The following is a 144179-nucleotide window of genomic DNA, read 5'->3' as shown; positions in this document are numbered from 1 at the left end:
TTTTTTGAAAGCTAAAATACACAGCACAGTAAAAACTTCAATAAAAATATAAACTTGTATGACTATATGTTTTCCAGTACAAAACAAAAAATTCCTCTTAGAGAAATACATGTGTAAACAATGGTCTGACAATGATCTTAAAACTGTCATCTTCTTGATTACACTTGTGAATTTGTCTTGCAATAAACATAATATAGGTTTTAAAGAGTAACAAACGAGTTCCCTTTTTTTAAGTTATGATAACGATAACTGTGTAAAGAAACAAACATGATACTTCATTTCATTTACTTTTTCATATTTATTTCAGCCTTAAAATGACCTTTAGTATGAAACTTTGTTGAAGGTTTTGACAGAGAATTTGCAGTATTCAATAATGATAGTAAAAATGAAGTAATTACTACAATATATATATATACACACTAAATACTGTAAAACTTCAGTGACTTGTGTGTGATAAAAACCACAGAAGAATGAAGAGATGAAAGCAATGTGGTTTTTGTTTTTAGCATGGCAATAAATAATAACTAATCAGGGTAGTGTTACAAGAAATGATGTTCTTAATATTAAAAATGCTGTTTTATTAAAATTCACTTCTTCCACACTTTTAATTCAAATAGAAATAACCTTTCCAATCAACGTTTGGGCTTATAATGACAGGTAAAATACAAATGTGATGTGTCAGTTTTAATATCCTTCCTTTCTTTATTTGAAAAAACAAAATAATTATTGTGTATTTGTTTTTATCTCATTTTAATAAATAACAAAATTGCTTTGGAGTGATAACATTAAAAAAACTACAAAAATACCATTCTAAATTATTAAAACGAAAATTCTAATAACAGTACATAGGTTAAACTTACCTACATAATAGCAAATAGATATACAACTTAAAAAACTTCAATATTTACTAAATAAACTGGTTACAATGAAACATAAATGAAATTTAATTGATTGTCATCATGAGAGAGAATGAAGTGAAGGGATTTCTTCTATGATAAAATAAAACTGTGAACTAAAAATATAAAAGATTAACCAATTATGTGGGTTGCTTTCACTAAGTATTCAACCTCTCATGTAATATCGATACATCAAAACTCCTGTTCCAAATAGTACAACTAAGCCTACTGATATCTGCTTTAATAACAAACTATGTGGTCTCCACCTTTCATAGTCTTGTTGTTTTTCTTGGATAGTTACAGCTGTCTTCTCTATATGTTCTTTACATTTTCTTTTTCGTAATTCAACATCACTGAGTAAATAATGGAGAAAAATACAAAATTAATTTACTTTCAACACTGTTTCAATAATTAACAATCTATTGAGAAACTAACTTGTCACTTATATCTTACTGTACAAATTTTTGTTGTTTTTTCACAATTACCTTTGAACTTTTTTATCTCATCTAAAATCTACTTTATATATATACGAAGGCTAGGTACATGTAAAAATAAAATCCATAAAAAAACATGTAAACAAACAACTATCCTATTTAGCCACCACTTTAAATGTTGATAGATTTCGTCCAAGCTTTTGAAAACTATATTTATTTACAGCAATTAAATGTGATTGGATTAGATATCTAACTTTTCCTAGACATAGCAAATTTTTTCTTATTGGCAATAGAAAAAGACACTAGGATTCTACTGTTAAATATTACACCTGTGATAGCAGGTAATGATAAGAACTGGAAATTAAATAATATGTGTGGTTGAGGATATGTCAATTTTACTAAATTTTTATCACTGTCGATGCACACAGTAATAATACTGGCTATATATTTTTTTAATTATATGAGCATACACACAAATGGTAAGTCTTAACAATATTCCATGCAAAACAAACATAGGACTGAAGTACTGACTTATGCATTATTAATCTAATAAATTGCTACAGGAATATTAATAATCTATTTCATAAATATTGAAGGATATGGCTTCAATGCCATTGTGATGTGACCTTTACTGATGACCTGTTGTTACATCAAGAAAATCAAACTAAATAAAGGAAAACTTACTTCTGTCATGTATATTGCTAACACTTAATTGTTGAGATGAAATTACAAATAGGCCATTAAGGCTGAATGATAGGTTGAGGTTAATATGTAAGGATGGGCAGATTAGGTGGTTGGATTTGTAGGACTGATACAATATAGTGACATGCAGAGGGTGGCTGGATGGGCTCAAGCTCCTACTCTCCTGTCCATATACTGTAAAAGTGCCTTTTATCTCAGTCATAAAAACTTCTTAAGAATTATTAAAATACATTTAATTCCACACCTTGCTTGCTGTGAGTTACTAGGAAAAAAAAAAGGTTTCAGTTGTAAAATGAATGATACACAAGGGCCTAAGATTTTATAGAAAAAAATTATTATAAGTTATTAATTGTTAATATCCATAAATTCACTGTTTAGTTTTAGATTTTAAAATTGTTCATAATATTAATTAAATAGGAATAAGAGATTTGATTCCTTCTTATGGCTCTTTACACTAATGTGTACCAGAGACAGCCTACAGTTCACACATTCACAGCTTGTCTTAAGATGCTTTAAAAGTAACTTCTTTTTTTTTTTAACAGGCCTCTTTTCTTTTAATGTCATCTATCCGTTACTGGTTCAATGAGAAAAGGGAGCATTTAGAAGAAGGATGGCTTACATTTACATAGGACAGAGGCAGGCTTGTTTGAAAAGGTAGCTTTAAACTAAGTTAAGTGCTGAGGGCCAGAATGAACTAAATGAAATGAAGAAAAAATAATATGTAATGAAGCACATCATAGGAACAAAAGTTAAGAAATTTCTCAGAGCTGGCTGATCTTTTATTATTGTAATTCTAGAAGTAAAAGAAATAAAATAGAAGACTTCAGAAAACAAGTTTGAAAAGAGGATTTTAATGTAATTGGAATAATTGAAGCTTGACTAAAAGTAGACAAATATTACATGAATTTCTTTTAAATACAGGATGGCACGTTATTTAATAGGAATACAGGGGAAAGGAATGGCTCCATATGTAAACTGTAAGTTGCAGCCTGTTGAGGGTTTTGGAACTGATAGCAAGGAAATTGAATATATTTGGGTTTTTATTAATGGAGAAAGGAGGAACGGCTTTAAGCTGGAATTTTTTACAATCATCAAACAAAATTCATGTTTTGTTAACAACAAACTCTACAGTGAGATAACAAATTCAACTACTAATGAAGGTGGGATGGATTTGCCTAATGGGTAAACAAAAAGGGTTGTTATGAATGGAATTCAGTCAAATTGGATTAATGTCAATGTGAATTACCTCAGGGTTCAGTGTTAGAATTTTTGCCTTTTTGATTTACATCAATGATATAGATGAAGGAATGGTAAAATAAATTAATTAAATCTATTGATAATATTAAGATCTTGTGTGATGCTGGCCATTAGGAGGATATTACTGCTGCTTAACTAAAGAATTTGGATTATTTCTTGAGTTGGGTGAAGAACAGAATATGTATTTTAACTATAACAAACACCAGGTAATACACGTAGGATATTATAATTTGAATTTTCACTAGAAAAACATTAACAGTTTTATGGAGCAAAATATTTTAGTATTCTGGCTGATCAGTCTCTTAAGCCATCCAAGCAGTGTGCTGTTGCAAGTGGCATAATCTTTATTTCTACTTAATGGTGAAAATGGTAAGAGAGAAGGGGATTCAAGTATAAAGGGTAGGAATCACCTCCAGCTAAGACAGTTTTCTAAGAAATTATATGCCTTTGAAATGGGTTGCCTTCAGATATGGTGAGCTAACTAAATTTAAGGAAGTTTATGGAAAGTTTTGATAAGTATTGAAATAATATGGGCTGGCATTGGGTGTTTTACTTTAAGGTTTAATTTAAAGGGTGAGATGGTTTAGTTGACCAGCAGGTTTTCTGCTGTCCTTAAATTATATGTTATGTAATATAAAAAGTTAAGCAATTACAAACTTAGTTGAAGTAACAACTGAAAGAAAAACTCTCACTTACCTATTATTTTCAAGGAGTAAAGATGATTCTTTATTGTTGATGGAAATATCTTCTCCAATGGCATTTATATCACTCCACTTTTATCAACAAAGCCTGAAGGTGGCAGTCACTATATACAGTTTTGGGGTATCAGTGAACACCCTTCTGTCTTCTGGAATGAGTCTTTGATTTGATACATCAGTTAGTGGCTTGGTGGTTCGAGGTGGCAATGGTGGTGGTTCTGCCTCACTATCATCTTTTTCAATTATCAGTTGCCTACCATCACATTCAACTTCTGCATTCTTATTTTCTGGCCCCCTAATGTCTATGTTGTTCATTATTACCTCTCCATCCTTAAAACATTAAGATATATAATTATAAATGAAATATTTTGGGATTATCAAATAAAGTGTGCATAAATCCATTATTTTTACAGTTTTCATATTTAAATATGACAACAGTAAGTGTAACAGTTATACACTTATTATTTCGTGCACTAATAGAAAGAGACATACCTGTTTTACCCAATTCATTACGTTTTCTGTGATCAAAAGAAATTTGTTTTTAGGTTAACTTTAATTACTAGGTGCATGTCCCAAAAGACATTTTCTTAATTAAAGTATTCACAAAATACTTAAACAAAGGTTACTCATTATGACATTTTTCTCGTTCCTTACAAATATCATCTTTAAATTTGCAGTTAAATAATAATTTATATAATATAGGGTTTATGAAGAAAGATTGACCAAATATATATAGCAAGAGAATGGATGATTCAGACATGTAGTTTCAAGCAGATAAGTGTTAAAATAGATAGGTGGAAAAAATATGTACCTCTGTTTGTTAAATATTAAGAGATATTTTAACAATTGTGTTGTACAGAGAAAAACTGCACTTTATCATTTTCCTCATATCATAAAATCAATGTGGAAAAACATCTTGCTGGTCACACCGAATATTAATCTATTTTTTTTTTATTTTTTTACTTGTGTAAGAAGATAGGCAATTATCCATTTTGCTTAAAAACAACACACACCTGGACTAAGAAGTCTAATTCATTTTAAATCCTCAAATCTGGGGTCAATAGAAGTTACTGGCTATTTTGCTTGTTCACACACTAAACACTCTTTAAATAGTAACATAGTAATATAAATTTTTTTTGCATGTTCCAATAAGATTTTTTTTAAGACAGTATTACTAATAATTCCAATAAAGAGAGGAGAAAAGGAAACATTAACATTTTCCTACACTGAAAATTTATTTCCAATAGGTACTTATCCTCACTCACACAAATCTATCTTGATCTTCTTTCTGGCCCCAAACATTGCTAGAACACTTTAAACTCACACACAAGTCTATATACCCCATAAATTTTGTTCAACTTTTTATCATGTATATAGCATGTTACCATCCTCCATCAATAGTATTGTACCACCTATATTGGTACAACTAGCTCTTTCTGATGCTTCCACCAAATCCTCACTTTCAACAATTGACAGGACCTACAAAGAACATCAGCAGTGGGAAGGAAGGGTTAGAAGTGTGCAAGGAGAGGTATGTACCTATCACAAATACATTTACAGTGTAAGAAAATGTTAACTTTCAATACAGTCTTACATCTACTCACACAAAGCTAGAAACAACTAGCAGTAACTAGTGCACTCAGAGATGAAAGAGAAGCACACATGTGGAGCATCTCACTACAAAATATGGACAGTGTGATATACATACACCAAACCTACTGTAATTAAACAGTGTCATACATCAAGCAACTGGAATTAGGAATGGAAGTTAGTCTTTGGCACAAATTGGACAAACTCCCAAAACTACAGTGGGAGCAAAAAGTACAACAATCTGAAACTGACATTACAAGATCATGTTGTTGCTTAAACACAACCATGTGGCATTACCTGTAACCAGTAGTAAGAGCAGATATTCTAACTCATTCAGCTGTAAATGCAGGGAAGATACATCTTGCACTCAGAAATTTTGAAGAGGATGTTGAACCTTTGCTCAACTGTAGGAAGAGTAAATGGGCTTTTAGAAGGGCAGGAAGGAAAGAAACCAAAACAAAGAAGGTAGATCATTACCACTGATAAACTGACATGAAATAATGTTTTATGAATCAGGACAAAAGATACAGTTTGTGGAGTCAGTATCTGGTTTAAGGCAAGGGATTTGACAAAAGCCATGCATGAAGATGAAGGGTGATGATAGCTGGATGAACAATGTTTTATCAAGGTTGATGGCGTATGGACCATGACAGAGGTAAGAGTAGGAAGGTTGCCCAAGAAAAGGTCAAGGCTGTGGAAATCAAGTGCTAGCCACCAGGAGAACTAAAAGTGGAATAGCTTGGATAATGGAAAGAACCCTGTAAAAGTGTCAAATAGAAAAGAAAGCATAGATTTGAAGTCCCCTCCCATTCTGACTGAATGCATCCATCTCCAGAGCTAGCAGGTGTTAAATGGGAGATCAAAAGAGAAAGGAAGTTGTTCAAGTGGGTGGCAAAAACATTGATATGAGGTGTCCCCAGCTGAGAACACACCCATTGAAATACCAGTGGAGTGAATATTGTTGGGTCAAGATAATTGATCCACAACCAGATTCAAAGCACCAGGAACATGACAAGCTAAGACCACAATGTGGTGACTGTGGGCCAAGAAAAAAAGATCCAGGGTATGAAAGCACACAGACCTGGATTTGGCACCCTCCTGCTTGGTGATACACGTGATTATTGTGCAGTTGTTGGAGTGTACCATTAACCACTCTTCCCCACATAGCTCACCAAACCATCATAAATTTGAGAATGTTGATATGGAGAGAAGACTCCATAACAAACCAGAGACTGACAATTTCCTGGCAGGTAAGGTAAGCATCAGAACCCTCCAAAGATGTAAATCCAGACAGGACCCCCATTGTAGTATGGTCTCAGTCCAATCACTAAACAAGGTTAGACCTTATGGAGGAAGGAAGTGTAAAAAGATGGTCAAAGGGATCCAAACAGACATTCCACTAATATAGGGGTGTCCACTGAATGGAATGCATATGAGTCTGATCCATGAAATTGAAAGTTCTCAAGAAAGCCCACATCCTCAAAAGTGACGGCACTTTTTGAGCTGCTATAAAATGTGAGGTGAGGATTGTATGCACTGCTTGCTCCATATCTCAAAGATGAGGGGAAGATGGTGCCCAAGTGATGTGGGAATTAAAAAAAAAACACATTTCTGCTTCTTCCTGTAAGAGCAGACAAATGTGGTTACTGGACTGTGAATGAGAAAAAATGAGCAGGAGCCAGTTGTCCATGTAATGATAAGTGTGAAGAACCAATGAGTGAAGATGTTGCACAAAAGTTCATAACATCTGACAAAACACTCAAGGATTAAAGGTTGGTTCAAATGATAGTGCTATGAACTGGAAAACTTGACCAAGAAACTGTCACATTAAGTTTGATCATCTAGAAATCCGAGGAGAATACCCACCAAAGTGAGAGATAGACTCCACAGTGAATCAGAAGGGGATCCAGAAAGAAATTCAACTGAGATAGATCAATGATTGGTCTCTAATTTCCCTAGTGGCATGGAGCAAACCTGTTCAATAGCTTCTTTGATAAGCAGATCATGCATTTCCTTGATAAGACAATTGAGAAAGATAGGATCCTGTGAAAATGGGCAAGAAACAGGGGAATGAGAAAAGGGTAGTGGGATTGGAACTGAAGGTATAGACTGTCTGAATCCATAGATCCTACGAGTCTATCACAAAATGCCCTCACATTGCATAAAATTGCTGCAATCTGCATCCTAGTGAACGAGGGTATGGCCAAAAGTTCTTGGAGTAAAGCAATGGTCTGGAGAGGAACGAGATGGTTGGGAAACAAAGACAGGCACTTTCTGGTAGGTTGAGGTTATTGTGTAGCCAGAGAAGAACATTATAGCTAACCAATCTCAATATGCGACATTAGGTGAAAAATCTACAATAATTGAAAAGTATTTAGCAATGCACATTTCATCAACAATTATTTTATACATTTTATTAGCCAGCAGTGTAATAATTTCTCCATAAACTGTGGAGGATAAATATAATGTAACTCCCTGGGGCCTTTATTTCCACATTAAATTAGGTGCTTGGCCAAGAATAGGTTGAGTCCAGCTGCAAATTCTTATGCAGCTAAAAAGTTGCCATTATTGAAATTTTCAATCTCATCACCCTTTAGGTGATAATCATCTTCCATACAAAATTTTTAGACATTCAATAACTTGAAGTAATACCTTTTTTTTTTTTTAATTATTGTTGAACTTTTGACTCCACTTTCTATACTATTAGTTTGTCACAGCTGTTCACATGAACTTATTCTGTCTCATTCCCTGCATTATTTACTAATGAAAATATTGTATGAACTAGTGGCATTAATGTAATGTAGTAGAGCTAACAAAGAAGGATAGTTGACAGCAAAAGAAAACAATTACACAGGTGAGTGATATATTTTGTTATATATTTTTTATTTCTAATTAAAAAATTAAAATTTAAAACATAGAAAATTTTAGGCCAAATAAGGTTAAATTAGGTGATATAAATAAAAAAGTAATACAATTTTAATATGAGGTACAGCCGCTAAAACTAACAAACTCACAAGTAGCGTGAGTTTTATACTAATTCGATTGGTGTAACATTTTCTTCGTGTTACCTCATATTTTGACACTTGTTATGGCAGGAATTTTAAAAACCACAGTCAAAAATGCAATAAACAATAAAATTTAATTATAAATAGTTGTATAAGGTTAAGAAGTTTCAAGTTATTTAGTGTAAAGGAGTGTTCTTTCCTGCTACACTATGAAGTAATTCCAGAAAGAAAAGAAATAGTAATTTTGATTTATTTTATATTTTCTAATGGTAGTTACAAGATTGGTCAAATTGATCTAGTCTGTATTGAGTAAGAATAAAACAAATAAGAGATATACAGTAGGATTTATCAAAAGAAGAGAGAATAAAACTGATAGGCTGGATTCTCAGTTGGAAACTCTTGCCACTTAGGACTCAGATGCACAGTTAATGTGGCCCTGCTAGACAAATATTTGTTAGATACTTTAAAAAATTTTCAGAAAAAGTGAGAAAAACAGATAGAACAATTCATGAGTTACATGTCTTTAGCAAATATAATGAGTCATTTAACAGGAATTTCCAGAAAGTTTGATATTTTTTGTTTCTTTTTTATATATTTTCAAATTTCAGATCTATGTACATCACGATAATCACGTTTCCTATCATGAAAGAAATTTATATATGTATATACATATTAAAAAACTGAAACACTGCTTGAATACCTGTTTTTACTTCCTACTTTAAGCTCCAGAATCTCACTAACAGATGAATTAGAATAGGGAGCAACAATTTACTAGAAAAGGTTTATTAGTCATTTATTGTAGTTTTGTTCTTGATGGCAACTTGAAAAAAACAAAAACGTTTGTCTGCTGTTTGCAACTGGTCTGAATATTCATAATCATGTCTGCATTATCAATTGGCAAAACATTGCCAGTGCCTTTTGATAGTCACTGGTTAAACACTAGAAAACACACATTTACCAGCTAGAAAATGCTTATTCCTAACCCTATTAAGTATTTTTAATTGATGTGTTTGATCTATTAATGTTTGATAATCCATAATTTTGTTTATATTCAGTAAACAAAATCATTTTTAATGTTGGAAACTTTATCATCTATTTTGTTTATACTTGGAATTAAACAGCATCTGATCCTATAATACCACTCTACTATAACTAGTACTTTATTTGTATCATCATTTTAAATTAAAGATCTGTAAAATAATACTGAGGATGAGAACTGTACCTGAATTTCAGAGGGATGTGTACAAGGCACTTTTTCTGAGGATTGTTGACCAGCCAAAATCTGCTTTGCACCTTCTATTATGGCAAGGTATGAAAAACGTAACTGATCTGGTGTTTGAATAAGCCCCATGCGATACTTCCTCATTGCTAATAAAATATCCCGTACCTTTATTGTTTCTGTACATCCACTTTCTTCAATCTGCATTTAAAACAGTTATTTTTTTTACAGAATACATCTGAACATCTCAGCCAAATGAGGTTTAGTTTATTGAAGTCTGACAATTCCCTAAAGCAAAATCAATTATTCATTGGATCCTTTCACAAAAAATGCTAGTCCAAATGTTAAAATATTGAAACTTCTTGAAAATGTAAGAAGTGAGCTCAACTCAATCAAAACTTAATCCTTTCCAGCTCAGTGACAGTATATTAACATTTTGTATTCATAACTATTAATATCTCATAAATATCACAATATCTGTAACAAGTACATCTCAAATGTAAAGTATGATAAGCACTGAAGGGTTTTGAGCCTAAATCTTTTTTTTTGTAAATTCATAATTCATAATGAAATAAAAACAACCATGTGACATTAAAACACACAATGTTCAACAAAGTACAAAGACCGTGAGGATGGATCAAAGTTCACTTTTTTTCTTCTATTAATTTCATAAAATAAGTGATTGTTCTATGAAGAGACTTTGAATCAACATTTAAGCCAATTGTTACATATCTGCATAGTCAAATAAATTATTTATTTCAAAATAAAATCAAACACTTTTTAGTAGCAACAAATACAACTGCAAGCCCCATGACATCACATGCTAGCTCTCTTTGAAAGAAGTTCTTAAAATAAAACATTCCATATACTAGATATACTTTTGCATGTTCCCTGGAAACCTTGTGTTTCAAGGGCGAATAAAACAAAAATTAAGAGTAACATAAATTTTTATTTCTTGCTTTTAAAATGTCATGCTGTGTTGTAACCTACAGAGTGCATAATTCTTCTCACAATTGACAGCATACTCACATTTTACTGATGTCATGACAGTATAAATTAGAATTTTAAGCATCCCTTATGTGACACCATTTTAGTGTCTACTGACTGACTGACAAACAACACTCTAATGTACAGAGGTGCAAGCAGTTAAAGTAGGTGATCCCTCCAGGCAGCCATAAACTCCCTTTCAGAGAAATGATTAAAAATTTATATGTACATGACATTATGTATCTCACTACACTCTATTTATAAAAGTTACCTCTGTATTAATTTTATAAATTATTTGAAATTACTTACAAAAAACTACTAACTAATATTTAAGCCCACAATAGGTTGGAGTTTTTGTTAAGCAAAAAGCACAATTTGTTACTGTGCATTTTTTAAACTTTCACCATCCCTTGATAAATGTTTCAATTTTCAAAACAAAATAAACATACAAGAGTTTGAATAAAATTAATTTATTGCTAAAACACAGTTGGATCCGTCTAGTCAGGTAATCAAAGGAAGACTTCTGATATAGTAAATAAAAGATTAGAAACTAACAATCCATAATGAAGAAAGGTAACTCTATGGAAAATACACTGCAAGAAAAACTCCCATTTTTCAGTCAATATATTTATGACTTTCTTCACTTTGTAAGTTTAAAAATTGTAAGAGTTCTTTAGATTTTAGTCTTATGAAAACAGTAATTTAAAAAATTCACTGTTCTTCAACTATATGTGGTTGAAATAAGCAATAAATATCTAAAGATACCACATATTTTCATCTATATTTTGTTTATTACAAGCTTTATGCAGACCAGAAGGAAAATTACAATTATTGAGCAAAACAATGAAAGTAAGGTTAGAAATTTAGATATTTTATTACTTTGTCCACATGCTAGTAAAGTTTATGTTAGAACAAACTTCTAAATCTGAAAATTTGTTATACTTAGGTGATTTATACTGAAAAATGTTTCAAGTTTCACTACAAAGTTTGAGGTATTACACAGTAAGACAGATACAGACTATTAAAAAAAAATTAAGTTCAGAAAGTTTGAAAAATTTACCAAAACAAGACAGGAATCCACTAAACAGAAAGTCCCAGAGCGTCCTATCCCTGCACTGCAATGTACAACAGCTGGTCCTACATCTTGGTTAAGAGCTCCTGATTCTCGGACGGCCAGAAGAAAATTGAAGAATGCTGATGGGGATTCTGGTACTCCAAAGTCAGGCCAAGTTGTATAATGAAAGTGTAATACCACTCGAGATTCCTTACTCTAGAAAACACAAACCTTGCTGATGATAACAAAATGCTTAAATTTATCATTTACTCTAAAAGATGTATAACCTTTAACTGGTATTAAAACATTAGATTCATCCTATGAATAGGAGGGTTAAGCCTGTAACAAGACATCTGAAATTGCTGATGAAATGAATTGGATATTTTTCAAACATAAGTGTAACTATCACTTATATACCAACTTACTCAATACTGTAGTTACATAAGGGAGATTGTACACAGGTAAATAAGTAGATAGATAAGATACAATTTTCTTATAAACTTCACAATTCATGGCAGCTTTAGGTGAGTGTTTGTTTACCAGCCCCTGAGAAAAGTTCCAAATGTTTTCATTCTCCCACTCTACTACCTCAAAAAATAATGATGAAAGAAAAAGTAGATTTATCATTTGTTTAGGCAAGTTTTTATTCAACTGGAATTACCAAATTTTAATCAAGAAATATATTTTATCTAAACATATGTAATATACCATGTCAAATGTAAAAAAAAATATTATTTACAGTTATTTTTAGTGTTAGTTGTAGAGATAATGGCTGATAGCACCACCTTCCTCACTATAATTTTGTTTTCACATGTTTGAAGGGGGTTGTGTAACTGAGTGTAGAAATGTAGAGTATGCTTAGATGTTTGATTATATAATCATGTGGTCAGCTATCGGTCAGTTACCTCTTTCTTTCTTTGTGAACCTGACAATGACCGAAGAAGGTCGAATCGTTGTTTGCTCCTCTGGATAAAAAATTTTCTCAACCCAAACCAGGCATTTTTACATGTATATTTTTCTCTACAAGTGGGTTTTCTCGTCATCACTGACAAGCTTGTAAATATGTTTCTGTGATGGGAACTGACAACGCACATTTTCAGTCTTAGTAGAATGTATTATAGTAGAATGTAAATTATAAAATATCAATATATTTTAAGTAGTGAGAATCCTGACATAAAAAAGTTTTCCAATCCACCAAGAGAAAATTCTAAAATTGCAATTCAATGAAATGTACCTCTCCTCCACAACTGAACTGAGTGACCTTCAAATTAATATGTTCAACAAGTTGTTCTAGTAGAGTTTCAAAGATCTGAGGTATCATTAATTATACTGCTTATTTGTTTCACCTTGATACTCAATGAAAGTAAAGTTTAGTACTTGCATATGTCTTTAAAATACACTTGCCAGCTAAATTACTGAATTATTTTTATAAAAGATGTGCTTTATCTATCAGTTAAAACCTCACTGTGTTCAAATTGTCTTATAATTTCCACTTTGCATAAGTCAAATAAGTTAGGTGTTTCTTATGATTTTGTTACAAAAAAATAATGTCTATAGACTTGAATTATTAATTCTTTGTTCTTTGTGTATTAGTTTTTTTATTAAGTAGCTACAGCAACTGTGTTTTGTTGGTATTACAGAAGTTGGACATATAACAATAGAGTGATTTTTTAATTTCACCACATTTTATAGTCCAGGTTACCAGGTCTGATCACACTCTATTTGAAAACCAAGAAACCTGAAAATAGTAATGCAGAGTAGTTTTCAGTGCAAAAGGCTCCTCTGTAAGGTTGTTATGCCTTATACACACTACTCCTACCTGCTGCTTTCAATAAACCATTTTGTATATAAAGACAATGGTTTCTTTGCACTCATTTCAATAATTCATTTGCTTGGCAATTCACAGAACATTGCATATTGAGAGTTGTACAGCACATCTTCAAACTGGATAGCATGAATACAAGGTTCATTCCCCAAATGCTTTAAAGTAATATAACAGTTGCAAGAGCAGGCCATGGAAGCCACTTATGTACACGACTTGGATCACTGTTCCAGATGGAGCTCATTTGTTATTCGTATGTACTGTGGGATATGTGGATGGCTTTTTTTATTCATCAATTCAAACATGTCACAAAATGTCATACTTTACTTAACCACAGATGAGGTATGACTTGCTCCAAATCTCTTTCTAGATGATCCTAATGCTTCAAGATCTTCCATTTTCTTGTTTACAAATGACATTAAACATCTATGAGTGACATTGCACCAGCCTCTTTCTATTACACTATATACAGCAATGTTTATCGTAATTCTACACTCACTAACCATATCATTATATTTGTTAAACCTTTACTCAGCAATAAAAGTATGTTGTATTAAAACAAAATTAGAATCTTAAGTTAAATATTTTCTAACATAAATATGTTTGTGAAAATGCTGTTTCAGTCTGACTCAAACCTTGACCAATCTGGGTGCAAGATAATTTTCATCTAAAAATTAAAAATACTTTTTTCTTCATCTTATAGTTTTTCACATTTTATTTATATAATCTGTAAAACCTTGTAATGAACATCACAAGCTTTTTTGGTAGAGCTTAATCTCTTATCTTCTCTACCCTAATAATAATTGTAGCAAAAGTTGAAAAATATGAAATAAAATCAAAAGTACATTTTTTCTTCTCAAACAACTTATAAGACTATTTAACATCAATAAACTTCAATAAGATAAATTAACTGGATCTCAATTCTTTTCTATAATTACACTTTTGTTTCAGAAATAAAAAAAAACATTGAATGCCATGGTATATAGTATAACATTATTTACTAAATATACAAATGCAGAAGACTTAAAATTCATAATTTAATTTTAGTTATTATTATTATATATTTGATAAATACAGAACAGACTAAAACACCATATTTTAACTGAAATTTGTGTTGTATAACTGGAACAAATCCTAGCTGACTATACTTTGAAGTACAATTTTTTCATACAAGTTTATGGTGAAAGGATATCATATAATGTAAAGTTACAAATACTTATGCCCAGTAACATTACGTTTATTTTATTAAAAGTCATTACTGTATGAGTAGTACACATTAAGTAGAAATGAGTGTTTGTACTGATTCTTATAACTGTCATTCTCTAACACCCATTAGCAGGTGAAAAAATTAAAAAGCCAAGACCTAGATCAAAGTCTCCACCTCCAAAAACAAATTCACATTATTAGAACCTAAATGGAGGGTTCTGGTGGCTTTTAAACATCTTGTTAAAACAGAAATGAAAGACCTTTTCACACAAAAGACATGTTCATATTTGATAATGTTAAGAACTATTCTCACACTGTTTAGGGAATATGTAAATTAAAATGTTATCATTAACTCTCTTGATACAGGTTCACTCAATGTGACTTTTTGTACTCACATAAAGTCTTTATAATTTTGATACTATTAACTTTTAATATAGCAGGTATATCTTCATAAAAGTTAGCAGACTTTCAGTAAACACTACAAGTCATCCGCATATAAGAAAAATCATATTTTTGTGAAGCATTTTTAATAAACTAAAAAAAATTTGTACATGATACATCAAGTATTCTTTTTTACAAGCCCATATGCAAGGTGAGTTTCATGTTAAGATTAAAAATCTTTTTTCAATCTCAAAAATCTCAAGTTTTATTTCCATAATTTCTAAAACCTCCTAAATTCCTTTTAGGTATTTAAGTAAAACTTTATATTTTATTTGTTAGTTTCTCTAACCTAACTCTATACAAGGTTGGTTAATTTGACTGGCCTCATAACCACAACAAAAAATCAAAACAAGTCTAAATTATCCTTTTTTCTTTCCAGAATGATTTCAAATTGTAACATGAAACTACTTTTGTTTATCCAAAGTAGCTTTAAACTCATGACTGTATACAACTATTTATAACTAAATTTTACCTAACCTAAAGAGATGCCTATTTTTACATTTTAAAATACTTTTAAAATAATAAAGAAACATAAAGTATTTACCCTGGTTTTCTTTTTTTTTTGCTGTCTACTATCAATGACACTTAACCCTACTTTTTTTTATACTAATGGTAGTAATAAAATAAATAATTTTTATTCAATCTGATAACATACCAAAGAATACAGATTAATAACATTCAAAAAGCAGACAATTGTCCCAGACTATTATCACAATTTTTCTGGCTTTCAAAGTATGCAACAACAGCCATTACAAATTCATTCAAGCTGTTTGTTATCTTCCTGTGGGAATGAAGCTTGTACTGACAAGAAAAACTGATAATTCTCTGTTCAAAAACCAATGTAATACAACATTTTAGATTAAAACCTTTGCTTTCTATTAGTTATACATACTACAAAATTAAACATAAGACAGAACTATTAACAAATCCTGAAAGAGAGGATGTGACAAGAGGGGTCTGATTTTCTATTTGATGGCTCTGTAACCAAACAAAACTGAAAGAGAGGATGTGACAAGAGGGGTCTGATTTTCTATTTGATGGCTCTGTAACCAAACAAAACTGAAAGAGAGGATGTGACAAGAGGGGTCTGATTTTCTATTTGATGGCTCTGTAACCAAACAAAACTGAAAGAGAGGATGTGACAAGAGGGGTCTGATTTTCTATTTGATGGCTCTGTAACCAAACAAAACTGAAAGAGAGGATGTGACAAGAGGGGTCTGATTTTCTATTTGATGGCTCTGTAACCAAACAAAACTGAAAGAGAGGATGTGACAAGAGGGGTCTGATTTTCTATTTGATGGCTCTGTAACCAAACAAAACTGAAAGCTATAAAATTATGGTTTGTCTGAAAAATTATGATTTTATAGTAAGTAATTTATATTAAATTTCATATTATAGAAAGGGTGGTGAATAAAATAGAAAAGAGGGAATGCCTAGAGAAAATATGTCACATTTCTTACCCTAGAGAGAATTCAAGATTTTTTAAACATTGCCTTATAAAAGTTAAAACTTAAAACTTATATTATGTATTATTAGTTATGCTTTTATGTTATACTAACTGATATAACGTAAACAAAAAGTAGTTCACTAAAATGATGAATGTAAGTAATCAAAAACTCGTAACATGCATGTTAAATGATGCCCGAGCAAAACTGTTTAAATCTAAACTTTTACTTGTCTGTATGTAAATTACTTGTTCATAAAACCAAGTCAAAAGCACTGATACAAAATGCCATTACCATTGTATTAGTACACCATCACCAACACTAGGAAGTATTTAGAAATCACTCTTCACCTTGAATATAGAAATTATCTAATAAATATATCCAGTATATATTTTTCTTAATATTTCTATGAATTTTACACCTCACATAACATACAGTTCATACTCATTTTCCCTAAATAAAATAAACAAACAAAACATGCATTGAACAACATTTTCTTCTTCTCATAAGTAATCATTCATGCACCTGATCATTGGGCCTTAATTTTAGTCTTATAGAAAAATATTTATTTAAATGTATGTGAGTTACTGTTGGATTCCTCTGAATGTAATATAACATCTAGAACTTATTTACTTATCAAATATTTTCAAGCCATATAAAAAGATAACCTAACAAGTCTTGAAACATAAAATATTTGATAAAATGCACAAAAGCAAAATAGTGATAGTGTCAGCCAGGCTCCTTCCTTGCGACCTATATCAACAAGTTGTTTCTTGTCATATGATATAACAGTAGAATAGTCTAGGATGTGACTAAATGTAAATACCAACAACAACATTTTTTACATTTGAAAGTTTTATTTATCTTGTCACTGATAGTATTCTGTTTTGTAAATGCTTTAAGTTCATCCTGATGATGATTTAATCTTCTCTAAGACTGTCAGAGTTTAAGTTAATGAGTCTTTCAACATCATGCAGTTTTTGTTGCTTGCAGCTGGCTGAACGGTAACAAAAATAATTCTTAAAAAACAATTCATGTATGGACACTTCTTTTGTCCATTCTAGATTGAGCTCTGTATTATAATTTGCAGCACCTTTATATTTTGTCAATCGACTGTTTTGATATTGATGGACCATCAGATACCATACTGCTTTGCTTTCACTCATCTTGTTCACTAGGCAAGCAACAAATGGTGCAAGTTTGATAGTATGTCATATCTCATTTCGTTGGTTATCAGGTGAACAAAGAATCAGTCACTTGATGAGATATACATACACAGTACTTACCTATAATAGACTGTTCTTTGCCTCATTAATCATCATGCACATTTGAAGTAGAGGGCTAGGACTGTTCAAACAATGTTGCAAAAAAAAACTACATGAATATCCTATGATGAAAGAAAAAGAAATTAAATACTGAAATTGTGAGATTTTTAGTAGCCAAGTGCAAGTGTTCAAAATGTATGACAGCTGACAAGTAAAGATTATCCTGTAACAGTTTAAGATTGATAATATTAAAAAGTGTATAATTTGTACAGTACCTCCAAGTCTGTGAGTAACAGTTCTCGGACAGTGTAATATGAGGCTTCTTCTTCTCCGAGAAAATCCACTTTAAGATTAACATCTGTAAGTAACATCTCATCTTCTCCACCATGCTTACTACCTAAAGGCCAGTATTGGTGGCACTTCACCTGAAGATAATAACTTTGTTGTTCTATATTATAATACCATAAAAATTGCAAAGGCAAAAAATATATAACTTTGAATAACAAAACAGTTGTCAAACTTAACTTGTATAAGAAAATGTACGCAAGACAAAGATACCTTCATACTCTCAATTAATTTAAATTCTAACTCAACAACAACTTTGCTAATATAATGTGGTACAGGAAGTTTTTAAGATAAATGTTTTTTTTATATACTCATTATGTACAAACAAGTAAATATGATTTGGGATCATGTTCACTTTTAACTTGTTGTTTCAGAGTTAATTTTAATACATACTTACTGTGTTTTTTTCAATAACTCTATTTAACATAAGAACAGCCTTTGACTTCTGTTCCCATATCATTAACCAAAAATGTCCTGTAGTTATTGGTAGTGGACCCTAAACCAAAAGACAGTGAAAAAGCTTAAATAATGAATGATTTGTTAATTTGTTTTCCAAAAAGCTGTAACAAAGAGCTAAAAAACTATAATGATAATTTTTTCTACTTCAACAATGTAGTTACTACAGTGTTCACAAGTGATCTGAGCACCTAATTACTTATGATGATCTGTTTTGAAAACAATTACAGGAAAAGTTTAAATATCACTGAATAGAGCAAACTGTAAATAATGCACGTCAATGTAGGGTGAATGAAGTGGTGAGAGCATTAATTGTTTTCTGGGAATTTGGAAAGACCAAACACTTGCATGGGTGAAGCAAAAAGTATCTAACAGGAAGTTTAGAAAACTGGATAAAAACAAAGATCTGAGAATTTTGATATAGTTTCTTTTAAAATTCTTTTCATCATTGAAAATATTTTTCAACTGCATTATACCTTTTTTTAAAGGTATAGATTGTTTATAACAAGACATCAGATAAGCTTAGTTAGTTGTAGCAATAATGTCGGTAATAGTAAATTATTCTAATGACTCAAACATCACTTATCAAATTTTATTGCTAAATGTTATTATTTTCAAACAATACAAGTATATAAAAGATCTTCATCATGAATACTGTCACAAAAATATTATTACTTTAACTTATTATGATAATTATAATACCATTTTGGAAAGGTCAGTAATAAATCTTTGATATTGTAGTTTTTTTTTTATGATGTACAGCAATAAATGGTAATTACAGCAAATGGAAAAATAAAATATTGTATATGTAAATAAATAACAATAAAGATAAAACTGATTATATTGGATAAGTTCAAACTTTACAGATATTGATAAAATGGAGCATTCCAAGATGCAAGGAATTATTTTAAACATCTTTTCAAAAGATCTTTATTCAAAATATTTGGCAATGTTACAGCATAAAATATGATAGAAAATCTAAATAAAATCATTAAATTCTTCTAAGGCAAAACTAGATACTATTTACTAAGTTTCTTGCAATTTGATTGACTAATTCAATTGTGAAAATGAAAAACATTAAGGGATATCAATGGAACCAATATGCTCTGGAAAGGATTAATGATGTAATTTATTTATGAAATAGCCTATAATGTACAATGAAAACATTAACAGTTGTAATAATACATTTTTATACATTGATATATAAATTTTAAACAAGTTAGTTTAATAAAGTGCAAATATTTCTGCAATTTTTTGGAGGTAGTTACAGTAACAGCAAAAGGAAACAAGTGGAATTTGTCATCTTCCTTTCACTTGGCAAATATAGTTTAAGTTACATAGCTCAAAGCAAAATAGCAACACTGTTAAGTACAAGCACCACTAACATTCAAGATAAAAAGAATAATTAAACCTGATATCAACATCTAAAGAAACATAAATTGCAGTAAAACTAGCTGAATTTTCCAAACCACACATAAACTTTAGTACAGTTTTCTTAAGCATTCAGTAAAAAATATACAGTAAAATAAAAGTTTTGTTTCAAATCCTGTTTATTTAATAATAAAAATAAATACAGTAATATTCCCATGAAAATTATGCACAAAAACTCAAGAGTTTTTAGAACATAAGTAAACATAACATTCTGATCATGAAAAAAATTGGTTTTGCAGTTTTTTTATTCATTTTTGAAGCTATAAAACTAGAGATTATCTATAATTAGCTAAAACCTTAGTTTTATTTGAAGATATTAGTTTTTAAAATAGTACTTAAGATTAAAAAAACCTTCCAGTTTTCATTCTCTAACTTTCTCTGTATACTGGTGACATACTGTCGTAAAAACAGCAAAAATAAATATTTGTAGTTACTGTAAATAAACCCTGACAGAGAAAAAACAGGATTAAATACATATACTATGTACTTTCTGTATATAACCTCCCTCCTAGGAAAAAAAATTAAAAAGATATAGTCATATTAACCATTTTACAAATAGATAAAATGTAGCAAATTTGTCAGTATCTAGTAGAAACAGATACTTGTTATTGTTAATCTCAAATGAATGTGTAACAACCTTCCTTTTCTGCTACTACAGAATGATATAAATCATATCCATATAGATAATAATTTAAATATGAAATTTAGCTTTTGAATGTAAAGATAAATCTACAATACTTGTTTAACTGCTGCTGTGTTGAGAGAATAGGTAGTAACAGTTTCTGAATTTAGTAAAGAACCTTTTATCTCCCTCATTTTTTTTCCAGCATTTATTTTTTTGAAAAATACATTAAGAGAATGTTCTAATATTAATGAGTATTAGCTCTTTGTCCAGGATAATTTTCAGCAAATATCTCTATGTATACTTCAATACTTAAATATCTAGAGCATATTTATGATTAAAAACCCTATTACCTGAATGCTTTCAAAAGGAGGGCCTTTCTTCTTCTGGGGCAAACTGCTAAGAACTAATAACACAAGAAACATACATTTTTACAACTTACCTGTGTAAGAATATAGGCACGTCTGGCAGCTGGTACCTCAACATGACTAGCATTAATGTAGTCTTTATCTCCTTTACTCAATCGCACACGGCTATGATCATCTGGAAACAGAGCAAGTGTTTAAAGTTTTGAAATCAACACCTGAAAACTACAATAAATTTCACCTTAACATTTTAATTGATATACAATTAGTTTAATTATTCTAGTACTATGTGAGGCAAATATTGCATTCATTAAACAGTCTATGGTTTTGTACAAGCTAGTCATGTGTGACAATCAAAACAAGTACAAACAGATCTACTTTAAATACAGCAAAATCAGTATATATTCAGGATATTAAAATCACTTCTAATAAACCAAAGAAGTGACTGTGATTGGAAATATTAAAATTTAAGATTAGTAATTTTATTTAAATATGGCATTAAAAAATTACATTCTTTAGAACTGGCTACAAAAATACTGTAAGGACCCACCCATATCACAGAGGTAAGTTCCAGCTGTATAAGTACAGACTGAAGTGTAACAATAAATCATAACCAACATATGTAATTGTTTAACAAATATCATTACTTCAAATTAACCTAAAGATGCAATATTTTGTTATTAATACTATAACGTTTAGTGAGATTTATGTACACATCTTTCTTTTTTATTTATTTCTTTCTTTTTAATAACAGGTAGATGTCAATATTATTTTAGTAGTGAAAAAACAAGTTTGTAATTAACCATTAAGTCCTAGCTTACTAGAGTAGAATTTGATAGTTACCAAATATACCACATGCATTTAGTGGATAACATATCCTTAAGATTAGAACTGGACAATTAATGGAATTTACTACATGATTAATCACTGAGCTCATTAATCACATACATTCAACTCATAAATAATTCTTATAAGATACTTATTATTTTAATCTTGTTCTGGTTTATTAAAGACATTTTTGACCTAATTGTTATTTAATATCATAGACATCTTCAAGTAGAGTAATTTAGACTTAAATTATTCCTTTTAATAGTTCCTTTTTAAAGCCTCTATTGAACACTGTAGTATATAGTTAACAAATCTATCTTTGTTGCTTAATACACATATACAGACTTCAATTCTGTAGCTGAATATTATTACTTCCAAGTAACAGTCTAAATAAACCATGGAACTATACTTCTTGAATGTTCCTTCTTGGAAATGCACCCATATATGATTTATCAAAATGTATTTAAAAAAAAAAATTATGTGCAATATAGACCTACTTAACTAAAAAATTCACAGAAAGCACTTTTTCACCATATTTTCATAATTGATGCAATAATCTTAAACTGTATCACATACACAATGTAATATAAAACCTGTAACAAACTGAAATATAAGTTGCTTTCTAAGAAGGAAACATGTATTCAGTTAAGTGATATCTGATTTTGGCCTTGGCCAAAACTGTTGTTTGATTTTTTTTCATATTTTATTTTACTTTTTTTCAATATTTTTGACAATAAAGTTTACTACTTCATATAAGAGCTCTGTGAAAATGTTTTAAGTACCTTTAAAAGAGCACTACATTGTTTAAATGATGTACTTCACAAGATTGAATACACATAAGAAAAATACTAAAACAACAACTAGTTGCATATACTTAGTTCTTTGGACTGAGTTTATGATTTTACACAAACACAACTACACTTGGGCAATTAAAAAACCTGTGGATACTTTAGGCACATCTTCAGTGTATAAAAGAATGACACACTTAACAACACACGTCACTTCACTTGTTAAAAGTAGAGGAGGTTAAGAATATCATGGATATAAAATTAGAAATTACTTCATACATATAAGTATTCTAGTGTTACGTGAGCACACAATTCACTGTTTTGAATCCAATTTTATTATATGAATATATGTCACATTACACAACAGGCTTCACAATCTAGGAAAGTTAACTAATATTTTTTAAAATTAAACATTATTATATTTCATTGTAGCATACCATTATAAAAATACAGAATATTTCTCATGTATTTTATCATATTAATAAATTAAGTTATTTTTAGTTTCATATATCTTTTTTTTAGCAAAGATACACTGTTTTTGTTTTTATGCTTTCTTATAGTATATTTATTTTCACTACAGATTATAATTATAGGTCAAACAGATGTTGAATTAAAATACACGAGGGAAATAGTGATTGTAATTTATTTATATGCACCATGACATAACAACTTGTCAATTAATAACATTTAATAGTTTCTTACAGAATTACCCTTTATTAACATACTCCATACATCATTCACTTTTAATACAAACTACTAAAACTGAAATTAATAAAATAACTTCAAATTAACTAAGTTGAGTTAATAATACAAAGATCATAAGGTGTTCATTTAACTGTTTCACAGTAACTCATTGGCATTGTTAGGCTTTTAAGCTCTTAAAAAAAGGAGAGAAAACTAGATTTCAGAATTGTGTATGTCATTATAAACTTTTATCAACACTTTTTGCAAAATAAAATAAACCTATTTGTCAAACTTTCCACAAACATGTTATTTCTGATTATTGCAACATACGATAAACATTATGTGTGCTTAGAAGTTTGTTTCAAAAATAGCACAACTGAACTATTCCATAAAGTAGGTTGCAAAGACAAATACTTTGCTATTTCCAAGAATTTTGAAATGAAGAAAAGAAAACTCCTTGATCATAGCATGGACATGAAAAACATATTAATACCTGCATCTTAAACTATTTCTGTATGCAGGACACAAAAATGTGAAATTTATACAAAAATACTGAGAATCAGCATACAATAAATTATCCAACATGACTTACTGGAAAAAATTAACACAATAACAAGAAAACAGGAGAACAACAATAGAATCTCAACATTAAAGGACATGGCTTTGTCTAAGAGCCCTCAGTAGTAAGGTGCCCTTAATATCAAAAGTGAGACATGCGGAGTTGAATTACATATTGATTACGTTAAAGTTCTGAATTTTAAGGATCTACATTTTGTTTGATGCATGCATTTAAAACCTTTTTTTTAACACATATGTAGGCAGTGTTTATGTGTATACTGTAAAATCATTGAATAAATGAACAGAGAAATATATGATTTTTTTAAACCTTATTTATATTCCAGGGTATGAAAATACATGTACATATAAAAATTTACTGTACATTTATACATCACACATATTAGGTCATTACCATAAATACATATATAGCAAACGCATTTTCTTATTCTTTATGCCATTGATCATGTGTTTATAAAAAGTGTATAATAGATGAGTGTTTGCCATATGAGAGTGTCAAAAATCACTGACAAAACATCACTCAAATCCAAACTGTTTTAGAGCAACAAAGCATGTGTACAGAGAAAAGCTGACTTGACCTCTTCCTCGAGAACACAATGTGGAATTTATCAATTTATGTATCCGACAGTGTTTACCACAAAAATTCTCCACATTAATCAGATTTCACTTTGAATCTGTTTATTACAAGATATGGTTCACAGCTTATCCAATAGATACCACAAGTGTTTGAATACTTGTCATCCTTCTGGGATGTTTATAATTTAAAGATATACCATAAATACATATGAATATACTTATAAGATCCTATTTCTTTTTCAGCAACTTTGTTCATCAGCCAATAAATATTCTTTACTCATGATTGCTTACATTTTAGTTATTTTTATTAAAACATATAAGAGTAAGTACAAAATACTTCAAAAAACAAAGATTTTGGATACTTACAGTGTTATGAGTAATAGTAAAATTTAATAAAATTCTGCAAATAACAACCTAAAAAGTCATAACATGCACATTTTAACCTGCTTACAGTAAAAGCTTTAACTGCTCACTTTATTGAATACTTGTACAAAGAATGAGACTAAAGATACTGCCCTTGATCTGGAATATCAATGTGCCCATTATTGCAAGATTTATTTTAGTTACAAAGAGTAGAAAAAAGGAAGGATGAAAAGATTGGCCCTTAATGGCATGGTATCCATTCATCAAGATTCTACTGTACCTTTTATTATAAATTTATAACAATAACATAATGTTGACTTTTTCCCTGACATAATTTCAAGTTAAAGTGTATTGAAAAAATGGCTAGTACGGGTATTAAAAACTTCAATTAAAATAAAGTACAGAACAATGTTTTGACCTTCTTAGGTCATCTCCAAGTTGACCACCTGCCTTTTCAATTAATTTTTACATCAAGTGGGTTTCTCATCATCATGGAATAACTTCATGCCAAAGTTATAATATGTAGACAGGTTCATTATGAAATTTGTCCACACGAATAACTAACTTACAGCTGTATGATAAACATGTGGCTTAGTTCTGTGGGTGTTGATGAATGTGAAGGTGTAAAATATGATGATATCTTTACTGGTTAATAAATGAAGTATTTGTTGTTGTTTTTTTATCAACTCTTTAAGATGAAACATTTTAGAGTCAAGGCCTTTTTTTTTGATAGTTGGTCAAGTAACTATTAACTCATTTTTTTCTAGACCTTATGAAGGCTACAAGGCAATCATAGCCTATTTATTTATGATTGATTAAATACTACATTTTTATACTACTATTTTAAACAGTATAAAGTACAATATAGAATAAAATTTATGTTGTGTTTTACCTTAAAAATTATTGGAACTTGCAAATGTTAATGCTAGATTGAGTTATTGATTTTGTTATTGTGTATTGAGAACTAACTAATATATTTACATTTTTAAAATATTACATTATTGAAAGACTAGCATGACCAACTGGATAAAGAAAATGACATTATGAGTATTTATATTATGGGTTCAAGATCTACCAGTTTCTGCCATAGCTATCATGGAAGCACAAATTCAGAAAAATTATAATTTTCCTATACTGAAAATGTATTCTTGATAGGTACTTCTCCCTTCTCATAAAATAGCTTTTTTTGCCCAGTGTTGCCCTCTATATGAAAATTCTTTCTCTATACATGCCACAAGTCTTCTGCTCCCCTCACTGGAATTAGATGGTTCCAGGATGTCTCTCATGTAAATCATCATACTAGATGACATACTCACATAATGCCCTCTTGGTGCTTGATATGTGTTGCTACTGTAAAATTGGTGGAATTAATCATCACCAGACTGTTTAGGGAAAAGAAGGAAGTGATTCAAAGCCCAAGGGACAGCAAGAAGCTTAAAGACATTGATATGCAAAGACCTTTCATCTACAGACTAACAACCCAAGGCATGCTGGTGATTGACCCATGTACCTCAATCTTGAAGAGATGCATCTGTAAAAAGATGTAAATTCAGATAAGGAGGAGAAAGTGGGATGCCCACTAATGTATGGGTCTTGTTCAATGACCAATGCAGATTGTCAATTAGGGTAGGAGGAAGGGTAACAGGTGCTGATAAGAGATCCCAAGCAAAGTTCCATTGATCATAAAGAGTCTACAGAAGGGATTACATAAGCAAGCACATGACCGAGGGAGACAAGTGACATCATTGAAGACTACATCCTGAAAAGTGATAAGCTCCACAAGCGAAGAGTGAGGGAGCTGAAAGGTGTGCTAATTAACAATTCCATGGAGAAGGTTTAGCCCAACTGAGATGAGTAAAAAAAAACAAGACACTCAAGTGGATGAATTATTGCTTAAGTTGGAGGAAGGACTTCTCTAATCTGATTAACCAGTCCACACAATCAACCACTAGCAGGAGATAATAAGTGTGACTAGCTGACTCCAGTTTCAAGCAAGCTAAAAGAAGCCAGTTGTCAATATAATGGTGTAACTGCAACCCCAGATCAAGAAGATGGTAAGCAAAAGCTCTGATCACACAAAAGAAAACAAAAAGGTGGAAGCAAGCTCAAAGGGTAGGGCACAAAATTAATAAACCACCCTGTGATGGACAAACTGAAGATATGGGTGAAACCATGGTGATTCAGGGATGTAAATATAAGCACTGGCAATGTCCATTATGGTCATCCATTAGCTCAGGGAAAAAAAAAACAAACACCACAGAGTGAGAAATGACTCCCTAGTAAAACAAGGCAGTTGAAAGAAGCAATTGGGGCAAAACAAATCAATAACAAGTCCCTGATTTTTCTTGGGAACAACAAAGAGTCTGAAATAAAAACCAGGTACAGGATGTAGAACAAGTTCAATGACCAGCTGAAATAGTAGTTCCTGAACTGCCTTTAAGAAATACTGTCTGATCATGGGATCCCAAGGTGGAGAGAAGGAAATGAGTGCAGAAGACATGAGATGTGAGGAAAAAAATTGTATCACAATTCCTTCTGATAAAACTAGAAGAACCCTTAACAACAGAATGTCAGTGATGAAGAAAATTAGCAAGCTGAGCTCTCTCCAGGTAGTCACAAATACTGATAGTGACATTATGTATGTATTAAAAGAAAACAATGAGGCACCCTGCAAAGAAGGGACAAGTGAGGAATGGAAAAAGGTAATGGGTACCATATTGGATTCCAACTGAGACAAACAGTCGAGGTTGGAAAGAATAAACTGTTGATGTACTGATATAACTTGCAATTCCAAAAACTTAAGGATCATGTCAAAGACATACTGCAACAGAAATGGGGCCATACATTAATTACAAAGATCAGATGTGAGTTAAAGTCACATCCTGACCTAGAAGGTCCCAACAACAGAGAAACCACCATGTAAATTGAAAGCTCAAGACAAAAAACAAACTAACATGGAAGACAGATTTTCCCAGAAAACCTCTCAGGGTTTCATTGGAGAGCCTCAGAAAAGAGATGAATAGTTAAGAGATACTGCAAGAGTTTTGAGGGTAAAATGAAAGCAGTAAAATTTGGCATAGGTCAGATTTATAGGAGATATAAGAGCAGCACCCAAACAGGCAAAATGGAACCTAATAATTACTGATTCAGAAAAGGACAGTCTCCCCAGTGATATGCAAAAGCAAACTAATCAGAAGCCCATGGGGGGGGGGGGGCAAGACATGCTAATCCCATCACTTATTTGTGAAGCAAGTTTGGTTAGCATGTACCCAAATATCTAGGGAGAGGGAACAAGTAGGAATGGGAAGACTGGTCATATAGTAAAAAAGCACACAATTCATAGGAAAGAGGGAAAAGGGATAAAACATTATATACACAAAATCTAAAAAGACCATATTGTGCCTAACTTCTCATATAGGGCATGGGAAAGTATGGTAAAATCAATTGGTAGAAATATGCAATCCAATTCCTCATCTACCTAAAAAGGCTAAGCTTCTTTGGGAGGAAATGAGGCAAGGTTCAGAAACAGAAGTTGACCCTTAAAATGCTCAATCTCCCAGTGAATAAATCCCCATCCTCCAGGTTGTCTGCATATGAGAAATAGTGCTAGCTGCAGGTGTGACCCCAAAGTAGTAACATGAACTTCTGAATTCATAACAAGAAAGAGTCAACCAATAATCAAAAGTTTAAGTAACAATGAGAAAGCAATAAATTAGTATTAAAGTGAAGTTAAGAAACAGTCTCAATAGAAACTAGAAGTGAAATAAATGAATATAATTTCCTGAGTATATTAATGACAAACATGAAAATTTAAACAAAAAGGAACACATCCAACACAAGCAATACCAGTTAAGAAGTGATAGTTTGGTAGAGGCATATAGAAGGAGAAGTGACACGTGATGATTGACAAGAAAGACATGTTGGAATTATCTGATTCCAATTGGAGGGAGCAGAAGGCTTGTGGCATGCACAAAATAAACATGCATATAGAGGGAAGTACTTAACAAGAATATTTAATCTTGTGAGAAGAGGGAAGTACTGTACTGGAAGTAAAAGGCATGTTACTATAAACACTACACATACAAAATGTAGAAAAAGTAAATTTCCAGAACTTCTACTTGACACTAAAGAATTAGTTATGCAATGAGAAACTTAAAACATAATATAAAAAAACAGTAAATTTACATTTTATTTAACACAAAAGTAGTCAGAATTGATAGTGGATGCTTACAGTCAATGCCTTTCTCCTAGTCATGAGCTCAAAATTAAAGCCAGTGGCAACAGAAACTGTGAGACCTTCATATGATGTCCCCACCACCCCAAATAATGAACCAAAGCTGGGTTGAAGATGAGAAAATTTGAAGGACAAGAAAAAACAACAACATAATGTTAAAATTGAGATTCAATGTGCACAGCAGTCAACAACAAACATAATGGCAATATTTTGATTACTTGGAAACTTGAAATGATCTAAAACAGTTAGTAATGGTAAAAAAAACCTGATTCTGAGTGGATGAGTATTTTCCTAGAAATCAACCAAGCTCTAATTTTTATTAATCTGTTGTTGTAATAACTGGAAATACAAATTTCAGTTAGTTGATCATTTATGTGACAATTAATTAAACTGAACAACTCTACCCACCACTTGTCAGAAAATGCTGTAAAAAATCTAACAGATCAAATGCATATCTTCAAAGTTGCACACATTACACAACAATATGGTAAGCATTTTGGAATGAAAACTAGTAAAACTAATTTCACTACTAACACAAACATATATATAATAAGTAATTGAAAAACACTTTAAGTTACAAATATTTCATAATGTACTTCACACATATGTTACAAACAATCTTGATGTAATTAAGGGTAATCTTATCTAAACAAAACCTTTAACCTGTGTACATATCATATATAATACAAATCAGGTCTAATTTTGGCCAACTCACATGGATTCACATCCCTATATCGGTTCAAGTTCTTGTTTTCAGCTTTTCTTGCATCTTTGTAGGTGAAGTTATAACTCATAGATTCACTTCGTATTTGCTAAAGAAGAAATTAAGAATATCAGAATAAATAAACCTTTCAGCCACTGAGGTTACTTTTCATAAACCAAAACAACATTTTGGAAATTTGCAATAGAAGAGTATTGCTTTTAAAAACTCCAATAGGAATATTATACAGGGTGTTCAGAAAGTCACTGTGCAGTTTTGTAATCATATTTCATTCAGCCTATTTCAAGCCAGCAATTGACAGCAGTGTTTAGAAACAAAATAAGAAGAATCCAAGCCTGTATTGATGCCATCAGGGTTCATTTTCAACATTGTTTATAATTGTCATTCATATTTACCTCCTGTATTCTATATTGAAACATGTCTGTTAATAAATATATAAGTGCAAAGTGACTTTCCAAACACCCTGTAGAAACATCTGTTGTTCCACTAATTCTCCCAGTAACAAGATGAATTATTGTATCATATCTTGACATTGGTTATATTCCCTGTTTTTAGTAATATTTAAAACATTTCAAATACTGATTACTATATAATACAGTGATATCTAATAATACTATATTTACCAAAGCCAAAACTAACTGGTTTAAGTCTTTTAAACTAAGAGGAAAATAAGAGTTTCAGATTTGTTTTTAAGAAGCACAAGTAATTTAGGGAGGATCAGATGCAACTATACAAAAATTGTTATAGGCTCTCCAAGCCTTTTTGAGTGGTGTAATGAGAAAAATTGAAATCACACTGTCAGAGGTAGCATGTTCAAGTTATGCAAGTGTTCACAAGCAGAGTTTTGTTAAAAGATGATTATATTTAGTTAAAAACTTTGTGGAATTTCTTGCCTGATGAAGCATTTTATGCTTTGACTAAGATTTTTTTAAAATTGTGTTTATAATTATGTGAAATGCTTGTCTATAATTAGATTTTACAAATTTAAACCAAAGTAGGAGATTACAAAATCAATGGATTAGAAACAATGTAGTCAAAGATAAATGCTGGTAAACTGGGTTCACCCACTTCTCATCTGAACAATGTTGTGTTTATTTACTTTACCTTTCAATGCTTATCATGCCACTATCCAGCATGGATCTCAACTACAAAAAAATAAATTTAGTCTACCAACTTTTTTTTCTTTAACAAAGTGCAACTCATAATGTACTTACTATGAACTTCCCACTCATCAACAACACAGAAAAACAAGGATTCAATTTAGAAATAATGAATATTGTTATAAGTACATATAATGCACTTTTTTTTTATCAAGTTACAATAAAAGTATCTCTATTTGCATATATCATGTATAGTTACAGAGTCAAGAATAACATTACAACAACATAAAAGCTTAGGCTGCCTGGTTTAATTATGTATATTATTTAAACATACATTTATTCTTACGCTTACATTTATGGGGAAGTGGGGTTACAAATAAGTATTATTTTCTATGTAATATTAGTATTAATAAAGCAAGTGTAGAAACGAATATCAATGGTAGCATTAATGTTTTTTGTTCAAACTTTTCTATTGTTTCATTTTCCACAACATAATTTAGTTTTGACCGAGTAAGAAATATACTAATTACTACTGAATAACCAAATTCTGCCTGTAGTGTTATTTACATTCCTTTAATTTAGCTCCCATTAACACAGCAATAAGTATCAAGGCTTAAAACGCTAAAAACAGTGTTTCGATACCAGCTGTGAGCACAGTAGATACAGCCTTTGGTTTGTGTGTGTGTTTTTGTTGTTGTTTGTTTGTTTTTTGGTTAACTATAAACAAACTTTGGTTTATGTACGTCATCTTATTTCCATCTTAATTCAAACAGTTAAACTTGAAGTAACACTGTCAGAATGTTACCGAGTTACAACTTACACTGTTTAGCGCCTGTGCAATAGCGGTTAGCAACAGTTCACTCACCTGGAAAACTTCAGCCCAAGCATTTTTACTATCAATTTCAGAAAACTCCTGCTCCATTGTGAAACTTTAAATTTTATTGGTAACAGAGGTTAGCCATCTAATAACATGTTAAAATAAATCTTAATATATCACATCTTAATTAAACAACCACTTTTACTTTTTGTTTCACCTGTTTGACCCGCCGGAAGTTAACAAGTTGCCCTCTGTCGGTTTCTTATATTTTATTCTAATAACTATTTTTATTAAAATCAGAGACTGTCCTAAAATTTATACAAAACAAAATAATATATCATGACAGTAAAAATCACATGTTGAATGTCTTCAACTCTCGAACGAAAACTTACTTGTAATGTTTCGACCACAGACCTCTATCAGACAGTTTCCGATTTTAAATTACAATGCTAAAACGTGAGCGATATGTTTACTTTTCATAGTTATTTAACAGAACGAGATACACTTTGCAAACAAACACGCGTAAAAATCTCTCAGTGCGCGGTTCTCTATTATTATATTCTAAATGAAATTTTTAAGTTTTAAAGACAAATCTTACATCAAAAAAGTTGATCAAAATACATTTCATGTATTTTTTCTTTTTTTTTGCGTTATAAATATAATTTTCACCGCCGTTCGTGTGATATTATACTACAATATGACCAAATAACAATTTGCTCATGTAGGTTTGTTTTGAATTTCGCACAAAGCTATTCGAGGGCTATCTGCGCTAGTCTTCCCTAATTTAGCAGTGTAAGACTAAAGGGAAGGCAGCTAGTCATCACCACCCACCGCCAACTCTTGGGCTACTCTTTTACCAATGAATAATGGGATTGATGGTACCATATATCGCCCCTTCGGCTGAAAAGGCAAATGTGTTCGGTATGACGAGAATCTGAACCCACGACCCTTAAATTACGAGTCAAGCGCCCTAACCATTTGGTCATGACGTGCACTCTCCGACTACTGCTGTGTTTGTTATATCCTAGTCGGCTTGGAGAGTTCTAGTTTGAGTGAACCGCGTCGTTGACATTAGATGTTACAATATAATGTGATTGGAATACTATTATTACATACTCTTCTCATTTTTTGTAAACTTTTAAGGGTTCACTGCCATGTGCTCCACCAGGAGATCACAACCGACTTTTAGGTATGAATAGCGTGAAACACCGGTGGGTCACATATTACATGTGGCTTCAATGAGTTAATTAAACAAACACATTATAGTTACCCATATAGGTATTAGACACCTTTACTAAGTAAAGAAAGAAAAGTGTGGCTGGTACCAGGTTAGAAATTATTAACGTTACTGGTGATAGCGAACTTGTTATCATTTTAATGGGACTAACACCAATGTCAAACGATGAACATATCATTCGTGCTAGCGATATAAATTTACACATTTTGAGTCTATTTTGACTGCTTGTTATCGTGTCTTAGGAACAGTACAAAGCTACAATTGATTAAATTCAAATATATTGTTAATCCGCGCGACCTAAACCAATTATAATATATTTTTCACACGATTGTGTTTTGCATGTTCACATGGTTAGACAAAACATGCTCCACAAAACCTTTTTCTTCAGGAATATCCAATTATTTTTTATTTTTTTTCTAATTACTCCCAGAGCATTCAGAGAACTTAGAAATAGTTTACCCAGTTTTTCCATAAATGTCTTTTTCCTTGCTTCATATTGTGTTTCTTTATATAAAAATGGCATTCAAATAAAATTACGTTTTCCCACCTTGTGGAATAAATATTAATAGGTAATAATAAATATAATTTGCTTTCAACGTATGATAATTTTTTATTTGTTTTTATTGTGCGAATATATTAAACGTAACAATAATATTCAATGTAAAACGATTTCATTCAGTCAATTATTTTCCTAAGCGAACCATAATCGCTACATTTAATTAACTTAACCTAGTATGTTGTCATAGTAAACAGTTTTTCTTGCTTTTAAACATATATAAGTTAATACAAAGACAGTTTACAGAAACGAACAGAACATCCAAAGAAACTAAGACAAAAATCCCCATATTTATATTAAACTTCTTATTAAAATTATTTGTTCACTTTCTACTGTAGCTCTGACTAGAGAAACCACAAATCACTGCTAAAAATACTTTTTTTTTATTTCGTATTGACGTAGTAGATTAGAATATTATCTATCTAGACATTCTTAGTCACTGAACCTAGCTATTGTTATGTCTGAGGTTCATTAGTAACTGTTAAAACCAAATGCTGTGCCATTAAAAACTAGCTTCGGTAACAAATTACGCGAAAAACAATACATAAATCATTATATTTTCAAAGGATGTTAATGTCCTAGCAAATATAAACCTATACCTTTGGATGGGCAGAAATATCATTTTAAAAACTCACAATTGCATCTCTTATAGAAATTCCCCAACGTCGTGCAGAAATAAAAGCTGGAACTTTTTAATTTTTCTTTTCAAATTACATTAAGCATGCACTTTAAAATTACAATGTATCAATTTTAAAATATTTTGAAAGAAAATTTGTTGAAATAAAATTACAATCACATCCTTTGCTTATATTTAAAAATTTTATGTACTTGTATGCATTGTCATCAGAAAGTTGCTCACTAGTTCAGGTAGAGGTAAACTGCAAGCTATTTTTTTTGTGTGCTATGGTATCTGCTTTCATAAGCCATTTTTGTGCAAATGAGATAAACAATTACTTTCGTTTTGTCCTGTACCTGTGACAGTACTACTGCAATTTCACTACTACTAGTCCAGCAGGACTAAAACACATGGTCTACCTAAAATGTATTTCAACTTTATTCACAGAAAAAAGAGGTCAAGAATCGTCCATAATACAATGTAAAAGCTAGAAAACTAAGTACCTCTGATTTATTGGGACCAGTCTCTTAACTGATGCTACTTTTTAGGTCTGGTAGATAGTCCATCACTTCTCATAATATATTTTAGAAATTCCATCTCTGTAGGCTTAAGAGAATATTTCATTAATTTCAAGCCTGTTTCTTATATCATTTAAGACTCAAGCCTAGGTTTACAACAACAGACTGATAATGTAACAAAATGCCAGTGTATTGTCAACACAGATCAGGCATCTCTTCCATTACATTCTTTTCACTGTAAGCTCCATCAGTCATTCGAAAGTAGCAGTCAGGTTACACAGTCTAAATGGCATGATGCAAAATTTGTATAAAACATCTGAATTATTCAAAGCAGTTTTGGGCCTGCTTTTGTTATGCAACTCATCTTTTTAATTTCTAAAAACGGGTTTAAAATGCTGAATTAATTTGTGTCTTCCAAGCAATCTCGGTAAACTGTGCAACTCCTGCTTTTAACAACTATTGTAACTCAAAGCTTACTGTATTCCTAGTTCTCTGGAAAATGCCTACACAGTGATTGTTTTATTGAATGTGTATCACTTTTAACTATGTCTTGGTAAGTTTATGTTTTGTGATTCACAAAACCACTTGGTCCCATAAACCCATTGATATGCTTAACCATCGACTCACTGTTTTTATGGAAGTATGTTGAATCTAGATTGCTTACCATATTATTAACTAATATTCACAAAGGTGTTGGTAGCCAAGCACTTGCTTTCAGATGCAGTGTGACAGAATCAACACGAGTTGTACAGTTAGTTTCAACTACTTCCAGTGTGCTTTCTATACTGCTACCTCTCCCACAATTATTTGAATGAGCGCAACATGCTTTCTGGTCAGATCACAGTTCATTTCACGCATTAATTTTATCACAGTACCAGAGAGTAATAACATGATAATCTTAATTCATAGTAAACCATAAACCACTGCTAGTGCATTCTGAGGATTAGTGACTATTTCCTCAATATATGCTCACAGAGTTTGAAATCTATCTGCCTGACATTGGATGATTTTTTGTTGAAATGCAGTTTATTTTTTGCAAAGGCAAACTTTGCTGACAATTGCCACACTAGTGATATTTCCATGATCCCAGTATCTAAACAAGGTAACATTGTCGAGACATAGTCAGAGGCATGACTCTCACTTTAGCTGATCACCATTTGATCAAATGAATTTTTTATGGATTTGCCAGAGTGGCTGGTTCAATTAGAGTGGTTATTGCACCTTATGATCAAACAAAGTTATGGCAATTCTTGTACAAACCAGGAATTCTACCTTATGCATTTGCGTCTTTATTGCCATGAAGCACGTATCACCTAGCACTGAATGAGCTGGGTTGGCCATCACAGAAAACTTAACTAATGTGGGGCTTATTAGGTTTCTAAAAATGAAATGGTGGTAACCATAGATCGTCTTCGATTTTTCGCATCCGTTAAACAACCAGAAGTCACTGTATATTTTGTTCTTCATGTTATAGAACAATATATATGTGAAAGTTTGTTAATAGTTGCCCACCAGTCCACAACCGGAAATGTTTTGGTCTTCCTATATAAACCACGTCTATGGAGAGACATGTGCAACATTTGTTGCATCACAATCATCATGAGAGAATCTGGAAACAATGTCCATGTACAAATATTCAGTATTATTGTTATAAGGTGACAGAGTGTGTCTAAAGCTGAGTCATCTTTGATTGAATACAAAACTTTTACAGTACTAATTGATGAATAACTGAAAACGGAAGCAACTGTCAGCTTTGAATGACGAATAAAACACCAATATCAATTTTATGGCTGATGTAGGCTGAAGTAATCATCAAAACTAGAACAATTGTTGTGTTTGGCATCAGATCACTGAAAAAAAAGTGGCATTACCTATTTTCCATATTATCAACTTGTGTACACGATTGTGCATGCATTAGTTTCGGAGATTTCATCATAGTCATTAAAATCTAGGATAGCCAAGTACCTGAAAGAATACTGAACAAAAAGGTGTCATGAACTGTGTTTTTCAAGTACAGTGTATGCATCACATAATACAATTACTGCTTCATAACTGACGCTAAGATGATCAATAGTTCATACAATTAGTGACTGAAAGGAAGTGATGTTTCTTGCTCTCCAATCTATCAAGTGATACTGAGTTGCGGTTTATGTAGAATATCATTCAATTAACGATGATAATTTGTTTGAAAGGACATTGGAATTCCTGCTTTTCTAAAAACTATCAGTGAATTGTTTTCTAACCAGTTAAGTGGTCGGAGCCTTGCAGAGCATATCATTTAGTACTTGCTACATTTACTATTGCTCTTCGTGAAGAAAAATGCTGGATCTATAATCAACAAAGGAGTCCAGATTTCTCTCAATCTGTGCAGTGACAACAGCATAAATTCAAATTTTGGGAAATACGCTTTTATTTCAGATATCTTGATTCATATGAATTTTGTCAATGATTATTTAGTTTGTGAAGCTTAAAATAAACATGAGCTTAGTATGATGGCCTTTAGATGAAATTATCATTGCTATCAACCATATCATCAGAAGGTAACTTCAACATTACTGAATTGATACATGAAGTAACCATAGCAAACTATGGTATTTGACGAAATATAATGGCACCATATGCACCTATACTATATGCATATAAATAAATACGTGTGTGTGTGTGTGTGTGGCACCACGTCCATAGATGTTTTAAATAAATTAAAGCAAATGAAGCGTGGCCCGACATAGCCAAGCGTGTTAAGGCGTGCTTCTCATAATCTGAGGGTCGCGGGTTCGCATCCCCGTCACGCCAAACATACTCGCCCTTTCAGCCGTGGGGGCGTTATAATGTGACGGTTAATCCCACTATTCGTTGGTAAAAGAGTAGCCCAAGAGTTGGCGGTGGGTGGTGATGACTAGCTGTCTTCCCTCTAGTCTTACACTGCTAAATTAGGGACGGTTAGCACAGATAACCCTCGAGTAGCTTTGTGAGAAATTCAAAAACAAACAAGCAAATGAAGCGACCCCGGAGAGACTGTGGTAATAAATAAGAAAGGTATAAGAAGAGACAGTGAAAGCATGAGTAACTGGTCTGATGAAAATTCAGAACAACCAGAGAATCGAGAAGTCCTTGAGTTCTCTAGATACACATTCTATTGGTGAAGACAAATGTGGGTATACGTTAAGTCTGTGGTCATGCCAGTTGACTAGTATTTAGTTTACTATCATAACCACACCTTTCTTACATACTTAGCTGAAGTTTTAAACAAATAGAACCCCATCAACTTTTGCATTTGAGTCCAGTCTTTCAATATCTGAAATCAAGTTTTATCAATGGTTAATCTCTCGTTCTGATTTTTGACCTGACCTGAGCAAGTTTTCTAATGTTCTTGAGTTCAACTTCCAATTCATGCTTTCTTTCCTACTCAAATTGTAAAAATGGATTGTTCATCAATTGATGAAGCCTCATTATTGTTCCAGGATGCCCAGGGTTTCTTCTACAGCGAGGGACATGAACTTGTTGTGGAAATATAGATTACTGAAATAATATTTAGTGAGCTCAAGGGTGAAAAAACATTGCTTATCGATGCATCTGACTTTGGAGAGCTAACTCAATTGGTAAACAGGTTGGTGTTAATGTCTCCAGGGGCTGAGGTTCCTGCAACAACTGATGAAGGCCCTGACGCCATTGTGAAATTTAGAGAATTTCACATCATTGAAATGTAAGAGTCGATGCTGTCCCACCTAAAGGAGCTTAACATCTGAGCAGCTCAGTAACAGAAGTTTCTATCATTGCTGACGCTGCCCGAGGAAGTGAAGGGGTGAAGTGACTTGTCTAGTTATGTGGTGCAGCACACATGATTAGGAAGAGATGGCAGATACAGCCACTACCTCTATAAGCCTTAGAAGAATATAATGCATTTCTCTGTAGGTATCCAGACAAGATAGGGGCAGTACAAAGCTGATATTTGAGTAACGACGTTAAGGATAATGGAAGTACAATTAAGTCAAACGACGCATTCAGTAGTTTCTGCCATTAATAAGGAACTGCTGCCACGATGGATGAACAAGTTTGAAAATCGTGAAAGACTTATACCACTAAAACGAGCCAGAAATTCACTCGCAATAGGCCTTAAGAGACATTCAAGAAGGGGCGTGGGTGATTGTTTTTTACTAAGTTACCAGAGCTATAACAAATTAGCCAATGCTAGGACAGATTCTAGTGCTAAGTGTCATTGCCTGGAGATGGCAGCCAAATGGACAGAGGCCTGAGCCCTCTACAAGCAAAAAGAGACAAAGAGCCACTCTTCCAAAAGGCTATGAAGAAGAAAGTTAACACCTGCAGGATAGGCTAACTAAAGCTGAATGGAAACTGGTGAGAACTCAAGCAGACATCAAAGCATCAACAACCATCAACAGGAAGACAAAAGTAGCATTAAAAGTTCTGTTGATAGGGTTAGGAATATAGGAATGACGAATAAACCACTTTCTGGTGTAAGTGAAGATTTTGTGATATTTCTGTTAATGTAGTACACTTTTGATTGTATATTTTGCACTCAGTTTTAATGCCGAGTGTCACCTGCTTCCTATAATCATGAGTGCATGTTAAAGATGATGATATAGAAGATTTTTCCTCATGTGTAGGGTGATTGTATATAATTATTTCATTTTGTTATACTTTATGATAACACGGCCTTTTTCCTTCCTGAGTGTGCGTATGTGTGCAGGAGGAAGGATTTGGAAGCTTTCTTGTTTGTAGTTTTCCTACGAGATTGTGCAAACAAGGAAAGGTTAGTTTTCTATTTTTATTTCATTGATTAAGGATTTTTATGTATTTTATGCAATTAAAATTTTGCTTTTGCATTGTTGTAGCCAGGTGTTATGTTTTGTTATAAAGTGTTTTATTTTGAGTACAGCTATTACAGATATTATCTTTTGTTTGTTTATTATTGAGCACAAAGGTATACAATTCTCTATCTATGATCCCACTACTGCAGATATCAAAACCTGACTAATATATGTATATATTATTTATTATTTTAGTTAATAGTTTTGTTACTTTTCAGCTTGTACACTCTTGAAATACATTTTCTAAAATTTTTGTTTAGTTTTTTTTTTAACTATGAGCAACAAAGTCGTGAAGCGATGCTGTTGATAGAACAAAGAAATTGGGCGCACTTACTGACCCTGGGTGTGATTTATTTACCTGGTTCTACTAGAAGATCGTCGAGTAATACTTTATTCAATACCACCTTGTTTAGTTCAGTAGGGCCCGGCATGGCCAGGTGGATTAAGGCGTTCGACCCATAATCTGAGGGTCGCGGGGTCGAATCCCCGTCACGCCAAACATGCTCGCCCTTTCAGCCGTGGGGCGTTATAATGTGACGGTCAATCCCACTATTCGTTGATAAAAGAGTAGCCCAAGAGTTGGCGGTGGGTAGTGATGACTAGCTGCTTTCCATCTAGTCTTACACTGCTAAATTAGGGACGGCTAGTGCAGATAATCCTCATGTAGCTTTGCGCGAAATTCGAAAACAAACTAGTTCAATAGATGTCGAGCTTGAGACAAAGAAAGCTGTGGAGCTAAACATACTCTAGTGGAAGTAACTCTCTTTTCACATATGCAAGTATGGATACTGCTCTTTCTTTTTGTTTGTCAAATACAAATAGACTATTCTCACCATTTCCAAATTCTTTGAGTCTCATTGGTCACACACATACACACATTAGGAAAGCTCAATTATGTTATCAATTTTTAGAATTAGTCTTCTTATTTTCTGAGTAAATATGCTGTAACTAACGGTCCTGTTTCACGCGGGCCCGGCATGGCTAAGCGTGTTGAGGCGTGCGACTCGTAATCTGAGGGTCACGGGTTCGCATTCCCGTCGCGCCAAACTTGCTCGCCCTTTCAGCTGTGGGAGCGTTATAATGTACGATCAATCCCACTATTCGTTGGTAAAAGAGTAGCCCAAGAGCTGGCGGTGCGTGGTGATGACTAGCTGCCTTCCCTCTAGCCTTACACTGCTAAATTAGGGACGGCTAGCACAGATAGCACTGGAGTAGCTTTGTGCGAAATTCAAAAAATAAACGAACAAACCAATTTGATACTTGTCAGAAAATCAATTTTTACTCGTAATTATCACAAAGACAGCAACCAGCAAGCGGTTTCTACTGTAGAAGTACTGCTGTGACACTGGGAATGTCCAATAAGAAATGAAAGTGTGAAAAGAAAAATTGAGAATATTTTCTGAAGTACTTTTCTGGTAAATTAATACTTCTCTCAATACTCTATACAACTAATCACGAATAAACGCAATTACGATTACTTTTAAATATCTGTTTATATTCACAGACCTCATCCTATAAAAAATACCATTAAACAGGAATAATACCAAAAAAATAATAATAACATAAAAAAGTGGCATTCTCTATAGGTATTTGAGGTGATATTAAGTGTGATCAACGGGTTGATAAACTATCTAACTGTTTGAGGGTATGTAGGTATGGAAGAAATGCTGTACAAATTATATGAATCTATGAATAAAAATAAAACTTGATGGCAATACGCGCGCATTGTATAAGAAAGAGAAGACGTCAACATGAGGTATACAGTTTTTAAAATGTTTCATAATACAAAAACCGATCTATAATTTGTAAATCAGTAAATGTCATATGAAATTGAATGATAATTCTGAAGCTTTTCAAATGCCTTCAGTGTGCAATACAATTAGTATTACTGTTAACAGTTCTAGTAATATTAATTGCAGCACATCAAAGCAACAGCAGAGTAAAATATTGAGATCATACTCGATTAAGTTAGTTTGTAATTTTATAGAACAGTGTTGTGATATGTTTTGGACCCAAAATATAAATTCGGAAATTTAAGTGAAGCGTTAGAACAAAAGTTGAAAAGATCCAGGTTTATTTGAAAGCACGTGAATATACCTTGCGTTCTATTTTTAACGTTTAAAGATTCTGCTTGTATCAGGAGTGAAAGTTTTTGCTTAACATTGCATGAAAATTACAATTCCCCGTGTATCATATCTCCGTATATATTTTTTTCTATTGTCCAAATGACATCTGAATGTGGAATTTAGCAGGAATAAGTTCCATATTCTATATCATTCTAATTTTTCATTAAATGTGGTTCTTCTGTTATTTTCAAGTTTTTGTTTTTGTTTTAAACAAAACATATAAGTATTATTTTGTATTATATAAACAGCCAAATTCTTTAATTTATTACCAAGCTTAAAATACATAAGTAATAGTAACAGCATGTAACTTGTCCTAGTCTGTCAGATGAAATTTTAAATGATTTTAAAAATATGAGTACTTCAAAATTTGTTTATTTTTTACAAATAAATCATGTAAGCCTGATAAATAATGTATACTTGTTATGATAAGAAAAACTATATGGAGTTAGTTAGAAGTATTTCTGGCTGGAAGTCTGGCATTTGCATAAACTTTTATTGCTATTTAAATATGACTAACATTTGGTTTCTTCATAAGGTCATAAAATTTTCAGTGTTATAAGATTATAAACACATCCATCTCTCATGTGAATTAATGTTCAAGAAAATCTGTAGATTCTTGCTTCAAAACAATGACTTTTTTTAATAGAGGTATACAAGCGTTTGGATACAAATAAACAAAATTAAGATTTGCAAAGTGACTAAAATAAGACTTTTATAATTTTAAGTTAAACTAGGGATAAAACTCTTGCTTTGGCCATGAAACATCATTTTCATTGTGATATTTTGTAACTGAATGTGCAAAGTTTATACAATATAATGACAGTGATTAAAGCTTTTAGATGACTTGTCTTGGCTATTCTCTTATTATATGAGGCACAAAGAGTTCTGAATGAATCTAATGGTTACCACATATAATGCCAAACACCTTTAGTACAAAAGATATTTAACAAATTGGACTGATATAAAATGACAAACTAATTGACTTATCTAGGAAGTGACACCAGATCTAGTGACACTTTGAAAGCTAGGAATTGGGGGCAGGCCTTAAAAACTGAATAGAGTGACTGGCACTCTGAGTGTTTATAAGCAAATGAAGGGGGGGGGACACCCAAATCCTTAACACGTAAATAGTGTGTTTGAGATGGGGCTCTGAAGAATGATGTCCATTCTCCAAATACCTTTATGTCTGCAGTGCATCATACTATCTACACCCAATTTTTCTTAATGCATGTGGTGATGTCATATATACTTCTGTATCCCTAATTAAATTTTTGCATACTTTAAAGAAGCTTGAAAAGCTTTCCACACAAGCCCACATTCTTTTGACTAAATAGATTTAACTAAATCTTTTTCATCCATTAAGATTTGATAAAACATTACAATTAACAGCATTTAAGTTGATACAAATAAGACTTTGAAATTATTATCAAATTCAAGTGGGTTATTTATGCTCTGGCAATATATTCAGTCCAAATAATGAAAGGTTTTATCAGTAACTTTTGGTGTATAATGAAGACTTGCAGGAAGAGGAAATGGATGACCAGATGTCATTTTCCTCATGAGTCTAGTATCTAGTAAAACAATTTTATTTCCAAGATAAGAAAATAAAAAAGAGAATATCTAGTAAATGATTTGTTGATTTAAATGGCCTCCACTCTCCCCTTATAATGACCCTATGTTCCCAATATTTTTCCTGCTTGATCTCTTAACCCTTAAATGGTGGCCATTATCAATTGATGTTGCTACCTACAACATTCCTCCTGTTCAAGAATTAATAAGTAAGAATTATGCTACAGAAGATAAACTAAATATTATGCTAAAATAAATAAAACTAAAAAAAATCAAAACTTTAAATTGTACTTTTTTAAAACTTGTGAATATTAAATCATTTTGAATGAATATGATTGGCAAGTCTCACATATGTATTTTCATAAAGATTTCCTCCATCTTAAACTGGTAGTATTTTAGCACCTTGATTAATTTGGGTGGTGGGAGGGTTTTTGGATGCAAGAGCCCATGAAACAACAAATTAATTTAAAACAAATCCATTAATAAAGAACAAGAAACACTCCAATTTCATATGTGCATTTTGTGAATGAAAGAGATAAGAAACTGTGTAAGTTAATTTTTCTATATTTTGGAAATTTAATTAAACACCTCATGAAGGTATAAACACTTGTTGTTTCAGTGGCCTCCATCTCACCTCCACTAGAGCCATTTTTTTTCTCCTAACATTCTTGAACTTACAGTGTATATAGTGACAGTTATATCTGAGCTAATGAACTCTTCATAAACACATGAACTTGAACTTGTGGTCTGTCATTTGAGCTAATACATACTTTGGAACCAGATTAGTTAAAAAACTTCCTGAGAAAGGGGAAAAAAAACTAATGTACACCCCAATAATATGACATTGAAAAATTTAAAAAAGTATACAGGTATTCCATTAACCCTATACCCATTGGTGGAAGTTAAACTGGGCAAATTGTGTCTTTTTATAAAGAGTCATTCAAAATGGTATTATGTACTTGATGTCAGAGTACTGATTTGGCAACAGCTCATTGTATAGAGGAGGATAAATACCAATTACACCATATATTCACAGTAATAATAAGTGCATTTGAATACACTTATTAGTGCTTGTTACCTACCTCTCCACAAACAACAATTTAAAGTATATCACTATTTATACTTTCCTTTTTTTTAACAATCATATGCTTGAGGTTGACAGTATATATTTATTATATTTGTTCTTAAAAGCATTCACTGACTTTGCCTCCAGAATATTTCTATTGTAGTTGATATTTCATTCCATTTGTTTACTCCTCTGCATGTAGAGAAATTTCTTATTTTATCATTACAATGGTTTTTATATATTTTTGCAAAGCTCTTGGATTCATTGTAAATAATTTTTCAGCATTTATAATTTTAAATCTCTTAATAATGTTAAAAGTCTTTATTATGTCTTCTCTATGACTTCTCCAGTTCAGCTAAATGTAATCTCTTTATATATTTATATATATATATATATATAAAGGTATGGTGACCAAGATTGTATTGCATATTCCAAATGATCTTACATAGATATTGTATCAAAAATGTTTCATCGTCCAGAAACTCAAAGGATGATGTTAGTGTTTCCAAGTGTTTTGTTGACCTTCCTCATAACTTCTGAAATATGGTATTGGACTTTCAAGTCTGAAGAGTGTAATATCCCTAAATTTGTTTTCAGTATTTGTAACAGATAACCCAATTCTTTATTGGTATTACTTGTTCTTGAATGCATAACCTTACACTCTTCAATATTAAAATTCAACATTCACTCCTTTGATTAGTTTTGTAATATATTAAGATTTGACTGTAGTTGTTCAACCTGGTCTGTAGTCCTTACTGAATTATATATTTTAAAATTAACAGCAAAAGCTTTATATGATGGTTTGATATTCTCAGATAGATCATTAAAGAATATAGCAAACAATATTGGTCTGAGCAGTGAGTCCTGGAAAACATCACTAATAACCTTCTTCCACCCAGACTTTTCTCTATTGACTGAGACACGTTGAAATCTATTAATGAGATATGCTTCAATCTAATTATAGATAATATTTCCTCTATTATTATGATCTTTTAACTTAAGTAGTAACCTTCTGTGAGGGACAGAATTGAACGATATATTAAAGTCAAGAAATATAACATAAAATGGTGCACTCTATTCATATAGCAATTTCTAAATTCCCAAGGTATTGGTTAAATCAGAAAGACATATTTCCAGTACAAAACTGTGCCTGAAATTATATTTCACCTTTTAAGTTAGTTAATTATCCTTTTTTAATAACTTTCTCCAATGATTTAATCACCTGTGAAATGAGAGAAACTTAACTATGATTTGATGCAAGTTTCTCTTTCCCATTATGAATTTCAATCATAAATTTTGGTAGTTTTGTTGACTCTAGAAACTTATTAAAAATATTGTTAAGGGCTTTGATGGTTGATCTACTATCAGTTTTAGATTTATGGATAGATATTTTCTGGTCCCATAGCTTTGAATTCATATATTTGCTCTATCAGCTGTGAAACCTCACCTTCCTTTACAACCAAATCTAAAAATTCATTTTGAGTGTAACTGCTGTCATTTACATTATGGATCATTCCATATCAAATCATCCAGGGGGCTGGAGGTGACCCCACAAATGCCTTGAAAAAATTCACATGTGGTCATCTACCCATATAATGAAAAGTTGCCAGAGATTAGATCAATATCTTTAATAGTTTCTGATTTACACCCCTGTAAAATTTATTTTTTTTAATTTTTGTCAAATTCATTTTTGGGCAACTTTGGCTGCTTAAAGCTGCAAGAGTAATGGTGGTAGAAGGCTGAAATTTGCTAAACTGACTGAATTAATTTCACATAATTCAAAAACGGTCTCAAACCAAGTTTATCTCTCTTAGGATTTGCATAGTAAAGCATTAAAATCACCTGAAAACCCAAAATCATAAAAAACATTGGTTTATGTAATAAGCAATAGCTCTAAGACTTAATATGATACGAAGCTGAATTTTTTTTAAATTTCCTATAACATATCAGTTGATAAATCAGCAGTTGTTGTAATTAAAAGTCTATTAGATCTCCTGTAAAAAAAATTAGCTGCATGCAACTTTTTATGATTTAGCTAAAAATAGCCCTACTTCAGGCCACAGTTTGACCTATCATTAGTTATTCAACCTTTTCAGATTTTTACCACATATTCTTACATCTCTGAATATGATCTACAAAAATAATTAGGATAGTGTTCAACCTACTTTTTGAGTTATAATTTTTTAAAGTATCCTCTGACCGTACGTTGTCTACTTGAAATAAAACTTACTGTGTGCAAAAATATCCATACAATTTTGAAATAATTTATGAATCCCATTGAAATATTCTAATCAGCCTTTACCATATATTCTTACATCTCTGAACATGATCTTCAAAAAAATCAAGGTTGTGAAAAATAATAAATTATCAAATTTTAAGTGTCTCTGATATGTACCATTGGGCAAAGGACCACATTCAGGGCATTCAGTTCTTTCTTGTCAATCAGGAATCAGTCCTGCAGAATTGTGTAAAGTTTGATCTACTTGAGTGCTATGAAAAATGCAAAACTGTGGCAGGTATTAGGTCACATCATAGCTTTATTCCCCACTTTACAAACAAATTGTATATGAGAAGGCTATCAGATGTTGATGTGTACACAGTCGTAACTGTTGGTAGTAGCAGTGAAAGTGATGCTGCAGCAGTTCAAATAGGGTCTAATGATAGCAATGACAGTTATCAGCCAGGGAAATACGTGGCATGCATATACGATCATAAATGTATGTAGGAAACATAAAAGATAGATCAGATGAACATTTTGATGTGTTGGTGTAATTTATGAAGAAATTAAGAAACGAACTGTTCTTATGGCCTGCAAAGTCATGTAAAGATGAAAGCTGGATTCTTTACCAACATATTCTTTGTCTGATAAGTGTACCTACTGTGCAAGGCAGTAGTGCTCGTCACTATGTTGTAAGTCAAAGTGATCTCAACATACTAAAAGTCGAATTTCAGAAATTTATTCAAGCTATCTGAACAAAGCAATGTTTATTTAATGTTGTTAAGGCTAGTTTATCACCAAAGTAGTTTTTGAAACATTTCATCGTCACGATTATTGCAATTTGGTGTGACTATAATCTTTCTCAGTTATCCCCTATTTTAGCACTGTACTTTTTATGTCTGATTTATTGTTGTATTTATTATATTATGAATCTTAAACTCACCCATATCTACATAATTGTACTACATACACAATATATTTGCATTGCCATGTGATCTAACTAGTTATGCCAATAAACTTGTTCAGAAATGAATTAATTCTTTCTTGTTTCATACAACTTCATTATTTAACATTGTGAAAGGCTGGTTAGAATATTTCAGTGGGGTTCATAAAATTCTGACAGGTATTTTTCAAAATTGTATGGATATATATGCACACAGTAATGCACCAGAACTGAATTGTTTTTTAAATAAACAAATGTATGGTCAGAGGATACTTTAAAATTATAACTCAAAAAGTAGGTTTAACACCATCCTGATTTTTTTTTGTAGATCGTATTCAGAGATGTAAGAATATGTGGTAAAAATCTGAAAAGGCTGAATAACTGGTGACATGGTCAAACTGTAGCCTGAAGTAGGGCTATTTTTAGCTAAATCATAAAAAGTTGCATGCAGCTAAATTTTTTTACAGGAGATCTAATAGACTTTTAATTACAACAATTGATGATTTATCAACTGATATGTTGTAGGAAATTTGAAAACAAAATTCAGCTTTGTATCATATTAAGTCTTAGAGCTATGGCTTATTACATAAACCAATGTTTTTTTTTATGATATTGGGTTTTCAGGTGATTTTACTGCCTCACTATGCAAATCTTAAGAGAGATAAACTTGGTTTGAGACCATTTTAGAATTATGTGAAATTAATTCAGTCATTTTAGCAAATTTCAGCCTTCTACCACCATTACTCTTGCAGCTTTAAGCAGCCAAAGTTGCCCAAAAATGAATTTGCCAAAAATAAAAAAATTAAATTTTACAGGGCTGTAAATCAGAAACTATTAGAGATATTAATCTAATCTCTGGCAACTTTTCATTATATGGGTAGATGAGCACATGTGAATTTTTTCAAGGCATTTTGTGGGGGTCACCTGCAGCCCCCTGGATGATTTGACATGGAATGACCCTTATGTACTTAGTTATCTTCTTCTGTCTCAGAGTCTGTGCAGCCCAAATCGAAATTAAAATATTTTCATCCAATTCGTTCGTAAACACAACTACAAAATATTAAGCACCTGTGTTGTTTCATCACTATACTGTGTCAAATCTCTATATTAAATACCTGGTTAATAGGTTTTTGATATTCATTTCTCTATTTACGTATTTGTAAAAAATCTCTTAGTTTTCATACCTTTAACAACTTGTTTTTCAAATTTACGTTTTACTCTTCATGTAATTGTTGCTGAATTATTTCTCTGTTTTATATAGTTTTTATAACTCTAACAAAATTAGCTATTCTTCACTATTGTTCAGTGCTGTCCTCTATATGCAAACCTGTTTTCACATGCTACAAACCTTGCACTCCTTTTTTGTGGAATTAGTATATTCCAGTGTGTCTCATGCAAACCATCAACCAATAATAGCATCTAAACCTTCTTTTCATTTGACAATGTTTGAATTTTTTTTTTTATTGCTCTTGTGATGAACTTTGTTTTCCTCATAGTGAATCGTTGACTCATCCACTAACTCCTAACTTACAGTCTTATACCAAATAAGCCCATTGGATTTTTTTTTTTATATATTTATCAATTAATTCACATTACTTTATTTCTGTACTCAAAATTTGTGAAACTCTTCTGTGCAATGCATTCTGAAGTTCATCTTACTACTTCAGGATTTACAACAGCAACTAGTCTCTTTTTGCAGGTGACCCCAAAATGGGTTTATCTGCTGTTGTGCATCAGGAGATAGAATATTATACGAGGGCTGTTCAAAAAATACGTGGACTGACGTCATAAAACAAAATGTACTTTATTTAGAAGTTACAGGTCTGGGACCCCTTCAAAGTACTCTCCTCCCCAATGCACACACTTATCCCAACGGTGTTTCCACTTGTTGAAACAGTCCTGGTACACTTCTTTTGTAATGTCCTCCAGTTCCTTTGTCGCATTTGTCTTAATCTCGGGAATCGTCTCAAATCTTCTTCCTTTCAAGGGTCTTTTGAGTTTGGGGAACAAGAAAAAATCGCAAGGAGCAAGGTCAGGTGAGTAGGGGGGGTGGGGAAGAACAGTGATTGAGTGTTTGGCCAAAAACTCATGAGTTCTGAAGCACAAATTTCGCAGCAATGCGGTGCATCTTCAATTTGTCGGTCAAAATCTCATAACAAGATCCAACTGATATCCCACACTCTTCAGCAAGCTCCCCTGACAGTCAGACGTCGATTTGCTCGCACCAGGGTGTTGATTTTGTTGACGTGTGGGTCGTCAGTTAACGTGGAAGGACATCCAGGACGCTCATCATCTTCAATGGACTGTAGACCATCCTTAAAACGTTCATGCCACTTGAAACATGCCGTACGCTTCATAGCAACATCACCATAAGCCGTGTTAAGCATAGCAAAAGTTTCAGTCGCAGATTTTCCAAGTTTAACACAAAATTTCACAGCAAGTCGTTGCTCCTTCAGGCCATTCATTCTGAAATCCGCCAAACGAAAAAATCGCACTTCACTTAAAACCGCGTAGCTAATACACAAATGAAGATATCTGCAATCGGAAAATGGCGTTGTAATCAGCTGATCTGTGCGAACCTAGCGACACCAAGCGGATTCCCCTAGAACCAACTGGAGCTGCGCAATTCAAACAGTCCGCGTATTTTTTTAACAGACCTCGTAGGGTCCAACCTTTATTCCTGAACTTTTGCATGGCTTCTACTAAGACTACTGAGCCTTTGCTGGCTGATGAGGAGTTTGTTAATGGTTTTTTTTTGTCTCTCACCAGGGGCATAGATCATGGGGGGGGATGTGTCCCCCTTCATTTTAGGTGGTGGGTATGGCACATACAACCACACCCCCTACAGTTTGGTCTGTTGAATTGTTTTATTGCATCACAGGCCTACAAATTGTGTGTTTGTTCTTGTGATTCTTGTGTTCTTACCAATCAACTTACATACTTAGGCCTAGATGTAGGCTTTTTCAGTAGCGAAATGCACATCTTTAATATAACCATGCTTCTAAGCTTTTCGATCTAAGCGATAGTTCGTAAGTATCAGTCAGTAGGCCTAAGTATACATGCAAGTATCGTGGTAACAAGATTACTCTGTGACTGCATGTTTACAGCTTTCAGGTTCACGTAATCTGAGATTACCAATTTACAAATTGAACAGTCCACATAAGTGGTTACAAAATCATCCTCCCCATCGGGTGTAAAAATCTATGCCCCTGCCTCTCACGTTTGCTGATCATTCCAATCCCAGTTTGAGAATTTTCCTAGGTCCAATTTAGTCTTCCTGGAATTTCTATCTCAGGTTTTATTCCTGACACCTTTTTTTTTATCTCATCTTTATTTTACATATGCCTTTAGTTTTTATCCTTCCTGTGATATTCTAGTTCTTGCTGTTCTGTTAATGTCACATTTCTGCAAGGTGATTAGCTTATTGCACTGCCTAAGAACTTCTGTTCAGCTTGCCCTTTCTTCCCATTGGGCAGATGAAACGTTTTTTGATCAGCAGTTGTTTTTTTTACCTATTCAAGGGCAAATCCCTCATCTACTGTTAGTCTGACACATAACCTTCTCTGGCATCTTTCATCTCCACTTCAACTTTTTGAGGATCTTCACAGATTCCCCTTATTTTGCTGCAGTTTAGCTCATAATTCTTCCTGTCTTTACATATGTGGTTTCTTTGTTGTTGATCCTTTCTAGATAGGGACTCAGTTTTGACTTGGGTCATTTTACTTTCCACATTCCCCAGGGTCTTGTATATTTCTCCTTTTCTGAGGCTTCATGTATTTGCTGTGCCCCTTTAGTGATGTCAGCCCAACCTTAGGCTACCCTTACAACTTTTGAAGCCTGTTTGCCTCTGTTAGAGCCTCATATGTCATTTGTTCCTTCCAACCAGTTTGAGGTACTTCATATCATTGATTTTCTCAATGGGGTGTGACCTGTCACCACAAGTATCAGTAACTACTGTGAGGGTTCAGGTCCTCTGGGAACTTGATTGTTGGTGTTTCTGCCTTCCTGGCTTTTATTTGTTGATAATCAATGGGTGCTAAGGGTTCTTTTGGAATGCTTAATTATCCAGTTTCTTTTCCTCCTATAGATCCTGTAACATCCCTGCATCTGTCAGAGGTGGTTCAGGATTTATATTACAATTGAACTGGTTCACCATCCCTTCGGTTGTTTTTCTTTCCATTTTTCATTGTTCCCACAACAACTGGGAATTGACAGTTGGTCATTGATTTCATGTCTCAACCACTTCATTATACTCCCTAAGTTCACTAAGGAGTCCTTTTTCACCCTGAAATGGGTGTTGTCACCTAGTGATATATGTCAATAGTGAATATCTCTGTTGCATATTTCCAAATTGAATGAACACTTCAATTTTGATCTTCTTTTCAGACTGTATCTTGGGGTGGTTTATCTAGTTTGGACACTCACTTCAGACTTGCCTTAGCTCCATAGATGTTTTGCTGCATTGGACAAGTATTTTATTGTAATTTTCAGACTCTGGGGTTACACTTTCATTATTATATGGACATATGGTTCCTCTTAGCTCATTCCAAGCTAGGAGTTGACCACTCGCACTCACCATGTCCTTTCTGTAACAGGGATCTAACCTGGTTGTTTATATCAGAGAGGTCCTTACTTCAACCCACCCAATCTTTGGGCATTTGAGAGTTCTCTTCAACACCAACATCACTTGCACTCTACCTTCTCTTTTAGAACTCTATTCCGTAAACCTTTTGGCTCAGTCACTTACTGCTTGTTATGGAATGCTGTGTGAGATTGTCTTTTTGTAAACACTTACCTTCCTTCTTTCCATGGAGATGATTTGCAGTAGTGGCTGGATTAAGCCCATAAGTGAAGGTGTGCCACTTCCTCCCCTGCAGTTGGTTACACATATTCTCTTGGACACTTCCCTTTATATCCATTACACTTCACCATTTTCTCAACTACTAATAATTTTTAATTCCACAAACCCAGCAATGACAACCACAACAATAGTTCACTTGCTTATTTTTATTATGTGTAAGGAAATTATAAAAAAGAAATTAGTAGTTGATACTTTTAACCTTAGACTTTAGTTTGATCCAATTTGGAAGTTTTCAATGTAGCTCAAACTAATAGGACTATTTGCCATGCAACAAAATTAATAATGGTACTGGTTTTGTAGATTATTTTAATTTTTTTTACATAAAGCTTCTGAGTTTCTTTTCATATTTTCCTATCAGTTCACCTTAAGAAATTGAGTTCAAGATGCTGAAAAACTAGATATGAATTTTAGAGGTTCTAGAAGCGAGGTAAATATAATATGCAAACTAATACGATGGATAAAAATATTTTTGCTTCACATGAATATCACCTTTTACTCCGACTTATCAGTCTAATTCAGACTGTAATCATCAACTTATAAACAATATTGAATGCAAAAATCTTTACAAATCCTCAAATTTGTGTGTACAACATACCTGTACATTTTTTGCAAAATATTTTATTTTTATGAAGAAATATGTAAATTTGGAATAAAATATATTCCTTCTCCAACACAGGTTCAACATACTGAGCTTATGTGTATTTGGTTGACATAGTACTTACATGTGACATTGAGAAATAATAATAATAAAAAGTATTTAAACGTCTGTAACATAAGGTTTTGATTATAATAACCATAAAAGAAAAAAACTATTTCAGTAATGTAAGCTATGCTATTTTCACATGTCAACATTTGTAACAGGTAAATGATACAGATTGTTCTTGTCTGTATAATTTTCTGTATTTCACATGTTCAGTAATACCACTCTTTGCACTCTGAAATTACCTGCAAAATGTGGCTGTTTGTATACACCGTATACTTTCATACGTTATGATATGCATCTTGGTGTTTTACCTCTTTTAGCTTTACTGTGTGGAAATGGTGAAATCACTTACAAGATATGTATTAATATGTTTCCACATTTTGGACTAGTCCAAAATATAGTTAAAAGGTGAAATGCTATAATACAATATAGTAGCCAAAAGACCACAATCATTGTGGATACTTAAATGCTTAAAGACAACATTTTTCATCTTGCAATTAAAGAAGCCAGGCTATTTGCTTGTTGTGCTTATTTTTGCAGTTTTATATAGCATGAGGCTGTTGTATATATGAATTTTTCCTTCTGTATAATCAATGTTAGACACAGTTATCCAATGGTTTTTATTAACATTTACAATATGGATTAAGTTTTTCTCAAGTTTACCAACTGCTGAATGCCAAGTACTCTCTACTGCTAAGACAGAGAAACAAGACAACTGAACATCATTTATCCAGGCTGTAGAAGATGCATGATGGTACATGAAACCAACTTATTAATATAGTAATTGTACTGCTTATAGCATCTGAATAAGAAACTTTTTAATAGTAAAACAAATTTCTTCCTTTTCTGAGAACTTACTATAACTATATCCTTTTTTTTTATCCTTAGTTTTTTCCAGCTATAACAGGCTCAAACTAAGTTTCCTATATAAGAATAATATGCATTTTTTACTTACGAATAAAAAAAATTAAATTTTAATACATATAATTTTCCTATTGAATTCTTCTATATGTAGTATTTTTTTTGTATGGTGTGTATTATTTATGTGCAAATCATGCTATAGCAGGGACCTTTTTAGTATATGAATACTTGTCCCAAGTTCATCTAATGCAAATCACACTACAACAGGAATCTTTAGCAGGTGATTGGTTATTCTAGTAACACTTTCTGAAGCACCCCTTGAACTTGTTATCTAGGTTTTTTGTAATTATAACTTGTGTTAAAAAAAAAATTCTTTTGGATAACTGAGCATTTTGCTCGTTTCTCAGATTTTACTATTTCAGCATTTAAAATAGTGATATTATGTGTATCTGGACCACTTTTATTATTTCTTTACTCTATTAACCCTTTTGTAACAGGCTCAATGTAATATACACAAGTTTATATACACATTTGCATGTTAAGTATTTACCCCATAACATTTGATACAGTGCATTTGACTACACAAAAATTGGCAGACTTTGAGTCTATTTTGTTACTAGTTCGAGTGCGAAATAATTTAATGTCATGATTAAAAACTATTCTTGATCCTCAAAATCCCATGTATGTGTGTAATCTGTAAAATCCCCTAAATACATTTCAAATGCTTGTTTTCAGTAAGACTTTACTTTTTGTTATTTTCTGTACCCTATGAGAGTTTTGTCAACCTACTGACCTTGTAGCCATCATTAAAAATTAGGAAATAAATATAAATTGTTTTTCTTTTTGTGCTAGAATGACTACATGTTATAACATGAAAATATAAATGTTTAGTCTAAGTAGTTTAAGTCTGATAACATGATTTATATTTATATTTACCTTCTAGTCATGCCTACCTAACATTACACAACTTGCATTGACATGGTGCATGTGCACTCCTTTTGTCATTTCCAATAATATAAAACTGACCCAGTTTTGGCTGTGTTTTAGTGGGTGAGTATTTTGTATTATACAGTAATATTTAACTTATTTTACATATGTATGTAGATTACTACTGTATATACAGTTGAATAACCCAAGAAGTCATAAATTGCTATTCTGATGCCATAGAATTTGAGTATAAGTTATTACATTTGGCAACTAAACTGTATTTAGGTCTAAAAAAGTATGAAACTTTGAGCAGACTAAAGATACAATCTATCACCTTGAAATTTTGGATTGAAAGTATGTTATAGCCTTTTCACAGATTAAAATGGCTGGAAAAACAACTATGGGACATTCTGACTGTTGATTGGTTATTCACATGTCATATTATAGTAAGTGTATATAAGGAACTGTTTTTAAAAATGGAAAGAGGTGAATGGGGCTACTGTGTTTGTTTCAGTATATAAGCTATATCTCAGTAAAATAAAAAGATATGATGTTATTATTTTTACATTCTAGCTTGTAAGTATTGATAATTTGAGTTTCTAATTTGTACAAAACTATATACTTAGTATTTTGACATCAAAAACATCTAATATTTAACCAGTCCTTCATCCAACATACCATGTGACTCACTAAAATCTATATAGGTGTGTTCTTTTAATACTTACTTTTGGCCTGGCATGGCCAAGTGTGTTAAGGCGTTTGACTCGTAATCTGAGGGTCACGGGTTTGCATCCTTGTCGCGCCAAACATGTTCACCCTTTTAGCCATGGGGGCATTATATTGTGACAGTCAGTCCCACTATTCATTGGTAAAAGAGTAGCCTAAGAGTTGGCAGTGGGTGGTGATGACTAGCTGCCTTACCTCTAGTCTTACACTGCTAAATTAGGGATGGCTAGCACAGATAGCCCTCGAGTAGCTTTGTGTGAAATTCAAAAAACAAACAAACAAATACTTTTAAATTAACAAGTTAACTGTTATATAATATTAAAGTTGAAATTCTAATCTATAATTTGATTCCAAACTTACTGGCATAAATTCATAAAATAGTAGTTCAATAAAATTTTAAATGCAAGTCACCAAACACAATGACATGGCCTCTGATCTGTGACCCATCACAAAAGGATTAAATGTCAATTTCGTGGAGATCTTCAGTGTTAACACTTACTTCACTATATTGCATTGGCATTTCTCCAGTATTTTTTCGTGTTTATTTTCATCACTTGTTGTCATACTTTCATCTCGGATATTTCTTTAGTTATTGCATTCTTTCTGTTAATGAATTTAATAGTAATTTTTTATATGTAATCTGAAGATTGTTTTTTATTTCTTTAACTTGATGAAAATACAATGTTGAATGTGTAAATATATGTAAGGGTAGTTGAAAGTAATTTAAAAAAGTTCAGATTAGAACACTGGTATGGTTGTTTTTTTTAATATCAAGTAACAGTTATCAGCTTTAACAATTCCACTTCAATAGAACCTATTTGTAATCTAAGCAGTTTTCTTCTCTCCAAGATATATTGATGAATTTAATGAATGAAATTATCAGAATATTTTTCTTCTATTCACACATCACAACCAGTCTGTGTTGTTGTACTTTCAAATAGTCAGCTGTACATAAAAACATCTTACCACAATGTTGCAAAACTCTTCTCACTAATAATTCTACTTTTAACTGTTGATACATTTATAAAATACAACTGTAATTTACTTAGTAAATAAATACCTGCCCAGGAGCAACTCGAGATTTTACGAAATGTGGAAGGACAGAAAATTTATCAGAACAGTCTGAAAGTAATAAGAGGGGGAAATAAGAAAATATTACATATTCCAGAAGTATAAACAATGAGAGATGACTCCAGATTAGTGAATTAAAATGTGAAACAACTTCAAGAACCATGAAAAACTACTACTGAAAAAAACGTGCTAATGCAGGGGACAAATCTATCAGCATAGTCATTAGTAATATAGTGGAAGTAGGAAGGATGATGATAAAGCAGCAATACCTGACATAGCACAAAAAAGGATGCAAACTTGGAGTTATATGCAATGAAACAAAGGCCCAGTTGGACTGGCAAAGATTGCTGAGTTTTGAGTATTATGCAGAAGGTACAAGGTATGGTATCAGCCTAAACCAAATATATGTTGTAAGGAAAACTTACGTACCATCTGAAATGATAGGTGAGGAACTAAAGAGAAAAGCAAGAATGTCATGCATTCATTAATTTACATCCAGTCATACAAATCAATACAGCATATAAAAGACTCGGATGAAGAAATTAATTGGAAGAATGCTGTATGATTTTTTAGGGACAAAAGCCATTATGTTTATTGAATACTTGCCAAATTTTGGGAAGATACATAAATCATTTTGTATGAGATGATGTATCGATACACTCATTGCTTTATGACGTGATTAAACTTGCTTATATTTACTGTCTCTTGCAATAGCTCATTCAAGAGGCAAACCACCCTGTCAGAAAATTAAAACTGTCTTAGTTGAAGATGACTCATACCTTGCCAAAATTTATATTTGTTCCCTAGTCCTATTACTGTTGCCATTAAGTATGAAAAAAGATGACATATCAATACCCTTTATGATCTTAAACACCTTAATTAAATCCCTTAGAACTTTTTTTTTTTTCCCCCAAGAGCAAACAGTTTCATAACAACTCAATCTCTCATCATATGGAAAGTCCTCCTCTGAACCCTATCTAACAATTTATTTTATTTTGGACTACCATATAACTCAAGTAATTTGGCTATTAAAGGTGGGAGGTTTCCTTCAGCTTTGATGAAAGACAGACTGATACAAACAGGAGGATATACAATTTCAGCTGTAGGTAAGCTGGAAGTGATCTTTCCTCAGTGTGTTAGGGCTGTAGGAAGCAGTAAGGTCATGGTCTAGCCACTGTTTCTTGGCATGTATAGCTAGCTACAACTTGTGTCCTAAAACTTGCTTCTTATAATTCTATACATTGCATGCTTTGCACACATCATGTGTCTCATTATTTTTGTATGGCAATGGCCTGATCATTCAAAAATTATTTCCTGTGGCAATGTGTGTGGATAATTGACATTAAGAAAGCATGCATGTTGGGAAATGACTTAAGGGAGAGACATAGATGTAAGTTTAGGCTAGCTTCACTGTCTATGACCAAGAAGTCACTGTGCCCTATACGACTAGTAATATACCAGTTGTTGAACTCTGTCTTAAAAAAAGAGAGCAGTGATTGTACCACTAAAAGATGAAATAATCCTGCCAGGACTTGTTAAAAATAAATTTATAACTAGTCTCTGCGTGGTACTAGAAACAAACATCCCCTTTATGTCCTGATGGCTTAATGGTTTGTTGAACTCCTGTTGAGTTGAAGACTAAAGGTGTAATCAGTAGATCTATGAACCATAAAATTAAGGGTCAAATTTGGATGAGACATTACAAGGTTAGAAGCTATACAGATAGTACTTCTGCATTAAATAACATCAAAAATAGTCACCTTTGAAGAAAGATGTAGGAAGTCTGATGTTAAATCCTCACTTAAAGACATTAACACTTTACTTACAAAAGCTGTATGCTTTGAGTTATAGAGGTCTTACAGTTGCTTAGTGCCAAAGGTTACATAACTTGCTTACAGAATATCAAGGCATCTTCTCCAGTTTTTACCTCATGACTTAGACAAAAAATTTGAGTATGTAATAAAATGAATATTTGAAATGCAGCCCCAATACATCAATAGCCATATGATTTCCACATATTAAAACCAAACTGAGTCTTTCAAAGAGATAGAATCTATAAAGAAAAAGGAGTGATAGAATCAAGTACTAGTGCATGGGCATCATCTATTGTACATATGAAAAAAAAAAATTCTACATGAATTACCAGAAGATGCATGACCTCATAAAGAAGAATGCTTACCCACTTCTATGAACTAACTCTACTGTGAATGCTTTATCTGGATCAAAATGGTTTACAATATTGGATCTTAAAAGTGGATATTGGTAAGTGCAAGTCAATGAAGTAAGAAGATAAAATACAGCCTTTACTGCAGGATATGGATTGTGACAGCTTGTGTGTTACTATTTGGATTATGTAATGCACCTGCTACAGTGTAATGGAGTATGCTGTCTGAACTATCCTGGAACATTGCATTTATCTGTTTGGATCACATAATCTCACATCTCAATACTTTTAATAATGCTTATGAAAAGCTAAGGAAAGTTCTGGATCCATTGAGGAAAGAGAACTTTAAGGTGATCCCAAAGACACGTAAATTTCTCCATCAACAGGTGAGCATCCTCAGATACATCATCAACAGAGGTAGTAAAGATTACCAACCTAAATTAAAACAATAGTATAATCCAAGATGTGACATCCACGGATGAAGAACTAATGTAACCCAACATTCAATTAAAAGATGTCCAAGCAAAAGATATAAGTGTGAAATCAATTATTTAATAAATCAAGAATAGATCAGAAGGATCCTTTTGATAAACACTCACTCCATACAGCCTGAGGACACATGTTTTGTGTACAATGAGGTTCATTGTTAGGGTTTTTTATGTTAGAAATGATAATGTAAGTAGACATTAACAACAACTACACTTACAACAAGCTCTAAATTTCATGTAATCTCAGCAATCTTCCAGTGGTTGGATAGATTGGGTAAGAGAATGTTTCTGTTGGATTGAGTACCAGGGATTTGTTGAGAATTGTGTGAACTGTGTTGTGAGCAAAAAGGTCTGTGAGAGAAACAGCATGGTAAACTACAGTATTATGTTGAGAGAGAGAGAGTTACTGTTGTTGTGCTTGGTCTTCTACAATAAATAACACTGGGAGTAAATGCATCACAGTTGTAATGGACTATTTCATGAAATGGCCAAAAGCATATGCTGTTTTTAACCAGACAGCAGAGAATTTGGCAAGAAACCTCATTAATGAATTCATTTGAAGACTTGGCATTCCTTTGGTATTCAGGTATGAAAAATTGAATCAATCTTGTTTGCATAAATTTCTCAGATCATTGGGATGAAAAAAATTAGGACAATAGCTCCTCATCCATTGTTTGGAGAAATACAACCATACACTGTTAAATCATTCAATTATTTATGTGGATAGACTTAGAAAACTTTAAGTCAAGATTTTCTGTCATGATGCTGCAAGTTATTGGATAGCAGCAGTGGTGGGATTCAGGGGGTTCGTGCGAACCCGTTCTTAAAAATTTTTGAGCTTAGCGAACCCGTTGATGGCTTCAATTATACCGTCGAATTGTTGATGTCGTGGAAACTGATTGCGTCACACTTCATCACACATTTCGACAAGAAAGATTTAATGAGAAAATCACAGACCGTATTATTGACAAAGTTCGTCAAGTGAATGCAGTCAGTTTCTTAATTGTCCATACGTTGAACCCCATCTCGTCGATGTAGATGACACGGGGTGCGCGAAGTGCCGTCTCCATGAACCACAGGGCATAGTCTTTCCTTTCAGCCTTCACGTCAGGCCGATTTCTGTCGGCTGGGGCGGCTTGCAGTTTCTTCAGAGTGAAAAGCATTCCATGACAAATTTTCCCCAGATGTTGTGGGGTGACAGAAGGCTTATCTGGAAACTGTCTCCGGAGCTCAGCACCACAGATAATAGATAAAGTAGATAGCCACACTTCTCCCATTTGCATGTCGGCGCGTGTGACCGTTTTCCTATTACCATTCCCGCTACGGGGGAAAATCGATAGAGTAAGTAACTCGCTTGCTTGCGCTGCAGTCATGTCGGCTTATGCACGAGTCATCATAAGCGTGCATTCGTTTAAGCCCCATTCATAAGTTAAAGAAGATCGTATAGTAGGCCTACATGTCTTCACATCAACGTAATAAGTAGATTTAATCATTTCCATACTTAGAGCTGAAATAGAGCACTTAGTTTGAATAAATTAAGACGTACTATATTAAGGCACTGAAAGGGCCTGAAGACCGAAGAATACCAAAGAGTGGCAAAGAACAAGGTCACTGTGAACCGCGCGCGAGCTACGCAACACCCCATAACTGCGGAGGTGACGTAGGCTTTGTCCTTGTGCACTGACCGGCGAACAGGAGTGTGCTCTCCGCAGAGACCTTGAGAACAATAAAGGGTCACGTCCGGCAGGGAATCTGAGGAGGGAACGTCACAAGTGTGATTGAAACACTGGTCAGGTCACTCTAGCCTCAAAAGTTTGTTTATTGCTTCGCAAAACTTCATGTAAAATTTACCAGAAACTCCGTTAACAAGAAAATACGCAAGAGGCAATTTCCAATACGACTTAATCCCTACAGCTGAAGTTGAGGTGCACCATTTCTTGATAGGCGGTTGCTGAAGACGGTCAGGGAAGTCAAAAATGCTGGGAACGGCGTTTCCATGCAGTCTTTTTCGCGATAATATAGAAAAAGAACAATCTGAATCGATAAAGCAGTCAGACTCAAAATATTTCGAACAGAGGACAGCCGATTTGGAAGGATTAAAATTTTCCCGCCGTGTGGCTAAAATCCATTTTGTACATAATTCATGATCTGATGGAAACCGGTGAAAAGAAATTTCTGATCCCTTCACACGATAATTTCGGCAGTTAAACGCATTGCACGTTCTTCGATTTGTCCTCGAGGTTCGTTCAGAATTTACATTAGCCATTCTATTCAATCAATAAAAAATAAGAGTGGAGACGACGCAGATGATGCACGAATGACGTGAAGACCACAGAATGAATTCTACATTCAAGTGATTTACTTGTAAGTACGAAGGAAACACATGGGCAGACACATGTCGGTTGCAGCCGCTTGTGGCAAGCGTTACTTACTCTATCGATTTTCCCCATCATCAACTTTCTCAATAGAATTTTGGTCACAACGCGGAAGTCAGTCTGGCTATCTACATTATCTATTATCTATGCTCAGCACTCAACTTTACCAGCTTATTCATCTCGTCATAATGCTTTTTCGGAATGCGCGCAGCTAGCTGTCTGACTGATGGCTGGCAAATCACAATTCAGCTAGTGTGACGTGGCATCGAATAGAATGCTTCTGTTGTTAGTCGATGTTCGACGTGTCTTTAGCCATCTTTGAAACAGTATTTACTTTAACGGACGAAGGGTCTAACTATGATTGATTTCTCGTTTCATTTGTATATAATCAAGTCCCTTGAAATTTGACTCATTTATTCTCGAATACTTTTCGTGGAAGCATCATAAAGTAAGTGAATTTCTATTTAAATTGTGTTTTCAATCCATACGTAAAGTTCAATTAATTAGTTCAACCCAATTAAGTTCAATTAAATTGTCCTAAGGCGGGAATTATAAATTACAGTTTCACTCAGCTGTAGCACATCTTTTATTTCGGAACAAAGAAAGGTAATTTATTATTTTCTTTCAACTTTTCTGTGTCTAATTCCATTTATAACTGTATTGTTTAACTATCAGTCTAATTTAGTTTTAAATTATGTTTCAATATTTACGCCTCACTCTGTAAAAGAAAGTATTTAACATAAAGACCTTACATAAGTTTTATAGTGAAGGTCTTAAAATACTTTTCATTTCAGTGCTCGGACGTCGGACCCTAAAATGAAGAGACAAAAGGATATGGATAGCTTTTTTCGTAAAGTTCCTAGAACCAAACCTTTAAAGCAAGATGCAAATGACGATGAAACAAAGTTAATTTTACGGCATTATTCTAATGAAAGTTGTACTGCGAATGTCGCTGAAGGTAAATGTGAAGAAGTTGAAACACTCGATCTTCCAGATTGCTGGAGTATATGAACTTCAAGGAAAAGTACGATGGGTTGATTGTTCGTAGTAAAAATGTTGGATGTGATATATGTTCCAAATTTTATTTTAAATTAGTGAACATGAAAGGAATTCACATGTCACAAGAATGGGTCACTTGCAGTGTTCAACCTTCTGGAAGAGATAAAAAAATTCAACAAGCTTTCCTAAGAAAGAAGATGAATAAACACTTTTCATCAAAAGCTCACAGCATTTGTATTACGCACCGAAAAGATCGTGCTAATAATTCGATTGAGAAATGCATTGACAAATTGAACAGCAAGTATGTGGATTCTACTAATAGAGTTTTTAATACAATCTACAGTCTAGCAAAAAGAAATCGTCCCTTTTCTGATGTCAAAGATGAGATTCAGCTTCAAATGAAAAATGGAGTAGATTTGGGTATTGGACTCCATTCTCGAAAAACTGCTGTGAAAATAACAGATCACATTGCAAATGAGATAAGGAAAGAGGTATTCACAAAAATTATTGAACAGAAATTAAAGATCTGTGTCATCATTGATGAAAGTTCAACCATATCCAGTAAGCCCGTACTCGTTACTTTCTTAAAGATTGAAGACTGCTATATATCTCCAACTATTTTTTTGGATTTGGTCGAATTGAATGGACGAGGAGCAGAAACAATATACACATCATTGTTGAACAGTTTGCACCGTGCCGGATTCGATAATGAATATTTGAAAACTAATTTGATTGCTTTCTGTTCAGATGGGGCAAGCGTAATGCTTGGCCGTAATTCTGGAGTGGGCGCTCGATTTAAAAGCAATTTCCCCAATATTATCATTTGGCATTGCCTAAATCATCGATTACAACTTATTTTGGATGATTCTGTCAGAGAAGTAGAACAAGTGAATCACTTCAAAATATTCATGGATAAAATCTACACAATCTTTCACCAATCAAACAAAAACCAAATGGACCTTTTCAAAATTTCAGAAGAACTTGGCCATCAAATTCTGAAGATAGGAAGAGTTTTGGGACCAAGATGGGCTGCTTGCAGTTTGAGATCTGCACTTGCTGTATGGCGTGTTTATCCAGCATTGTACAGATATTTCTCTAGTGACACGAAATTTTCAGGAATGGCTGCGCATCTTGGCAATACATATTTCTTTCATGACTTGGCACTGATGATAGATATACTGACAGAAATTTCTTTACTTTCTGATGCCCTTCAAGCTAGATGTTTAACCTTGTCAAGAGCTGAGAAACTGATAAAGAGATCTATTAAGGCTTTTGAAATACTGAAAGAAGGTATTGGAACATTTGAAAAAGAAATCGACGATAGAATTTCTTCTGATGAATTTAAGGATATCCATTTTATCAAAATAATAGATTTGTTAGACTTCCTCGTAACAATTTACTTGATGTAATAATCGAAAATATGAAAAAAAGGCTGATGGACTGCGATCATTTAATATCCAAGAACAATGACCGGGAAGCTGACAACAAACTTCATGAATTGCTGAACTTGCTGGAACCAAATACTTGGAATATTCAGGAAATTGTTGTCCCATGGAAAGCTGCGGAAGAAAAGTTGAATGGCTTCTGTAAAATATTTCATCACAACATTCCCATTAATGATTTTCGTGATTATGTGGAAAATGTCCTGAAAGATTTTAATAATCCTGTAATTCCTGAGAGTATACAAAAGGCGAAAACCATTATGAATACGATTGCCATCAGTTCTGCAGAGGCAGAAAGAGGGTTTTCAAGAATGAATATTATATACTCGGATAAAAGAAGCCGCCTCACAGTAGAAAATGTCAGAAACCTATTGACGATTAATCTTATTGGCCTTCCTTTCGATTTATGGGATGCTACTCCTTTTGTTAAAACATGGCTTTGCAATAATCACAGTGCAGATGATAATAGAGTGAAACAGAAAAAAAAACGGACAAATATGATGACAATCAATTGACTATTTGGAAATTTTTAAAATGAAATAAATAAAAGATTTTAAAGCACTTTTTCCATTATTTTCCTTTTCAAATGATGTATCAGTATAGACTTCCGGAAAAGTAAGAGAACCCGTTATTATTGAGGCCTTCCCTTGAGAGAACCCCTTCTTAAAATTTTTGAATCCCACCACTGGATAGCAGTACATAAAGTTAAAAGCAACACGTCATCATCACTAATATTTTTGAGAGAAATCAAAGTGCCATTGGACCTTCAGTACTCACATCCTGAGGATGATCACTCAGAAGAGACTTACATAGAATATGTTGAGATTAAAGCATGCCACTGATGTCAAATATGACTTAACTTGGGAAGGACTTAAATCAGCTAGTAATAAAATGACAAGTTGCTGTGATGTTAATGCTAATGGAACTTTATTCAGACTCTACAATTAATGCCAAAAAAAAGTATGAAATCCAAGGTTTGACAGTTTATGTTGTACTGAAAACTTAATAATGTGGTTTACATAATCCAGAAGGATAGGAGATCCAAGCAAAAGGTCAGTTTTTTCTCATTGTCTTTGGAAGTAAATCAGTGAAAGAGTGGCCAACTGCCCAGAAAAGAATTTATCCATTAAAATTCAACCTGCTGAGAAGCTTGGAGTTTCTACTGATATCCTTACAGAGGATCAACAAGGATAGAGCTGCAAATGGGTATATTTGATCATCTACCTAGAAATAACTCCCCCATATCATTGTATGTCATTTTCTGTCACAGATTGTGTTTCCTGTCCAGATAGAATCTATCAAATGAAGTGGACTCGTGATCTTATGGTTTTCCAATTATTATGCCTTCAATGGGGTACACCTCACATTGAGGCATTTGCTACATCCCTTAACCACAAACTCCCTTTGTTTTAGTGACCAATCCTTTATCTCCTTGTCCTGGCTGTTAATGCTTTCAGTCAGGATTGGGCTAGCTACATATTCTAGAAGGATAATTTTCCTGTATTGGAAAATATATGTTTAGTAAGCATATGTTCATTCTCCCATTCAACTCCTTCACAAAGTGATTTCAATTATCCATACCACTCTACACCGAATCTTTCTGATTGTCCTTTAATGGCTGGTTCAGCCATAGTTTCCTTGACTTTTCCAGCTCCAAGTGACTTTTTTGCTACCTCTCCCTCTGTCTTCCTTCCTTTCTTCTTTGACAACCTCAGCCATCAGTGCTTCATCCTGCTCTTCCTGTCTTCCCTTTTCATGTTTAGTTTTATCCAGTCCTTGGTGAAGAGATTGTGATTCTGATGTGTATCTTTATTTCTTGCCTGTTTCCTCTGCCTTTTCTCCATGGAAGGTTATCAGCATAAATGGAACATTTTCCACTATTGGTTTCTGAGCTGGGGATTTTTGGCTGATTGGCCCACTATTCCTAGTATTGCAGAATTTTGTACTTGGTTTTTGATTGGGGTCCTCTAGATTTCCTGTTATTGAGTGGTTTTATTCCACATGTGCATTTTTCCAAAATACTGTAGGGTTTCTACCTTTCCTACACTGTCCTTGTTGATCTATTTCCTTCTGGTTCATCATCCTCTGTGGCAAACTGCCCTTCTGGACTGGGATGTTAATATGGTCTTTCATTGCCTCCATTTGAACCACTTTCCACCTGCTCCTTGGTTAACCTTTCCCTTAAAACTTATTATCTTCTATTAGCCTGTAGGCATCAGTGGTCTTATTTATTTACCATTCTACATATCCTTTCCTTTATCTGAATTGTTCTTTCCTTCCTAAAACCTTGGCAGCTAGTGAGAGTAATTTTTCCTTGTTGTCTGTTTCTGTTTGTTTCATTTCTCACCTTTATCTTCACCCTGTGATCTGGGTAGACTTCTATGTTCTGTACTTCCTGCATGGTGCTTATTCTCACCTATTTATTTCTTGTCAGCCATCCTCTTTTTGTAATCTTTCTCCTTCAACCCTCACCTATTTGACCTTTGATTCAATTGGTGTATTTCTCTCTTTCATTGTCCAACCATACTTTGATATATGCATCTTCTCATCAAATATAACACCTTACCTTTTCTCTGTCATTTCATCATTGTTTTTCATTGGAAGAAATTCTTCAATTGGGTATGTAGATTACACCTGATATGATCATCTCTAATTATTTACATAGGGTCACCAATTTTGCCTTTTCTTCTGCCTGTAACCATTCCTCAGACTTCCATGCAACTATAGGACTAGCTGAGGTATATTTACTCTGTTTTGAATATTTCAGGAGCCTTATTTCCATTTTCTCATTGTTTGGATTCCACTCTGTGTCAAGTATTCAAGTATGTTATTGCATCTCAGTTTCAGTGTTGAGGAAGTTGAGTTCATTATGGTAAGACATCTTCCTTTATTCTGAATGTCAGGCTCCTGGGTTAATATATCATTTTTTGTTCTTAACCTGTGCCCTGTTCTGGAGTCAGGGGGAGTTAACTCCCGTCTGGTCTCTTGAACTTGAAGTGAAGAGAGTATGATCCTTATCTTAACCTTGCATTAATATTAGTTCCCAGCAGCATGCATTTTGGAGATAGTTGGCTTGCTGAATACAGTCCATCTCAACATAGCCACTTTATATCTGAGGGCACTTTCATTGTTTTACTTCCTACACCAGTTGGATGTGTTCCTGTTTTTCACCCATGTATACAACACTTTTCTTTTGTGGGCAAAGAGTATACCTGGTTCAGAAGTGGTGCATTCTCCCACATTAGATCTTTGAATTTGACTTTTGTCTCAAGGTGTGTCCTTTGGATACTTTTGAAAGATACTTCTTTTCTGCCCTTACACAGGTCCCTCAATATATTCAATATTGGATTCTAGTTAATTATGTGAAAAGAGGTAGTGTACAGTATCAGAAGTTATGATTTCCCCATAATGAAAATGTTTTTGTATAGGTACTTACCTCCTCTTACACTTCCCACCCTTTCTTCCCATTGAAAACTGATGCTTCCATTTCTTGCCAAATTCAAAATGATAGTTTGGGAGAATTGAATAGAGGGAGGCACATGTGTAACAAGAGTGTTTGGTACTCTCATTGGTGAAGGGTTATCACATGATAATTTACATGAGAGATACATTGGAGGAGAGGCAAAAACGTTTGGCATGTGAAAAAAAAAATGTTTTTGTATATAGAAGGCAGCACTGAATGAGAATAGCTAATTTTCTGAGTAGAGATAAGTACCTTTAGGAAAATTGTAAATTCTTTATGTTGAAGGAAGCTTGGATACTAGCACCCAAGTTATCCAAAGGAAAATTTTTCAAATGCTTAACTTTAAACCTTCTCCCTTGTACTAAGCTATATATATCAGATATCACAGTAGTATAATATGTCTTAAAAGAGATTCTAATAGAAACTTCAGAATGAAGGAAGTAAACATGACCAACATGCATAAATTACTTGTTATTAGTGATAAAGAAGAAAATTTCCTTGTGGTTAATTTCTGTAAAAGTGTAGAGGATCCTTCCTATCCTTGTTAAGTTTTAAAAAGATCTTGTGAAATTTTCAAACAGTAAAGCATCTGGTCCTGGTGAAATTTGTACTAAAGCTTTGAGTCCCTCCAAGGAGAAATATAATTTTAAAAGCCTATTGACACGAGGAAATTCTTGATGTTCACAAGATTGCTAAAGTGATCAATATTTTTTAAAGGTTGAGGTCTCTCTGTAAGCCCTTCGGTGTGGATTCCTGTATGTGGTGATGGGACCTCCCAGGGAAGGTTCTATTCTATCTGGTTACCTTCTCTGGGATCTAAACATCCACCCACGTGTTTGCCATGCGTGGCGACCCGTGAGGAGGAGGAGAGGATCCTGGTGGTTGAGGGGTCCAACCCTAACACACCACTTTGGCCTTGAATTCCTGTAGACGGGCAGCCTTTGGGTGGCCCCCCTTGGGTCAATCGGCTGGTCCACTTGGGCTAGAGTCAACCAAGTACCAGTGTTGGAAGTTCTCAACGGGTGTTGTGGACATTGTGCTTGATGTTGGTGTTTGTGTATAGTCTTCACGAAACCCTGGCATTGCTGCATTGTCCTTGCATGACATTGTAGTGCGTCCTCTCCTAGGGTTCCATGGTGGGTGGGGTCAGTGGGTACCGAAATTTTTCTTTTTTCCTATGGATCCTCCTTCAAAAATGTTAAATAAAATAGTGAAAAAAACAGTCAATAGGTAAACGACCACGTCTTGAAGACTCTGAGCAGCAATCTTCAACATCTGTAACACACGTACCGCACTTTCTTACATTACATTCTCTTTCAGAAAAACCTTTAGGGCAAATGTCCCCATTTTTTATTCAGAAGGGACTAGAGGGTCTTGCTGGCTCTCCAAAGTCAGTAAAGAAGCTTCGATCTGGAGACATATTAGTTGAAACATCCACAACCCAACACAGTGAACTCCTCTTGAATTCAATGGCAATTGGGGATATACCTATTTAGGTTACCCCTCATGCTACCTTGAATTCATCACAGAGGGATTTGAAGAACGTCCCCGAGTCAGAGATTCTCGCTGGTCTCTCCACTCAAGGAGTTTCTGCAATGAGGTGCATCTCCACTTGCAAAGATGGAGTTACACTGCCAACAAATACCCTCCTTTTGACATTTACATCATCATGTGCACCTGCCACCATCAAGGCAGGTTATCTAATTTGCAGGGTACGGCCATACATTCCAACCCCTCTCCGATGTTTCCAATGTCAGAGGTTTGGCCACTCAAAGACATCATGTCGTGGTCCCCTGACATGTGCTCGTTGTGGTGGCAAGGACCACGATGCCTATAAATGTGACATGGATCCACATTGCATCAACTGCAATGGTTCTCACTCTTCCTACTTTCATTCTTGCCCAAAATGGTTGGAGGAAAAAGAGGTGCAGCGTTTGAAAACGACTCATAACATTAGTTATCCTGAGGCTCAGAAATTGCTGGCCGCTGCTCCATCTCGGACATATGCTGCTGCACTTCGTTCCACAACTACAGTGGGAGTGCAGACAGATCTCTCTGTGCCTCCAAGAGAATCGTTTTCAAAACAAATGAAAAGCCTTTTGACCTCCATGGTTAAAAAGGTTGATGAATCGACTTCCACACTCATCTCTGTTCCTCCCATACATTCCAACAAACCTCAAGATCCACATCCTTCAGTTTCAAATACAGGCATTTCTTCTGATACATCTTTTTCTCCCACCCCAAGAGGCAAAACAATCATTCCTTCACGTCTTCAGTTTCTGGAATCCCCTTCCAATAACAAACACCTGCCCAATCGACCCAGGGCAGGATCCATGGAGGTTGATAGACCTCCTCCTTTAAGGAAAGAAGACGTGGTCATAAACAGAAGGGTTCTCCAGCCACTTCACCTACCCATCATTAAAAATGGCCACCTTGATACAATGAGACTGTCGAGGTCTACATTCTAATCTGGATGACAACCAAACACTGATTGCTTCCTGACATCCTGTTTGTCTTTCCTTACAAGAAACATTTCTAAAACCTGCTGATACAGTCACCATTCAGCAGGTTTCCTCTGTAAAGAAATGACAGGCTGTGTGATGGACGAGTACATGGAGGGGTGGCACTATTGGTTGATCAGCATGTGCCCACCCTGTCTTTGTAACTCAACAGACCCTTGAAAGCTGTAGCCATCTGTGTTTCCTTGGGTCATACCATCACTGTTTGTTCTCTCTACCTGTTTCTTGGAGAGACCTATGATCAATCAGATCTTGATGCTCTCATTGAACAGTTGCTGTCTCCCTTTTTAATTCTGGGGGACTTTAATGGACATCGTCCCCTCTGGGAAGTGCTGTTATTGATGGGAGGGGTCGCTCTGTGGAGCGCATGCTCTCTGATCACAACCTTTCTCTTTCCAATACTGGTTCTTCCACTTATTTTCATGCACCTAGTCAGTCCTTTACTGCTATTGATCTTTCAGTTTGCTCCCCTTCATTATTATCCCATTTTTCATGGAGGGTTGACAATAATCCACTAGGCAGTGATCATTTTCCTATACTTTTGAGAGAGACTGGCCCGTGGTTGATGCCACCCTACCCGTATGCCCCGGTGGAAGCTGGATCAGGCAGACTGGTTCTCTTTCACTGCTCTTGCAGAACTTGATCCTGCCATCGTGAATCAGCCATCAATAGACGACTGTGTGGCAGTGGTAGGTGGCTGTATTATACAAGCAGCTGCTCAGTGTATTCCTAAAACCTCGACACGTTTTCCACGATATTCTCATCCGTGGTGGAATCCTGCTTGCTACTTAGCATGGAAGGCTCAAAAACGGGCTTGGGATACTTTTTGTAGATATCCCACACTTTCGAACCGCGTCGCTTTCCAACAAGCCTGTGCACATGCTAGGTGGGTAAGACGTCAAGGCCAGAAGGAATCTTGGATTAAGTACACAACTAGCATATCTTCTACCCCCAGTTCCAAGGTGATATGGAACAGGATTCGAAAGGTCAGTGGTCACTACAATTCTGTCCCTCTCTCGATCTAACTCTCTGGTGGTCAGGAGGTGGCTGATGTTCGGAGCATCGCTGATACTCTAGGTGAAAGCTTTTGCCAGGTATCTAGCACTTCTGCTTGTTTCTCCACCTTCTTGGCCATCAAGACTCGGGCAGAGCGTTCACCTCTTTCCTTTCAAACTGACTGTCTATTTGACTATAATTGTCCCTTTACACCGGGTGGAACTGAAAATGGCCCTTCATTGGTCTGGCAGTGCATCTGTTGGACCTAATGATGTACACTATGACATGCTGCACCATCTATCTCCTGCTTCTCTTGATGTCCTTCTAATTGTCTTTAACCGGATCTGGCATGAGAATGTTTTTCCTGATGCCTGGCACCAGGCTATTATTTTACTTTTCTTTAAGCCAGGGAAAGATCCCAAGATTCCTTCAAACTACTGTCCAGTTGCTTTGACGAGCAACTGTCTGTAAGACCTCAGAGAGGATGGTTAGTGCTCATCTTGTTTGGTTCCTCAAATCAAACAACCTCCTCTCGCCCACCCAGTGTGGGTTCCGACAACAGCACTCCACCACAGACCACCTTTCTCAAACGCCAACATCTTGTATCAATATTCTTTGACATTGAGAAGGCTTATGACACAACATGGAGGTATGGCATTTTGCAAGACCTCCATACATATGGGTTACATGGTCATTTACCCATGTTTATTAAAAAACTTAGGCCCGGCATGGCCTAGCGCGTAAGGCGTGCGACTCGTAATCCGAGGGTCGCGGGTTCGCACCCGCGTCGCGCTAAACATGCTCGCCCTCCCAGCCGTGGGGGTGTATAATGTGACGGTCAATCCCACTATTCGTTGGTAAAGAGTAGCCCAAGAGTTGGCGGTGGGTGGTGATGACTAGCTGCCTTCCCTCTAGTCTTACACTGCTAAATTAGGGACGGCTAGCACAGATAGCCCTCGAGTAGCTTTGTGCGAAATTCCCAAACAAACAAACAAATTAAAAACTTTTTAATGGACAGGAGATTGCAAGTTCGTGTGGGCTCGACACTTTCCCATTCTTTTGTACAGGAACTTGGAGTCCCTTAGGGCTGTGTTTTGAGTGTCACACTTTTCAGTATAAAGATAAATGCCATCACTGAACAACTCCCTCTCACTATTACAAATGGGCTGTATGTCGACGACTTTCACATCTCGTGTAACATTGGACAGTGTTATTGGTGATGGTGACACTGTCCACCTTCATAAAGTTTTTAGTTTTTTAATGGCCATTAATCCTTTTAATCTCATTTAAGTGTTGGATTATTTATTCATTACACCTTTTTTAATTGTGGTTCCCTTTTCAAAGTTTCAATCTCTCTAGTTCAATTTGAAATTGGAAAATGGCCAAAACATTAAATAACTCAACATCAGGACTGGAAAGGCCAACTTCAAGTGACTAACGCTGCTGTTTGAACTATCCATTTGAACTACCCGTTAGTTGTCCTGGCGAGTTGTTATTCCAATTTTGCTGCATGTCTTTTAAACTTTTATTACTTTACCCTTTGGTACTGGTCATAATGACACATAACCCAGAACCAGGAATGGAAAGACCAACTTCAGGTGACTGATGATGGTTCTGGTACTTGCCTGTTGGTCTTTCTGGCAGGTTATGATCATTACCATTCTGCTTCAGGAAGTCCTTTACAACTTTATTGACTGGATGTCAACATCGGTTTTTTCTGTTTTCATGGAATTTTCTGTTTTTAATTGCTGTTTTGTTTTTAACTTCATTTACTTTTACAAATTTTACTACATTTACTTTACTTTTACCTTTATACTGGACATTTGGCTACTCATTATTACGATTTTGCTATATGTCTTTTAAAACTTCTATTAATTTACATTTTGATAATGGCTGCTATGACACATAAACCGGAACCAGGACTGGAAAGGCCAGCTTCAGGTGACTGATGGTGGTTCTTGAACTTACCTGTTAGTCTTCCTGGTGGGTTATGATCATTACCATTTTGCTAGAGTAAGTACTTTACAACTTCTTTTACTCTGCTTTCTCTCTTAACATTGTAAACTAGGTGTCAGCATTGGTTTTATACTTTTTTCTGTTTTTCAATGATGTTTTGTTTTACCTTCATTTCCTTTTCTGTATTTTACTACATTTAACTTTTTACCTTTTTTACCGGATGTTTGGCACAGATAGCCTAGCTGCTTTGTGCCATAAAACACTAAATCAATCGATCAATCAAACTCTCTGTAAGATTATGGGTCTATTTGTGGATTTTTCTTTTGTTGAAAAATTTTAATAATTTATCTGATATAATTTGAAATATCATTAGTTTGGTAGTATGCAGTTTAAATTCATCAGAAAATTCTAACTTCACAGGATGGAGTGCTACCCTTGTACTTTCTATAATTAACAATACTTAGCATGGTTTTAAAGTAGTTTTCTTGTCTAATGTAATTTATAATGGTTCCCTGTTGTGTTAAGGAGTCTAGGCTTCTTTGAAAGCTAAGAATGTTTTTTTGTACTTTCTTAAGTCCATAAGTCTCTCAAGTTTTTTTCAGGTGATTTATGCTTTTCATTTTGCTGGACAAAACATTCTGGAGTAATTTGTGTTTTGCATTGTTTCCACCCACCATTGAGATTTTTTTTCATGAAAATTATTACCACTTCCACTAAATTACTTTTTAATAATTAACTTATATTTCCAACAGTTATGCTATTAGTCTAGTTTTAAAGTTAAAATAACTGATGTTTTCATAACTATTTATGAAATGTAACTCTTCAGGTGTACATAGATATTTCTAAATTTCCATGCTTGTTTTCTGCATTTAGATAGTATCTCCCTTGTAAATTGAATATATGAAGGTTAAACATTAACTAATTTTCTTTCTTAACTGAAGGGTACATATTACAGTAGCTTTTCTATAGAAATTTTTAATCTATCTCCCTTGTAACATGATTTATTTTAAGGGGATGTACGTAGATTTGTACAAATTGATACAAGTTTGATATTGGGGTTTATCTCGCATGAATACATTTGGAATAATTTTTGACTTACAATAATCTAAAGGACCTCGATCTAGCTTGAACGTATGGCATTTCTCTCTTCTTTCTTTAGTCCTGTGTAGGTGTTTTTAAAAGCCTTTTGACCTCAACAGATAGCTCATAAGACTTGCACTGTTATTTCTTTGTTTTTGATTTAATATCCTTGTTCGAAGTTATTCTCTGTTCAACATTACTTGAAATCATATTTTGTAGATATGTGATTTCTATTTGGTAAATATCAGTGAACCTGAATACTACATTACTTCTGTTTGTCACATGTACTTTCTTCTGTATAGACTTTCTGCACCACTTTATTAAACTTCTTTTTGTTTGGGGCTCAGTTCAACTTCTTTCCTACATATATTGCTTTTTTATTACCAAACACCTTTCTTTTTATGCTTTTAAGTTTGTTTTTTAATGCTGTTATTTGGGTTCATGGGCTAATATTTTAGAATCTAGAACAAATGTAATCTACATGTATGTTTGACATTTGTTACCTTTGAAACTGAAATAGAATACTTATAGTGAGATTACCCACACATAGAACATGTTTTAATGTCATTCTTGATTCAGAACAAAATATCCATAATGCTATTGTGATGGATGTTTTTAACGAACGTTCTACAATAATAGTCTAGAAACATGTGGTTGGATTTGTACATGGTTAGCTTTGAATTTCTTCTCTTTTGTTTTGTGTAATTGTTTTTTCTCTTGCCCACTTTTAATGTTTATAAGTTCTGCATTCATAACTTTAGAAAAATACAGAGGTCCAAGAAATAAATTTAACACTTGAGTGTTCTTAAAAACTGGTCTTTCTTCTTCAGGAGCAAACTGTGTTATAGTCTAACTGGGAGTAGATGCATAGTCTTTGACAGTAATTAAAGTTGGCTTGTTAAAAAAATATTCAACATTTGAACTGATTAATAGTTTTGTCTTGAGTTTACTCACTGACTGAGTATATTTTATTGCAAATTACAACCTAAGTAGCTACTATCAGTTCTACAACGTAAATACATTGTTAGAGTTAAAACATGTGTACCTGTTCTGAAAATAGTCTTACTGCAAAAGCTGTAACTTATAATTGATTCAAATATCTTATTACATCATAAAAATCACTTTTCCTGATAAAGTTTCACCAATGGCATATTGAGATTTGTAAGTCTGAACATAGTATGTTTCAAAGCCATATTACATTGCATACCTTAATCAGAGTTCTTGAAAACCAGCATTACTTTTATTTTTCACTGATTGGTGATTTGGTTGAGATGAGTATCACTCTGCAATTCAAGAATAACTTAACACTATCCAGAGTCATTGATAATTATTGCAGCATAATTTAAATAAATATAGACTTGATCTAACTATTATAAATGTATTGAACAATTTGTGTGATAGTTTTTGAAACACTGTGTATTATGTTCAACCTTTCCTTATTAAGATTTGTAGCTCCTTGAAGACAAGTAGCTTTTAAAGTGTATAAATTTTAAATGCAAGTTTCCTTATTATTACTTTGCAGGAACTTTTGTTGATAAAGGTTTATACTAATTCTAACATAAAATTAATGTATATTTTCTTGATACTAATAGGTTTTATTCAGAAAAGTTTAACTGTTATATATGAACAAAGCAGTTTATTGTATAAAAGGTAATATTTATAGTGTTACAAACTTCAGTTTTTATCTGGGCTTGAAACTACATTTATACTTCCAAATAATGTTCAGGACTGAAAGGATATTTGCTAGGTGGACTTGTTTGTAAAAGGTATGACTGATTGTTGTATGAAACTATACCCTTGCTCTTTTTTATGCTACATAACTTAAACACTGAATGACAGTTAGGATAAAACCTTTAATAACAAATCTGTGCAAGTTGAGCATATTTATAGGAATTAAATAATGCACTTATATTATGAAAGTAATTGAATTATTTACAACATACAACAAGGACTTTGGTATCTGACATCAACATTTAGTTAGTCTTTATTGTGGAAAACACAAACCAAAATAATTAAACTAAAATACAGAACAATGCTTTAACCTTCTTAGGTCATCTTCAGGGTAATGTTTTATCAGTTTTAAGTTTTAATACCTATATCAATCTCCTTTAGAATACATTTGAACATGTATATAATTAGAAGTTGTTTATCAATCTGACCAACTTCTTTGCAATATTTTATTGACTTCTTATGGTGATTTCTCTTTCCATTATTGCCTGTTGCAGGTTTCTTGATTCACTTTGGTGAGAGAACTGTTCCTCATTTAGCAGATAGCTCTTCCTGTACATGTATTAATGAAATTTAAGCAAGTACAGCATTTTGCTGATAAAAACTGTCTTGATTTTGGAGAAGTTTCATAGTGTATCCCTATCTAGTACAGAAAAACATGTCTTGATAATCATGTATTATTATCTATCAGACATTGGAACAAAATAACAACATATTGTACTTACTTACATAAAAAGACATTTTCTATGCTGTGATTAACTCTTTCAGCATGGGCTTGGTTTCTGGGACTGACCCTGTAACCATTTTATGATTCTTATAGTTTTCATGGTATAACTTTCAAATAAGTAAGCATATATTCACAAAATTTGGCAGATAATCAGTAAACATTACAATGCTTTCACACACAAAATATCTTTTTATTATTATTATTAAGTTGAAAGGTAAGGCATAAGAAAAACATTACTTAACCTTTTTCTTTTTGCATGTTGCTTATCCAACATGCAAAGTAATTTTCATTTTAAGATTAAAAATACTTTTATGCATCAGAACATTTTCAAATTTCAAACGTGAAATCCTTATAGTGTCCAGATAGTTCTGAAATAAAAACTGTTTTATCTGTTATTTTCTCATTTGAATCGCTCTACGGGTTCAGTCAATTTGATTTATCTTGTAACCACCATAAAAAATTAAATAATATAAATTATGCCTTTTTCATTCTAGAATGGCTACAGATTATAACAGAAGAACATAAGTGTTCAGACTAAACAGATTAAATCTCACAACAACACACACACTATTTTTTGTTATATTGACCTTTCAGTTGAAATAATGTGGTGCATGTGCACTCATGTTACCATATCTCGGAACATAAAACTTACCTTTATAAAGTGACTTGTTTTGGCTGCACTTTAGCGGGCTAGTAATAGGATTTATAAAATACTGTCACATTTCAGTTACTGTACATTATATATGTATATAGATTATGACTATTTCCAAACAAGTTCTTAAACTTATTTTCTTAAAACATAGAACAGTAAGTAAAGAAATAAAGCAAATAATTATTTCTTACCACCTTTATACTCAGATGTTGCTTGCTGTACATTACTAAATCTCAAGAAATTTTGCATGTTTTTATTTGAATAACTGAAAAATCATAAATTACTGTACTGATACCACATAAATGCATTATATTTATCAAGTTCTGTAACTAATGTGTATTTGGGTCTAAAAAAATGTGAAATTTCAAACAGGCTAAAGACTCAACTTACCAGCATGAAGTTGTATCTTGAAAGAAAAAAGAGGATGCTGTTGTATTTGAAAATAGCTGAGAAAGCAACTCGGGGACATTCTGAGCTTTCAAATGGTTATTCACATGTTCTATATAAAACTAAGTGTATAGAAGGGACTGTTTCCAAAAATGGAGAGAGGTGAGGTTGATTCAGTACATCAGTGATACCTCAGCAAACAGAAAAGAAAGTAGGTTCTTATTTTGTAGTCTGGTTTGTCAGTATTGGTAATTTGAGTTCCTAATTGGTACAAAACTATAGACTTTGTCCATCTAATTTGAACCAGTGCTGCATTCAACATACCGTGAAAGACACAAAAATTGATATTTATATGTGTTTTAATACTTTTAAATTAAGAAATGAAGTGGTGTGTAATGTGAAAATATGAATTATAATCTAAAGTTTGATATTAAACATAATGACATAAATTCATAAAATAGTAGTTCAACAAAAGCAATGACATGGCTTTTGACCCATGGCCCATCTGAAAAGGGTTAATCAATTTCAGTTGTTAGTTTTTGTTAATAACAAATCTTCTATGTCACAGTTTATACAAATACAAATAACATAATAGTGGGACGTATCACTCAGAAATGTAGGTGCAGTTGAATAACTTCTTTAATCATATGGCCATCATGCATGATGAACTAAGAAGCTGAATGTAATTATAAAAATAATTTAGCAGATGCAATAATAATAGTGTGACAATTAATGACAAAAGGTTGCAAAGATACAATATATTTAAATAGTACTATTAAAATATGCAGAATTAGTTATTAATGAACTGTAGTTGACAGAAATACTTCAATAATTCTTTACTTTGATATCCTGTAACAGTTGTTGGCCTAGAATATGTACACTATAGAGAGAAAGCTGTTGATTATGAAAACGAACTGAATACGCTAAACATTAATAAAAACAATCTTTACATTCCAGATAAATATATATTTTTATTTAGACCAACTTTTCACGTTTGTGGCTGCTTCAGGGTTAATATACACAACTGTTTTATATTAGAATATTCTTTAACTTATGAAACTGCTTATAACATCCTATTTGTTTAGTCTATTGTAAAGCGCGTCTAACAGTATATAAAATATTATTGTACTATACAGTTAACATTACAGCTATATCTATACAAACATATGACATTACTTAAATAAAAAATAAATCAAAGAGAACTATAATATATTTAACTGAAAAAAACCAGAAAATAGAAGTTGCTAAGAAATCATACTAAGTGAAAAGGATACAAAGTTTACTAGCAGTGTTGAAACAAATTGTAAGACTCCAGATCATGCAAGTGTTAAACTGAAAGTAATATGGTAACTGCATTGGTACAATGTTGATGGTTTAGTTTCATGTACCACCCATTGTCTCTGTTAATTTTTCAATTTTTTTCATTGATCAGTATAGTTTCTGTATGTTTTCTTTCTTTAAAATCTTTGATTTTTTTTGTAAGATGATAACTTTAAATGGATTTGTATTTTCTGTTTGGGGTTCCATGTTTATATAGGAAGTGTTTTGTGTTGACTGTATCCATGTAATACACTGATGTGGTCCAAGCTGCATATGAGAAAAAGTCTTCCAATTTGTCCAAAATATGTATCTTTATATATTAAAAATGAATTGGCAGACCACATTTTTGATGCGACATATTTGTCCTGCTCTGTTTTCTCTGGCATAGCATTTCCTTTTGGCACATTTTGTTTGTGAGAATGAAGAGTAAACTAATAGTTCTTTCAGTGTTTTTCCTGGTTTTTCTATTATATTGGTTAGCAGTTGGGATCATTTTTATATTAAAGGAATATTCATTGTGCTTTCATATACAAGTTTTTTTTGGGAGGGAGCCATTGCTACTGTAACGTTTTTGTTTCTTTGTGATTTAAAAAACATGGTTTATGTAATATTAGGGATATCCACTTCATAATAATAGTATTTAAGTTATTTTGTACTATTTGTAAGGTATTCTGCATGGAGCAGTTTTTTTATTTATTCTCTCTAGTTCTCCTACTATGATTCTCTCTTTGGCTTGTTCTGGATGGTGTGATTTGTAATGGAGAAATATCAGTTTCTTGCATTCTTTGTTAAGCATGGAGCTCTGTATTTGTCTATCTTGGATTTTTATAGCTACTCTTAGAACATTAAGTAACCTTCAGCATGGGGTAGTTTCACTGGGAATATGATTGGTGGGTGGAAGTTATTTAGGAAATAGTAAAAGTTCCGTTGTGTTTCTTTTTTCATAATTCCATGTACCAAATAGGTTGTTGATATATCTCCCACATGTCTGGTATTTAGCCAGTTCTTTCTTTGTGTGTGTTAAGGACTTTAGTTTCTAGTGCATGCATGAATACTATAGCAAATGGGACTCCTGCTCTGTTACCTATTATTATTCCTTTGTTTATACAAAGTGCCACTAAATTTTAAACAACTGTTTTGTAGGACAAAATTAAGCATTGTGATGGTTGCTGGAAAATTGTGTTGATCAAGTGAAGATAATGATGATACTATCTACACTTTATTCTTTGGGTATTGATGGGAACAAGACCCTTATGGTTAAGAAAAATAAAATGGAGTCAACACATTATTTGTGTAGAAGAGAATCTTTTATAATAGGTCTTAAATAGTGGTGAGATGTGATGGAACACATCTTAGACTCAGTTTAAATAGCTCATTAAGTAATCAGGATGTGGTGTCTAGTACAGTCATATCCTGACACTGTAAGTCTTGAAGGTAAAGTTTGTTTGTGGTCTTTAGGGAACTCCATATAGTTCAGGTATGTGGCTATGGCAGGCTTTTAATTCTGTTAGTAAATTTTCTGGCAAAGCACTTTCTTCTTTTAAGATTCTTAAGTATGTTTTTACAGCTTCTTCTTTGTCTTTATTGGATGTTTGTTCAATGTGGGATAGGTGGAAGTGTCTTGAATGTGTTTTTGTTTTACCTTTTCAACTGTTGGTTGAAACTTCAAAGCTTTTCCCCATGTCCAATCTCTTTCTGATTAGATTGTCATTTGTGCAGAGCTCTTTTAGAGCTGGTGAGATGTTCAGTTTTTCTCAACAAGACTTTTTCTTCTTTGGTTGATACTTGTGAGTTGTATCTTCTATTGGGTGATGACTGGTAGAAAATAGATTAACATTGTCTGGGATATCATTGGAGATCTTGTTTCCTATGGTTTTTATGTTGTGTTTTTAAGGTATTTGATTTTTTTTTTTCAAGTGATGTTAAAATTTCTAGATGGAGGTTGTTTGTAAGTTTTCTACTTAAAGCAGAGTTTGGACCTTTCTCCAGAAGTGACGTAGCATTGGTCTTGAGTTTTATATCATTTTCTATTGTGACTATTTTTTGGAACATTTCTGTGTCTTGTCATAATTGTGTAATATGTTAAATTCCTCTCAGTGGATTTAAGTCAGTTTTGCAATGAGAAATTTGTTATATTTGTGATTATCAATAAGTTATTTTCTGTTAATTTCTGGCGTTTTTTTTTTTTTTTTTTTTATGATTCAAATCTGTGCCAGTTCACAGAAAAGTTTTAAGGAAACTGAGTTGTTACTTACTGTTTTGAACTCTTTTGTAAGTAGGTTGATAGTTTAATGAGATGTTGGATTCTTGTTGGTATAATATTACCTTTTCAATATTGTTGCAGAAAGCCCACATGTTTCTCAGTCCTAACCAGTTTTGTATGGGTGAAGTATATTACTGTTGCAGTCAAATGTTTTTGGTTAATTGCTGGAATCTTTTTTGTTGTCTTCCAAAATTTGTAGTGCATACAAAGATTTTAAAGAAAGAAAATATATGAAAGCTATACTCTTTAACAAAAAATATCCAAAAATTAACAGAGACAAGGGGTGGGATATGTAATTAAATTATCATTCATAAAACACCATATTGTACCAATAGAGTTTAACACTGCTAATAAGCTTTGTATCATTTCCACTTATTTTGATTCCTCAGCTGCTTTTAATTAATTGTAAAATATATTATGGTTTTCTTTAAGTAATATGTCATGTTTTTTATAGCTGCATAGTTATTACTATATTAGAACAATAATGAAACAATATTTTATATGTTGTTAGACTCACGTTGTGGCAGACTTGAGAAATAAAACATTACAAGCAGTTTTGTAATTAAGGAATATTCTAATATCAAACAGTTTTATATATATTAACCCCAAAAAAGCACAAAGGCAAAACATTGGTTTAAATAAAAATATATTCTTTTATATTTAGCTGAAGTATAAAGGTAATTTGTCTTAAGTTTTATCCATCTGAAAATGTCCCCAGTATGCACTATTGATTTTGAACACATTAAGCTATATTAGTAATTAATAGAACAATTTGACTTCTTAGGTTCCATTTCTAATAACTTATAGGCTTCAGTTTTCTAATTTACTAGGGTAGAGAAAGATGAGAACTTGCTATAATGAACTACTCAAGGCAGGCATGTTGGGGAATGTTCACTGAGGCAAGACCTTAAAACAGAGTGAAAGGACAGTGTGTGTACATCTTCCCATACAATGTAAATGCTAGTGGTGTAGACTTAACTTTTCCTTGTCTTTATGGTCTAACAGAAAAACACTTATAATAATTTTTTATATACATATAAAGAGCTCATGTGGGTTGAAAGGTATGAATTCTATTTGTTACATCTCCTTCCTGTTGAGCTTCAAACTCTGTTCAAACAACTAATATAAATTATTTTGCAAATTGCAGATATAGTCTCAGCCTGGTAGTTTTTGCAACAGAGCAGCAATTCCATTATTTTCTGTTCATATGGACAAGTCATAAATGTAGAGTATACCAGTGTAGTTAAATTGCATATTCACAACCATAAAACACCTATGTTGTGTAGGGGGTGGCTGCTAGGATGAGAGAAATCAAAGTGAACCAGATGAAAAAAGTCAACATATCTTTTAAGGTAATGAAGCTGCTATAATAGCTATCCACAGTTTTTCTGTGAAAATATTCCAATTTATATTCAGGTAACTGATCTTTAATCAATAAAATATGGAGTTTCTCTGGTAGTATTTTGTAATATCAGCAAGGGTTATGGGCCTTGTTTTGGAGTGAGATTTTGTTTTTAGAAATCTTTAGAGTCAACCAGTACAAGTCACTCATGTTTTCTGTCATTTTATCTTTTAGAAGATGCAGATTATGTCTCAATTATGCTTGATAAGCTGATCCATCGATCTTGTTATTAAAACAGATTCCAATTCTAGTCATGTTTCACATCCCCCTGTATTCATAGAGATTTGTTTCTTGAAATGTTCATCTTTATAATTCAAATACATTTTAAAAAATGAAATTTTGACTAGAACTCACCTGAGGTAAAAATGTTTACATTCTATCATGTTGAGCATGCCTCCATTCATATTTCCATGTAGTTTTTTTGTTGATTTGCAATTTCACTATGTACTCTCCTAGGTTTATTGAGAACAATTCAGTTTTACATAGAATTATGATATTTTACAAATTTCAGCTGTTGATTGAAGTTATGTTGAAGTGACCTGTATATTAATTAGAAAGCCGATGAAGTATGTGCTTGTTTGTTAGGTTATCATCTTAACCTTCTTTTAAGAAATGCCACATTGTTTTTCATTTTTTTACCTAACCATGTATGTTTGAATTATTTCTAAAGGAAGTAAGACCTATGCATCAGATGTTTTCCTTCCTTTAGCATGGAACGAATGGTGCAGGTTGACATTATATTACACAATATTAATGAAAAGGTAGAAAGTGCCAGTTTTATATTAAATCAAACAGTATCATGAAATACATATGTTTGTCCAAATTATTTTATATAGCTTATATAGCCTGCTGTCTGGTGGCTATTTAACTTCTTTAATATCAGTCTGATACTACAGTATTCTAAATATTTTCTTATTTAAGGGATAAAAACTGACCAGATCACTTATATATGACATTGCTATCATTAATCTTCCACCATAATGATTGATTACATGTGGTGATTCTAGGAACTTTGAGAAAGAAGCAGTGGCAAGTTAGTGAAGTGGGTCCCTACCCTAAACAGGAAACACTGCTACTTAGAAATTGTAAGTGTATTCATTGAGATGAAAAAATAGTTTATTTTCCTTTATTTGTGCACTAGCATAGACAGGACTGGAAGTCTTTTAAGCTTTGTTGACCATAGTGAAGGATCTAACAGGTTCTTTTCTGTGATCAGCTGGGCTTAAAAGTTCTCTGGGTGTGTGGATAGGAGATGAATAAATAACAAATGCTTCCTATTATTTTTAATAAAGAAAATTTAAGATTGTAAATTTCTTTAAAATGTCAGTTTTCAATAGAAAGGTGCTCATTATTTTTAGGAAAAAACTAACTACAAATATAGATTTAAGATATGTATATATAACCAATATCTTAATATTTATATCAGACAAGGAAGTCAATTAGTATATAAACCAAGCCATAAGCTTTAATGGAAGTATCCACATTTAAATAAAATGTACTTTGTCAATAAAGTATCTTCAAATACTTCTAACAAGATATCATTGTATTTATTTATATAACTACAAAAAAATTTTTTCATACCAACAGAATGTACTTCTGCACATAATCTTGAATGAGTTTATGATCATTAACTGGTTTTCTTTTCTACTGCACTAAAACTGTTCACTACTCAGAGAAAGATTATATACATGAATTACTTTGAGCTGAAGTCAAAATCTGTATCTCTTCTGGGCCAGTGAAGAAATCTGATTGTTAGTTTTACATGAAGTAAATAACTCCCTATCCACGTATAATATGTTTAGAACTAGGAGGCACTTTCAAAAATCTTAGAATTATTTAATCCCCGACTTACTAGAGTACTTATTATGTTAGATAATAAATACAAAATACATGAAAAAATTGTGCATGTTTTAACTCTTTACACTAATTTATAGCATGTAAAAATATTCTGTTATATTACTCAACATATGTTCTTTATGTTGGTTAATACCAATTAAGCCAAGTTGAGATATATTTCTCTGGATTTAATGATTGACTGATGTACATAAAACTGGTTTCACATGTAATTTTGCAAAACAGATTATATCACTAAACAAACTTATAAATTTCTAGGATGTTGTTACAGTCATAAGATGAAGTAAAAAATCACCTATCATTTTGGATTTTTTTATGTGCATGGAATGGATAAAAAAGTCGCATACCACCACAACAAAGAATTCATAATATTGAGAAAAAATGATCAAGAGAAATTTGATTGAAATTGAATGTTCTATACAGAAGAATTATGACGACTTCATTTTTAAACTTATTTTAATGTACAGTATTATAAAGAGGGTATTTTATTCACATATTTATAGTAACAAGGAAATATGTGAAATGGCAGAGTGAAAAAAAAATCACATGCAGACTCTTTGTATATTTGGTGGACAAGTTATTTCTATGAAAGAATTACAAGACAAGTTGTTACAAAGAAAGATCAGAATAGAAAAATGATCTAAATCAAAATTATGGAAAAAGATTACATTGTAAATAAATAATGACAGGATGGAGAGAAGCTTCAAGTATTACTTTCTGTACACTTGATTAGTTAAAGGGATCATTTGGTACATTTTACTCATGAGCACATTTTAACATTTTGTGTTTTAAGAAAGATGAAAAAGTAACAGGATTGTCTGTCACATTATAATTACTGTTTATGTGACACTGTGTTATGATACTCTGAAGAGCAACAAAACATGCACACAAAATGCCTTAATTATGTAACTTTTAGTAATTGTAAACAGATGTTGGCAAGGTGATCCTCTCAGCCTTTGCTGTTTTACTTGCAAAAATATTGGGAATCACATTCAAGAGAAAAATGCTTATAAAACTTAGTAGTAGAGGGAATGGATAACCTGATTTTAGGTAAAGTGGCCAAGAATAGTTCAACTTTTTTCCAGTATTTTAAGAGGGTATTCATCAGTTGTTAGTCATGGACTCCTGTGTTAAAGCAGTATTACATAAACATAATCAGATTTTATAAACTTACATTCCTGTGGCGAAGAGTTGTTATTAAGCACAAAGGGCTATCTGCATTTTGCTCACCATAGCTATACACACCTGGTTTCTAGCATTTGTAAGTCACGTAAACAAAAGTGTTAAATAGCATTCTAATGTCTGTATATTGCCATGACTATTTATAAATACATATACACATAATAAAAAAAATGTATTACAATATCAACAGGTTCAATACATGTTATTGAACTTACCTTATGCATAAGAGCCAAAAGAGAAACTAATTGTCATTGTAAACTGTGTCGTAACAGTATATCAAAACCTGTAAAAATAAAGGAAAAAAGAAATTAATATTAGAAAATGGAGATTTGTAATTCAACAGTACATTTTGTTAGCATCATTATTGTTTAATAAAACTTAAATGCAACATCAAGCTTGACAGTAGAAGCTTTAGAAGTAAGCTTCTCTGAAGAAAACTAATTTAACACAAACACAACCACCTTTCAGATTTCGTTCTTTTTTTTTCATCAAATGTGAATTGTAGAAGTATAGATGCCTAACCTTTTCCTTACTTCACTTTTCTAAGCAGAACTGGTGAGCCCTAAATTCAACAAAACCAGCCTGTTAAAGCCAGAGTGGAAATTACAGTTACTACAAAAATATAAAAAATACTTAATTTAATAGTAGTAAACACATGTAACATTGTACGGTACTGTTTGCACATTTAATTAATTTCTATTATAGTAGATTACTTAATATTAGTGCTAAACTGTGTTGAAATAGAATTATGCATTATAATATTCAGAAGATTTCAATACAAATGAAATAATGGCTTTTCTCATTTAGCAATGGTCGAGTATGTTACATGATAACGATTTTGGACACTCACTATGTTGTCACAGTTTATTTCACTAAGTATAGTCCTGCAGTATCTGACAGCTATACATCTTAACAATAGTCGCCTTTGTGAAAAGCTACATTGCATAGCTATCATGTTGACAGAACACAACTCTTCCTTGCAAACTTTCCATAAACCATTTAGTCTACAAGAGCAATTTTCCACTATCTGTTTCAACAGTTTTACTGCATAGAAATCTATAGGCACTGTATTGAAGACTTCTCTAGCTGTTTGAGGTATGTCAAAGTTGAATGGATACTTTTTGTGATCAATTTGTGTCAATTTTCCAAACAGAAATCCTTTTCCATTGTGTTGCCTGGTTTCTGTAGAAAGCTTTTGCCAGTGTTCTTTGTATTTCTGGATTCTTATCTGTAATGAAATGCCATGATCTACCCACTGCAAGTCTTTTGTTTTCCAATGTTGTTAAGTACAAGGGATATACACATCTTGGATATTCAAATCCTTGACGTGAACACGTTTTTATCACTGGACTGCATGAATATTTTGCACTGAAAAAAGTTGTTGCATGCCCTTTCAAAACAGTGGTATCCCATTACCAACAAAATTCCCAGCATCAAAATGTAGTTCTGGCTTATTTGGTTGCATTGTGACTTTAAATCAACCAACTGTGGTGTTATGCAATTTGCTGATTTGTGTACCTAAAAGCTTTTTAAAATAACCCTCATTGTACAACATTTATCAATGTACAGATGAAAAACAGATTACAAAAAATATCTTTAAAATGGCCTCATATTAAATGTGATGTAAAATAAAATGAAGTTAATTTCATAACAAGGATGTTCATTAACTTCTATAGCAACAAAGGTTGGTTAATAAACTAAGTTTTGATTTTGGATATTATGAGGAGTAAGTTAGTTTTCAATGTAGTTGTATAAAAGCTTTTAATAAACACACTTAGTCAACATGGAAATTATTCAAATAAATAAAAACTGAATGACAACAAATGGAACAGTTTTCATTACTTTCATTTTAAAAAATTGTTATACATCTTGTTTCTTACTTTTCTCCAACATACACAGTGTCTCTTAGATTAAAGTTCACTAAAATTGAAACCCAAGCAAGTTTACATTCAGAGTTACTTCCAGGAGAGAATTCATTTAACAGGTTATCCACATGTAGGTCTCCCTCTATAGGTAATACATATCAGAAGTTAAACACTGTGTTTGTTATTGAACATATGGACTCACAAGAGTCAATTGTCAGTAATAAGAAAAACAAACGAGAATTTTAAATATAGTGAAAATTTTTTCCAAACTAAGAAATATGATTAAAACTTGCACTCGGCCAACTTCATTGTTTGAAAACGAATCTCTAAAACTTCTGTTGTAATTATAAACATATTAGAATGGTGTTGGTGAACAGGGCAGTTTTCTAATGGCATTTATCTCCTTCCATCCATTCGCTTGCCTTTACTTCAAACGTATGATCTAAAATAAACATTAGGATCAAACTAGTTCTGAAATAAGTCTGTTCAGACATACCAAGATTTAAAATACTAGTCTTATTAACTACTATATATTTCTCAGATAAGTTTTCATTTAATATATATTTTACTCAATAACAAATCATTGAAAGATAAAATTAAAAAGGACATTGGAGGATAGGTTTAAAATAAGGTGTCGGTTAATTTTTTCAACTTGAAATTACCCTGAAGCAGTTGAAATAAAAGCTGACGAACTCAGCTTTTAACTTGAGTAGTCACGCCGAACGTTTATACAGAATTTGAAATATATCACTGAAATTAAGTTTCTTATTAGTTGCTATGATTTGCATTATTTTAATTAAAAATAGTTGTATAATACATCAAAGACAAGTCTGTTTAGGCACATTACTTTTTTTTAAAGGAATTTGGATCGGAGGACGCCGTCTCGTCCAGGAGAAATATATAATGAAGTAATTGTGATGCATGCAGGTAGAGGGGCGAGAAATGTCGTCTGCGTGAAAAGAATTAATGATTTATTTAATATGTTGTAAAACATATATCGTACAGATTACAACTGTAGAAATGCTGAAGTGTCAAAATTTACGTTTCACTTCAAAGCTAACAACAGTCTTGAAAAAATATGTACGAAAAGTTCATAAAGCTTAATTGACAATTACTTTACTTTAAAGCCCGATTATATCTATAAAATTCACAAACAATTTGTAAAGCTATATATATATTATATAAATTATGAAAGATATTTTGATGAGAATAAACCATACACGTTTATCCCTGATCAACAGTCTTTTATTTTTCATTGCGTATGTGACTGTGCACTGTATAAGGCTAAAACCTCTTTACACAAAATTAAAATTAGCCATCACAGCCCTGTCAAATTCGAAGATAAATACTAAAAGTATAAACACTGTAGAGTTCTACTGTTTTGAAAAGTTTTAGATTCCGAAATTGTAATTTTTTTTTCCGATTCTTAAGCATCCATAAAAAGAAATGTTCCATCAGCCATACGTTTATATTTATGCAAGAAAAACCAAAGTATCGGATGTGATTGAATATCCCTATGTTACCTCCAGCAAGAATGGTTAATTTATTATAATACACACTTTACTTGGACTATTTTCACCTGTAAATATTCCTGAGTTTTGCTTAGTGGACACAGAGAAACGAGTCCAGCTAACATCAGAGAAAAATAGCTATTCGAATACACGAAGCACCACGTGTTTAACAATAAAACCCTTTTTTATAGAATGTAATATAAAATATTTCAAGATAGGTTTTTTTTTGTTTTTGTTTGTTTGGGAATTTCGCACAAAGCTACTCGAGGGCTATCTGTGCTAGCCGTCCCTAATTTAGCAGTGTAAGACTAGAGGGAAGGCAGCTAGTCATCACCACCCACCGCCAACTCTTGGGCTACTCTTTACCAACGAATAGGGATTGACCGTCACATTATACACCCCCACGGCTGGGAGGGCGAGCATGTTTAGCGCGACGCGGGCGTGAACCCGCGACCCTCGGATAGGTAAAAACAACGAGTGTCTTATTGGAACAAGTAAAAGCACACAAATACATATTGTAAGAAAACGTACTTTAATTCAGTGGGAGAGATAAAATCTGATTATAATAATACGTTAAGGCGCATAAATTATTAACATTTTGGATTACATAATATCTTAAAAACCTATCTCAAAAAACATCTAGAACATTTTGGATAATGTAACTATTTATAATGAAACGTTGTTTTATTTCCTTTAATAATTTTAGTATAAAATACTTGTATTCGGAAATTAGATTCTGATTACCTCCGTTTATTATTTTTGAACCACCAGAGAAGCCTAAATAATTATGAAGGATAGAAAGCCAGCCGCCGCCTCCCTTCAAGATAAAGTTTCGTCCTTCGAAATATATTAGACGTTACTTTCGTTCATTCTTGTGATGAATTACCCACGTTAGCAGTAAACTACATGTAAATTAAAAATTGTTGGTTGGTGGAAAACAAATCGTATTGTCCTAATAGCTAGAACGATTAGGTACTTTTTGGTTTCAGAAAAACGCGATTCAGTTAAGACGATCGACATCGATTCTGTTTCTAAACATATGGATTAATTAAATATTAATTTAATAATATTTGCATATTATTTTATGCATCACGTTATCAGAAATTCATTTTAATTATATTTCTACGAAGAACTGTGCGAATTTAAGGTTTAGTTTTTGTTCTCACAAATCATTGGATACACAATATTGCAGTCGAATTGTTTGGAAACTGGAATATTTTGTTTAAAGGAAACATTGGCTAAGGAGTTTTAAAAATATTAGGAATCAACACTGTTCACAAGTGTTACAAATAAAATTTCAGGTCAATATTATTCAGAACCCCCCAAATAAAATGTCACTTTATGACAAGAACAAACAAAAATATTTACTACCCATTTCTATATTATTTGAATAAGACTTCTTAATTTTCACAGACTAGTAATGGTGAACTCTTATATCCAATTTGTTGATTTTGCCCAAGCTTAAAGAAGTTCAAATATTTTGTAGCATAATGTTTATGTAAAAAAGTTAGATATTCTATAATTTGAAAACCAAAAAATCGAGTTCTATGTTTTGCATAATAATGCTATATATTTTCTGCAGGAAGCAGTTTTCAAAAAATATTTAAATCTTAAACAGCTGGAAAACCTATTCTATATGAAGTAATTAACAGAGGATCAAGAAGTTAAACAATTATCATTTCGCTTGTGATAACATTTACCACGTTTTTAGTTACTCGATAGATGTCGCTTTTATCTCTTCAGAGAAGGTTGTCATTTCAGCTTTCATATTAGTCAGATGAATAAAAACGAAACATTACCCATACCAGCCGTCTTGAGAATACCTTTTTACTTCAATTGGGTTTCTCGTCATCACGAATAACAAAACGAAGACTTTATAATTAGAGTAGCATCAGATATGTCAAACTTTACACAGTTAAACTATTAGTTTAGGAATACAATTTTTAGCTTTGTTTTTTATTGGCAACTAGTATTAAAAAGTATGTTTCATTTCAAACACTTTACCATTGATTCAGAAAAAAAATGATACATTTAATGTTAAAAATTATGATTCAGATAAAATTACACATTTTTGTTAATTTAATTTTAAAAGTAAAATAACGACAAGAAATGTAAGAATGATGATTCAAAGAGGAAACTAGACATTATGAACAAAAGAATTAAAATGTTACAAATACATTTACTGGGAATAAATTAAATGAAGTTGACATCAGCAGAAATAATAGCTAATTCTAAGAATGAGAGGACAATTCGTGTAATCTTGGACCGAGATGGAGCAAAATGCATACTAGGATAATGGGCCGAGTTTTATTTGTGAAATAAAATGGAATACTACTATTATCAACAAGAAGGTGATGAAAGCTTTCATTCAAAACTAAAACAGGATAAATCTCATTCCAAATATCAAGACCTGGGAAATTTTAATGTAAAACTTGCAAATAGTCGGATAGATGGTATTATAGGACCATATGGAATAGGAACCAAATATATAAAAGGGTTTGATTTGTTTTGAATTTCGCGCAAAGCTACACGAGGACTATCTGCGCTAACCGTCCTTAATTTAGCAGTGTAAGAGTAGAGGGAATGCAGCTACTCATCACCACCCACCGTCAACTCTTGAGCTACTCTTTTACCAACGAATAGTGGGATTGACAGTTGCATTATAACGCCCCCACAACTGAAAGGGCGAGCATGTTTGGTATGACGGGGATTCGAACCCGCGACCCTCAGATTACGAGTTGAGAGCCTTAACCACCTAACAGTGTCGGGCCGATATAAAAGGGTAAATAGACTGGGCAAAAAAACTCAAGAGATGATCATTTGATATACATTTTATCAGCAACATTCAATGCGTTTTTGGGCAAGAATGATTGGAGAAGATCGTACTAGAAATCAAAATGATTACCTTCTAATCAACAAAAGATTCGGGAAATACACTACAGGCAGTAAAACTCATTCTGACACTGACTTTAAAAATGGTCAAGTACGTGGTACACTTCAAGTGAAACTGAATACTATAAAAGTAAAAAACAAAAACTCAATAAAGATATAAACTGATAATTATAAAATAAAGCAATAATACAGAGAGATATGGCATTAAATAACAAAAGATGAATTAAGGAAAGCAGTTAAGATGATGATAAAGGGGGAACAAAAAGCAGGTCCAGATAAATTCACAACTGAAGCCGTTCAGTTTTTCGAAGAGTTTGAAATTCATGTCATAACAGAATTCTTTGTTACGATACATGAAACTGGCGAGATATCATCTATTATCTGAAAATCAATTTTCATTGCATTGCTTAAAAATAGTAATAGCTGAGTGTAAGTCACACAAAAATGATAATTATAAACCATAAAACCAAATTCTTACTGATGAGGATATTTACGTTTATAGTGAGAAACAAAATAAACCTCAGCCGGCAAAACCACAATGCGGATTTGTTAAAGATAAGAGGATATATGTATGTATATATATATATATATATATATATATATAAAACATTAAACGAAAAAACAACTGAAGTACATAAATTGACTATACTAAGGCATTTTACTGAGTAAGACACAAAGACATGTTAAAAGTTCGGAACAGTCTTTAATGTTGGTGCTAAATATCATCCACAATCTGTACTGGGAACAAAGCAAATAATATCAGCACTTTTATAAAAATTAAAACTAGGTATCATAGAAAGATGTATTCTTTCTTCAGACCTTTTGTCAATATATAGCGAGATATTTTCAAACGTATAGCAAATAGGCCTGGAACTGAATTTGTAAGACAACATCAAGAATTTGAAGTATGGAAATAATACAGCGTTGTCTGCTGATAATGAGAACGATCTTCATGAAATGATGAAAAAAGACTGACTTTGAACAACAATAAAACAACGTATGGTGACCCTCAAGAAAAGTAATATCCCAAAATGCCGCATTAAAACAGGCGAGACAAAAATCAAACAAATTCACCAGGGACAGAAAAAAAAAGTCATGGTTGTCAGTGCCTTCGTACAAGCATGACACTGGTGGTGGAAAATTATTCTAATATTTCCAATTTCAGAGTATTACCAGTGTAAAGCAGTAATGTATTTGAATTATATTTATATACTCGTTTACTAGTTTAAAGCACATCATTAAAAGCAACTATGATATTAATAACTATATGAACGATAATTATCCTGAATGGCAAAAAATGTGCCTAATCATTACAAATAAATTCTTTCTAATATAATCAAAATATATGACTTTGCATTACCAGCCATAGTGCAACGTTTATTTTAAATGTTGAAATTATTCTAACGAAATCTGCTAAATACTTTAGTATATGTATTGTTTTATATAATCATTTTTATTTCAAATTAAATATTTTTGTGTTAGAATAGAATAGTATCTATCTACTAACACCATCAATCACAAAGTTTAGTTTTCTCAAAGACCTAAGCCTAAACGGAAACCGTTGACTTTTGTCGAATGTTCGGAAATATATAACGATTAGCACGAGTGACATACGAACCTCATAAATAAACGAAAGACTAATAATTTTACTTGATCAACCAAAAACGAATAAATGAATAAATCAAAACAGAGACGCAGGAAAGGTGATACACTTGAAAACCTCTAATAGACCGGTAACTTCAAATCTGGAAAAAATGTTTCTTTTTTTTTTTATTCATTCGTAAACAAACTTATCGCGAACTTGTTGAGTTTATATTAAATCTTCTTTCATAGGCAGGTACGTTACTAGTTGGTTGTTTTAGAAAGGTAAGATCGTGAAAATAACAGTATGAACTACACTTACGAATACGGTTCTGGCCTATAAAAAGCCTTACGGTTTGATTTTACGACAAAAATACTACTGGACTATTGACTCCTGTGCAATTTTACACGATAAAATGACCAGATTACCTTAGAACCTCCCACCCCCGCTAGTACAGCGGTAAGCCTACGGATTTACAACGCTAAAATCAGGGTTTCGATCCCCCTCGGTGGGCTCAGCGAATATCCCGATGTGGCTTTGTTATAAGAAAACACAATACCCTTAAAACCTGCGTGATATAATAATCACTGACCATCACTAGGAACTACCGTCAATACTGATATTTGAAGTTATAATATTTTATTAAGTCCAGGACTGCTGTTAAAGAAACATCTAGTGATCACAGTATAAAAGCATATTTAATATCATGTTCTTTAAAGGTATTGGTCTTAATTTAAGAGCATGGCTTTACTTCCACAATATATACTTAAGAATATCAATGTTGTAACAATAAAACAAGTTTATTACCCAAGTCAGTTTTGAAGTTTCAGTTAATTGTATCCTACAGTATAAAGTACAAATGATTTCAGGTGGTGTGTATGTACACGTTGCTGTATATAATACTTTGAAAAACAAAACCTCACACTTATGACACAAACCTGTGTGTTTGCAATATGCCAACATTTAGAACATGGAGCAAGTGAATAATGATAGGTTGTATTTGTTGAACTTTTACACCACGTGAAAAATGGTGAATGTACAACTACAGGCATATGGTGAACTAAGACCCTTGAAAAGTAATTTAATTTGAAGATGCATCTGAACAAGATCAAATACATCTAACAGATCTAAAACAATTCTAATATTCAACTGAAGTATGCTCTAATTGCTAAGGCTGCAATATCACCCCCTCATATTATATATCAGTTATGAAACGGTATATAGTTATACACTAGACTACCACATAATGTAGCCAAATAAAACGTATTAGTTTTATTTTTATCACCAAATATATACATGTAAAGTACTTCTGCAGATAAAACGCTATTATTATGTTTAATGATTTGCTTCCAATTTGTGATACACAGAACGATATCCGTGTAACCAGTAATATCACAAAACTTAAAACCTCTGATCTTGAAACAAAATATTGCTACACATCAGATTACACATGTAGGTTTGTTCTAAACGTTCAGGTTCATTATAACTAGGAATAAACTTCGATTTGCTTCGATAATTTAAATGACATATTCACGAAAATTAACATAACAAATACCAATACATATTTCACACAAGTATTATGGTTAGATAAAAATTTGGTAATCTATAAAAGGGCTAATTTTGAAGTCGTCATTGCGTGCACAAAACATGGACTTGACACAATGTGTTTGTTTATTCAGTTTCGCGCAAAGATACTAGAGGGCTATCTGCGTTAGCTGTGCCTAATTTTGAGGTGACAGGATAAAGAAAGGGCAGAGAGCGAACTGTTGGGCTACTTTTTTTTTTATTAACAAATAAGATTGACCGTCACATAATATAGCACCCACAGCTGAAAGTATGAGCACGTTCAGTAACAAGTTTTGATATCACGACCTGTACATTCAGAGACAATAAAACCATACCGAGCCTCAATAACATGTGATTACTATAGTGCCCCTACCATAGGATTACAGAAAAAGTGTACAGATGTTTAAACGTGTGTTTATTCATTTTACGAGAAAACCTGAGTTGGACATGGTACGTGCTTAGTGGGTCTGAAGGGCAAATATAACGACTGTAACGAGGTACAACAAACTATCCGGATCTAGCGCACCATACATCGGTCCTTCACCCGTCTAGTATTGCGGCAGGCAACTCTTAAAAGTCACGGTGCCTCAGTAATACCCACACTAACCTCAGGCGCACATCACGAGGTTTGGCAAGTCATGGTCGTTTTCCTTTAATGGTAGTGGTGGCGTTTTTCGAACGTGCTTTTCCAATTTGTACTCAAGATATGATCATGCACTTTGTTTATAATCAGAAAAAAATAAGACGATTTATTTAAGTTACAAATATAACTCAAATATTTTTATTACTGATATATCCATATATACACGATGTACTGCGGATATTTTCCTGTGAATAGTAAAAGCCTCGTTTGAAGGCATATACATATAACTCGATAAGAGTTAAACTACACCGTACAATACAGTTATCTTATCATGAAGGAAGGAGCCAACAAGAAGTTATTTAACCGACACCTTATACCTGATACTTATACTGACTGAAGACACCACACTGGTTGATGTCTCTGTGTAAAGGACACCTCCCACATTGACTGATCACACAAGACATTATACTAATACCTTATGTTTAAATGTCCAAAGAATACAATATCTTATTCCGACTAGAGAAACTTAAGATATTACACGAGTACCACACTCTAGAAGATACATACCTTACAGTGAGTGGAGAAACAAACATATTACACCAGTACCTCTGCCTAGAGGATACATACCTTACGTTAACTGGAGAAACTAAACATCTTATAATAGTATCCCTATCTAGAGGATGCATACCTTACATTAACTGGAGAAACTAAACATGTTGCACTAGTACATCTTTCTGGAGAATACATACCTTACATTAACTGGAGAAACTAAACATGTTGCACTAGTACACCTTTCTGGAAAATACATACCTTACATTAACTGGAGAAACTAAACATGTTGCACTAGTACCCATGCCTACAGGAAACACTACCTAACGACGGTTATGCAAGAAAATTCTTCTGTGTTTTGTATGTAGAAGAACAGGCTATCTTACTCTGACGTAACAAACTGTGATTGATGACAAATGGGTGTTTACCTGAGGTAGTGGCGTACGGTACATTTTTAATCTCAACGCTTGAAGATCATTGTAAAGAACAAAATATGTCATCAATTATAATAGTGGAAAACCTATATATTTTTCACCACACACATTTTTTTTTTTTTTGTAAAATTATACGCTGTTGATATCAAAACAGCTATTAGAACTTATTGGATGTTTTTTTATGCATGTCAAAAACGGGTGGAATATTTTTATTATTTTTATCTGGCTAGCGGATAAATTATTTTCCCTTGTTAATGTTGACGAATATAGGTGTTCCTATAGGAATGACATTTAAAATAGCCATCACTGTTTATGTAAAAAAATAATAAAAAACATTTTATTTCTTCCAGACTTGGAAGATATTCTAAATAAAGACATGAAGCTTTAATAGGGTTAGTGAATTTTTTATTTGGTAAAAAGTTCGATGTTTACATGGTGAAACAAATGGAAAATAAGGATTTCTGTCTATGTAACGCTTTCCTCAGATAAAATTATGTACTTGCAAAACCAAAAAACTGGCGATTCTATTGAAGATATGAATAATCCGAGATACAAGTATATTTATAACGATCTACTCGTTGAATTCACTTTGAAACGTGTGTGGCTAATACAGTGAGGAATGATATATAAACATATAAAGGGAAGCAATTCCTATACACTGAAGCCAAGATTTATAAAGTATGATATTCCCAGAAAGATTAACAGCTATTGAGTAGAAGTTATTTCTCTCCTATATCATACGAAACAACATTCCGACATTACGTAGTAGGTCTTTCTACGTGCCTTAAAAATACATGGCTGAAAGTAATACTAAAATTTAAGATCCATTCTTTTCATTTTTTGAAATGTCAATGATGTATGACTGGTTGATTGAAATCTCAATTATCCTGTTGTTATTCTAACATTTTAACAACCAATCATCCACTAAAGAAGTACGAACAAAATTCTGTAGTATTTAACACAAGACAGATCAACCAACATGCTAACAAGAAGCTAAGCACTTCTTTATATGTAAAAAATACAGACCAGATGAAATACAACACACAAAAAAAACTAATAGCTTTTAGCGCAATTTCTAAAAACCTTGTTAAATCAAAAAATTCAATAAACCATGACGTTGAAAATTTTATAAAATACATAGAAAGGTCACAGCTCGCTGTTTATCCAAATGATACTGCTACTGTTTTTAACTAAACACATAATACAGAATATTTCTAAACTATGTGCCAATTTTTATCAAGTTTTATCTCAGAAATACATTAAACAGTTAATTAAGAGCATATGCACTTGGCCTACATACAATCAAACGCTACAGTTGTACAAATGTCTGGTCTGCATAGCTACTAAATCTGAAAGGATAATTTTGAAAATAAAAATAGAAAAACAGAGCTAGAAGGAAGTTTAGAATATATAAGGAAATTGTAACAAGCTATTTATTTATCATAAATTGTAACAAGCTATTTATTTATCGAACTGTGTATATTTTATTTATATTTCATTCAAAATGTTTTTTACTGTTTCCTCGTTTTAAAACGTATGAAATATGTAACCACACCATTCAGTGGATGTTTCCCAAAACGTATGTTGTTGTTTTTTGCAGCAGGAATTTGGAATTAATTTTTTTGCTAAAATTCATAGAAATTCAAAACATGTCAAACAAACATGTAGTAAAGTACAAAAACATTGTGAATGAATATAATATCAAAACTATCATATATATATACACGATACATAATATACAGTTAATAGTTAACAAATAACTGAACGATTCACGTTGATGATTATTAACCAGAAAACGTTTATGTTAATAATAAATATCTTTAAACAACACATACACTTCACACTTATAAAAATAAAAGCATAAATATTTTTAAAGTTTAATCAAAAAAGTGAAATATTTTGCGTTCATATCATGTTTTTCTTCAAAACAATTCCGTGTATGTCGTTAAAAAGAATTCGATAATTATTAACAAGTATGACAGACTTAGTGTGCCTCATCTGATTTTTCTACGAAAATAACAGTACAGTCACTGCAATATCACCTCGTAAACCTCCTTAATACTTAACGTCTGCGACTTCACTTGAGAACCCACGGAATTTGATGTAGAAGGTGGATCAAGAAAAATTTAACAAATGCATCATTACTTAAATCCCTCAATTAAATACTAAATAAGCAACATATTCACCGGAACAAAAACCTGTACCTCATACATACTTTACAAAAACTGTAATAACACAGTAAAGTAAAATAGTATAGTTAAAAAGTTCGTCCGTTGGCCTAAGTCAACTTGTTTTTCAATATTACAGGAAGCTTCAGCAGCTGCACCAAATATTATAACGGAAAAGATTTTCTGTCCTTTCTTCTTGTTTTGTAACTGTATATATTCTTTATAAGCCTGGTGTAAAATCAATGATTCAATTTTTACTAATTAACAACAGAAACTCCATAAATATCACGAAACAAGCGTACACCGTACTGGAACAATCGTTTGTATACACATACCGTGGATGATTTAATTACTTAATTCATCAGAAGAAAGACTTAATTTTTCATAACAACATACTTCCAAAGAATATTAAACTTTAATATCCAACTTTATTAAAAGTTAATGGAGATAATATTTAACACAGAGAGGATCATTATAATTGCAGCTGTGCACACGTTCCTCAATTGAAGCTCTACCAGCCAGTGAAGTCTCACTCTCAAACTTTCCCCACCTGGGGCGCATGATTTTGTCTATAAAAGAGACGATATTCACATTTATCAAAGGAAATGGTTTGATTTGTTTTGAATTTCGCGCAAAGCTACACGAGGGCTATCTGCGCTAGTTGCCCTTAATTTAGCAAGTGAAATTAAAGGGAAGGAAGCTAGTCATCACCACTCACTGCCAACTCTTGGGCTACTCTTTTACTAACGAATAGTGAGATTAACCATCACGTTATAATGTCTCAACGGTTGAAAGGGCGAGCATGTTTGGTGTGACGGGGTTTCGAACCCCCGACCCTCGGATTATTAGTCGAGTGCCTTAACCACCTGGTCATGCCGGGCGTAAAAAATCAGAAATAATACTTTCTACAGTTCTTATATTGAAGTTCAATTCCATTTCCTGCCTTCCCTCTAGTCTTACACTGTAAAATTAGGGACGACTAGCGCAGATAGCCCTCTTGTAGCTTTGCGCGAAATTCAAAACCAAACAAACCGATTCTTTAAAACTTCCTGGTTTAAGTCATTCTTACCTTTTACTGCCCTTCATAAAATTGGCACAACTTATTTTTGATCACCTAAGTCTTTATTATTCGTTTAAAGCTCACTTTACCTTTTATTTGTTTGTTTCAAATAAATTTCAACTTAAATTATGAATCTCCAATTCTATAACTTTTTAAACAACTATTATCTCTAAATGTATAAATTTTAATGGTTTATTTCAAAGAATGGCTTTAAGTTTCTTCATTTTTACAACCTCATACTTAATTTACTTCTGAACATAAAGGTTTTATACGCTGATGAAGAGTTCTAGTTGTTTCCTTGATTTTTTATAACAAAATAATTTAGTCTCCTATAACAATACAAATATTTACGCAAATATTTGAAAGAAACAAAACTACAAACAAACATTCTTTTATTGATTGTTTAGAAATTCGCGCAAAGCTACACAAGAGTTACCTACGCTAGTCGTCCCTCTTTAGCAGTATAAGACTAGAGGAAAGGCAGCTAGTCATCATCACCCACCGCCAACTCTTTTACCAAGGAATAGTGGGATTGACCTCACATTATAACGCCCCCACGGTTGAAAGGGCGAACATGTTTGATGTGACGGGGATTTGAACCTGCGATCCTCAAGTTACTAGTCTAGCGCCCTAACCACCTGGCCATGCCAAGGCCTCGTTCATTCGAAAGAAAATTCTTCTGTGCAAGTTCCTTGAAGGAAAAAGCAGATTGTTTGTTACACTACTAAACAATATTCCACAAAATATTAGTAGTTTGTACTAACTTCTGCATAACGTTTGTTTCAGTGTTTTCAAGTTCGTGAATTTTTTCTCCGCTAAGCAATTTCTTTACACTTTTTCAACACAAACGCTTTTGACTCCCAAATTTGGAAGCAAATTATATATTTTTACACCAATCTAGGATGTTAATTTCATCATTTATACAAGTCAAGCTTCTTCGAGTTTAATATTCAATTAAGTATTAGTTGGACTGAGAGAACACACTTGACCTAGGCGCTGTATTTGTCCGACATATCATGCTCCCCTAGAGGGCGACTCAAGAAATAGTATATTCAACCAGAAAGAAAAAGTGAAACTTCCCACCGAAACCCAACCAGCTACCACTATTCGATAACCCTTTCTTTCTACTTTCCTCTATGTGGTAGTTCAGTTCTCCCCTTCTCTACACAGTTTCTAAAGCTCCCCGCATAGATGTGAATCGTGTCTTTCGACTAAGGTGCACGCGGCGTTTACTTTGATTTCAATGCATGGCGCTGTGTTGTCTCGATGATGTGGTACTTCAAACTGGTCGCCAGATGGCACATAAACAGTAGACAAAAATGCATGTCAGATAAAAGTTTCGATATCGACGAAATTCAGTAATAAGTAAAACTAAAAGAAAACTAGAAAAATACAATAACTGTGTATTTGCTTCAGGTTTTTACACGAGATTCTAGAAGAAAGTATACCGAGGCTCTGAAAGGAGATAATCTGAACTTAGATGATAATCATGTACTAAAAATAACCGTTAATGATTTTAATTAGATATCTAGCAGAAAAATTCAGTAAGGATTTCTAGGGGAAGGTGAAATTGGCAAATCTAGGCTACATGAGACCTAGGAGCGGCTTCTTCGTGGTTGTGAACCATAAAAGTTTAAAATTATTTTTATGTTACTTCTTATTTGCAAAACGAAATATTTTTTTTTACAGAGCGTTTACATGTTTAATGTATGAACATTTCATATATAAATTAATACTAAAGTGGATAAACGAAGTCTCACAGGTACTGTATTTCGGTAATAATTAATGTTTTTTCTCTAGTGTTTTATGTTGCACGTTGAATTAAGTCGAATAATTTTCTCATATTAAAAGTCTAGTATCAAATATAATAACTGATAAGCAAATTACAAACCTATGCAGTACAAATATGACCAAATATGTCGATAACAGCGAGGTTATCGAACTGATAAAAAAACAACACATTTTAATCATTACGTGTGTTTGTGTTATGAAAATTCCTACTCCTAGTTAGAGCAGTGTTAGAGTTCTGATCTATGTAGATAATTTACTTAGATGGTTGTTATTGATAATACTACTACTAGTTTTCCATAATTTTTTTTTATTTGGAGACTGAATAAACCACTTCAGAAAAAAAATAACTTTTCATTTAATAAATGTTCATGTGACCTTAATTACTTTGCAAAAGTTTTAACCACGCCTATGTTTTTGGCTTTGTTTATGTATTATTTGTTTGAAAAATGGAAATAAAGACAAACCTGAAATGTATTTTCCTACGTTCACGCCAATGTGTCAGTCAAAAAACGGGAAAATGTCAATATAAGAACATAAGCTTTCACATGATCTAAAACCGAAAAAAAATTGTTTAAAATAAAGGCGTCAATTAATTTCAAACTGTACAAGTACTTTATAATTCCAAGTACAAACCCGACATCAAGATTTTGAAAATATCAGCCAGGTGGAAGTAGTAAAGCTTATGCAATTAGCTATCTTTTTCGTCCGAAAAACAATCTATTAACGAAAATTAAAAACACATTGTAAGTATCAAACGTTCATTACAATACCAACCAAATCACTTTGCTGCATTTAATAAGGCGTATCACAGGCATCTGGCAGAAAAGATTACCACCATGTTTACAGATCACTTATTCTTCAATACTTTTTAAAAAACAACACTTTAACGGAATAAAAACAGTGGAAATATAATAAATATATCGGACGGACTGTTTCCGCACCTTTAGTGACCATATGGCTGTTACATGATGTTTTCAAACAGGACAAGACTGTCACAGACCTCGAGCATTTCGCGACCCCCCTCTCGTTTTAAAATAGCACGTAATGGAAATAATTCCGTCTCAGTTTCCACTACTCACGAAATGTGTGCTTGATTCTTAATGTGTTGATATGGATTGTTTGGTTTGTTTTGAATTTCTCGCAAAGTTACACAGGGCTATTTGTGCTAGTCGTCCCTAATTTAGCAGTGTAAGACTAGAGGGAAGGCAGGTATTCATCACCAACCACCGCCAACTCTTGGGCTACTCTTTTTTAAAAAATAATCTCATATTTCCACGATTCGTCTTTATAAATATAAATCTTTCTACCACTTTATCGGCCAATCACTTCATCAAAAAAAAATGTTTGCTAACATTTATATATTTGTGCATTAATTATTTATAAAACATTCGCTTACGTTTACCTTTATGAATATTATTCGATAATTCATTGTAATATATCTTTATTCACCCTGTCATCTAAGTAAATCATTCGTCAATTCGTTTTATAGTATTATTATCCTTGTAAAAATTATCTACACTCTTTCATCTTTATAAATAATTTTACTCATTCGAGTTGCTAACGTAACAAAATACACATTAAAATCAATGAATATTTTGTTTCTAAAGTCAAGCTTTAAGACTGAGTGGCGTCTGACTGCAAAAACTATGCAATTCTCCTTCTTTACACACGTATATGTACACAAGTTATAACAAATGTCACGTATTTTTGCAACATTAGTATTAGTCAATGAGTGTCATTACTCACCTGCAAATGTGATGCAAATGTTACAGTTTGCAAGTTGTTACCAATTCGTACTGTTTCTGTCTATTCGTATGTCTTTTGAGTGTTGTTGACCAGCAAGTTGACTTTGTTAGGCTGTCAATACAAAGGTCAAGTGGAAAGGTGAAGCTGTTTACTCGCCAGCTTCACTACTGTGATTGGCTCAACTAAAGGAAATGACGACACTTGACTGTTCGGTCAGGATTTGAGCTCGATTTCAAAGCTGCGTCTCAACTTGGTTAGATTATCTATGTAGATCTCTTCCTTTAAACCTAAAAGCAGAGAGAAAGAAATACGGTTTTACTTTTATAACACAGAAATTTCACCTTTTGTCGTGATTTATGTTTTTTAACTCTGACGTTTGGTATGAATAAAATCTGATTTACTGTTTGTGCAGCCTTAATTTCGAAATTTCACGTATTTGCATTCTACAATGGATAAACGCACTGACAAAGAACTCAAGCATATTAGCTGTATTAGATGTACACATTTTAATCAAACTAGTGTCTCGAATGGGCATATTTATTTACTTAAGAGTGCTAACCAGATTTTAGATGTTTCTTTACATAAAATAATCATGACTGATTTTTAACTCAACATTTTTTTTTATACAGTTTAAGCTAATATACGAGCTGCACGTAAGTTATATCACAGGTAGAAAGATTAACATTTAACCCTTACACACAACGTTTGACCTTACAGCTTTAGCTGGTGTACTAACTATACAGAAACTGGACCACAGTTAGAAATATTATGATTTTGCTTTTTAAGTTTACAAATTCAATGAACGTTTCAAAATGAAAGATATTCATCTTCGTATTTAAATTTGTAACTGAGGTTATGGCTAGCTCGTAATAAGATTTTTAAGCTAGATACTGGGTGTTTAAAACCATTTACTCTGCAGTTGTGAATTTGTTGCTTTATATCACTTTAGCTAATTACACTCCAGTTTGGCCCAGCATGGCCAGGTGGTTAAGACGCTCAACTCCTAATCTGAGGCTCGCGGGTTCGAACTCTCGTTGCACCAAACATGCTCGCCCCTTCAGCCGTTGGGAAGTTATAATGTGACGGTCAATCCCACTATTCTTTGGTGAAAGAGTAGCCCAAGAGTTGGCGGTGGGTGGTAATTAGTTGCCTTCTCTCTAGTCTTACACTGCTAAATTAGGTACGGCTAGCGCAGATAGCCCTCGTGTAGCTTTGTGTGAGATTCAAAAACAAACAAACAAAACAATACACTTAAGTTTACTTTAAATATTCAACCTCACTGACATCTTATGGGCATACAGGTTGAACTGGCAGCTATGTCACGAGACTTTCTATGAGCCACTGACCAGAGAGAAGGAAAACAGTAGGTTATTTTCTTTACTTGTTGTTAAGAGCCAAGCTACACCAAAATTTGTGTTGCCTCCGCCACGGATATGGAAACCCGGTCTTCACCGTAACAAGTATTCCGACTTAACGCTGAACCACGGAGTCGAAGACAGTAGGTCAGTGATACTTGTAGTGGTGAAGTGCAAGATATACAAGTCTGTTATTACCCATTTCTCACAGCAAATAACCTATTCTCTTGTAGGCATCCTAATAATTAGTAGTAATAATTCGTTTTCCATACTATTCAGGAGACAAACTGTTTGAAATTACAGATGATGTGAATCTTGGTGAAAACAAGTGACCCAGTTTATTCTTGGGTTTGCCACGTGTTCTAAATCTAATTTCGGGGTCCCATCAATAATCCTAGTAAAAACACTGATCAAAGAATAAGATAAGACCTTGAAATGGCGAGCTGCAGTTTGTATGTGTGCGTCAAAAACATGACCTGACGCAGTCAGGCCACCTGTTGGAGGATTACTCAGGTAGACAAAACAATGATTACCTAGGGTATTTCAATATAGAAATATAAAGAAAATAGAAAAAGTGTGGGCTTCTTTTCTATTCTCCACTGTGTGTCTGTATGTGTTTTTGACGATGAAAAAATAGAATTTATTCCCAGAGTGACGATAGATTACAGTGTTAAAGTTACCAGAGTGACGATAGATTACAGTGTTAAAGTTACCAGAGTGACGATAGATTACAGTATTAAAGTTACCAGAGTGACGATAGATTACAGTATTAAAGTTACCAGAGTGACGATAGATTACAGTGTTAAAGTTACCAGAGTGACGATAGATTACAGTATTAAAGTTACCAGAGTGACGATAGATTACAGTATTAAAGTTATCAGAGTGACGATATATTAAAGTTTCTTCTTAACAATACGAACGTAGGTTATACCTGTGGTTACCAAAAGCATTTTAAATTCACTCACAAATGTGAAGCTGAAAAACGTAAATATCTGAGTACTGACAACATAAGTCGAAAATGAAAATAAAAAAATAAGTAACTTTACATTATGAATCAAAAACAACTCTCTTACTTGTTCTTCAGTTTTACGAGCTTAACATTTTACATTGTATCAGAAAGTTCGATATCCGTTCACAAGTAGTAAATTCATAAGGATTATTTAAATGATGGAAGGAAAATATCAGGACAGTGTGCTAAAATTATCACTGACAAATATATCATCCTTCTTGATAATGGTGACAACAGTGTGTGCTAATTCAGGGCAGTTCTAGTGCAGAATGTTTTCCGTGACTTCGAATAATTCTAAATATAATTTCATTCCAATTTAAGGCTAATCATACATACAAACGTGAAGGTTCATCAGTTCGCTTAATCATAACACACAAAATATGCAAACAGCACCGCTACTTCATATATTTGGTTTGGTTTGAAGTTCGCACAAAGCTATACGAGGACTATCTGTGCTAGCCGTCCCTAATTTGGCAGTGTAAGACTGGAGGGAAAACAGCTAGTCATCACCACCCACTGTCAACTTTTGGGCTACCCTTTTACCAACAAATAGCGGGATTGACCGTCACATTATAACGCACCTATGGCTAAAAGGGCAAGCATGTTTGGTGTGACGAGGATTCAAACCCACGACCCTCAGATTACGGGTCGAGTGCCTTAGCCACCTGGCCATGTCGGGCCTAGTACTCCATATAATCACCGATACCTAAGATACATTGAAGAGAATACAACATGACGTTGCTTTTTCAATTTACAACTAAGAAAATCCAGAATTTTGAACAAAGGTATATAGTATGAAAATTCCTAGTAACTTCCACTGCTTATAGATTAAACGCTTCTAATATGAGAAATTACAAACAATAAGTGGACTCATAAACTAGTTCCATTTAGTTCACGCCTTAATTTATAAATTAATATTATTTCTTTGATTGGTAGACTTCTTGAACATAATTTTGTGTTTTCATGAAAAAGAATGGTTAAACTACTTAAACAACCTTAGCTTGATATATCATAGCAGGTATATGGATGACACTTTAGCTATCTTGAAGGGTTTTGAACATGTAACTCGGTTTTATTTGGAATACCTCACTAGCTGTCATCAAGTTTTCGGTTTAACAGCAAGACAACAACGAACTTGTTCCTCTGGACGCTTTGATAAATAACAATGAAGGCAAACGTGAACGTGCAATCTTTTCACAAAAATATATTTATTTATATTTAAACGCTTATATTTTAATTTTGTTACTTTTATTCTACTACTGTTGAGGGCAATTTAGTCAAGATCTTAGTTCACCGTGCTTACAAACTTGTCAGCACGTTTCAATACCTGTATAACGAATCAATAACTAATTTATAAATAAAAATGACTTTTCGATGAACATTAACTCATGCGGAATATTTAAAGAAAAAATGGTCAAATAACGTATTTACAGCGTGCCTGGAATTTGTGTGGAATCAAAAATAGTGATATCTCATCAAAACACTTTACATGCACAAAAACAGTCAAGTTAGAATAAAGGATTAAGTCATACAAAGATGTGGTATCAACAAAATATGACGAGTAATACGAAAGATTAAACCATATTGTATGTAATGTGAAAGTGTTTGAATCGAAGATAAAATGAGGAAAATGTTTCTCTTCTACACTAAGTTGAAAAAGCAGTAAAATTAATACAAAAAAGGTGTCCAATTTTTTCTTCTTCACTTATTGAACTTGAACTCAAAGGTCAACTCCACCTACAACGAAAATCTGAAAATTAAATTTAATACTCGAAAAATATTTTCGCAGATAAACTATGGGCGAGAAAGTACATTTTTGTACGCGTGTTCTTAAAAATATAATGTTAGAAACGTCACATGTCATCACCCTACCAAGCCTCAGTTTTTCACGCGTGCGACTTCAAAGCATGTAATAATAACGTCATCCGACAGAATACAAGTAGATGTTGACGTAACTACATATTTATACAGATGTCAATCAAGAAAATTTTCAGACTTAACAATAAGTGTAAACTGATTGCTGTTCCTATGACAACGATACCAGTTCGGGTAGTACGGTTAGCTGTAATGGGTAAATGAGTTTGAATAAGACATTCCAATGACAAATCGGTGACTGTCACGAAACCGTTGCAGGTGATAGTTTTCTGATGATTGCGTTGGCCACGTGATACTTACGTGTAAGTACCACGTCACGACATAATTAAATGTCGAATTTTCTCAGGATAAAAAGCCACAAAATCCAGTTCTACATGCTTGAATAATTAATTGAATATCATATAAATCATCTATCTTTAAGAATAGTGGACAACTCCCTTAAAAAAAACACGTCATACCTCTTTCTTAAACATTTTTCCATGACCCGTTTAATCTGCAATGTTCGTTTGATGAAAAATAACACTAAACAAATACACTGCATCACATATTAATATTACTTACTATTGCAAAAATATTTTAAAAATAGCCCAGTAGCCAATTTCATACCTTAAGTGTACACATGACTAACTAGGTTAAAAGCTGTATAAAAAAACGAACTATGAATTTTAAAGTCATCAGTCGGGTTTTTAGAAACAACTCTTCAAGACTGTAGAAAATAATACTGTCATTGCTATCAGACTTTTGACTTGTACTTGAGCCAAGCTGTTATTTATTATTTTAAATATTTTCGTTTAAGGACAATTTTGGCGGTGTGTTTATTGTAGCAGTTGTTTTATCGATTTCTCATGCGTAACGAACGTTTCGCACTTTGTGACAAGTTCTTAAATGCTTACAGTTTTCATTTTCTTTTTTGGTTTTGTTTGTTTGTTTTCTTAATTTCACGGAAAGCTACATGAGGGTTATCTGCACTAGCCGTGTTTAATTTAGCAGTGTAAGACTAGAGGGAAGGCAACTAGTCATCACCACCCACCGCCAACACTTGAGCTACTCTTTTACCAAATTGTGACTTTTTTTTCCTGTAACTATTTCCTTTCAAAGAAAAAAAATTAAACTTGACCGAGTTATTTGAATGATATAAAAGAATATAAATATATAAAAAAATGCATAGTCAAACTCGAACTTGTAGCTTATCGCAGTATTAACAGGTACTAACTCGTCTTTCACCACGTGTAGACGGAGTGTGTGTTTGTGTTGTGGGGTGAGGATGACGCTTCCCTGATTCCTATGTTTCACTTCTTTATGGATTTGTTGAAAATTATATACCCAGGAGGGTCAGGTGCAAAAAGACCTCTTCCTCCATCCCTAACTTCAACTCCCACCTACTACTATGATGAAGTTGTAGTGCTTGAGAGCCAGAGTAACCCTCACTCATTCTGGCCCTTTTCAAGGTAATGTCCACATATTATCTACAATAAAGGAAGTGTCATCGTCACCCGATATTCCCAGGTGGTCATCCTCCCAAGTACTAACCGGGTACGACGCTGCTTAGCTTCGGGGATCGGACGAGAACCGGCGCTTTCAACCGATTCCTACTCCTGTGGTTTAGTATTCAACGTTTACGTCAATTCGAGGTTCTGAAGTTAAACAGGAAATAAACCCAACAATGACCACACCCTACAATGTTAGGTGTTCAACATTTATGCCTAAAGTAATTAATTACAAAAAATGACGAACAGCTCTGAAACTTAGGTTTTTCTTCTAGATGTGTTTGATAATCGATTTTTAAAACAAATTATGTCAGTATTTCTTTGAGAGTTAGGAAATTCTACAATACTTAAACTTAAATTCTTGTATAAAAGCGAGAAACTGCTTCTTCGGTGTGCAAACCATATGCAAAATAAGTGGAAAGGCAAATATTCTAAAAGTGAACTGGTCGTGACTGGTCTGACAGTGCACATGCAGCTTTGTAGACTTTGGAAAACACCAGTTAAATGAACACAGCCGGATACAATCATACATGATAGATACAACGAGAGGTGACACACAAAAATATTATGTCAGACCAATTAATCTTTATGTGTTAAACCACTGCCACGTGTGTCATCGCTAGATGGCGTATTTTCTCATTGCTGACGTTGTAGCGTGGGTGTTCGGCATTGTGACACGTGCAGCTAGCCTCGTTCATGACATATCCTCAAGTCGATATAGGTGACGACAACGTTTGTAGCATCACAGCTCATCTAACAACTGGTTCATTCCCTCCAACAGCAGCCATTGCGACGGCGTTATCTGAGGCATAGTAGACAAAAGAAGTCCCGGCCAAAACGGGTTTACAGCTAGATAGATACCTTTTGGATCGATAAAAGGAAAGAATCACCTCGCACAAGAGGCGACACGTGACCAAGGCAGACTAGACAGTCAATATTTGAAGCATTAAAATGGAAATTTAGAATGTTTAAATAAGTGTGTGTAAATATAGCTGCAATAATAAGTAAAACATCTTGGTTGAGTTTTAATATTCGAAGAAATATTATATCAAAAGACAACTACATATATATTAATATATAACTAAAAATAAGTATCAATGCCTAAAAAAAATCCTGAATAAATGTGTAACGTTTGATACCATACTGATTACAATACTTTACATACCTCATGCTGACCAAAGAAGCTGAATTTCTTGGATGCAAAAACTTCAACCAAAAATACAAATTTTGACCATGAAAATTTGCATTTTATACAAGTATTTCGTTATTACGATAAAATTATAACAGAGTTTGAGATAAATATCTCTACGAATAAAATTGTGTAGAAAATACATATATCGTGAACATCTTATAACGTATATGTTTCAATTAGCAATAATGATCATAGTCTACTGAAAACTTTAGAACCCATTTAACTACGTCATTCAAATACTACTTTTATCAGTAAATTTTATGATAAAGTGTAATTATTTTATCTTTTCTTATTGATAACACCTTCGTTATTAATACATAAGTATCAACTGAAAAAAGGTATTTTAATCCTAAGATTACAGGTAAGGTCTAATGGTTTATTATATATATTTTTTAATTATTTGTGCTCCAAATTACGGATGTTATTGATTACAGTTTTCCTAACAAAATGTACAGAATTTTAACAAAATACTAACAAAAGTCCACTAGCTACTGCTTCGATACCCTGTGTACTTTACACAGAAACTGAGAGTACATTTTAAAACTTTTGGTGACTTTTCTATACTAACACTTGTAAAAGGTAAAAATATAACATTACTCAATATGTGTTTATTCGTCATCGGGAAGAAACCTAATGCACGTTTCGTCATTATTTTTGCAAATTTACATTGGTGCACTGCGCAAGGTAATCATCGTGGCGGTATCTTTAGTGTAGTGAATATTCACATAACTACGGTTTGTGCAGATTCATACAAGACAAGGCCACACGAGATCACCTTATAATACATTTGGAAATAACTTAAAACTAATATCAATGCAGATGACTATTAAGGTAGCGTAGCGGAGAACGGTTAGATCAGTACTAGTTACTATACCAGTTACAGTATTTCTTTGGTCTGTTAATCCTTGTATTATATTATAGTTGTGATACTCTATTTTTCACTATGAGCCACTTTACTGAATCATGGTGCGGACCACGAATTAGACTTTCGAGAGCATGATATAGCCCTCAAGCCGTTTGTTGAACATTACTGCATTTTAGAATTGTGGTTTGATAGAGATTTATTTTTATAGCAAATTTAAAAGAAGGCTGAGAAATTAACTGTTGATTTAAAAAACAACCCCTCTTTTAAAGTTTGGTTTATTCATTATTATTTTTTATAATTTCGTTTTTTCTGTCCTATGGTATGTCTGAAATACTCGCAAAACACCCAGTAATAGTTTTTTCAAGACTTTCTGCACCATACAAACTTAGTGCTTCCACTTTGGGACACTGTTCAGCAGCACCATGATATTTCATATCAATTAATTATTGTATAGTCCTGTTGGTCAGTTGAATATCAGATATTTTCAGAGTATCATCAACACAAACGAAAAACTTAAAAGTGATTGGAATAATTATTACAGTTTGGAGTGAACTATAAATATTTGTTTTTGCTTTGAGGCTATTTTGTAGATATTTTTATGAAACTCATCCAGATACTAATAATATATATTAAATATTTAAACTTGCGCTGTTTTAGGTTAAAGTGTAATTACCTGTGATATCATGTGGAAGAAGTTAATTAAAAAAAACAGAAGTTTTTTTCTAAATCACTTAAATATTCGGCGTAGAACCCAGAGAAGTAAAACAACTTATTTGTAAAAGATTTGTTTCAGTGAGTTCTATAAAAGCTGCATACTGTTTGTCCGAGTCTGGTGGCTAGTTACAATTCCAGCCACGTGAGAGCTGGTTAGCGTCCATTCGAATAGGCATTCCGGATTAGAAGCGATGGATTAATATTTTAGATGTTCATTTTTGTCTTCTAGCAATGTTTTTAAGCAAAATAGTAAATAAGTACATCAAATAAGAGTTACTTCTTAATTAGTATTACACAATGCAACTTACAACATATTTATTGATTACATATACCTATTATTAATTATATGTTACGTCATTTTACTTAATCAAGCTGTATATACAAGCTTGGTTCTAAGTTTTAAGTCTATACGAGGAAGCAATACATATTGACAGGAGTACAAAACAACCTATACAGAGTATCCGTGGTTTAACGTTAAATGTCTGGAAGTGTTTCATAATATCAAATTGTGCGCTTGATTTCCAAACAACACAGTCTCGTGTTTGTAAAACACTGTTATGGTAGATATAGTAAGCAAAACATTGTACCGAACTAAATGTCCAGACCATCCAGTTCGATGTTTTAAAGCTATGTTACAGAGGAGACAATAATCAAAACACTGCGTCACACTAAAGGTTCAGAGGTCTAGTCTGATGTTTATATATATAAAAAAATGTTATCTTAAAGATCCTACATTATACTGTCATGCCGTCGTTACGACCATGGGCGACAGCACTATTTTCGACATATTTTTACCATGGGTTCAGTCTTGAAGTTGGGCAGTTATTGGCGATTCTGACACCGTCCACCTCAGTTTTTTTTTTAATTTTTAAGAGTCATTGGCCTTTTTATTTTTATTTAAGTTTTTAATTCGAAAATTGGACTTTGTTTTGTTTTAACGTGATTACATTTTGCGTATTTTAATAATTTTACTTTTTAACCGATCGTTTGGCACAGATGTCCTAGTTGCTTTGCGCCAATAAACGTCAGCCAACTTTTTACTTGGGTATGAAAGTACATTATGCTAATATAATAACAGATAAGCAAACAAGGATTAATAAACCTAAGGAAAGTTTTATTGATGATGGAACATTGGCCTGTCTTCTTATGATGTGGCCAATACTAAGGAATCCAAAGTTTATATATTATCACAAAGAGAACAGGGGTTCAATGTGACGGAAATGGTGACCACAGGCAAAGGTCAAGGCTGGACAATCGTATGAACGTTTAACAGACCTTGCAAAAAATAGCTAATATTGTTGGGGCCATTACTATGGTGTAACGAGAGGCCATTTGCTTTGATGATGTCCATAATTTCTTACCAGTCGCTTTCCTTTTTAGTTCTGTGTTGGTGTGTTTAAATAGGAAGCCACAAAATACTTTGGAAGTAAATTCCTCTTCTACACAAACTCAAAACTAGTAATGTTCGTTTTGCTCTTTAAAATTATAAATATTATTATTATTTTCACGTAACTATTTCAACTAATCTCTTACAACGAGCAGGGTAGAGAGAAATATAGTTTCTGAGCACTTTGGTTGCGTTTAAACCTAAACTTTAAGCTCAGGGTAAAACGTTTTAAATCGAAATTAGTACTACAATTTTTGGATTTAGGATACTGATCATACCTAAAAAAGATAGATCAACGTTCTTTAGAAACGTATAGTATGTTCCACAACCAATACAACCTTTCTTTGTGCTTCTAAAATTGTACTTTTCCTAATTATTAATGAAGGTAGTAAAGAAAACAGTATGATAAAGGTTCAGGCTATCCAGTTTGGTGTTTGTGAAACGTTGTTATAACGAAGATAGTAACCCAAATAGTGTTCTAGACTAAATGCTAATAAACATTTATAAAAGTTATCTTCCAGTCCCAACAAATAAAAAGTTACCGTATTGTATGTATTTAATGCAGTGGGGGGGGGGACCAGTACGTTGTATAGATATTTTAATACATACTTAACCAAGAATGACTCAGTAATTAGAACGACAGCGGTGAAAGATATTCGAGAACAAACGTACAATAGTGCAATGGGTTGTCAGATAACCAAATCTCGAATACGGTAAATGGAATCCCAAATTAAATTTATAATCAATTGTTTAATACCACAATGTTTAAACTCAACGTTTTCTAACGATTTACATAAGATGTATTCTACGAGAATAATATATATTACAATAATATATATATATATATATATTACAAAAGGAAGGTTATTTTATCTTTAACAATGACTTTTATTATTATGTAATGTCTTCTGTCATATTAACTTCTGGGTAAATGTTATTACAAGGTTTAATTTACATATCTCGGGTAATATAATATTATTTCAATGCCAATCGCTGTTTCGTTACACATTCAACTCTCGTTACCTAAAGTAGTGACGTGATACACACATCGGATCGTCATCAAAGAGAAGTCAAAGTCCGGTGTTATACCTCGTGTCTACGTTTACGGTATCGTATTCCACATACTTGTTACTGAATGTCAAAGACATCCAGCTTAGTTCCAAGTGTACTAGCATGAATTCACGGTAGTAATATTACAATAAACTAGGCCTAACTCACTCCTCTGTATGAAAGATAGCTTTCTAATGTTGACAATAAATAAAGGTTGGATGCCATAAATAGGTTAAATAACTGAGAAAATGAAATTAACATTAATCATTACTATTAACTCATATCATTTGTAGTTATAACGTAATGAAGTAAAAAGTATTTGTATAGTTTTGAAAAAACAAAATGTGGAAGTATTCCATCGTTTCGTAAAGAAACATTACATTTTTTATTTCTCAATTCTCCTATTATCGTTGACGGTACAAGACCTGGTACCTACGACCGTTTACACTATATGGTCATTTTTAATCTTTTAACTTTTTTGTTTATCAACAATAACTGAATGTCTGTCTTCACGACTCCAATATTGCCCACAGAATGATTTGGTATATTGCTAACTATTTCCATTCTATTTCACTATGTTCAAATTGAACGACTGTAAAGGTTAAGCTATCAAACCAGTTTTACCGGTTATCAAAATAGCTATTTGTAAACCAACACTAATTAGGAATTTGAAATATAATTTTGAACGAAAGAAACAATATAGTTTTACCCGGAGAAAAATATAGACTTAAACAACAATAACTGAAAAAATGCCTTAGGTAACAAATGGATTTCTTTACTTATTATTATTATTAAAGCTTCTTATTATCTTAGTAATTCTTCGAAAAATATGGCGGAGTAATTTTCTATTTAATTTTTTCTTCTCTTCAGAATTGACAAAAGTGAACTTACACTCCAGAAAAGTATAAAAGTTAAAGAGGGCAGTATCGTCTGTGTAATGTATAGAAATGCTGATTCAGGGTTTTCTGAATAGAAGCTAACCTTTCACTATTTGATAATTAGGATTTTCTCTGATCAAAACATTGCCCTTCACTCATTGTTAGTGTCTCCACTTAAATAACAAAATACACACACCTATTATATTGTTAAATAGCCACAAAATGACAGGAATTTTATAGTTTTATATACACACACTTTGGTGGGGAGATATCTGTATGATATATAAAAGGATGAACGAAACCATAGTCATGAACGTAAGGACAAAAATAGACTTTACAAACTGAATGATCGAAATGAGCACATCATTAAAAGTAAAAATCCAATAACCCGTCTCCAAAATGACTTTTTCCAGAAAAACAAAAATGTATTTTTGACAATTTTTCAAGTTTTTTTCCAGAAAAAAAAGGGCAGACTAGATGAACCTTTTCTTTGCCTTTGTGTATTTAGTTTTACTGCAACCAACATAAGCTATTTTTTAGCAGCCTACCTTTGTATATTTACTTCAGCACAGGCTTGTAGCTTGTGTAAAATCGATGTTTTAAGGTTGGCGTTAATTTCTTTAGTTGAATATACACACAGCGTCCACAGTTAACAATGTACCGTAACAATAGGAACAAAAGATTAGAACTGAAATATTCAAAGAAGCGAACTCTCTCTCAAGAAAAGCTAACTAGAGCTTTTTTTTTTTTATGTTCAACTGTGGATAATAACAGTTTGTTTTTTTAAGTCTACAAGTCAAGTTACCTCGGATATTTTTGTAAGAAAACGTGTTATAAAACATAAGAATGAAAATTCTTCTGTGAAAATATTTTGATGTATAAAGAAGTTTCAAAAAACCAAATAAACTAATCTTCTAAAACCAATGGTAATATATTATTTTGAAAATATGCCCCCTCCCAAAAGTATACAGTTAAATCTACACAAGAATGTGAAAATATTCTTTCTATTGTTTGGGATAAGTCACAGTTTTTAAACACTTAGAAAATATGACCCGCCATATTGATTCGAGATAAAATATATATATTGTACGTTTATTATGCGTCTTATTCCTTCCTGCTTATTCTAATTAGTGCGTTTTCCCGCCTCCAGTAATAACCTGCCAATAGCAGCTCAGCGCTACAACAAGATTAGACAGAGAGGTCGACAATAGTTGCTCCTATTGGGAGACAAATTGATCAAGTCACACAGACGTGCCCAACTAAGGTTTAATATGGAGAAATGGTCTGCTTCCCTGGTAAAACGTATAAAAACATTTATGCGCGGTGCAGAAAGGAACTAAAATTAATTGACCACTTTTATAAATACGAAATAATAATAACATGCTAAATATATCTGTTACTCATGCTGAAAGGTCCAACGTATGGCGTACCTACCTCAAAACAAAACAAAACAAAAGGGTAAAAATTGACTGTTGTTTAACGAACATTTATTTTTCAAAACACATATTTCGAATCCCCGTCACACCAAACATGCTCGTCGTTTCAGCCGTGGCGGCGTTATAATGTGATGGTCAATCCCCTATTCATTCGTAAAAGAGTAGCCCAAGGGTTGGCAGTAGGTGGTGAATGATTAAGTGAAATTCAATATTATTAATAAGTATGATTAGAGATACTTGAAAAGTAAACTGAATTATTGGGATTGAAATGTCAAAAATTAGCACTGAAAAAATTTTCCCCTTTAAATGGAATAACGTAAACACTGAACGGGTTAAATCTGGAAAATGTATTTGTAAATATGTTAACAATATTTTTTTTAGTTTCATATATGCAAGTATTACCCAAGAAATGTCTGGTAGTTCCAATAATCTTTGAAACAATGAAATATGTGGGAAACTACACATTCCACATAGAAACCTGGTGATGAGGCTTTTGTTTGTTTCTGTTGTCGGAATAACAGAAAACTTGACATCGTATCATATTAGTACTGCGAAATATTTTTGTGTTTATGATGTTTGTGCAAACTACACAAAATATATGTGCTAATTGTACCAAAGTTTGGACTGATAGAATGGAGGGAAGCTAGCTAGTCAACAGCACCCATCGCAATTTCTTGGACTACTGGTAACAGAACAGAGGGACTTGGCCAGCCTTCTCAAAGTACAGAACATAATTTCTTTGCAACAGAACATGAATCGCGGATTCTCAGAGTTGCAGTGTTCAGCAATACTAAACCACTATTAAAAACACGCGACTGTCACAATGTGGAACAATGAACTTGGAAAGGAATTGACATCTAAATCGCTCAGTTCTAAGTACATATTTAAGTGGACTTAACATTTTGAAGTGGGCAAGTTAAATACAAAATTTAATTAATACCATCTACTTTAATAAATATCAATTAGCATGCATTTAATTGGAGCGAAAGATGCGACTTTTTTGAATTGCTCTGAATTCAAGATAAGGACGTTCCTGAACAAAATAAAAGCATATGAGGAACGTGAGACCCAAGAGGCTTAGTAAGAATATACAGAAAAAAAAAAATCAGTGAAAACAACCACAAGCTTTAGATGTATAAACTGATGCATAGGATGTAAAAAATTGTGTAATTATATTCTGGAAAGGTAAGGAGGGCTCGAGTTAAAAAAAAAAATATTGGAAAATCAAAAAGGCTTATGAGAAACAGATAGCTGATAACGTCAAAACTAATAGTAACATCTCTTGTTTTCACAACAGAGAACTTTAGTAACATCTCTCACCTTGAGCATTATTCGTTATGAAATAAAACTGACCTAATAATATTTAGATCTCCGAAATAATGTTCCCGTTTACCAAGTTAAAATAAATTCAACTTGTTTCCTCAAAAAAGAATATTTAAGTTCTTGAAACAGCAGTTAGTGAAAAAGTTTCCTTTCGTTGAACAAGGGTATTTCAAGTGATGTCAATACTTGTCAGAAATTTGCCTTAGAAACTTTTAAAAGTTGTGTAAATAACTGCTAGGATGAGTAAATAATAAACAAGCAAGCAGTCAGGTTTTTTTTTAATTATAATTTAAAACATCAATTTCATTCCTTTATTTACTAGTCAAATTTCCTTCTAGCAAACATCTATAAAAATTGGAAATATAAACCGTGCTTGTTGATTTGCTATGAATAAATCCCTGAACGAGATTCTAAGAGCAATAGCTAAAGGAGTTCACATAGTTAACACCAAGATTACGGTTATAATACAGAATTGTTAATATTAATAACGCGAATCTAGGTAATGTTTTTAATTTACGGTAACGCACCCTGTAAATTTGAAACAACATTAGGTTGTTTTAGGAAAGCAATTTTTGTGAATATGACCGCAATTTCTATAATGTGAAGAAGTAACGTAAGAAGGCAAAAAGAACAAATAACAATAAGATTAGAAGAAGCGATACTGAAACCTGGGGTCCATAGTTTACTACAAAATACATAAACATAGTTCCAAAATAAGATTGAATATTGAGAAGAGAAAAATAATGAGCCTTAATAAGGAACTGATATAATACTTTTCGTATTCTGTCGAGCGGGAAATAGCTAAGATAAATAAACTAAATTTATTTGTGTAACTGTTCTAATGAAACAGAAACAGAACTCATCCATCGTGTAAGTATATTGTACTGTACGGAAACTAGAGTTTCTCTGGTTATTGAAAAAGCCCCTAAACATTCGACTGTGTAGCTAGCTAACTAGCTGGCTGTGTCGGTTGTTGTTTTGCTTCACAACAAAGCCACATTAGGCTATTTGCTCCAGCCATTACGAGGAAACGAACTGCGGATTTTAGAGTTGTAATCCGTAAATATACAGCAATCTTACTAGGAGACCTGGCTGTATCGGATAGAATAAGCCAGTTTTAAATATTCTAACATCTGTAAAGAAAGTACTAGTTTACGCGTTAGAATATTTTAAGCTTTTATAAGACTCCAGAGTGAAAGAGTAAGGGCTTTCCAAAATGGATAGAGGATAGCGTCTATCTAAAATATCTACCTTAAATGAGTTAAACTGCAAGGAGCAGCTTAAAATTAAAATTGCAAACCCGAGGAGGTATTACTTTAAGAAATCGTTTACAAACAGTTATAGAGTGTTTTTGAATAAACATTGTTTATAAAAATATGTTATAGGACCCGGTACATACTCAATGTTGTACCAGTAGTTTTTAAAGTAATAAATAAAATTAGTACAAACTTTGTGTTTGTCAAGCGAGATAACGATAAAAATGGCAAACTATGAATTACAAAAAAAAAAAAAAGATCACTGATGTTTAATTACGTTTGTTAAATATAAATATATTTCCATGTTAAAGGTGTGGGATGTTTATGTTTAGCTACTACAACTAAACATAAAACTGCAAGTTGAAATACTTATTATGAATAATTTTAAACAAAAACTAGTAATCTCTATGTAAATGCTATAGAAACAACACGATTCTCGTTCCTTTAAGGAACTTGATATATTAGAAACATTTTGTTGGTATGTTAGTATTTCGAAATCCGAAAAGTTTATTCTGTTTTGTGATAATACAGCTTGCATTACTATTATAAAATAAACAGGTATCCTAAGTTACAGTGATGTTTATCTAGCTCTTATAGCGTTTTTGTGTTGGAAGTTAAGCATAAGGCTACACAATGGGCTATCTGTGCTCTGTTCACCACGGGTATCGAAACCCGGTTTCTAGCGGTGCGAGTTCGCAGACATACCGCTATGCCACTAAGGGGGCTTCTTATAGTGAATTCTAAGTCTATTATGTCACAAGCAGATATTGTTTCTCGAGCTAAAGATCCTAAAGAATAAAAATTCAAACAAAAGTTCCTGTTAAATATTGGGAGCATAATATGTCAGGATACTTGCGTTTTATTCCAAGTTTTCTTTAAAAAAATATTTAAAACATAGAATTTTGATATCATAATCTAGTGAAACTTCTCACGTAAAACTACAGGGGGCGTATGGGGATTAGACTAAGAAAATTAGATTTGTAACAGAAAGTTGTTAAAGTTATGGAGATTAAACTAACCCTTATTTTACTCCGCCTCTTTTTATGAATATTATTAATATGATTAAAATATATGACTAGTAAACTTATTAATCAAGCTTTATTAAACTGTAAGTAACTAAACTTACAAGTATTTTGCCAGATATTTATTTACGTTATCTATATAATTCTGACTATTTTCTATCCAAAAGCATAAAAATTAAAATTGTGTGAATTTCAATAACCTATCACATAGGACTTAAATAACCAAAATAAAACTTTATTATACACACACACACACAACATTAATTTTCGCAATTAACAAACAGGTTTTTATAGACTTATCTATTATGTTCAGGTCTGTTCACCATTACTGGAAAATAATTCTTAACAGAATCAGGTCTTTTCATTACTGTGTTATCACCAGAGAATTAGAAAAAACTTTCCATGAAGCTCACCATATCACGTCCTAAATAACGAAGAACATAGATACTAAAGGTGACTCTGAATGACTCATAAGCAATGGTTTCCTAGCCAGAAAAATACAAATTATTAGTAATTCTATGTTGGTTTATCAATAGAAGTTAACACACTGTGAATCATCTTATTAAAGGATTCAATATCCCTACTGAAATACCCTCATCCAACAGATAAAGCAAATCACGAAAACCATTTATTAAACCATGCCGATAATATTAATAAACATTAGCTTCCTTTAAGGCTTCTGAACACAGATTCCAGCATATTGATAACAACGGAAACGAAGCTAAAATATGCAATGATGTTAAACTATGAAAGCTAGTGAAGCTAAAGAAACAGTTCCATACTTATTATAAACATCACACTAATTTGCAAACTCTTTTATCCAATTTCTCTTAATTTGTTACTTATATCAAATATGAGATAGAGAAGAGATTAAAATCTATCTCTCGTCTGCTTTAAATAATTACAAAACAGATTTGTTCAGTACCAGAACTTGTCAATTTGACTAGACCATGATGGTAGCTACACTATGTTTGTTCACGTTGTATCCTCAAAAAAGTCTTAGGCAAAATGTTAACCTAATCTATTTCACTAAAATAGAAGTATTCCATATTATTAACCTGTTTGTACATATCACTGAAGAGTTCCCACTCTAAAAAGAAATTACAAATGTCGCTTACGGGCAACAATGCATTTGATCCTTCCAAACTGTCCCTGCAAGTTCATCCTTTATTTTTTTGAGAAGCCACCGAGTTCCTTATCTTAAATGTTTGTAAACTAATGGCCTTCGCTAGTGCAGATCGAAACCCATTCCAAAAGTCAATCACCCAGTTGGAAAATCAAAACTGTCGTAACTGGAACTTACCCTGTCTTTTCTCCATCTTCAACTTGTGTTTTTTCATCTCAATGTCTTCAGAATACAGTAAAACAAGTTAGAGGTTTTTCATTCTATTGATATTCCGAAGAGTTTTGTGATCTTTAATATTATTACTTTTAGCAGGTAAATAGATCTTAACCTATCCGTGCAATATAATCTATATGCCAGAACCATCCTATTAGCTTTCTTTAGATACAAATGTCAAAACGTTTAACACTATTCCTAGACAGGCCTAATTAATAACTATGTAACAAAATTTTTACTTTTTCTTGTTGTTGGGCATAAAATGTTATTTCCCAATTGCTTTCGCCTAAAGTAAATGGAAAAGACCTATTTTTCTCTTCAAACTTTGCTTTTGTTACCTGGGAGCGTATAACGAAAACATGATGGGAGACTATCTCGAAAAACTACTCACTTCTAAACATTTTTCGCACAACTTTAGTATAAATACACGTAAATCTCAATTCACATATTGTTTTATTCAGACCTTATGTAAATGAAAATGTGCAAATTTGCCTGTTTTTACATAGAAAATAGGTTAATTTCTAAATTTCATTATCCAGGTCACTAAAACAAAGTTTAAAGGGAATAATGGCCATTTTCTGTACTATTACAACACAAGCAATTAAGAAATAACACATACTATCCAGGAACAAAATTTATGTTACATAGTGTTATTTGTAAAAATAAAAAAATAATAATTCTCTCTTTTCATTTGTAGAGTGTTTGTTAAATACACTCTAAAATTATATTACTATTACCATCAGTAACAGAAAGAGTTCAAAGTTGTTTCGTATATGCTAAAATTTTCTTCAGTTACTCTCTTCGTTCCCACTTATATGAAACATAATCTAAATTATAATCCAAATATACCAATTTGAACTTAATGTTAAAATCCATTTGTGAAATATTTGTCCAACTTACCAATTCATTCAAATCACCCTGAAATATCTCAGTATCTTAATACAACTAGAAATATTCACAATTTTGTGCTATCAGTAAACGTTACTTATAATGTCCCTATTAATATCATTAATGTAAATGAATCTAAAGGGGCACTTCTAGAGCACATACTTTCGCCACGCAGCGTTGACCATATTCAGCCTTCAAAAAAATACGAAAATTTGTCAGTATGTCCGTCGTTATCAATGGACACTGACCATTTTTGGCAGAACAATAAGGAATAATATTCCACATGTATCCAATACGTTTCATCAAAATCTGATCATTATTTAACTGAGTTATAGAACATGTTAACAGATAGTGATTTTTTTCATGACCTTGCTGTGACTTTGGCCATTCAAAACTAATCACTTCTAAGTTGGGTAATAGACCAGATGTATACCATCTTTCGTTTAAATCCAATCAGCCATTTTTGAGAAATATTTCTGACCAATACACACACACAAATGAAAACAGCCTCCGTGATCGCCTTTGGGGAAGGTAACAAAGTAAAGGCTGAAACACTGACCTTTGACCCACGTTAATAGTAAGGAGATTCCAGTTTAAATCGGCTTCTTTATTAATATTTAACCTTCTATCATCCAATAACCCAACAATCCAATCAACTATAGGCTTTCCCTAACTTCTACCATCTGTTATTCTTAGATATTTTGTGGCACCTTATAAAATGCTTTTTGACGATATAAGTACAGTAAGTCCAAATCCTTTCCGTCATTCAGATAAAAAGTAACACCCTTGTCAAAAGTTAACGCATCTAAATCAAGAGTTTCCTTCAATGCATCCAATGTTGGCTTTATGAAATCGCTTTTCATAAATGATCTTGTATAGTATCAGACTGTTTAGATCTTTCCCAGTTTTGGTTTATAATTTATGTACTTTTACATCTTTATTTTTAAACAAGAGTTAACATAAGTAATCTCTAGATAGATCTTAGGTTCCAGTCCTCTGTCCATTGATTTGTCAGACCTAAAAGAGTTTTAATTATGACTTCTAACCACCTTAAAAACCCTATGGAAAATATTGTCTAGTCTTAGTATTTTCCCTAGCTTTCAGGAAATTTACTAACATCCTTGATGTTAGTTTTAACATTATTAGCTATCTGTTTCTCGTAGTGCTTTCTCATTCCTAACTTATCTTTCAGCCGAATAAGTAGCTTTGATTCGATCTCCTCAAACTAATGTTCACTATTTTCTCCTGTATGTATTTACTAAACTAATTAGATTTTATATCTTTTGATACCACATATTTAACTTAAATTTAAATCGGTTTACTCTTAACAATTTCCCAAAGTTGCCTCGCGTTATACTTTAACTCGTTTAACTAGTAATAAAACTTGTTTTATGGCCTCTAACTTGGCTGTACGCAAATTAGGAACAGCTGTTCGACTTCGTATAATAATAATAAAAAAAAAAAAAACTTTTCTAAAACTAGTTTCCCGTAATTATTGCTTCAGTATTCTTATTAATAACAACAGAGCTACCTTACTTCCTCTTTTAAATTATTTATCAACATCAAATAACTCAATCTGGAATTTCAAAATAATTAATGTTACCAATGATTTATAATATAACCGAATTTAAGAGATTACCATTAAGTTACATTCTTCCGTTTCAATTTGAGACTTGGACTCATCCATTTTGTTTCTAACAATCCTAACATTAAAACACTAGTAAATAAACTTTCTCTTGAATATAATATGTTTATCTTTACCCTAGCAGACGTATATTTCAAACTATTACTTAACATGCATTTCAAATTTCCTTTTCACAATTGATGCTCTAATTATATTACCTATTTATTTAGCCCCAATTTCCCAGTTCCTTCATCACTACACTCATGTTTGAACATAAAAGTTCACCCCAACATCGTACGGTGTAACCCGTTTGAATGAAGAACATCTCTAATATATAATTAATTCTTATCCTGAAAACTTTTGTATAACTAAAGTTTAAAAAAAAATTGAAAAAAAAGAATTTAGAGAATCTATTTATTTCGTCAGAATATTTTATCTTGTAGTTTCGAGTAAACTTTTTTTTCTTTTTAGATCGCCCTCAATCTTCATGTATGGATATACATAATCCTCAAACTGTTACATTTGTTAAACTGAGGGAGAATCCTATTTTGAAAGTTGTTCGTACGCTTGTAAAGGGCGAGATTTAAATCATTGAGGGTCTGAGAACAGTCAAAGAAACGTTCTGAAACTGATGCATTATAGACAAGTATTTGATATAAAAGACAAATCAAGCTATTGAAAATAAGTAAGGTGCTATGTATTCTTTATCATGATTAAAAATAAACTTAAATCCGATTAGTTTAGGCGTGCTAGTTAAGCGTGCTAATTCTCATATTTCTGATAAGCTACCAAATTTGTCTTATTTTGGTAATGGATGCTCAAGTAATTTTCATACATACATAAGAATCAGATCAGTTTTAAACTATTTTTAACATGTGGTAAAGAAGTTTATGTTCATAATGGTTGAAATTTTTTTACTTTAAAATTGATTTTACTTAGATTTTCAATATTAAACACACAAATCGAATTAAAAATTATTCTTGCACATCGAGGCTTCTAAAACTAAAGTTTTAACTCACTTGAGGGCATAAGATACAAGATTGAAAAAGGAAGAAATTAAAGTATCTTATCCCCAGTGAATGTATCAACTTCTTGTTGTTGTTGTTTATCGTTTTTAGCAACACGTAGAATAAAGTTCGATTTTTTAAAAATCCAAGTGTCCGAAACACGCATTTCCTTAATGCAGCCTTCTTAGGACGTGTCCTAGATTGATTGTGGTTCCGGGCTACGTGTTGAAAACATAATCAGAGAGCACTTGACAGGTATTTTGCGTCTCTTGTGTCATTTATGTTTTTGTTCATAGTGCTATTCAACTCATAAGCATTGCACGTTTATTTACGTAATAGAAGTTCGTAAACCTTGCAAGTTTATGCACATAACAGGAGTTCGTAAACGGATATTAAATGTCATTTCGTAATAAAAAACAACAGACATGAATGGATAGATTTTCGTACATAACAAAAAACTGCTTAACCGACGAACTGCGACTGAGGCGTTGTCCTTGAAGAGGAAAATTATGAAATTCTTAAGACCATTCGAAAAGCAGTCTCCACCCTAATAAGCAGATTTTTCCTTTATGTTGAACGTTTCACCCCCGTATATAATAATTACTAATGTTTGTGACCACAAGACTGAGGTCTTTTGATTTGCTCTCTTACTCAATTACCCATGTCACACTTTAATCTACCTATACAACCTGATTTGTTCCGAGGTAATGCTGACGCAAAAGTCTTTCATTAGGAACAGCTTAAAGAAAAAAAAAATCGAACAAACGAGGTCCTAAATCAAGGTAAAAGCCTTTTCTATATACAAAAAGAAAGTTCATTACAAGAGTAGCGTAAAACTAATTGCCTCTGATGCGGTCACCCCCAGAAGCAGTATCCATTTGAATGAACCGCGTGCTAGTTTTGCGCTCGTTTCGTCCATTTCGGTGCAAGGTAATGGAATAATTCTATCAAGTGTTTGAAGAATAACTGGTACTAAATATCAAGGTGTAATATTTTATTCACAATAACGAAACCAAACAACTCATTCTAGTGCCACGAAAACTTGGGTTCCGAAGATTCATCCAACTCTTTGAACAGAGGTCACTACACTATTTCTTACATTTTCAACCCTATTTTTCTGTGCAAGAAATAGTAAACGTATATATATATATATATATATATATGTGTGTGTGTGTGTTTGTTGTGGGAGGGACTAAAGATTTGTCTGAGTTTCATATAGGGATACATCAACGTTTTGTACATTCGTTTAGTAAAAATCGCTCGGGATTGCTCAATCACAGCCCTGCAATACCTTTACAGTGTACGACTGCAATATTCGGGTGTTTCCATTAGGTATTTAAGTTCGAAAAAAGGTGTATGACGTTCAGTCTTTACGCTCTTTAGTAATTTGTAGCATAATTAAACTGAATTTTAGTTGTGGTTAAAATGTGAATTTCCTGGGAGTAACTATTAAGTTCACAATGTCAAAAACAATAAATTAAAAGTTCTCAATTGATGTATTCCTTAGGTGCTGTTCAACACCCAAAATTACTGATTTATTGAAATAGCGTTCACTTCCGTATTGCATATTACGACACCCAATTTTACGTTTGTACCTCTCACAAGTCAGCATAAAAAAATGACAGAAACAAACCAAAACTGGTTGGCAGTATAAATAGATTTTGTAAAATAAATAGCAATCCCAGCAGTAATTGATGACATCAATTATAATACCATTGTTTTTGTTGGTTTTTCTATGTGAATCGTGTGTTAAGAATCATGGAACCATAAGAAATATGTTGCATATTTGGTTCAGAAACATGTTTAAAAATTTGTTATTATAGAATTAATAAGCTACGTCTAGGGCAAATATTTTAGATGACAAGGATTTTTACTTTTTTTTTCTGCCAGACAAAGTGTCTACGAGGTACAGGAAAGCAAATAGAAAACGATTAAATGACTTTAGGTATAACAAGTTAGCGTCATTACGGGCATTAACACAAATCATATATACGATTACCAAACATTTTTAGTTTTCTTTATCCATTACTTTGTGTGCGTGTCAAAATACATTTCTGCCAGCAAGAAAACGTTAACATAATAAAAGTTCCTATGAATACGTACGTCTCATGGCCTAAGATGTTTTATTTTTAATTTCATAAGTACGAGACCTGAACATTACATTGTATAGATACCGTATTACTGAAAGTTATGAAAATGGCAAAATATTCGAAATCTTCATTTTGTTAGTTTTAACTCTATTAAATTATTATTTAATGCTAAAATATTTTATTTAACCTGTTATGAATTTCAATAACAAATAAAAATAATACCTGAAGGTTCTACAGACTTCGCAGAATTTTAATTTAGAGAGAGAAGGTAACAAAAATGGCATACAAAGTTTCCGATTCTTGCTTCGTTTTCCCTATGAATATCTTAAAAATAATGTGTTAAAATGAACACTTGTACTATTAATTCTTACCCAATTTCTTATTTGAAAGGCACTTGTATAAAATAGATAATAATTACATTTCAACAAATTAATCTAGTTTACACCATAACAGTTGTTGTTAATGTACATTTTATGATACAAGTAGCGGTGAACTCACCAGATAGCCCGATGTGGCTAAGCTAAAACGAACACACACAAACAGCGTTTCAACCTTACTCTGTCCATCGTATTCCAGTCAGTAAAACGAATTTTGGAATTACAAGAAACGTCTCAGCGAATATAAATATGGCAGATAGGGTGGTTGATATATTGTTGTACATTCTTCCTTACTTTCACTCATAAGTTACTACAATTATATAATCGAATATCCAAGCTAAGGAACAGCGTAAAAATACTAACTTTACTACGTTTTAATGCTTTGATCCCTGCAAAGTTAATTCTAGTAGACGTCCTATTAATATTACGTATGGACTACTGAAATCAGGTAAGAGTTATTTAATTTAATACACTTTTTTAGTTTCTTGAAAAGTCCATGTACAAAACTTAAAGTAAGTAAAAAAAACTTCATTCTTCACTATAATTTTGTAGATAAATTTGTCATTTTCAAATAATTCATTATACATACACCTCACATTCACAGATCTGCGGTCATGCAAAGAAAAAAAAACTACCCACGTGCTGTCTTACAACTAACCGTAAATTTTTATCAGAACTTTAGCGACACCTACAGCGCTAGTTGTGGCTAAAATAATAAACATACAAAGACTTAACAGCGATTTCCTTTACTTTGTCTTTAGACCTATAACGTAAATTTACCGCTGATAGAGATAAGAATAAAAATTACCTTTACAGAAAAATAACTTTCCTTTTTCCAAATTTGAATTAAATTTCACGATTGTTATGATATTGTTAACTTATGCTAATTTACTGAGAACATCATTGCTTTTGATAAAAAATGTAGCACACAGAATCACACACAAAAGTTATAAATAAATTCAAGAAACAAATCTCGAGTGCTTTCGAATATTTCACTGTTCTTCTGGAGAATAAAGAGTGTAATCTGTCTTTGGAAGAAGAATAGCCACAAACACTGTGAAGTTTGGAAGGTCGTCAGAATTAGGGCTAACTAAAAGGGATTTGGTTTGTTTTGCATTTAGCACAAAGCTACACGAGGGATATCTGCGCTAGCCGTCCCTAATTTTGCAGTGTAAGACTAGAGGAAAGACAGCTAGTCATCACCACCCACCGCCAACTCTTGGGCTATTCTTTTACCAACAAATAGTGGGATTGACTGTACCATTATAACGCCCTCACGGCTGAAAGGGCGAGCATGTTTAGTGTAACAGGGATTCGAACCAGCGACCCTCAAATTATGAGGTGAATGCCTTAACCACCTGGCCACGCCGATCAAGGTTATAAGGAATGAAAGTTGAAAACTTAAATTCTGCATAGATACGGAATTTAAAGAGAATGGTCCAATATAAATCCCTCATATCTTGAAAAAGAACAGTAAAATATCCCGAAAACGATCGAGTTTTCAGTTGTTGTTTCTGGTATTCGCGAACATTTTTACTTTATCCACTTTGAAGAAGATAAATATTCAACAAAACGAAGAAGTAAAGAAATTAGGGATAATCTTGATAAACTAATAATGTTTGTGTGATGTATACGGGTACAAGAACAAGTAGAAAAACACAGGAAAATGATGTACACGAAATTTGTATGTGATATCACCACGTTTACGTGATTATCTCAACTAAAAATTCCTTTTTCGAGTGAAAATGGCATGTTATAGTGTGGCGGGTTGGGCTTGATTCGCAATCTGCGGGCTACGTGATCAAAACCCACCACTGAACATGTTCGCCATTTTTAGCCTGGATATGTTATAATATGATGGTCAATCCAACTTTTTGTTGGTTACAAGTTGTGGGTGCTATTGACTATTTGCTTTTTCTCTAGTATGCCACCTCAAAATTAAGTAGAACTAAAGCAGATAGGTTTAGAGTAGCTTTGGGCGTAATTAAACAAAGTTAGGAAACTTTCCAAAACATTTTATTTGATAGAGTTACTGAATTGTTTATTACAACAGCGTCAATTACAACTAGGCCTCAAGTAGGTCTCAGCAGAGAGTACGAAATTATGTTCCTCTATTTAATCATGTAAAATAATTTGTAAAATTCCCTATTTTTGCCTGGAGTCTGTATTCATGAAATAGGATTTTGTACTAAAACGCCATCTGTTTAATCTTCATCTGGTTTAAAAGCGCGGGTATTTTGGTTATTTGAATGGAGAATTCAGATCCAAACGCTGTCCTAAACATCTATTGAGAAAATAGAAATATTTTCGTAACTAAGCAAATTTCCTGTTGTACTAAGTTTTGTTGAATGAAAATGCCAATATATTTCAAACAGATCTCAGTTGATTGGTGTTGTCAGGAGATAACCTTCCTAATGATCTACTGCTATCAATGATTCAGTGAAAATGTATATAATTAAGCATTAACAATACTGGTAAAGGAACAGAATTATTTGTTTGTGTGAAGTCAAGCACAAAGCTATTCAGTGGGCTATCTCTATCTGGAGACATACCAAATGGAATAGAAGGAATTTCAAATTAATAAAATATATTAATAAGTCCATAAGTCAGATCGAAATCCAAAAACCAAAGAACAAGAACAAATAGGCCCAGCATGGCCAGGTGGTTAAGGCGTTCGACTCGTAATCTGAGGGTCGCGGGTTCGAATCTCTGTCACACCAAACATGCTCGCCCTTTCAGCCATGAGGGCCTTATAATGTTACGGTCAAACCTACTATTCGTTGGTAAAAGAGTAGCCGGTGGGTTAGTTAGCGGTGGGTGGTGATGACTAGCTGCCTTCCCTCTAGTCTTACACTGCTAAATTAGAGACGGCTAGTGCAGATAGTCCTCGAGTAACTTTGCGAGAAATTAAAAACAAATTAAACCAAACAAGAACAAAAACTGCAACAAGGACAACAAAACATTTTTTTTTTCATATTTATTGACACCATTTTAAGAGGCATTTTACTGAAGCAGAAGTTAAAATCTGATATTTTAGTTATTTTGTTCGTTTACTGTAAAGCAGAAATCTACACGATAAGCAATCTTCGTCCATTTTAAAGACGTTTTTACTCCACAGACCTCTGGATATATTTAGTTATAAACTTTGATTACCATAAAGTTCAACACTTGTTTGTGAACAAACAAGATATGGAAACCACCATGTTTATCCTGGACTGTTTTTATGTAGGCATTAAAAAAAGAGGATGCTTTTCCTGGATTATTTTTATGTGGGAAAAGATTTATGTGTGAAAATAAGAATACTTTTACCAATATACACACGCATAAGAGAATGACATAAGCTTTATGATTTCGCTCTTCTACAGGCTTAATTTATTCACTCCTTTCCTACCAAAGCAAGAAATAAAATGATGATCTGAAAACTTATAAAAAAAAAAAAGAAAAACTATTTGAAAACTGTTAGAAATTTCAGTTTTCACATTCGTGGTTCTGTTTCAGTGACGTTGTTTAAAACACTTGAAGAAATGCATGCTGCGGAAAATAGACTCCACCTTTCAATTTTTTTTTCTTTTTGATTCAACATATCTTACCTACTTAATCTTGTCGTCTTCGCCAGTAAAAAATGTAGGCGGTTTTCACAGTGAATTGCCTGAGATACATCGCAAGTGATACCTTTCAAGCACGGAAAAGCTACCCAATTATTAGGATATATTTAGTTGCGGGAAGCCTATACTTATAATCGACCGCAATAAGCTTGCGCGATAGGTGTTGTTTCGTACACCAAACGTTTTTTCGTGTTTTTTTTGGTTTTTTGCAATCGGAATGAATTCTCTGGAGATTAGGAGATAGTTTCATTCTTATCGTCCAGTTCGAAATCCAGAGTTTAAAAAAAAAGCATTTAGATCATGGAAAATGCTACTCTTTCAACAACTATTCACTGATTTAGTTAAAAGAAAATGACTTCATGTTTTCTTTTAATATTTTTGTTTACAGTGGGACATAAATCATGTTCTTAAATAATGTATAATATAATGCAATAAGCACTGAATATACAACTTCAGAGTCCTCTGATTATTAATCCGTCATTGCATAGTTAAGAGTCTGTACTAAAAGATTTACCAATAGGAGTACGAGAAGCTTTTAGTTTCCTAATATAAGTAATGCTTTGTTGAACCCTTACGTTAGAATAAAACCTCGCAACAGTATTTCGTCAAATTATCGTAACGAAAAAAAATCTAACTTCCTGCATAAGACGTATTACAACTGTTATGTGGTTTACTAAGATTCAGATGTTGTCACTTCTGATATCTAAAGTTATACCAATCAATGTCATACATAAAAATATGTTTCATGTTGATGACACAGCACAGAACGCAGGGATGTTTTATTACGAAGTGTTGGAAACATCACTAACCTTTCCCAGTTTTCAGCCTTACATGTAACAGAAAACAGATAACTTCATTGCTTCCACGTGGCAACGTACGCGATTCCGACCACATATTTGTTTATCAGTAAGATAAACAAGCCGAATCTTATTAATCTAGTTTGTTTGCTTTCCCCAATACACAAATAACCACATAAATACAAGTGTTTAAGGTTTACTTACAGCCAGCTATTAGTTATGCCGAACTTGAAATATTTCACCATACGAAGAAACATACGAACTTCGAAGTTGACATGGAGAGTTGTTTAGGCGAACTATATAAATTGTGAGAGTAAAAAGAACTTCGTGTACCCCAGTGGCTCAGAGGTATGTCTGTGGAATTACAATACTAAAAACCGGGTTTCGATACCCATGCTAGACATAGCCCATTGTATAGCTTAATTCAAAACAACAAGAACTTCGTACTACACGTCTTGACTAAAAGACTTCCTACATTTATAGTTTTAGAATATTTCAATTCTTAAATGTCGGGTAATTTTATTTTCCTAAACTGAACCAGTGAAAATATAAATAAAACTGGTAAGCGAATAGAAATAAGTTGTATATGATAGTTTGAAGAATATTTTTGTGTGTGGAAAATATACTCTTCAAAAAAAGAAACGCAAGAGGGAAAATTTGAGACAAATTGTTAACAAGTTTATTCTGGGTAGTTCTGTATAACATGTGTGAAACTTTGTACATTCACTGCTGAACATCCAAAGTCTGCAAAGGCGAAGTCCACGCTCACTAGTTAAAGTTTAACGTCACTCAACGTCAATAACGAGTATGCCCCCCGAGAGCATCAATAACTGCTTGGCATCTCCTGCCCATGGAAGCGACGAGATGACGAATCACATCCTGTGGAATGGCTGTCCACTCAGCCTGCAAAGCTGCTGCAAGCTGAGGTTGAGGTTGTCGCCGTTGCAGACGTCGGCCCAACTCGTCCCAAAGATGTTCGATGGGGTTTAAATCTGGTGATCTGGAGGGCCAGGGAAGAACGTTGATGTTGTGGTGTCTCAAGAAGACAGTGGTGAGTCGCGCTGTGTGAGGACGGGCGTTGTCATGTTGAAAAACGTCGTTGACGTTCACCATGATGGGTTGCACATGGGGCCTAAGAATCTCGTCGACGGTTGCGTACGGTCTGATCGTAAATCCTACGCAGCCCTGGTATGGTTGAGGCAGTAGACGTCGCAGTGGTGGTCCTATCCCGAAGGTGACGTAACCGGATGTAGCGATCTTGTGCGGGCGTGGTCACACGAGGTCTGCCAGATCGTGGACGATCACAAGTTGATCCATGTTGTTGGTGACGATTCCATAGCCTTGTGATGGTGCTTGGGTGGACATTCACAGCTCTGGCAACATCTGATCGAGATTCGCCTGCTTGCAAGCGACCAATGGCGTTGTTGCGTTGTGCTTCAGTCAGTCTTGGCGTAACTGTATTGCATGTCGGTGGCTTAACACTAAGCTATTGAAACCGAGAACCCGTTACTTTTATAGGGATTTTGCACATGTTGCACCTGCAGAACATGCAGATCTCTCAAACAACTATATTGTACACGCATGCGTTTTGGCGAAAAATCCGATGTTTTCCTCCGTTTTCAAAGTGCACAACTTTTATTGTCTGATTGGTCTGACAATCAGTGTCTTTAACATCACATACTCTGAGCTTGTAACGTTATTACATATATTTCTCTTTAAAATAAAAAAATATCCCTTTTGCGTTTTTTTTTTTGAAGAGTATATATCAAAAATCTAGATTAATTTTACCCAAATTTATATATTGGACTTTTTTAAATACTGTTTTTATTTAGATTCCTGTAGTCTCTAGTGGCTCAGCGATGTGTCTGAAGTCTTATAATGCTAAAAATCAGGTTTCTATAACCGTGTAAAGAATGAATTAAATTGTTATGATGTAAAGTAGTATGTATGTATGTATTGTCATGTTGTGCCCCGTTATGATGTAAGGTAGTATGTATGTATTGTCATGTTGTGCCCCACTGAGACAGAGGTAAATCTTCTGATTTATAATACTAAAATCAGGGGTTCGATTCCCCTCAGTGGGCACAGCAAATAGTCTACTGTGGTTTTGCTATCAGAAAGCACAAAGACATTATCATATTTATGATATAAAAACTCAGTAAAGATTGAACGCTGACATCACTAATTCCGATTAATGTTGTCAATCACCTTATAAATAATAACTTTTTCAGTTATCACTTCACTGCTGTTTCTCGCCACATCTACGTTTGATATGAAATACACGTTTGATTTACATTAAGTTTTTTTTTTTCGTAGCGACTTTATAGTACTGCTGTGATCAATTTAAAATTCAAGCAGTGGTTTAATATATTAATACGCTGTTTGTCCTTTTTATGTGTTCAGTCATATCAGTTGTACATTCACTTGCGGACAGTTTTACTTCAAAGTGTTTTAGATCAGTTGAAAGTAACATGTACTTGTTTGTTTTCTTTGTTTAAGAGAGAAAAAAACAAGAAAATTTTCATAATAAAGCAAAACACGAAAGCAGAACGATTACATATTTTAATAAGTAATATAATAACAGTAAGCACATTTCTATATTCTGTCAAACAAATCAGAGCCTTCCCTTGCCATATGTGTTGTCGTCTCACAAGGTGTTTGAACAAAGCTACGTAAGAATTATCGGTGTTAACCGTTCTTAATTCTGAAATTACGAATTAGATGGAAGACAGCTAAACAATAGCACCCACCACAACTTTTGTGTGTTTGAATATTGGGATTTGACTCCTACTATCATAGCGCAACCACGGCTCCAAAGCTCGATGCACGAGGGCCCGGCATGACCTGGTGGGTTATTACGTTCGACTCGTAAACTGAGGGTCGCGGGTTCGAATGTCCGTCACACCAAACATGATCGCTCTTTCAGTCGTGGGGGCGTTACAAAGTTACGGTCAATCCCACTATTCGTTGATAAAAGAGTAGCCCAAAAGTTGGCGGTGGGTGGTGATGACTAGCTGCCTACCCTCTCGTCTTACACTGCTAAATTAGGGACGGCTAGCGCAGATAGCCTTTGTGTAGCTTTGCGCTAAATTCAAAAAACAAAAACATTCGATGCACGTTTTTGCGGCCATCATGTAAACTCAGATCCTCATGTCGAGCATGTTAAGTCAAATTTAATCTGATGCTAGAGGTAATAAAATAATAAAACGCACAGTAAATTACGTACTAAGTAATAAAAGTGAAATTGTGAAACTCAAGAACAAAAGATGCAAAGCCACAAAAATTACTTAAATATTTTAAAAAGTAACATTATATACTGGAAAGCGTTTTCAAAATAATTCTATCAGTAGGATTTTGCCCGGAAAGGTTTAAGGTTCAGAAAGACATATGCCATCAAAATTTTGTTAGTGAAAGCGTTAGTTTTCTGTACTGTGTTGAAAAATTATATTCGAGAAAATACAAGTTTATATATATATATATATATATGACTTAACAGAAACTTTAAATTCATTAATAATGTTTTCACATTCAGTTTCAAGAAAACTTTAAACTAACATTACTAACATTAAGTAGCGTAACTTAGCTCTGTGTTTAAGCTCCGTACTCTGGAGCTTGGCTAGAATTCGTGTGATACCGCAGAACGTTCCTTTCTCCACTTTAAGCAGTGGGCGCGTAATATGCGTGACAGTCAATCTCTTAGCGTGTATGGGCAATGGTAGGCTGCTACTGACTGGCTGCCTTTCTTCTGGCCAGTAACTCAAAACTAGAAAGGCTTTAGTAACTTAGTCATGAATATAAAGATTAATTATCGATACTTTTGAATAATGTATTATGTGCTTTTGTTGTTCCTCGATGGGACAGCGATAAGTCTATAAGCTTATTACATTAAAATTTGGGGTTCGATTCTTCGCAGGAGACATAGCAGATAGACCAATGTAATTTTGTTCTAAAAAAAGCAAATAATTTTTGTTTTTGATAAATCTAGATGTCATGAAATAATTGCATTTGGTTTATTGGATGTGAAATGATTGGGATAAATATGTTGTTCAGACTAATTTGTGTTTAGAAAAGTGTTCAGCAAAGTAAAACAGTTTCGTTAAGCGATTTACACTGAAAGTTTTATTTTTTAATTACAAAGAGTACTATCTCCGTGATAAACTGTAAAAACACTTGAAGTTAAATATGATTCAAAATTGCGTTTTATTCAGTTTTGAAACAGGTGTTTTATAGTCCTTATATACATATTAAAGATTATCAAACAGAAGTGTTATACTGTATAAGTATAACAGTATCATAGAGAAAAGCAAGTACAAGATAAGACGTTAACCTAGTGACGTCAAAGTTCGAGATTTTTTTATTTCATTTTATGTCGCTAGTGTTTTGAAGGAAGTCGCACTATTTAGTTATGTAAATAGCGAAATTTGGATTGGCTTTTATGTATATATGGCATGGTAATTAGGGTGCTCCAGTTATAATCTGCGTGTCGCGGGATTGAAATCCATCGCTGAAAATGCTCGCCCTTTCAGAAGTTATAATGTTTCTATCAATCCCACTGTACGATTAGAGTAGTCCAACAATTAATGCTAGGTGTTGTTTACTTAGCAGCCTTCCCTCTACACTCTCAGTAGTAGGGACAACTAGCGCTGATAGTTATCGAGTATATTTATGAAAAATTTAACAAACAAATAAATTACATATACGTAAAAAGCTGTTTATCTTTTTCTATCAACATAAAAATCTATCTTCCAAGGAACAGCATAAAACATATACTAGAACATTCTAATATTAGTGCAAGTATCTTATCAATAGGAACCTAGCCAGTTTAATCACACACTTTAAAATAAATGTAACATAAATTGAGATTTTTTAAGATTCAACTTTTGCTAAGTTAATGTAAATTGCATGTATTATTTTATTGTGTAGTTTTAGGCAATACGTGGTCGTTTACATACCATCATAATTGTCTCATTATGTTCGTTCAGTCTAACTAATTGTAACTGGTAATTTATCTATCAGGTTCCAAGACATAGTCCCATTGATCTTAGTGCAAATTTGCCACAAAGCAGTTGTATAATTTTCTAATGGTGCAAAACATTCAGGTTAACGTTAAATAAATAATTATTTTTCAATTGATTAAGTACTACTTTACATGTTATTTGATAGTCTTCAATTACACCATCTAGTGTAGGAGTGAATAGCGTGTGTTTTTCTTATAACAAAGCCACAAAGGACTATCTGCTCAGCCCACCGAGGGGAATCGAACCCCTGATGGTAGCGTGTAAATCCGGAGACAAACCGCTGTACTAGCGAGGAGAAGGAGGGAATAGGGATATCTATATGTAGAACCTATAACACTGAAATGTTTTTTTTTTTTTCGAATGTCTAATTCAATAAAAAGGCAACAGCTCATAACTGAAGGATAGTTGGAATATGTTTCAAAGTTCTTGCAAGTTATAAAAATGTACAGTAGCAAATACAGTAAGATTTTAACTGAAAATAATTTAATACGCATTATTTTCTTTATTTCACAATAAACTGTTATAATAAATTGGCTTTTGTGACCATCTTATAGCTCATTTTGCATTTAATGAATATTTCTGAAATAGCTTATTATACTTGTAAATCAAACAATAAACAAACGTTATGTGGTATCAGTTTTGGTTTGTTTTGATTGTGTGTTTGTTTTTTGAATTTCGCACAAAGCTACTCAAGAGCTATCTGTGCTAGCCGTCCCTAATTTAGCAGTGTAAGACTAAAGGAAAGGCAACTAGTCATCACCACCAACCGCCATCTCACTACTCTTTTACCAACGAATAGTGGGATTGACAGTCACATTATAACACTCCCACGACTGAGAGAGCGAGCATGTTTGGTGTAACGGGGATTCGAATATATGGTATTGTAAATATATTGTATTGTAGTCATTGTAAAGTAGGCCTAACGTGAATGGAGCCTACTTTGTGACCATCTGGTCTCTATACTATCCAATGAGTGATTCCTTCTCAGGGATTTGTATATATATATTCATCTACTCTAACGTAAATTACATTTAAACAATATTTTATACACTAATGTAATTAATAAAAGTTATCATTAGCTTTGCCCACAATAAATCATAACACTATAGTACTAAGACGTATATCTGTGTATACTTTTAATCATTAACAAAAACTTCAAACAAAAATTAGAAACGTTTAGCAGAGCACAACATTTATAAATTATTATGTTGTTTTAGCAGCATATAAATGTCTTTGATTAACTCTAATTATGAAAGAATAGTTCAAACGAAGGAACTTGTCCCACCCTGGTACAGCGGTAAGTCTACGGATTTATAACTCTAAAATAAGGGTTCGATTTCCCGATGTGAGTTTGATCTAAGGAAACACATACATGCGCTAGCGAAGAAAGTTAAAATAATTATTTCATTACCTCTCACATACACACCGCCGGATATAAGCATGATATTAACACACGCAATTAAGTTGTGCATTTTTTTATGAATGAGTTAAAAATATGAATCAATGACTAGGTCAGCTCATTCTAGATTTGTGTTACAGTTGAAGATAAACTTTAGACTTCTAAATTTCAGCATTATTACATTTATATATTTAACATTAAACAACAAGAAGAACAATATAAGAGCAATGGAATCGCAAAGATAAATAAAATGTTGGATTATAAACCAGAACAACGAAAATGAAGAAGCAAGGAAAAATAAAAATATGAGAAAGAATTTAACAAAACACCAATCAAGAGAACAGCAAATATAACAATGAAGGAAAAATAATAAATACAAAGAGCAAACAACAACGCAAAATAAAACAAATAAACTAGAACAATTACAAACACAACAGTGAACAAATAGATAGGAAATATTAAAACAAGAACTGGTACAAGGACGAAACTTAGCAGCAACAACAACAAAAGAAAAGAAACAATAATATAGGGACTGGAAATAAACAGGGAAAAATAGTAAAGAGAAAAAATGTTGAAGAAAGCGAAGAAACAGTAAATATAACGAAAAATGATAAAACAGAATTTCAAAATGATATATAACCCATGTAAAGTGGTGGATAAAACAAAAGTTAAACGATCAAAATGAAAAAAATGATAACATAAGGGGATCGTGGACAAACTTCTCTCTACGTAAGGTATTTAGGTGTAACATTTCTGTGGTTATTGCACTAAAATTATAAAAAATCAATTAAATGTATACATAACAGACAAGTGTTTTTAAGTTTTTAAAATCTTTATATAATACTATTTTACTCTTTTTAAACAGTAAAATATATCTGTAACTTTATCCTACGCCACTTATGTCTAGAGCATTTTAACAACTCAAGTTTATGTGTATTACATTAATTATAATTTGTTTATTAAAATCACTAGAATCTGAATAACTGAAACGGCACCCCAATGACTCAGTGATAGGTCAGTAGGTTTACGATGATGGAAACGGGTTTCGATACTTATGGTGGGCAGAGCACAAATAGTCCATTGTGTTTAAACAAACAAATATTGTATATATTTTTTTGCTAGATGATGGTTTTCAAACATTTTTTTGGCTACCACAAGACACCTAAGTTATAAGGTTAAAATGTTTATGGCCATAATTTTTTATATAACACGACTGAATTATCACGTTAAAATATTTATGATTATGTTTTTAAATACAATACACTTACATAAATGTGAGAAAATACTCATGAACAAGTATTACGTTTCAATAGGACTTTCATGGGCTGAAGATATTTATCAATGTTAATAAGCATACAACTGTCTGTTTTTTTTCTGAAGCTAAGTATTTTGTTTGAATATCATCTGGTTAATTTTCACTCATTTATACAAAACATTAATGAAGTATTTAGTTACCTAAACTGTGAAATTCAAGAAGGTTTATGTCATATTGTTGAGCACGAATACGTTTAGATGCTTAAAGGTTTAGCTTATATGTATTTGTCAAAATAATGATGAGGTATCTACTTACAGTATTAACTTCACGATAAATGTTTCTTCAACTAAAGACGCCTAGAGAATGAACTTTCACCAATTTTAATACAAAAAGGAGCTGAGAGATCCTGTAGAATTTTAACGATAAAACTGGAGTATTTGATATCACTATAGAAAAACACGAAATCAACCAAAACTTGACGGGTTTTGTACCAAGGAAATTACTGCGTCATATAACGACAACATAATAAAACATAACACCCCTTCACAAGATACGCACCAAATAAATAAAACAACTCTAAAAATATTTGGAAGCAACAATTGCCAATGTTAATTTTTTTTTCTTCTTTTTCGATTAGTTTTGTATCAGTATAAGTAAATTTGTCATTTTTTTCTTTTAATTCCAGTCGATTTTGTACTAATCTATAACAAAACAATACGTTCAAAAGACAATGAGAATACATATTCACATACAAAAATGCCCTCACAGTTTAGAAAAAAACACTCCATATATAAAGGAACTATTTTATATTAATCCTAATGAAGCCTAAAGGCGAAACATTGGCTAAAATAATAAATGTATATATCTGGAGTGTGAAGGTCGTTTTGTTTTTCCAAAACATTTTATTGAAATGTGTAAACCTATCCACTATGCACTATACATGTTGAAAAACAACAAAAAATAATTTCAAAAGACAATAATAATATCTATTCACGCACAAACCGTCTTATTCAATTTTAGCCTTAAGGGCTTTACAACTCTGACAGTGTTTTATAGCCTTAGTAAGCTTACAATGAAAATATGAGAAAGGTTAACATTTCTATTTTTTTGTATAAAACATTAGCACATGGCACGTTGACTTCGGTTGTCTGGATCGTGGTTTGTCTTAAGATGATTACAATATGACAAAGAAGTTTTTGAGCAATTACCTTTAAAAGTACCCGAATGTTCAAAACCGAGTCGCCTCTATGAATATAGTAACAGTCAGAGTCTTACTTATTTGAAGAAACAACAACAAACTATTTATATACATATTTTTCTGAATTGAATACCTGATGAGTTAAATTTTACAGTTTTATGTTCAACAGTTATTTTTCATCTTCCTCACGTGACATTTATAGTTGTTTCCTTTGATTTTTGTTTTTTAAAATTAAATACTTAGTTTCTGGTTTACCTCTTTACGAATTTATTTTCGAGGTAGCAATGACTTATATCTCTGTGATGTTCTCTGGTAATTTTAAAAAGTGTACTATTAGAAATATTATATTGTTAACAGTATAATACATACCATGTTAACAGTATAATACCTACCATGTTAACAGTATAATACATACCATGTTAACAGTATAATACATACCATGTTAACAGTATAATACATACCATGTTAACAGTATAATAGATACCATGTTAACAGTATAATACCTACCACGTTAACTGTAAAATACATACCATGTTAACATTATAATACCTATCATGTTAACAGTATGATACATACCATGTTAACAGTATTACACCTATTATGTTAACAGTATGATACATACCATGTTAACAGTATAACGTCTATCATGTTAACAGTATAATACATACCATGTTAACAGTATAACGTCTATCATGTTAACAGTATAATACATACCATTTATAGAATTGTAAATCACATCAGCTGTATTTTTCAATCCAAATTTATTTTATTTATCAGTATGCAACAAGCTTGCAAGAGCTGTTATACTTGAACGATTTTGTTGTTATTTTTGGGTTTCATTGGGACTGTCCAACTGTTACCTCTGCTGAATCTTAACACAAGATTGAACGAGGGCTCTCCTATGAAGTTCCAAGTTCAAAGGTGTAGACGAAGTGAAGTTTTTAATGCTAAACATTATGATGAAGTAACTGTCAAGATTTTCACAGACAATAGTCACGAACGCTGTCTCAAACGAAACAATGACGTAATCCTCGAATACGCGGATTCTCTAAGCAGTTCTGAATACTCTCATTCTGGAAGATTGTTTGTTTGTTTGTTCTTTGAAATCAGCACAAAGCTACACGAGGGATATCTGCGCTAGTTGTCTTTAATTTTGCAGTGTAAGACTAGAGGGAAGGTAGCTAGTCATCACCACCCACCGCCAACTCTTGGGCTGGCTACTCTTTTACCAACGAATAGTGGGATTGACCGTCACATTATAACACCCCCACGGCTGAAAGGGCGAGCATGTTTGGTGCGACGGGGATTTGAACCCGCGACCCTCAGATTACGAGTCGTACGCCTTAACTCACCTGGCCATGCAGGGCCCATCGTGGAAAAACATGTACAACAACTTTACGCCGTGTTATACGACCACCTATGGCCGTTATTAACGTTGAAAAACTATCTAGAGATATGCAGTGATTACTTTCTGTGAGGCTGTTAATTACTATCTAATTTACACGTTTTTATCTGTCTATTCAAAACTTCAAGCGTTGAGATCAATTATAAGAATTCACTTCTGCTACCGTTTTTTTTTTAAAACAAGATCACGATTATATTGAAACACGTGTACTGCAATCATTTTAAATGACAAACCCCAATGCGCCTTCTCCAATCTATATTTATTCATTTATCATTTTACTCATTCATTTTAATGACAACCATTTATAAGAAGCGCACCTTGAATTGTTGTTAAATTAGATCTTGTGTTCGATGAATAAACGTCTATCTATCCAGCCACCGATATATTTTCCCTTCTATGTGCTACGTTTGACGTTAATTTTACAATCAGACTTAATTATTACTTCATTGCGAAATTACTCATGTTTATCTTTTTTTTGTGTTAATCTTACACCCTGTTGTTTGTCTCTTATCATGGGCGTAATGTTGTAATATTTTTTTTTCTTTTTATTTAATTCTTCTGAGCTTGTCAGATATTATATGTTTGAAAATATTACCAAACCAATAACTCATTTTATAACGTCTCCCAGTGGCACAGCGGTATGTCTGCGGACTTATAACGTTAGAAACCCGGTTTAGATACCTATGATGGGCAGAACACAGATAACCTATTGTGTAGCTTTGTGTTTAATGTTTAAACAACCTATATATATATTTTACGATACAAGTATGCTAGAGATTTGTTGTCCTCTGGTAACCACCTGAAAAACTAATAGTAAGGGAAACAAGAACGGGTTATAATAATCCAAATATTTCTGAGCAGGGTAGGAACAAAGGTTGATAACATACGTATAGCCAAGTTTTTATTTATTTTTCTTTTAATTTTCAAACAAACACTGGCAAAATACAATAATATGATGTAAATTTCAAGCTGTCTTTTTCGATCACAGCTTAAATGATTTTCCAGTGTCAAAAGTGTTTTCTAGTAATGACAGTTTTTCAAGTCCGAGTAAAATGACAATGCAACCACGTTAAATCATGGCAAAAGATAACAGCTCTTTGTTTTGCAGAATACTATCATATCACGCATGCGTTAAACTATCTAGATCACCGTTCATTTTAAGATAAATTTATTATGGCTGGATGAAAAAAGCGTAATTTATCAACTGAAGCAATATGTACAGACAAAATCGACATTCGACGTATGGCATCGTTTAGAAAACTTTAGGCTGTTACTAATGAAAGTTTTCTGGGCAACTAGTTAATTTAAACTCAGAACTTTGAACATAGAAAAAGACAACTATACCAGTAATCTCACATGGTTTTGAAAGAAACAAGTGAAAATTTTTAGTGGAAAATAATAATTACCCCATACAGGTACGGAAGTGGTCACCTCTTTGGTACAAATGCACTGTCGGTTAGGCCTTACTGTTGTTACAGCTTTCTTCCCACGACCCCGACAGCTCGCGTTTGCTGAGCTCACTACGTAAACCATATACACGGCGTCTCTGGGCTTAAAGGGTTGAAGCAAATTTAGCTACCGATACGTGTGTATGTGTGTGTCGACCAAGAACTATGGACGTATACAAGGGTGACTAGGCTCTCTCGACTGTATTGCGAGCATTGTGTGCTGATTTATTTTAATACTTCATTTTTTTTTTTCCTTTCAGAAAATAGTTTTACTATGTGAAGTAAACTCGCGAATTGAACGCTTGCAAAATTAGATTTAATAAATATAATATAGATAACAAAACTTAGGTAATGCCTTCTTTAGCTTATCCAACAAAGTACG

At 33.0% G+C, this 144179-nt stretch overlaps 2 protein-coding genes and 1 long non-coding RNA gene across 20 annotated transcripts; 1 reads left to right on the top strand and 2 right to left on the bottom strand.

Annotated features, from left to right (window-relative positions):
* Nucleotides 1–4101: 4101 nt before the first annotated feature.
* LOC143257831 (tyrosine-protein phosphatase non-receptor type 1-like) lies at nt 4102–32178 on the bottom strand (the record flags this gene model as incomplete). The annotated part of the gene is made up of 8 exons (XM_076516860.1): nt 31976–32178; nt 30005–30101; nt 21318–21418; nt 18764–18862; nt 18297–18446; nt 11849–12058; nt 9805–10002; nt 4102–4317 (listed from the first exon to the last, which is right to left on the bottom strand). Coding segments are annotated over exons 1-8 (1128 nt in total), but the record flags the coding sequence as incomplete, so codon positions are not given.
* Nucleotides 32179–41296: 9118 nt separating this feature from the next.
* On the top strand, nt 41297–77896 carry LOC143256816 (E3 SUMO-protein ligase KIAA1586-like). Of its 3 annotated transcripts, XM_076514530.1 has the most exons (4): nt 41297–41439; nt 53817–53923; nt 54974–55080; nt 77716–77896. In XM_076514530.1, exons 2-4 carry the CDS (start codon nt 53918–53920, stop codon nt 77894–77896), a joined length of 294 nt encoding a protein of 97 aa, XP_076370645.1. In that variant the 5' UTR covers nt 41297–41439; nt 53817–53917. The 3 variants fall into 3 exon arrangements, with proteins under 3 accessions (XP_076370645.1, XP_076370644.1, XP_076370643.1); XM_076514529.1 differs by lacking the exon at nt 53817–53923 and having other exon boundaries at nt 41300–41439; XM_076514528.1 differs by lacking the exons at nt 41297–41439; nt 53817–53923; nt 54974–55080 and adding an exon at nt 64148–65428 and having other exon boundaries at nt 77716–77854.
* LOC143256817 (uncharacterized) lies at nt 76070–143957 on the bottom strand. Of its 16 annotated transcripts, XR_013031535.1 has the most exons (7): nt 143756–143957; nt 103499–103785; nt 85967–86034; nt 77734–77921; nt 77344–77381; nt 76690–76758; nt 76070–76607 (listed from the first exon to the last, which is right to left on the bottom strand). It is a non-coding gene; the product is annotated as an uncharacterized LOC143256817 (long non-coding RNA). The 16 variants fall into 16 exon arrangements; XR_013031532.1 differs by lacking the exon at nt 76690–76758; XR_013031541.1 differs by lacking the exon at nt 76690–76758 and having other exon boundaries at nt 76070–76603.
* Between the last annotated feature and the right edge of the window lie 222 nt (nt 143958–144179).

This window comes from Tachypleus tridentatus, chromosome 7 (assembly GCF_004210375.1).
Source record: "Tachypleus tridentatus isolate NWPU-2018 chromosome 7, ASM421037v1, whole genome shotgun sequence".
Lineage (NCBI taxonomy): Eukaryota > Metazoa > Arthropoda > Merostomata > Xiphosura > Limulidae > Tachypleus > Tachypleus tridentatus.
The sequence above is the reverse complement of the archived record's forward strand: the minus strand, read 5'-3'. Positions and strand labels throughout refer to the sequence as shown.

Excerpts from the sequence above, each read along its gene's own strand:
- LOC143256816 (XM_076514528.1), top strand. The coding sequence starts at position 64,201 with ATGAAAAAAAGGCTGATGGACTGCGATCATTTAATATCCAAGAACAAT.